We start from the raw sequence: 144,179 nt of genomic DNA, 5'->3' as shown, positions 1-144,179 counted from the left end.
AACTTCAGCCTTTATCAGCTCCTGGGTAATTCAGGCGTGACAAATTGGGCACCAGATGCCACCTCCATGAGGCCAGTGTACATCCCTCGCTCCCCTATCAAACCAATAGGAGGTGGCGGGCCGTTGCATTGTGGTATATTTACCTTTATCCTGTCACATCGGGCTGCTATAGCAAACTTTGAAATACCCACAGTAGGATCAATAAGAATCTTGAATTGGATTACGTTTATATAATTGTTGATGAATAAACATTAACCAATGTTCGATGGACAACCCCTTTTCGTCTATTGTGTATCATACAGAAATAAAGAATACATATATTCTATCCTGTATATATACTATATACAGTATACAGTATATAGTATTATGCTTGTAATCAATGTCCCCTGTTTTAGAGCCTAATATCCAAATCTACAGTAGTCACCTTCATACTAAATATTAAAAAGAAAATTCCTGACAGCTTTTATGGAGTAGGGGATACAAGGTGGCAAGGGTCTGTTTTAGTCTTGAGAATGTCTTGTGTGCCTGGGTGCATGTGTGTGTGTGCACGCGAGTGCGTGCATCTGTGGAGGGGGATAGGTAGCATAATCATTAAAGATTAAAACGGGACCATGGTCCAGTTTGATTCAGTACCAGCCAGACACAATTAGTTATCCCAGAGGCTTTGATAGCGCTCATCTGGATGTCATGGATGGGAGAGGCAGCCACCGAATGGCTCATATTTACTGTCTCCTCTGCACATTTTAGTTTGGGCACTTTTAAAGATAGGGCACTATTTATGATGCATTTAAAAAGGGAGAATATGGAGCAGACCTGCTAGACCCTTTCACTCAAATTATGTGTACGCTCTGTTAAATAAAAGCACATCGGCTCAGAAATTTGCAATGAAAATCAATCAATGCCAATAATTCTCTTATATTATACAGATAAATAACACACACTGTTGTGATAGCACAGGATTGAGTGTGATTTCTTAAACAGAAATAGCTCATACACACCCATCCATAATCAAAGAACCTGATAAAACAAATGGTGCTGTTCAGAACCATGAGGAGTGGCCACACTAAGAACTGCCTGGGTATAGAGTAGCCATCAAACAGCAGCCCAGAAGTGCACTGCATTGAATACAGAGCACTACATGGGAGATGAGTCCTATTCCCCAGAGCTATGGGATGGGACAGTGGGCAGGCAGGTAGCCGCCTGCTCCCCAAGGGATTGACTCAGGGTCCAGCCTGTAAATAAGAGACCATGATGGAGGTGCAGTGGATGTGAAGCATGAGATTGAAAACCAAAGGCATCAGACAGGCCTGTTGGCTCTCAGTGATTTTGAGCTACACATAACTCCAGTGGAAATCACTAAGCTTGGCATGGCTTCAGGGGCACACATACAGTTAGAGTGACACATCACATAGAGGTAGACTTTCTTACACACTGTCCTCCGTGTTCTACGGTGTGCTTTCTTGTTCATAAAAAAAAGAAGGCACAATCATGTCTGACCAGTATAATGATCAAACAGTCTTCCAGGCTACTGGGTTCCAAACAATATACAGTGGATGGGTCCGAAGAGAATGGAAATCGCTGGTACACAGATTGTTGGATTGATCCACTCGCATGATTTAATCTGGATTCCATTTGATTCATTCCCCCCCACATTCCCTCAATTTGTCCTTTCCTTCTCAAGAGAGCGTCACTAGCCAAGATGCCAGCTGTTTTCCAGGGCTAATATGTGTTTTAAGAGCTGCAGGATGGTAATGTGTTGTGCACCCTGCCAGCCCACGAGCGTCCTAAGGCAAGTGGGAGGAGCAGTGGTTAAAAAGCAGGCTTCTTTGGGCCAGGGCCAGGGAGTAATCTACCGCATAGAGGCATGGCATAACCGAGGGCTACGGTCTGGGATATTTCCCCCAAAGACAACACTTTAGAAAAACTCCCATTGCTGACTGCCAATGCTCTCTGGCACAGAAAAGCTTCCTCAAGTCAATTAACATCCAGAATTAAAAAGCGCTTCACATGGCCCTGTAAGTAAATTAGCAAAACAACTGACTGTCTTTGTCAATGATGCTGCAATCCATACACAATTCCAGTAGTTAGTGTGTTTGATAGCAGACCATGTCAAGGCTCTGGTGGAGAGGCAGTGGTTTTAACCTCCTGGACAACAATGGGACTGTGGTTTCTTTTTTTTTCTCCATTCACAATATTGGATAGAAAAATAAGCCAATTCCCTTGTTGAAAATGCTTTCATTTTGGCTATTTGTATTGTCACCCAAGTTTGCTGGGTAAACTGGATTTTGGTACACAGGCATTTGATTAATAGTATCCATTAAGCTGGGATCCTGCAAACCTTAACTAAAAACATACCTAAAACAGGAGCATCATTAGGAAAATGAGGAAAGAACCCAGTCTGTTTGTGAGCAGAGATGAATGATGGCATCATTCCAGCCCATTCTAGATTCTATTTATACTGCAGGACATATAGAAGCAGCACCAGGTGGAGGCTTCTTACCAACTCGGTTATTACTGCTTAGGGAGGTTCCCTTCCTTTTCAAGTAAACGTTGAAATTAAAACCTTTAAAGTCATGGTTTCTCATCTGAGATACAGCGCCTTCAAAAATTATTCACACCCCTTGACTTTTTCCACATGTTGATGTGTTACAAAGTGGGATTTAATGGATTTAATTTAATTTGTCAATGATCTACACAAAATACTCTAATGTCAAGGTGGAAAAAAAATTCTAACATGTTTAAAAAAGTGTGAAAAATAAAACACTAATAGATCTTCATTAGATAAGTATTCAACACCCTGAGTCAATACATGTTAGAATCACCTTAGGCAGTGATTACATCTGCAAGTCTTTCTGGGTAAGTGTCTAAGAACATTCCACACCTGGATTGTGCAACATTTGCCCATTATTCTTTTCAAAATTCTTCAAGCTCTGTCACATTGGTTGTTGATCTTTGCTAGACAACCATTTTCAGGTTTTGTCATATATTTTGATACACCATCCAAAGTGTAATTAATAACTTCATAATTCTCAAAGGGATATGCTCATTAGGTACCTTTCTTTGTGGGGCATTGGACAACCTTTCTGGTTTTTGTTGTTGAATCTGTGTTTGAAATTCACTGCTCTACTAAGATACCTTACAATTATCTGTATGTGTAGGGTATAGAGATGAGGAGTCATTCAAAAATGATGTTAAACACTATTATTGCACACAACTTATTAAGTGACGTATTAACCACATTTCTACTCCTGACCTTTTAAAGGCTTGTCATAACAAAGAGGTTGAATACTTACTGACTGAATTTCTGACACATTTCATCTTTTCATTTTTAATTAATTTGTAAAAATGTCTAAAAGCATAATTTCACTTTGACATTATGGGGTATTGTGTGTAAGCCATTTACCAACAAAATCTAAATTTAATCCAAATTAAGGCTGTAATACAACTAGGGGTGTGAATTCATTCTGAAGGCACTGTAACTGTCAACAAGATAATTCTGACATAAACATTTTGGCATACCCAATTTGTCCGGTCTGAATGGATTTTTAAAATCCAAATAAAAGTCAGATTTTTCTATCTTGTAGGTGAGTTTGTGATGAAACTACAGTGCATTTGGAAAGTATTCAAACCCTTGACTTTTTCCACATTTTGTTACGTTACAACCTTATTCGAAAATTTATGAAATATTTTTTCCCCTCATCAATCTGCACACAATACTCCATAATGACCAAGCAAAAATAGGTTTAAATTTTTTTAAATTATCTAGTAAAAATGAAAAAATGAAATATAACATTTACATAACACATTCAGACCCTAAACTCAGCACCTTTGACAGCGATTACAGCCTCAAGTCTTCTTGGGTATAACATTCCAAGCATGGCACACCTATATTTGAAGAGTTTATTTCATTCCAGTCCCTGCCTCTGAATAAGACATGCACACAGCATGATGCTGCCACCACCATGCTTCACCATAGGGATGCTGCCAGGTTTCCTCCAGACGTGACGTTTAGCATTTAAGCCAAAGAGTTCAATCTTGGCTTCATCAGACCAGAGAATCTTGTTTCTCATGGTCTGAGAGTCTTTAGGTGCCTTTTGGCAAACTCCAAGTGGGTTTTCATGTGGCTTTTACTGAAGAGTGGCTTCCGTCTGGCCACTCTACCATAAAGGCCTGATTGGTGGAGTGCTGCAGAGATGATTGTCCTTCTGGAAGGTTCTTCCATCTCCACAGAGGACCTCTAGAGCTCTGTCAGAGTGACCATCGGGTTCTTGGTCAGAGTGACCATCAGGTTCTTGGTCACCTGCCTGACCAAATCCCTTCTCCCCCGATTGCTGAGTTTGGACTGGCGGCCAGCTCTAAGAAGAGCCTTGGTCGTTCCAAACTTCTTCCATTTAAGAATGATGGAGGCCACTGTGTTCTTGGGTGACCTTCAATGCTGCAGAAAATGTTTTGGTACCGTTCCCCAGATCTGTGCCTCGACACAAACCTGTCTCGGAGGTCTATGGACAATTCCTTCAACCTCATGGGTGGGATTTTTGCCCTGACATGCACTGTCAACTGTGGGACCTTATATGGACAGGTGTGTGCCTTTTCAAATCATGTCCAGTCAATTGAATTGACCACAGGTGGACTCCAATGAAGTTGGAGGGGTATGAATACTTTCAGAAGGCACTGTACCAACTTGACCTACAAAAACAGTATGATCTATTAGGAAGAATTACTGGACTTGTTTCAGAATCCTTCAGAGAGCCTACTACAGCACAGCTGACTGTGCCTGGTGTGAGACTGTAGTGTCCCTTCTGTTGCCAGTGTCCTACGGAGCCCTGAAAGCAGATAGGCAAACCCCAGGATGTCCAGGTGTAGTGTGATGTGGTCCCTCACACAGAGTAGTGGTAAAAGTCCAGGTGTAGTGTCGCGTGATGTGGCCCCTCACACAGAGTAGTGGTAAAAGTCCAGGTGTAGTGTGATGTGGTCCCTCAAACAGAGTTGTGGTAAAAGTCCAGGTGTAGTGGGATGTGGTCCCTCACATAGAGTAGTGGTACAAGTCCAGGTGTAGTGTGGTGTGATGTGGTCCCTCACACAGAGTAGTGGTAAAAGTCCAGGTGTAGTGTGATGTAGTCCCTCACACAGAGTAGTGGTAAAAGTCCAGGTGTAGTGTCGTGTGATGTGGTCCCTCACACAGAGTCGTGGTAAAAGTCCAGGTGTAGTGTGGTGTGATGTGGTCCCTCACACAGAGTAGTGGTAACAGTCCAGGTGTAGTGTGGTGTGATGTGGTCCCTCACACAGAGCCCGAGTGACAAGACAGCGCCCAGCCGTGGAATTCCCCATGCTCCTCCTCATCGCAGGACATCATGGCCTCACTTGAAGTGGAGCGAGGAATAAAGGATTGCCTTCTGTATTTTTTCATTAGACTTTTCTTTTGTTACAGAATACATAAATCCATTGTGGCACAATGCAATATGTATCATGGCGCTCCACCTGCGGACGTCTCATAATGGCTGCCATGTCCCTCCAGTCAGGGATGATAAGTGAACCCCCCCATGAATGTTAATGATAGTGATCATTCTGAACCAGTCCGCCTCTCCATCTTCCCTCACAGCCCACGTGTCACACACAGGGTGGCAAGGTTCAAGGGACTAAAACGAAAACAAACACTCAAGGTAAGCATATAAATAAATAAAGGTAGCATTGGACAGAAAAAAAGTAAATGCATATAAATTAATGCAAATATGCTCCAATAGTGTTGGGATTATCACAACCACATATAGTGGTTGGAGCTGTCTGGTGTGTAGTGGCTGGATGGCAGTGTTTCCTATATTTTCTTCTTCTACTGTCAATTCTATTTCTGGACAATTCAATACAAAATTGTGTGAGCTTATCATATATACAGAATATTGACTTTACAACCCTTGTAATGTGCTAAGCATGTGGCATGTACAGTATAGAGAGAATGGTTGAAGTTGCTTGGGGGTTAAGGTTGGGAGCAGGTGGTTTTACACAGACGTGGCCATTTACATGAACACACAAGTCTGGGGCTCATATCAGGTCATTGCTGTAAATGGCTATGACAACATGCGCACTTACTGGGACTGACCCAGGTTAGACTCTGCTAATCAAAACGGACAATATTGAATATATGAAATGAGTTTGTTCCTATTATGAACTACGGTATATTTGAAATTGATGGTCAATAGGACTAACCAGTTGTCTGGTAATACTCTGTTGAATGTTGGGCATGCAAGAATCATTGACTAATGTGTGAGCTGGAAAGAATAGTAATTTACTCCAGTTGTATTTGGAAAACAATGATTGCTACAATTATTTCCCATACAGACCTAGCCTTTTATTTAAGTAATATAATATTGGAATTATATTATCACCGAGTTCATAACGGTGTAATTGGTTTCTTAACATTTTACACATATACTGTACGTTAAGTTGTATTCTGACAGATGAGAAAATTGGTCGGCTGTATAGTAGTTGCCCCAAGACACGGTGAGTCTGTTACTACACTATCTGTTGCTAGTGCACTAGCTGTGTCTCCTACATTAGTGTCATTCATAATAAAGTCTTGTAAGTTTGGGCTTTTATTTTGATTTCCTCTGAAATAGATCTCATCTTGTTGAGCACCCTCCCTCAGATTCCTCTCTATTTCTTCCCCATTTCTCTCTTCCAACAGTCTTTCCAATTATTTTCAGCAACACAACAGCAACTCCAAGGAACACGCTCAACTAAAGTAACAGCCAGGGGAGAGAATTCAACACGTCCCTGCGTAACCTCACCCCCTCTCTTCATTTCTCAGTTTCTTCCTCATATAACTTTGCCAGAGTCCTTGGAACTTGCCAAATCCGGTCATGCCTAGTTAGCTTGCTGGACTGATTGTGCCAGGAAAGAAAATAAGACCCAGATGTACACAAAGTCTTGGTGGTGCCAGTGTAGAGACAGCTAATGGCTTCATCTCGACCCTCCCATTGCAACTAGACACAGGTGGGGATAATTAAAGGTCTCTTCAAGCTCAAAGACAATTATTTACCAGTTGTGACAACCGAAAGGAGGCTAGCATGCTGTGCCCACCCCACCCCACCCCATCCAGAACCCAAACCCATCAACCCCCCCAAAAAACAACCACGTGAACCCGTTTTCATTTGATACCACTGGGCACTGCTTACCATCCTAGACAGGTAACAGTTTGTATTGGCAACGACGGTAGCAATGCAAAGTTCCCCAAACAGACACTCCCCTCACACACGTCCTGCTGAAAACAGTCCCAAACCAGACTTTTTACTGTCAGGCCAGGCTGCCTCGACTAGCTGGAAGAGAATAGCTAAAGCATGAGACAGAGGGATTGGGAGGGTATTAATAAATATGGCAGCTCATACCAGTCAGGTTGTATCACAGAAGGCAAGACTGGCAGATAATGCTCACCACGAGAATACAAAACGTTTACTGTAGGGTATTTCACAGCAAGATAATTGTGCGTTGCATTAAAACCACAGCTGATGCACTATAACAACAAAGAATAACAACGAAAACAACAGCAGGTACAGGAAAACAAATACCAAGCTCTGAATGATGTCTTTCCTGGTGAAACCAAAAGTGGTCGGAAACAATTACACCGCAAGCCACAATATTTCAGTCTCAGTATTCTGTGTATATTTTAATCATTTTGTCTTGTGGAACTACAGATGTTTGAAATTAGCTCCAAAGACAGAACTGTGACCCCCAGCCATCATTCTATCAGACATGGAATGAAATAATCCTGTATGGCCAATTCTTGATGTATAGTGCATTAATGTCATATAGCGAGAGTGCCTTAAAAGACTTGAAAGCCTTTTCCTTTGTGTTAGCCTGAGTGACAGCAGAAAGACATATGGGTCTTCAGATGATAAGAGGCAAGTCTCATTACAGCGTATTTGGTTGACACTGAGTGATTCAAGTGTTCCTGGACAATTCAGACACACTGATATAAAACACATTAAATGTCTTTCACAGCACTTTACCTGACACTGTTCATCTACACATATCTATTATCCCTGATGCTATGGCTTTTGTCATGGTTTAAAGTTTGAAATTTAATCAGGGTTTCTCAGAGGAAGCGGTAGGTATAAGAAACCCTGAAGACACCCAGAACCTTGCCAAAAAGGATGCTAAATCAGAACGTAGAACTTGAAAATACTGAAAAAGACTATTCATTTAATTTTCCTATCATTTGTTTTGCAGTGCTGTGGACAACAACGGAACTGCCCACTTATGCTGGACATTTTGCTGAAATCATTAAATACAATAAATTAGCTATAGAGCCCTACTAGAAAAATGTGAAGTTTGAAATCAAATAAGTTTGCTAATATAGGTGATTGTAAACAGGACAATTGATATCTACAGCATTCAAAGTGGTAGCAGTTTTAAGGGTAATACTTGTGGTGCACATTCATTTGATGAACTTATAGTTCTATTTATCGTTATCGTGATAATCCAGTAGTTGTATCGTGATATGGACTTGTGTCTATATTGTCCAGCTCTATAAAGTATGTGATGACAGTGGATACTTCCTGGAACTGAAACTGAAGAATTTAACATAATCAACAACCTGCTACAAAATAATGGAGCTTGTTAAGAGGAAACCAGAAAACATTAATGAGTAATAATTAGGTGATTATCATTACTATTTCACACATCTGTATAAAATGTCAATAAAAGCCAGCTAAAACAAAACTTGTGAGATAAAATGTTTCATGTAATGGAGACATGGAAACCACGCCATAATCTTTCTGAAATGGGTAGGCATAAGATAGAAGGACAAGGGGAAGACTGGGACATATGGTCATTCACGGAGGTCTCCATGAAACATGGTGACGCGCTGAGCTGAGCTGAAGGAGCCTGTAGAAATTGAACGGAGTGGATCCATCTGTGATAATGGAAGGTCTCTGACATAACATAGATAATGATGGGGGGGGGAACTCCTCCCACCTACTCTCAAATAATGTCTCGAATGTAGTCGTAAACACAAAAAGAGATTACATGAATTGAATTGAAAAATCGAATTGAATTGAATTGATGACATGATATGATGTCAGAATAAATTATAGGGCAAAATGTGTAAGCACATATTTAAAGCCAGCAAAACTGTTAACATGACTTTACACAATGAACTTTCAACCTGAATCATGTTGGTGCACATACAAATACGTTCATGTAGCTAGCAAACAGTAAATAGTTGTTCAGTATAACATAATAAAATACCCGGCTGGGCAACTTACATTTATTGCCAGAATGAAAGAAGGGGGTTCCACCAGAGCCAAAATCCGAATTGATACACAGGAGTCCATAGTCAGAAAGAGTTTAGTTTGCCTTGACTTCCGCTTCTCCAGCACCAGGGTAGTAGTCCCCATTCCTTCTGCAAAGGCAAAGAGAAGCGTGTGAACGAGGGAGTAGGGAGTCGGTAGGTAGTTAGGAGGAGGGGAGAGGGCAGGTGGGTAGAGAGCATGCCAAGCCCAGTGGTCAGTGGGTATCAGGGAGAGGGCTGCTGTCACCTCCCGCTGACTGAGCTAAGACGGATCAGGTAATCAGCACCTCAAGGCCTGGACAGCGCCAGGGCAGAGCACTACCTGGATCCATCACCAATGGATGACATAAAGCAAACTGATTATGTATTGTATGCCGTTATACTGTACCTATAAACCTTTCATTTTAAATACATGACATTGTTTCTTAGTCGTTACAAAACAACTTGTTTTTATGACCTTTAGTGATCTATTATAATATGATCTTAATCAGATATTGATTGAAATTGATGTTAGAGTGTCCTCTATAGAATCTTGCAAATATATTCAAAAAATATATTGAAGGACATTCTTCCAAATATATTTTCTGAAGCAATGTACTACTAACCAAATTAACTTGAGTGTGTTTTAACAAGGTCATATTTTGTACTTTCCATCAGAAGAAAGTGTGTGTGTGTGTGTGAGAAAGAAAGAAAGAAATAAAGAAAGAAAGAAAGAAAAAGGGAGACAGTGAGAGTGTGAGTATTTTTGTCAAATTTCTCCTTAGCTCCCTCTCCTCTGAAACCAGAGTCCATGCGCTGAACCCCTCCTCAGCTCCCTCTCCTCTGAAACCAGAGGCCATGCGCTGAACCCCTCCTCAGCTCTCTCTCCTCTGAAACCAGAGGCCATGCGCTGAACCCCTCCTCAGTTCCCTCTCCTCTGAAACCAGAGGCCATGCGCTGAACCCCAGTTTTGCCTCCCAACCTCTCTCCTAATTGCATTGCTTTTTAGCACAGTAAATCTAGCTGTGTCACAAGCTGCACTCTCCATCCATGACGTACTGCCTCAAACGCCAGGCTGCCTGCCTGTTCCCAAAATTGCTGTCTTAAAATCTGAACGGTAATGGTGTGATTAATGGTTAAATTAATTAATTGCTAAATGTCTGCTAATTGTTTAATTGGCCATTTGATCTATATAAGATAATTTATAAATTAAATGAGTTGATTTACAAAGTTTATTGATTGAATGTGACAATGAGTTATTTGGCCGATTTACCTGATTTGCAATTCCCCCAATTAATTCACAAAGCTCTTCAAAGAATGTTTTTTCGAAGTGTGCCCTATCCAAGTGATCTATACCAGACCTGACACAACTGCACTTATTTAGGAGACCAGACAGGTGATAATGACGCATTAATATTAATGCCAACTGTACATTCTCATAAGGGCTGGCTTTAAGGAAACCCAGAGCATTTGTCATTGTAAATCCATCTAAATTGCACATTTCAAGAGCAGATTAAAGTGGAGGTCTTTGGTAAGGTCCAGTATATGGAGAGTATAAGTGTTTCTGTCTTTAAACCACAGGTAAGCTCTTCCTTTCTATAAAAGACAAGCTTCATGTCTAGGCAAGAGCATTGTGCATGAATACTTCTAATTAACCCTACCATTTTTTAAGATACAGCAGTCCTTATTAAATGAGGAAAAGGCTGTTTAGTTTATTACATTTAGATGCTTTTATTGCTCACTCTCTAAAATGACCAGAGACAAAAAGCTCAGCAAAAAGAATGACAAACTGCTCCAAAACACTTTTAAAGGCTTAGAACTCGGTACGCATTCAATATTTGTTTACAAGGCTCTAAGCCGATAAATCTAACAAGATTTTTTTCCGTTGCACTTTCCCTGGCACTGATTTACTGCAGGATTTTAAGACACTGTGCGGATAAGCACTGAAAGCTGTTGGCTCCTCACAGCAAAAAAAAATCCATGATGGAACAGAATGAGGGAAAAAGAACACAGAAGGCCCTTTCCATACACTGTACTACCATGGCAAAGTCTCAGAACAAACCAGCAGCACCTATGTCCAGCCCTGGCACCATACATCTGCTCCTGCCTGGGAGACACAGGCTTCCATTTCTGTCATGCCCTACCCGTGGGCATCCCTAACCTGCCAAAGACCGGCCGGGATCAGCCAGCCGTGCAATAATGTTGGCAAAGTAAGGTGCCATTGCACCCCATACAACTCCTCCCCAGAGAGAGCTCATCAAGCACTGGTGCCAGGGAGAGTGTGGAGCTATGATGGAGTGTAGGGCCTATCGACTAGCTGTGTCTGGGTACAGGGCTTCCCAGCACTCTGATCACAGACAGGTCCTGTGTGTCATCAGAACGGCTGATCTGCTACACTATATCGTTTCACTTCTCCAAACACAGAATGTCTTCCCATATAATAAGTCAGAGAGAGAGAGAGAGAGAGAGAGAGAGAGAGAGAGAGAGAGAGAGAGAGAGATTACAGCTATATCAGTTAAAGGAGGTTTATGCTGTCATACCTACAGTATAGGCACATATTCTGAATAAAGTCTGGGAGACCCTTTTTCAGTGAATAGATGACCAATATGAAACTTCAGATTTTGCCTGAATTCTGAACTGCCAAGAACTCTACCCTCGGACACATTTATCTTCTTCTTTGTCTTGTCTCCCACCGTCTGTTTATTCTGGCATTCATCAGCGCCATTACTGCCATGGCCGTCAGATCTCTTTGGAGGAAATGAAAAACAGCAGTCATTTTAGGGAAAGGGAAAGGGGATACCTAGTCAATCGCACAACTGAATGCATTTAACCAAAATGTGACTTCCGCATTTAACCCAATCCCTCTGAATCCGAAAGGTGTGGGGGGCTGCCATGTCATCGAGACCCGTGGTGCAGTTGTTGTTGGGGGGTAACTGCCTTGCTTTTAGGTGGAGGCTAAAGTAGAGTGGTTTTAGGTGCAGGCTAAAGCAGAGCGCATTTGTAGTGAGACCCATGCATCCCCCTGCCTCTCTCTACAGGAGCCTCAGGTATCCAACACACCATCACACTGCTATGCACTTCTGGTTGGTCCTGCCTCAACATCAATCCATCAGCCTTGTGGTTCTGTTTTATTGTTGACCTAGCTGTTTTTTATTTATTTTAAAAATCGTGACCAACTTTAATTATTTCTGTATATATTTTTTGGATGGGGAGTTATAGGTACAAATAAATTATCAAAGAAATGCATACAAAGATAACCCCATCCACTTGCCCGCATCCTCCCTTCCCACCTGGAAACCATGTCCCCCCTCAGGCCTCCCACCCCTTCCCATCCAACCCAGAAACCAAGGTTGCCCATCAGTCTCCCTCAAACCTATCCATTTTATGCTCAAATATTGATATAATAACCATCATCTCGAAGTAAACTTGGAGTCACGAGATGACATGTTGTGTGGTCCTCCCACTGCGAATTGTCTGGAAAGCAGGCAATGTATTAGGCTACAGATAAAATAAATTATGGTGAACTTCACAGGGTGGTGAAAGTGCAAGGTGATGTACTTGATGCGCCTTTCCAATAAATATAGAGGGTCTTATTCTGGTGACATGATCATCAATGCTCGGCTGCCGTTTGACAAATAAAAATGATCTCGCTCTTTTGTCAATAATAATCGCATAATGTAGACTAATCCCGCACTGTATTTGTGAGCTGTTGGCTAGATCGCACATCCCAATACCCGAGCGGGCACACCCGCAATATAACGTAACATTTATTTTGTGAGAAAACCATCAGTAGAGTTGAAAATGCGATGGAAACCCATTTCACTTTATTCTGTAATTTAACGGCAAAAGGTATTTTATGTGCCCTACGTCATCGCACACAACCTTTGTTGTTTTTATGTGGATTTTAGAATATTCACATGAAAATCTGTCACCAATTGGTAGGAAATCTAGCTTGTGAGATGGCTGCCATCTTAGAGCCCCCCAAAAAATGTGCAGCAGTGCTGCCTGCCAGCAGTAATATTCTCTGATTGATTGAGAGATTCAAGATGAATTGTTAAGTAACATAATAGATGCAAAGCATTCAAGTACCTCTAAATGAATTTTGTAACTTTGCCCCAGAATCAGTTAACTGCAGGGCACATCATACTCCATCAATTGTGCTTACCTGATTAGGGAACACAGTGAACAGTTGGGAGTTGGGGCCAATTTAATCGTAAAACGTCTTCTTGGTGTTAAAAACAGTCTGTGAACAAACTTAAAATGCATAAATTGATGGTTTGGATGCCAAGGTCATATTTTTTTCATATTTTGTTCCAGTTAAAGGGTTGTTCAGATTCAATTAGATCTGTGGGCCATACTTTTTTAATGGCTAGCTCAGGATATGAACTTTCCAAAAGTTGTTTATATTTTATAGAGATCAGTACTTTTGGGAGCCCAGATAATTGATTTATAAATCCCATAATTCATGGTTTGGTAGTTGTGTTTTCCAAGGGACCACAGGCCAACATAGCTGACCTAAATTGTAAATGGTAATGTTTGTGTATCTTCCAAATATTGGAATGTTTTCATTCCAGATATCGGTAAGGGTACACATTCCAAATTTGGGCAATTGGGGGGATGCAAAAGGCCGCCCTCCAGATCGCAAGGCATTATTTTGAGATATTGGAGTATGGGCATGCCATTTTGATTCCCAGGTACATTGTTTTTCAATTTTACACCAAATATAAATTTCATGAGCAATAATAGGACCAATGAGTACTTTACATTGACTAATGGATATATCAGTGAAGATCACTTCTTCCAGGGCAGTAGGAGACACCTTATTTCTCTCAGCCAGGGGGCAGAAGAATCATGTCTAAACCATTTTAGGATGGGGCGAAATGTTAGTGCCATGAAATACAATTTCAAGTTTGGTACAGATAGTCCACTTACGTCTTTCGCTCTTTCTAAATGTGTTAATTTTATCAGGGATCATTTACTTTGCCATATACATTTTGAAACCACACAATATATTTCATCCCAATAGCCAGGAGGGGGAGCCATGTGAAGCACTGAACTACAGAAATTCAGCACGTGGCAATATATTCATTTCGACAATAGATATTCTGCCGTTGTAACGGCTGTTTGAATGAGAGGACCAAGGTGCAGCGTGGTACGTGTTCATGATTTATTTGAACTGAACACTGATTAACAAAAACAACAAAGAGAACGAACGAAACCGAAACAGTTCTGTCTGGTGCAGACACAAAAACAGAAAACAACTACCCACAAAACACAGGTGGGAAAAGGCTACCTAAGTATGGTTCTCAATCAGAGACAACGATAGACAGCTGCTTCTGATTGAGAACCACACCCGGCCAAACACACAGAAATAGAAAACATAGAACACAAAACATAGAATGCCCACCCCAACTCACGCCCTGACCAAACCAAAATAGAGACATAAAAAGGATCTCTAAGGTCAGGGCGTGACAGCCGTTCAAAACAACTGGTATATTATTCCATCTAGTGAGGTCATACTACATTTATTTGAGCGTTCTGTTAAAGTTTCTGGCAATGGTTTTATCTAAGGAAGGAAATATATCTACTCTCAAATATATAAAATGGGAAACAATTGGGATTCCATAAGTCAAGATGGAGTCCTTCATTGGGGTCTTGAGAGGCAGTAGGGCTGATTTGGTTGGTTTAATTTTATAGTTTGAGATTATGCTGAATTTATCTATGATCTTCAATGCATTTGAGAGCAATTGAGATACATTGTCTAGATATTTAAAATATTGTCTGTGTATAAAGAGATGAAGTGATCTGTAGATTTGAGGGAAATTGGTGTTATTTACTTGGGCCATGGGTTCCATGGATAATAAGAATAGCAAAGGCAAAATTGGATCACCTTGTCTGCTGCTTCTAGCGATTCAGAGTGGAGCAGAGCAGATATTACATGTAATAACTATGGATGAGGTATTGGGATATAGTATTTTAATCATATTAATGAAATTGGACCAATTCCCCTATGTTCCAAGACTGACCAAGGATATGACCATTCTAGTCTATCAAAAGTTTTTTCTGCATCGAGAGATAATACAACCCAAGAAGATGTTGTTTCTGATGAAGCACCTAAGATATGTAATAGTCGACTGACGTTGTCTGAGTATAAATGCTTTTTAACAAACCCACATGGACAAATTTGTAAGTCTCGAGGTGGGACGACAAGATTTTAGAAAAGAGTTTCATACCTATGTTTATCAAATATAGGTGGCAATAGTGACAGGGCTGGCTCTACGGGGTGGCAAAGCTGGACGTGGGGCCCGCAGATTGAATTTGTGCCCCTCCCCCCTCCCAGTTTTGTTTCCCCATAAACATATCAAATGGTATAAGAATCACAATGCCCGGTTTTCACAATGTAGCACCACTGGGCCTGCCAGTAATGTAGACTGGGACAGAGGCCATGTGCCGGGTGTGCACTCATGATCTGAGGAGGGGGAGGGAGGGGGATGTTATTAGTAATGTTATTTTTAGCGGCTAACAAAAAATGCTTTCTATTTGGGCACCTTGCCATGCATTACCTTGTTTAGGAAGCTCATTGGATCCCAGGGTGGGGTCAAAGAGAGAAAAAAATAGTTAACTTTTCTAGACAGCTAATAATAGGCTAGCTAGTAGCTACTAACTTCGTTAAGTTTTGGTATGCTGAATAATAGTAGCTAGTTAGCTAAGCTTTGTTCAGCATGGATATCCAAAAATGGCTGTGCATTGCCAAGAGCAAAAAACTGAGGACCACCATGTCGAGACTGAGCGATGCAAAGCTCACCGAGCAGCCTGCTGGTCCAACCACCGAGGTTAAGTGGCTTCCTTCGTTGAGAGAAGAGGAGTCCTTAGTTCTTTTAGAAGGACTTAGTCTTGGTGTGGATTTACATTCAGAGGTGTGCAGTTCTTTATTGAAGCGTGAGAATAGTTGATTGATTAATTTGGGTTCTGCTAGTAATTCCCTTGTTTCAGATTCAATAGTTGCTATATCAGCTAATTGATTATTACTGTGTAGCTTGTTGGCCAATAAATGACTGGGATGATTACCATGGAAGAAGGAAAAAGGAAACCGCACACTGCTCTTGATAGTATCACTGATCTTTAATAAGCTTACGTATCGGCCTCACGGCCTTCGTCTGAGATTTTGTGTTCAACTGTTGCCATGCACCTGCAAAAAAGATTGCTCAGATGTGTGAGTGCCTTTTGAATTACGATTACCATGGAAGTAATGGTTGAATCTTACTCGATTGATGGCAAATTCTGCTCTCTGTCTTATCAATAAATTAAGTTCTGTCTTGACTTTGGAAAAAGTAATAGCTACCTGGTCTGAAAATGTTTGTTGAGAACGCCCTAAGACAGTTGACAACATTTCCAAATCTGATATCTTCTTGAATTGTCACACCCTGATCTGTCTCACCTGTCTTTGTGATTGTCTCCACCTCCTTCCAGGAGGATAAAAAAAAATTCATGCCTCCCTCTGTCCTTGATGTTTCCTAAATCCTATATTACACACTGTCATTGTTAGAATCTTAACATGACAAACAGAACTGGAGTTATAATCAGTTTCAGGAGGGAATGTCATTTTTTGGTTTCCCCCCATTGACCTTGACCGCTCCTTCACCTGACATTTGAAAGAGCCGTGCCCAGTTGATAATCACCCTGATAATTGCCTCAAAACTGAACCTAAACTATAACAAAACTACCTTCACACATATAACAACAAATTAAATGAATGAAGTAGTAGAAGGGTGAGTTGATGAGCAAGGGGAAGTGAATGATGCATAATTATGTAATCACCAATTGTGAATGAAGAACAGCAGTCCAAGCAGTCGTATCAGTTTTCTCTGGCCTACTTGGAGTACACAGTGAGAGTGTGTGTCATTTACAAAATGATGGTGGTGGCGAAGGAATTGATGATTATTCTTCGGATTCCGAGCCTCAGCCTACACCTCTGAGGCCTATTGCACAAAAAAGCAGACCGGGCTCCCACCAAATGAAATGGTGAGACAGGAGCGAGGAAGAGACAGCGCCATTTGGATAGAACAAGCCGGTGACAATGCTACGGGACGATTATCAGCACAAAATGTATGGGATACCTTTCTTTGGAGAAACCATGTGTCGTGTCTTTGGCTATGCCGGATTAAGTGATATGACATGCTATTCTATAAAATCCTTTCTCTGTAATTAATATTACCTGATTGATCTAATCATGTAAATGTAATTAACTAGAGAGTCGGGGCACCACAAAATAATATTTATAGAGCTGTTATCTTCCGAATAAACTCTTAAAGACCTAGTAATATTTGACATCAATAGCAGTCAATATTAATCGTCACCTTAATTCAGTTTCATCTGAAAGTTATAAATTCTTGGTTATCTTCACGAACCCTGGCTAACAAGTTGAATCACCAATAAAAAATTGGGTTTAATTACTTATTTACTAAATACCTAACTAATCACACAGAATTACATATACACAGAATTAATTATACTTTGATTACAAATTACGTCATAAAGGAAAACGTCCCTAGCGGGCGGAACAGATATGACAGCTGGTTACACAAAAGAAAAGGGGCTGGGTTTGAGTGAAAGAGCGAGAAGACTGAGGGACAAAGGGAGAAGCTGTGCTATCGTAAATACAGTATCTTATGCATTCTAAATGACCGCCCATTTGGAAAAGGAAAATGCAATAAATATTTACTCTGAGCTGCGCTTCGGTAGGTTGGTGGTAGATGAAGGCCATGTTGCCAAACCGAGTCCTTTGTCCTTTGAAGAATGTCTCTGGTGGTCAATTGGATACGTTGTAGTAAAGTCGTTGTGTGGTAGACGGGATACTCTGTCTGTTCTTTCCTAGCCCGCGTTTGCAGCTGCTGTTGCTAACTCAACGGCTAGGAGGTATCACTTCTGTAGTGAATAAGAGTTCAAAGTTCATACCATTCGCAACCAAAGCTCACGCTGAGGTTGGCTTAGTTCTGTAGTTGACATGTTAGTCCTTTTAACGCAGAGGCTGCAGACCTCATGTACTTGGAACAGGAGGTTACATTTTCGTCAAGGCTTTATATAGTGGAGCGAGAAGGGTGTGTCTGAAAAGTTTTATAACCCATGCCTCTTCACAGGGGCAGGCCACTGATTGAGCAGAGCCATAACCTTATGAAAACCCAAATCTCTCATTTGGAAGCTGAAATTACATTTAATCTCTTCACCAATAATTTTATATTCAAACATTTAAATTGAACAACAATTCCATGTGACTCCAATAACTACAATGTGCAGACTTTCCACTGTAGAGTTTATGTCATCCTATCATTGATGAGAATGTCCCAGTTGACAACCGAACTGACATCATATTCATAAGTACCACCGTATATGTTCAATTGGTCGGATTACCAGAATATAGTTCATTTCCCCCCACCTTCTGATGTTCCCAGAATCTCTATGTTAACCAAGAGGTTTTCAAATTGCCCATCAGTAGGGTAGAGAGAGGAAAAAGGGGGAAAGGTATTAATGACTGTCATAAACCTCCCCCAGGCCAACGTCATGACACATGTCACTGGATCGCTTCAGAGAGATCATTTTGATGACAAAGAAACTAGAAGGTGATGCCTGGAAACATTTGGAACATGTTTTTATAGAATAGCAAGCACTGACAATAATGGACTATGTTTGACTGCTGTCATATTGACACTTATATTCACCATAATGCCATTATTGCTTTTGTGCTGATATTCCTTATTTATCAAGCACAATTGGTGCTTATAATGATGTTTAGGCTACTGGTGTTTTCATCATTTGACACACATATGCTTTCTGTTACATAGTTGTAAAGATGGCATTCCATGAATAAAATTGATTGAATGTTGGTGTTTTTGTTTTTACATATAGATTACAGTAACATAAACTAATGGAAAGGCTATTGTGTTATATAAAAATACCTTCATAAACACAACCAAATGATTTCTTTTGCAATAGCGTATATGAAATTAATGAATTACACCGTTAAGAATTGCTGCAGTCGGAATTAATGCTGAAGGGGGGGGGGGGTCCCTTAAGGCCCAGCAGTTCTAGTGTTAAGGGAAGAGATTCTGCCTTCTTGGTCTTAGCCTTTACCCAACATCATTATGATTACGCCTTTAGTTTTGTTTGGGGTTGATGAAACAAGCGCCCAGTTTGTACAAATGGTTCTCTGTTTTATGTGAGTTATTTTGGAGCAGGTGTGTTTCTTGGAGCATTGCTATATCAATATGGTTTCTTGCTGGGATATTAAGACAGCTGGAACTTTTAATAGGACAGTTAGGCCTTTCAATTCCAGAAGAGAATAGCTAGCATTGCCATTGTTTAATTTTTTTAATGTATTATTAATTATGTAATTGTTATCTTTACAGGGTTTCTGTCCTTTAATTGTACGTTTGCAGACTTGATGAATAAGGGTAGGAAATGATTTTTTAAAAAGTAGGCTAAATATAATAACAGAAATGCAAGCCTAAACAGTCAAACAGGATGTCTGTCCTGGTCCATTATCATTAGCAAAATGGTATAAATGATCCTAAACATAATGTACCCTCAATTTGTATTAGGCATGTATGTATGTGCTCTATAATATGTACAAAAAAATGAAAAAAATAATAGGGTATGTGAAAGAAATGCAGTCTATAATCTAGATCTTCACTATAATCAATCATGACCTATAAGCCACGTCTTCACTGGGATATAAATTCGGCAGCGTAAACGGAGGGGGACAGCCATCAACAGGGAGAAAAAACTAAAAGGAATTGTGTGGTACTGGCCATCTATCCTAAACAGTTTAGCCAATACGGGTGCAATGTGCTGTAGCCCCACAAGGAAGCAACCCCAGCCTGTATGAGACTTCAATATATTGCCCATTGTCATTGGCGTCGTTGTCTAAATGTCCTGGACCATAGGCAATATAATATTCACGAAGTCCAATGGTCAGAAATAATAATAATAATAATAATAATAATAGTGTTCCTTTTACCCAATTGAGGGGGTGTCCTCATCACGGACATGACTGCGTTATTGTGTATGGATAGCATACCTGAATATTGAGCTAGTCAAGTTGGTGTTAGCCTAGATCTGTCGGCTCTTGCCTTGTCTGTTGGACTTGAGGTGCTTCTCCAAGAAGTCTTGTTCCTTGGCAGTGGAAAACGTGTGTGTTGTATTCTGGAAGCTGAAGATCAAATCAAATCAAATTTATTTATATAGCCCTTCGTACATCAGCTGATATCTCAAAGTGCTGAACAGAAACCCAGCCTAAAACCCCAAACAGCAAGCAATGCAGGTGTAGAAGCACGGTGGCTAGGAAAAACTCCCTAGAAAGGCCAAAACCTAGGAAGAAACCTAGAGAGGAACCAGGCTATGTGGGGTGGCCAGTCCTCTTCTGGCTGTGCCGGGTGGAGATTATAACAGAACATGACCAAGATGTTCAAATGTTCATAAATGACCAGCATGGTCGAATAATAATAAGGCAGAACAGTTGAAACTGGAGCAGCAGCACAGTCAGGTGGAAGTTGAAACTGGAGCAGCAGCATGGCCAGGTGGACTGGGGACAGCAAGGAGTCATCATGTCAGGTAGTCCTGGGGCATGGTCCTAGGGCTCAGGTCAGTTGAAACTGGAACAGCAGCATGGCCAGGTGGACTGGGGACAGCAAGGAGTCATCATGTCAGGTAGTCCTGGGGCATGGTCCTAGGGCTCAGGTCCTCCGAGAGAGAGAAAGAAAGAGAGAAGGAGAGAATTAGAGAACGCACACTTAGATTCACACAGGACACCGAATAGGACAGGAGAAGTACTCCAGATATAACAAACTGACCCCAGCCCCCCGACACATAAACTACTGCAGCATAAATACTGGAGGCTGAGACAGGAGGGGTCAGGAGACACTGTGGCCCCATCCGTGGGCACCCCCCGACAGGGCCAAACAGGAAGGATATAACCCCACCCACTTTGCCAAAGCACAGCCCCCACACCACTAGAGGGATATCTTCAACCACCAACTTACCATCCTGAGACAAGGCTGAGTATAGCCCACAAAGATCTCCGCCACGGCACAACCCAAAGATGAGTTTTGCCAGGTACATGAAGCCGCATCACAGGTTTAGCTTGCGTAGCTGGGATCTCATCTCATTATAGGACACCCTCTGTTTCAACAGTCCAGCACTCAGATCTGGGTAGATGTTGAACATCTTCTCTACGAGGCAAACAATTTGCTGTTTGACTTCAAAACTGTACACTGAGATCCATTCCGAGGAGGACCTGTGCTGTGTGCAATGTTTATCACCGGTATGGGACCCAGCTTGTTCTGCTTAAAGAGTTCATAGAAAAGATTGCTCATGAAGGAATTTGGGTTGCCCGCTTCCACACCAGTTTCAAGTCCTGTGATCCACACATTCAATTTACAGGAATGATTTTAGAGTGATTCTGTTTTCTTTTTTAGGAGATTGATTTCCTCTTCTAGTTTAGTTAACGCTGTTTCCAAGTCATGGAGTCGCCCCTCTGTCACATTAGCTGCTGTCTCCAAACTTTCCACTTTAGTTGAGTAGGTATTCACTTTAGAAGTGAGCAGTGCTAGAGATTCAGTTATTGGTTTTCATTTCAAGTCGAAGGCAGAGGTACATTCCTCACGAACAATCGCTTGGATAGTAGTGGCCAACTCTTTCTGTTGTCGGGTGTTGAAACACGCCATGTTCCCACAGGTGAATTGCGAACCAATTGAATATGCCAGCTGCTGGAGCAAAATAGACCTGCTATTGTTCCTTGTAATACAGTGGACGCCCCAGAACCTTAATGTGATGTTATACTGTATGTTGCCAATTATTTGAAATTAAGTTATTTTGCTAAAGAAAGCCATGAAAAAGCCATGTATTTCAATGTATGCCACCGGAACCGGAACACAACTAGCTGGGTTTCTAAAAGAAATCTAAGACTTGAGAAAGGACCCCAGTGTGGTGGTAGTGATGGTAAGGGTCACAGAGGTGGAGGTGCGGTTAGCTGTTTTTGCTTGGCTTTTTGTGGTGTCTGTGAGTTGATGAATGGCGATGGGTAGTGCCAGTAGCGTTATCTGTAGAAGTAGCTTATTCTGTGCTGCCATGCATGATTGATGATAAGAGGGCACTCTCTGACTTCACCATTTGCCATGGCCTCCCACTCCTTTCCATAGTGTCTAAGAAGGGTTGGGGGGGGGGGGTGTAGATAGATGTAGATGTAGATCTACCTACAGGAGTCTCCCATCTAGACCATGGATGGGAAACTGGCAGTCCCCCTTTTATTTTAGGAACTCAGTCGGGATCTCAACTTACTGTTGAGTGTTAGAATTAGTATAACACATAACATGCAATTTTGAAATGTGTTTGTGCATCAGCAGTTTTCTGTTATGTCAGTCACTGACAATTATTTCATAAATTCTTCGCTACTTCGCTATCCGAGACTTAACAACAATTTAAAACTTTAGTTTTAAATACTTCACTGATGCTAACTTGTGTTGTCCTCATTGGCTTCTCAAAAACACATAATATAAGTGCGATTTTCTCCACAACTTCTGAACTCTGTTAAAAAAGGCCAGCCTGAGCCATCTCAACAGAAATTGGTTCTCACCTACACCACCTGTAAATCACCTTCCACACTTCTGCCCTATTCCTAACCAATCAGGGTGCTTGGATGCATGGTAGTACCCCTCCTCCTTCCACTTCATGCAAAAATAACAGAAAGTGGGCGGGCGCAGAGAGAAGAGCGAAGCAGACAGAGGACGGGACTGGGAACGGGTTGCAACCAACAGACATCGTTGCAGATTCTATCTTGGCTGGATGTGTGTTTAGGAGCTAGCAATATTTTATACGTCTCTGCTACTTCATATTAATTAATCCCGTCGGTTATATTTAGTATTTACATTGGTAATACCATCAATAGCAAGCCAGAGTGGTGTACTACGACACAAGATAGAGGACTTAGTGAGCTAACTTTGATCAACTATTGAGTTCAATCCGGGAAAACCTTTGACAGGAAAGGTGCTTCCCTTTTAGCCAGGTTCATTTCTATGGCAACAAATCCTTCAGAATTCCACTTTATCCTGTTTGAACAGCGAGTTGAGGACCAATCAAATCAGATTCCCTCCCTCTCGCAAAGTGCGTCATCATCCCCTTCTTTCTCTGGACCATATTTGAGGAAGATGAATGATTAAAAAAACATTTTTTAATGTAATTTTCAAATACATATCACACTACACATTTAGTAAAGACAGAATGCATTTGAAACTTTACACGCAGTAAGCTTCTGTATGACTCGATACAAATATGTTCGTGGGAGGAAAAGGTGCTCATACATTGGTAAGCACAACAAAGCACACCAGAGACGGAATTAACGACACACATAATAAAAGAAAGATGGAGCACTTCCAGACTATTTCCCAACGTAGCCTGCTGAAATTGCAGGATAACTTTTCAAGAATGTCGATTTCATCCCAAAAAATTATATGGTGCCTACTCACCCAAGGATGACGGTTTCAGCGTTGTCTCAGTGAAGAATTTGGCGTTGGACTAGCCATGTGCAACATGCAAGCACAGTTACAAACCTGCTTGAGTTAGCAGAAGATGCAGGATCAATATTCACCTTTTGCAACATGGATGAAGCCTGAGCTGGAATGTTATGCTAACTGAAGCTGGCTAGCTTTAGAAAATCCTGAGTAGATCTGGGTAGTGTCATAGTATAACACTCAGGTTTGCTGGCAACTTGGATAACAACAATAACAGTTGAAGTGGGAAGATTACATACACTTAGGTTGGAGGCATTAAAACTTGTTTTTCAAACACTCCACAAATGTCTTACTAACAAACTATAGTTTTGGCAAGTTTGTTAGGACATGTACTTTGTGCATGACACAAGTCATTTTCCAACAATTGTTTACAGACAGATTATTTCACTTATAATTCACTGTATCACAATTCCATTTGGTCAGAAGTTTACATACACAAAGTTGACTGTATCTTTAAACAGCTTGTAAAATTCCAGAAAATTGTGTCATGGCTTTAGAAGCTTCTGATGGGCTAATTAACATAATTTGAGCCAGTGGATGTATCTCAAGGCCTACCTTCAAACTCAGTGCCTCTTTGCTTGACATCATGGGATTTTTTTTTTTAAATCAGCCAAGACCTCAGAATAAAAATTATAGACCTCCACAAGTCTGGTTCATCCTTGGGAGCAATTTCCAAACACCTGAAGGTACCACGTTCATTTGTTCAAACAATAGAACGCAAGTATAAACACCATGGACCCACGCAGCCATCATACTGCTCAGGAAGGAGATGCTTTCTATCTCTTCGAGATTAATGTACTTTGGTGTGAAAAGTGCTAATCAATCCCAGAACAACAGCAAAGGACCCTGTGAAGATGCTGGAGGAAACAGGTACAAAAGTATCTATATCCACAGTAAAACGAGTCCTATATCGACATAACCTGAAAGGCAGCACAGCAAGGAAGAAGCCACTGCTCCAAAACCGCCATAAAAAAAAGCCAGACTATGGTTTGCAACTGCACATGGAGACAAAGATCATACTTTCTGGAGAAATGTCCTCTGGACTGATGAAACAAAAATAGAACTGTTTGGCCATAATGACCATCGTTATGGTTGCAGGAAAAATGGGGAAGCTTGCAAGCCGAAGAACACCATCCCAACTGTGAAGCACATGGGTGGCAGCATCATGTTGTGGGGGTGCTTTGCTACAGGAGGGACTGGTGCACTTCACAAAATAGATAGCATCATGAGGCTGGAAAATGCTACAGGAGGGACTGGTGCACTTCACAAAATAGATAGCATCATGACGATGGAAAATTATGTGGATATATTGAAGCAACATCTCAAGACATCAGTCAGTAAGTTAAAGCTTGGTCACAAATGGGTCTTCCAAATGGACAATGACCCCAAGCATACTTCCAAAGGTGTGGCAAAATGGCTTAAGGACAACAAAGTCAAGGTATTGGAGTGGCCATCACAAAGCCCAGCCCTCAATCCCATAGAACATTTGAGGGCAGAACTGAAAAGGTGTGTGCAAGCAAGGAGGCCTACAAACCTGATTCAGTTACACCAGCTCTGTCAGGGGAATGGGCCAAAATTCACAAAACTTATTGTGGGAAGCTTGTGGAAGGCAACCCAAAATGTTTGACCCAAGTTTAACAATTTTTTTTAAAAAGCTACTAATTGAGTAAACTTCTGACCCACTGGGAATGTGATGAAAGAAATAATAGCTGAAATAAGCTATTATTCTGACATTTCACATTCTTAAAATAAAGTGGTGATCCTTACTGACCTAGACAGGGAATTTTTACTTGGATTAAATGTCAGGAATTGTGAAAAACGGAGTTTAAATCTATTTGGCTACGGTGTATTTAAACTTCCGACTTCAACTGTAAATGCACTTTTGTGCACACTTGAAAAATTATTTTTTTTCCCTACAACTTAGGCCATACAAATTGTATTAAATGTTTAAGGGATTTCATTTTTTTTAAAGTGAGAAAGTGAGGCAATAGCGAGCCAATAAAATGTATTGATAAAAAATTAGACCCCCTTGTTAAAATATCAAGAGATTTTTATGGAAGCCCGTTTCCAACATCATTTTGTTTAAAATGTCGATCCTATCTCGATATTTCGAGATACATAAATATACATTTCGAGATACTATCTAGAAATATGCAATTAGAGATATGCAATTAATTGAGAAACGCAATTAAAAATGTTGACACACTAACTCGGAATTTGGAGGCACAGAAAACAATCAGACAACAACTGTTATATTGGACAATATAACTAACTGGGCTGAGCTTGCTTTATGCAGGGTTGCATCGTGTAGGCCTATGCATCTGTAATTAAAAAGTTACTTACACAGTATGTCATCACTATTCTGTTGATTGATTTATTCCAGTCAATCATTTTGGATTGAAATGGTCTAGATTGCGTAGCCACCCAATGTGTGAATATAAGGATTTACCTTGAAGTAAAACATACATTTTAATCTCCCCCTCTTTCAAAATCGTCAACAACACCTCCAATGACAGTTGCGGCTTTTGCTTTGATTGTATGCTAGCAGGATAATCCATATCGCCAATCATCTTTGCTGACAGTGTTGTTGTGTTTCCATAAGTAATACATTGGTCTAATTTAGCATGTATGGTAAAGCCTCACCCCTTTGCCACCTCTTTCAATTTATATGAGTTCGGGAAAAAAACTGAGTGAGGACATTTTAATTATTTTGTGTGACTGCAATCTAATTGAGCTGAGTGTCAAAGCGGACTGAGCGTTCACTGCCGGCGTGCCCAGCTTCAGTTGGGTCATTATCATTCAAAATGAGGCATTATAAAATACACGGAACAAAAATGGAAAGTGTTGGTCCCATGTTTCATGAGCTGAAATATAAGATCCCAGAAATGTTTTGTATGTGCAAAAAGCTTGTTTCTCTCAATTATGTGCACAAATTTGTTTACATCCCTGTTGGTGAGCATTTCTCTTTTATTAAAGGTATTGTGACCAACAGATGTATATCTGTATTCCCAGTCATGTGAAATCCATAGATTAGGGCTTGATGAATTCATTTCAATTGACTGATTTCCTTATATGAACTGTAACTCAGTAAAATCGTAGAAATTGCTGCATGTTGTGTTTATATTTTTGTTCAGTGTAAATTACACGGGCACCTTACATGCAAGCCCTTAGTGTGCCTTTCTCCATGTCTGGGGAAGACAAATTGGGGTTGTCACTGGATAGATATTAAACATATTAGCTAACCACATCATGATATGATATAGCAATCTGATGTTGATGCATTGCAACCCCTGCACATCTAGTTGGGCAGGAACTCGAACCACTAACCACTATAATTCTATCATTTATCTTCTTAAAATCTGTTTTTAAACCTAACCTTAACCACACTGCCCAGTGAACAAATGAAAAAAATGTTGATTTTCAGTTCTATTTGAGATTTGAAAAGACGTCTTTTTGAGGTCGTTGTTTCAACGGTTCCATTTCAACCTAATTTCAACATGTGATTTTGACTGTATTTATGTCTGTATCAGCCCCACCCCCATCCCAACCAACTACATGTAGGTAACTGGTTCAACAATCTATACTGAACAAAAATCTAAACACAACATATAAAGTGTTGGTCCCATGTTTCATGAGCTAAAATAAAATATCCCAGAAATTGTCCAAACAGCACAAAAAAACTTATTATGTCCATCACCCATTTCATATGATTTGTTATGAATTTCATTGTTGTTGTTTCTACTATATGTGAGTGTGATATTATTCCATCCACTACTGTGTAAGAAATGTAATGTGATTGCAATGCATTCATTAGCATGTTTATGCCAGGTGTTAACACAACTATGGAGGTGACATTCATGTTTTCACTGAAGTAATTTGACCAGTGTTTTAGTACAAGCTTTATAACAGAATGAAAGGTATGCACAGGGGTCTAAAGGTTTAACCCTATACGCTATAGGGGTCTAAAGGGTTAACCCAATACGCTATAGGGGTCTAAAGGGTTAACCCTATACGCTATAGGGGTCTAAAGGGTTAACCCAATACGCTATAGGGGTCTAAAGGTTTAACCCTATAAGCTATAGGGGTCTAAAGGGTTAACCCAATACGCTATAGGAGTCTAAAGGGTTAACCCAATACGCTATAGGAGTCTAAAGGGTTAACCCAATACGCTATAGGGGTCTAAAGGGTTAACCCTATACGATATAGGGGTCTAAAGAGTTAACCCAATACGCTATAGGGGTCTAAAGGTTTAACCCAATACGCTATAGGGGTCTAAAGGGTTAACCCAATACGCTATAGGGGTCTAAAGGGTTAACCCAATACGCTATAGGGGTCTAAAGGTTTAACCCTATACGCTATAGGGGTCTAAAGGGTTAACCCAATACGCTATAGGGGTCTAAAGGGTTAACCCTATACGCTATAGGGGTCTAAATGGTTAACCCTATACGCTATAGGGGTCTAAAGAGTTAACCCTATACGCTATAGGGGTCTAAAGGGTTAACCCTATACGCTATAGGGGACTAAACGGTTAACCCTATACCCTATAGGGGTCTAAAGGGTTAACCCTATACGCTATAGGGGTCAAAAAAGTTAGCCCTATACGCTATAGGGGTCTAAAGGGTTAACCCTATTTGCTATAGGGGTCTAAATAGTTAGCCCTATACGCTATAGGGGTCTAAAGGGTTAACCCTGTACGCTATAGGGGTCTAAAGGGTTAACCCTATACGCTATAGGGTTCTAAAGGGTTAACCCTATACGCTATAGGGGTCTAAAGGGTTAACCCTACACGCTTGGCACTTACATAAGTCTGACTTTGTAGTATCATACTCATAATTAAAGAATCAAACTCTAAATACAAAGATGCATTTGCCGCCACAAGTGATCAACTTGGCAAGACTTGGTTTAAAGGTCATCATATCAAATCAAATCAAATCACATTGATTTATATAGCCCTTCGTACATCAGCTGATATCTCAAAGTGCTGTACAGAAACCCAGCCTAAAACCCTAAACAGCAAGCAATGCAGGTGTAGAAGCACGGTGGCTAGGAAAAACTCCCTAGAAAGGCCAAAACCTAGGAAGAAACCTAGAGAGGAACCAGGCTATGTGGGGTGGCCAGTCCTCTTCTGGCTGTGCCGGGTGGAGATTATAACAGAACATGGCCAAGATGTTCAAATGTTCATAAATGACCAGCATGGTCGAATAATAATAATAATAATATCATGTCAAAAATAATATTTTTGAAGCTGAATTGCAAAACCTCCTACTTCACATAATTGTCAGATCAATGGTTTCTTCTGCAAAAAAAAAAAAATAACGCTCAAAATATTATCTTAGAGATGAAAAAAAAAACATGACTTCTGTGGTAATTATCAGGTTGGTGCTGTCAGAGAGTTGATTAACCCCCCCTTTAAGAAAACATGACCCAAAGCCCAACAAACAAGGCCAGTCGTATTTAGAGCAAAATATTTTCATTTGTGGCTAATCTGTATTTTTGTATAAAATGGTTGGAGTTTAAAAAACACAAGAGTCTATTGATGCACCAAATCTAAGAAATTCCCATCAAAATCCGCCAGTTTAAGCTAGAGATGTTTTTTTGCATGAGCTGCAATAGTTGTCCAATATTAGCAACTTGTGTCTGACGTTGCTCATTGACATAAAGGTCCCATTTATTGTGATCTTTAAGTAATAATAATTTAATGTTTTACATGTTTTAATTTAACCTTTATTTAACTAGGCAAGTCAGTTAAGAACAAATTCTTATTTACAATGACGGGCTACTAGAGAACAGTGGATTGACGGCCTTTTTCAAGGGCAGAACAACAGATCTTAACCTTGTCAGCTCGGGGATTCAATCCAGCAACCTTTCGATTACTGGCCCAACGCTCTGACCACTAGGCCACCTGCCGCCCCAGGTAGCCACAAATGATTAGTTATTCAGTGCTGATAACCAGGTTGTCCATGATCTGTGATTGCTTTAAGTGAGATTTTCTTATCTGTACAATGTTCTGACCCATCTGGAGATGGACAGACAAAACTTGAACTGTATTTAATCGAAGGAGACAAGGTGTAGCTCGGAGTAAGCGGTTGCTGTCTGTGCTAATTCTGACAGGTAAGATGTTGTTTCCCTAATGAAGGAGAGTTGCTCATTAAGAGCAGCACACAGAGTTGTGGCATTGATGGCTGGCAGACACACGCCTGTGTCAGGACAGACCTGGCAGGAAGCAGCTGCACACAGCCCAAATAACAAACGAAATAAATAAATCAACTAATAAGGCTCTCAGAGTGAAATCAAAAGTGTGTACTTTATTTGAAGATGTCACCTGTCCTTTTGGTGCCATAGGGTAATCTGCTTAATATAATGAGATTGAATGGCCTTTGTGTGCCAGTTTTGTGCCGTTTGACCCCTGGCACAAAAAAAGAGTGACAAATTAAAAGGAGTGACACATTTACTGTAGTTTGTTTTTAACTCACCCATGAAGTCCAGGCATCAAAAGCACATTGAGTTCCTAAATAATTCACTCCGCAAGGTGTTCTATAATGGTAATGCCAAATTCTATAGTAATGATACAACATCAGTGCCAAATGAGCATTTTATTGTTCAGATGCACTTTCTCCTTAAATCGTACAATAAAATCAATGTGGCTAACACATTCCAGGAACATTTCAACACCATAAGGATGAATTAAACATGCTGAAACTCTATTAATTTCAGCGGTACATGGTGTCATATTTAGATTTAATAGAACATTTTTAATGAAGCGGATTGGAAAAGGGATGCTCTCCTCCATTACCTGATGATGGATAACTGGGAAAGCTTAGCAGACACTCATTAACACTATCTGAAAATACAAAAGTACTTCCAGCTTTTTCTTTTCTTTCTTTTTTTCTTCTTTTCCTTAAATAAGATAAAATAATATTGAGAGTTGAATCTAGTTCAGGCATAATTAAATACATTGATGGGGTGAAAGAGTTCTCTAACAATGCTGGTCGGAAGTGTTGCCGTGAATCAAAATTGGGTAGTAACACTTATTATCTATCAAGCCATGTCAAATCCATGGAAAGCTCAACACTATAGAAGAATTTTAGATTTTAGTTTTAGATTTTTTTGGGCTATGAACAGCATTAAAACCATTTTTTTCCTTTTTTATTCTTCTTCAATATTTGATCAGACCAAGGATATTCTAACTGTATAAAATGGTTGGAGTTTAAAAACCACAAGAGTCTATTGATGCACCGAATCTAAGAAATTCCCATCAAAATCTGTCAATTTAAGCTGGAGATATGTTTTTTTGCATGAGCTGCATCTCAATCCACCACATCTGCCGATGTCGCCCCTCCGCTACTGTGGTGGAAAGCGGCAGAGCTACAGCGCTGTTTGTCAGACCAAGAGACATCCTGAAAATCGGTCTTCTCACGAAGACGTCAATAGCATGCAAATGTTTTCACCTACCACTCTATAGAAAGGGGAAACTCTCACGAACACAATGGTGTTCTCTGTTTTGCTCTACCCCCCCCCATTGCATGCTAATCAAGATATTAGGATGTAGAAATGCACACTGTATGTATACAAATACAGTCTATTTGAGGCCTTGTGTGTATATTTTTACAGAGGTGTTAAGAACTCAAAAAAGAAAAGGGAGACAGGAGGTAACAGAGCATCTGATAAAAATAGAGGTCATGGTAAAGTATTCTTCATTTTGCTGAGTGCTACAGAAATGTTACCACTTAGGATGATTCTATATAGGACACATGCTGGTAAAACACTGCCACACAACCCAATGATTTCTACTTGATTCTTCCTAAGTTGAAGGCTCATGCTTGTGGAAATCAACTTCCCGAGGCTAATAAATACACTCTACCCTAGGCTCAAAAGGTAATGGCATAAAATATAGATAGAGAGGAGCCAGATGTTTATGTAGTGAACCAGCATTAAGACAACATGGTGCCCCCCTCCACTGCAGAGGAGCCCGATTAGTAGCGTTGGGTGGAGCGAGGGTGAAATAGGAGGGCCTCTGGCTGTGTCTGTGAATAGATCATTAGGACACCTCTTTAGCTTCCCCGCGTGACAATCTATTGCTCTCCTCTCCTGTCAGAGAATCATTATGGCCTGATCATTAGTGACATCGCCACATGCCCATCACTCAAAGTGGTGCCATATTGGCAGATGAACAGCCCCTGCCCCTGGACCACAAATCTGGAGCCTCCAGACTGAGAGTATGAAGGAATGTTCACGTGGAATCACAATGACAAAGGAGTGATGATGCCTGCCTGCCTAAACCAGATCAGATGCACAGACTGCAGGTCTTATTTGACATGATTGGGGTGTGCTGCTCCCCACACTCAGCCAAAGGACATGTGGATTTATATCTTCTCAGAGATCAGGTTTAATTAAATATGAAGTGGGGAGGTAAATCTATGGAGAAACCATTCAACACATTAGTAGCTAGCACCTAATTGCTTGTTTTACGACCAGGAAGTGTAAGACAATAATACTGCTACTGTACAGTCAGATCATTTTTTTATTTAAATTGTACAATTTCACCTTTATTTAACTAGGCAAGTCAGTTAAGAACAAATTCTTATTTACAATGACGGCCTACTGGGGAACAGTGGATTGACTGCCTTGTTCAGGGGCAGAACGACAAATTTTTTCCTTGTCAGCTCGGGGATTCGATCCAGCAACCTGGCCCAACGCTCTAACCACTAGGCCACCTGCCGCCCCCAGATCATGCATGCAAACTGTAGGTGTAGAACATTGACCTCAATGTAGAGGCAAATGATTTGTAGTCATTTGCATACCTCAAAGCGAAATACAAATCCTATCCAGAATGTAATCCGTATTGAAATTGCTGTACCAAACTACATACTGTAAGTTCCACTACCTTCCTTGCGTTACAACTATTTTTTTAGTTTTGAGCATTATCTATAAGTACTGTTTTATTCTTTAATGACTGGGAACAAAATTGTTGCCCCTTTTCCAGTGACCCATAAACAATGATAAACCAATTGTCTCATGTGACTGACACACCACATAATGAAGTAATGCAATTTTCTCAATTACATTTTGGTCTTAATTGTTGACTTCAATTAGTAGAAGTACCAGCACGGCAGAAAACCATGGCATTTTTCAATTAAAAGGTCCAGATGTTTTTGGAGGCTTCAGTAGACACAGGCAGTTATGAGAAATGCTTTATCTGCATTGTAATAATCACTACAACATCAGCTCCAGGCTGCATTTACATACTCATGTTTTATTCCAGCCCTCTTTCTAATATACCACTTAATTATACTGAGGGCATCACAAAGCCAGACCCCCATAGACCAAAATGTATTACTTTACTGTTGTGTGGAGAGGCTACAATCAAGTCTGCTGCTGAATCCACATGAAAACATTACACTCACCTATCACATGTGTTTGTACACCGAGTGTACAAAACACTAGGAAAAGCTGTCTTTCAATGACATAGACTGACCAGGTGAATCCAGGTGAAAGCTATGATCCCTTATTGATGTCACTTGTTAAATCCACTTCAATCAGTGTAGATGAAGCAGAGGAGACAGGTTAAAGAAGGATTTTTAAGACTTGAGACAATTGAGACATGGATTGTGTATGTGTGCAATTCAGAGGGTGAATGGGCAAGACTAGATATTTATGTGTCTTTGAATTGGGTATGGTAGTAGGGTCCCGGTTTGAGTGTGTGAAGAACTGCAAAGCTGCTGGGTTTTTCACACTTAACAGTTTCCTGTGTGTATCAAGAATGGTCCACCACCCAAAGGACATCTAGCCAATTTGACACAACTGTGGGAAGCATTGGAGTCAACATGGGCCAACATCCCTATGGAATGTTTTTGACACCTTGTGGAGTCCATGCCCGACAAATTGAGGCTGTTTTGAGGGCAAAAGGAGGTGCAACAAAATATTAGGACGTGTTCATAATGTTTTGTACACTCAGTGTATATTGCATGCATGTAATATACACGCACAGTTGAAGTCGGAAGTTTACATACACTTAGGTTGGAGTCATTAAAACTAGTTTTTCAACCATTCCACAAATTTCTTGTTAACAAACTATAGTTTTTGCATCCAACAATTGTTTACAGACAGATTATTTAACTTACAATTCACTGTGTCACGATTCCAATGGGTCAGAAGTTTATATACACTAAGTTGACTGTGCCTTTAAACAGCTTGGAAAATTCCAGAAAATTATGTCATGGCTTTAGAAGCTTCTGATAGACTAATTGACATAATTTGAGTCAATTGGAGGTGTACCTGTGGATGTATTTCAAGGCCTACCTTCAAACTCAGTGCCTCTTTTCTTGACATCATGGGAAAAATTTTAGTCCTCAGAAAAAAATTGTAGACCTCCACAAGTCTGGTTCATCCTTGGGAGCAATTTCCAAATGTCTGAAGATACCACGTTCATCTGTACAAACAATAGTACGTACGTATAAACACCATGGGACCACGCAGCCGTCATACCACTCAGGAAGGAGATGCGCTCTGTCTCCTAGAGGTGAATGTACTTTGGTGCGGGTGGAAGCATCATGTTCTGGGGGTGCTTTGCTGCAGGAAGGACTGGTGCACTTCACAAAAAAGATGGCAGCATGAGGAGGGAAATTATGTGGATATATTGAAGCAAGATCTTAAGACATCAGTCAGGAAGTCAAAGCTTGGTCACAAATGCGTCTTCCAAATGGACAATTGTCACAGGCCGGCTCATAGCCTGTGGCAAAAATGAGGGGACACGAACAACAGGTAGGCCAATCAAAAAGGTTCTTTATTATAAACCAAACTATTAACTTTAAACAAAGAAAAAGGAATTAGGTGTGAAAGTATCATAATGTAAGGTGTATGTAAAGTGCAGGGATGTGTGAATCTGTGTGTGTGAATGACTGAGTGAAAACAATGCAAAACTACAAAGGAACAAACAAAACAGGATCATACCTGGAGGAGGAGCAGAGAGAGAGAGAGAGAGAGAGAGAGAGAGAGAGAGAGAGAGAGAGACAATCACTAACGACCCTCCTCTGCCTGCAGGAGGAACCGCCCCTGCACCACAGAGGAGGGGCCATGACACAATGACCCCAAGCATACTTCCAAAATTGTAGCAAAATGGCAACAAAGTCAAGGTATTGGAGTGGCCATCACAAAGCCCTGGCCTCAATCCTATAGAAAATGTGTGGGCAGAACTGAAAATGCGTGTGCGAGCAAGGAGGCCAACAAACCTGACTCAGTTACACCAGCTCTGTCAGGTGGAATGGACCAAAATTCACCAAACTTATTGTGGGAAGCTTGTGGAAGGCTTCCCTGAAACGTATGACCCAAGTTAAACAATTTAAAGGCAATGCTACCAAATACTAATTGAGTGTATGTAAACTTCTGACCCACTGGGAATGTGATGAAAGAAATAATAGCTGAAATAAATAATTCTCTCTATTATTATACTGACATTTCACATTCTTCAAATAAGGTGGTGATCCTAACTGATCTGTACATACATCAATATACACTATGCATGACTATAGTAATAGTGGCAGCCAGCTATAAGTTTTGCAACTAGCTACACTATCTGATATTACAGTGGCTACCCCATATACTGTATATTAAGTTCAAAGAACACTGCCACTAAGAGTGCACAATAAATAAATAAATACACGGACAAACACTTTGCATACAAATAAGCAGACTATCTATCGTTTTGTAAAGGTCACAAGTTCTGTTAAGATGAGCAGGCAAGAGAGAATACCTCTGTGCAAGGCAAACAACCGGAACCAATCCAGTGTGCGTTCTATTTCCTCCTCCGAAACAGCCAAGCATGAAAGAACCATCCCCATTCAGACTGAGGGTCTGTTAGAGGTATATACTACATAGATACAGTGAGTGGTATGGCATGCATTGAGGTCTAATCCAAACACACTCTTCTCTACAGAAGCCAATCAAATCTGGAACTCATATGTAAACACTTGTCTGATTGGGGAGTATTTCAACATCATTTTTTCCAAGGGAAGTGAGTATCTGTACTGACAGCAGTTAGCCACCGTATTAAAAAAATAAAATAAAAAACTTTATTTAACGAGGCAAGTCAGTTAAGAACAAAATTCTTATTTACAATGACGGCCTGCCAAAAGGCAAAAGTACTCCTGCGAGGACTTGGGCTGGGATTAAAAATAAAAATAAAATAACGGACAAAACACACATCAGAACAAGAGAGACACCACAACACTACATAAACTGAGACCGAAGACAACAACATAGCATGGCAGTAACACATGACAACACAGCATGGTAGCAACGCATGACAACAACACGGTAGCAACACAACATGGTGGCAGCACAACATGGTAACAGCGCAAAACATGGCACAAACATTATTAGGCACAGAAAACAGCACAAAGGGCAAGAAGGTAGAGATAACCGCGATACATTCATCTCTATGGAAATGCCACCAAGGAAAGAAGAAAAAACAGTGACATTTTCTGAATGAGAGGTAAACCCTGCAATCACAAATAAAACTAACATTTGCTTCTTAGTATTCAATTGATCGATTTATTGACGTCACGGTGGAAGAGATTTTAGGGAGATAAAGATACAGATTTTAATCAGTAACTCTCATCTCGCTAGCACGCTGTTACCCTACTTTCCATGTTCGCTGCAGGCATGTTTTATCATTTGTTTGAAAACAATTTTCCTCTATCATCGCCAGGCAGGTAATATATGGCACATTACACTGCTTGAAGGAAGCAAGACTTAATGCGTTTCTAAATTCAAAAACAAATAGCTCACTTTTGATATTGTTGTTCAGATGGGTTATATTTCTGTTAGCTCATGCCATGCACCCCAAACGTACCTATTTAGTCAACTTCAATAAATCCTCTAATGTAGCTTTCAGTGCAGCATGACAACACTCCTGCTAAAGACAGAGACTGATGTTAACAAAAGAACTGTAATATCACAGGTATACATACCTGCAAGTGTGGAATGACTTCCCCAACCACAAGTGAAATTAGTTCCTGTTTTAGAGAGGGGTGAAAATCACATTTTCCCACTCTTACTTTATAGCATTAGTTCATTGTCATGGCTAATGGAAACTCCCCCATAGATTGTCGCTCCTCTGTAAATTAGTGCACAAGTCTTCTTCCAAAACAATGACTAATACTGCACTTAATCATAAAATGCTCAACTCCCATGAAAGATCTTATAGAAGGGGCTAGAGTGACAATGATGCATCGGAGCATTGCCTGCCATTGCATTCATCATGTTCCTGACTAAAGTAATCTTGAAAGGCTAGAGATCAAATTACTTTAGTTCACACACATTGTTCCCCAAAAGTGCTGAACAAATGTTTATTGTTCATTTCTGGTGCCTAGTGTAATTATAGATATGTGATAAGAAATGTTACATAAAAATGAAATGACAGTTGAGAGTCGCTAATAGTTTTTACATTTCACACAGACACAGCAGAAACCAGTGCTGTGCATTGTACACAAATGAGTTCAAGCTCCTCATTCCATTGACTGGTAGCTTGGTAGACACATCACAGTAATGATAACATCAATTACAGTAATTATCTTTCTCTCTACATACTCCCTGATTGTAGACACCCCCCATGTGTCGTCTCCATATTCAAATACAGCATGTGCATGTTTTATTTCAATTCTTAATTGTCAGATGGTAGACGGTAGTTCACTATGAGGAAACCAATCAGTAAACCATATTAATAAACGTTGTACAGTCCTGTGTCAGCTGATATTTTCCTGGTATTTATGAAGGAAGTGTGTGGTAACGATGGGTAACATACCTGGTACCAAATGTTAGGTAATTGTGTTTGTTTGAATTAACCTTAGAGAAACAATGGAGTAAGATTTAGGTCATTACTAAATTATTACATTTGTAAATACTAGGTAAATAACAGACATGCAGAGCTCCTGTTACTTATCTTCCAAAAGAACTCATTTTATTTATGACTAATTAATATGTTGAGTGGAAGAAGAACATTGAAGGAAGAAAGCATTGTTTGTAAATTGCAAATGTATACATTGTTCTGTAACTTATAGAGAAACAAAAAGTGATGTAACGCAGAGTACGCTGTCGTCACCAGTAGGTAGAGCAAAGCATTTGTATTATGTCGCTAAATGCTGACACACCAAATGGCTAGACAGGGCCTTCAAATATTGGGAAGTTTGCCAGTCTTTTCAGGTGCCCACATTTTAAAATACATCATCATGTCACTTCTTTAATGTACCGTGATCTATTAGGCACATGGCAAACTAACAAGTATATTTTTAAATCATGGGTTTTATGGCTTTGTGTTGGTGATTCATTAAATAAAAAGATGGCGTTTCACAAATCATCCCTTTAATAAGTCTGTGAACGTCACAGTGGCAATGCTACTTACGTCTAAGGCTGGTAGGCGGGGGGGGGGGGGTGCCAGCCAGAGCTCCAGCAGGCATAGGGGAGCTGTAGGGGGGCTGTGGAGTGTGAGGGAGGCCAGCCCCAGGCAGCCTGATCTGCACACCCAGGTGCTGGTGTCAGCTGGAATCCAGCTCCAGCTGCTCACACAATAATTATTTCCCTTCTTTCTGTTGGTAATTCTTTGTCTACTTTCTTTTGGTCTTTATTTCAGTCTATTGTTTGTCTCGCTACATATTTTCCCGGGACTTCAAAGCACCTATACCAAAAGCACTGCAATGTTTGCATAGCTACGGAATATTGTGCATGTTGTAGAACTGTAGTAATTACAGTGTTATAGCACAGGTATAGAGAAACCTAATGTACACCTTAAACAAACAGTCAGCATGTCAGTCCATACTGCATGTCTTTTCTTCATCATAATGTATGTAAAGTGTGCATGCCTATACCGTTACACACTTTACATTCGCTAAGTAGGCAGTATTACAATAATGTTGTGCAATTTTTTTCATTGTTCAATCGACATTTTTTATAAATGGTTTATGGAATTAACCATGCACATTGTCTGTATAGATTTTGTGTAGAATAAATCATAGCAGCAAATGGCATATGTATGATAGCCAATATCCAATTCACCTTCCTTTATACCATAATGTTAAACCCTTTGACCAACTATCTTAATCCACTTCCCTTTATCTAGAACCCATTTAAAATAATGAACAAGGTTCATTTTATAATGATACCATTTACATAAGTACTGTATTGTGACAGTCCATATAACTGCTGAAAGAGATTTTTGTTACACTCTACTAGTTCTAGGTCATGTGAGTTGTGTTATCAGTCCTCGGCAATTGAAATTACCAGGGTTATTTTTTATTTTATCTGATTCTCTAAAGACCCTGAAAAATCCCCTCTTTTCACGGAGATCCATCCTCAATCACGGTTAATGTTAACTTCATGTACGCATGAGAGGGCTGATAAAGAATCATTAGTCTATTTAATGCAATCATGGGTCCTATCCCTCCATCCTTTTTCTATTGAAAACGGCTGTTCATTTCAAAGTTGTTCTGCTTTATTAAAGCTCATTACCATTTGTCTTTTAATAAGCATTTTTTAAAGTCATTACCTGCAGTGGAGTTAAAGGCTCAGCTATTAAAAGGTTACTTTGATGTGAATAATGGCCTCCTGATATACTCAAGTTAATTACTATTGGAAACTGGTTCTACTTTAATTTAATGCTGAACGCCTAATGAAGGATATGCCAGAGTAACAAAATGTACAAAAATTATTCATGGTCAACAGACCTATTTATGCTATCTCTTTTCACAATGATAATTTCCTCCTCTAACACTAAAGAAAGCCATCTTGAAGGAATTCAGGACCTTACATTAACCTCCCGTTTCCTCAATATAAAAAAATGGGATATGAGGAACGTTCTTTTTAAACAATTGAATTGAGTCTCCGATGTTCTGTCTGAACCAGTCACAGCCTACTGATGACAGTAAATGAGTAAGAGAAAACATTGAAATAATTTCACACATTTTCTTGCTTCCTATTCAACTTCTCTTTGAAAACCTCAATGTCAAATACCAAGACATAATTTGAATTCAATAGCATTCATCGTTCTATCTATCAGCCTGTGCAACAAAGTTGGGGGGCAACTTTAAATAGAAAATAGCCTAATTGATTTCCTAAAGTTATGGTAGATACCGTAAGTCTTCCACAACCCTTCTCCTACAGAGCTACAATAATTCCTAAAGTACAGTTATGACCTGTGACCCAGTTCACCTATCCACATATGCAGCACATGATTTAGTACACTATATATACAAAGGAATGTGGACACCCCTTAAAATGAATGGATTTGGCTATTTCAGCCACACCCATTGCTGTCCAGCAAATCTAGATGATTTTGTGCTTCCAACTTTGTGGCAACAGTTTGGGGAAGGCCCTTTTCTGTTTCAGCATGACAGTGTCCCTGTCCACAAAGCGAGATCCATACACAAATGATTTGTTGAGATCGATGTGGAAGAACTTGACTGGCCTGCACATAGCCCTTACCTCAACCTCATCGAACAGCTTTGGGATAACTTGGAACACCGACTGCGTGCCAGGCCTAATGGCCCAACATCAGTGCCTGACCTCACTAAGGCTCTTGTGGCTGAATGGAAGCAAGTCCCAGCAATGTTCCAACATCGAGTAGAAAGCCTTCCACCAGTGGAGGCTGTTATAACAGCAAAGGGGCGACCAACTCCATATTAATGCCCATGATTTTGGAATAAGATGTTCAACGAACAGATGTCCACATACCTTTGGTCCTGTAGTGTATGTGGAGCAGTCAAATTACAGGGGGGGCCCATCCAATTGTTATCAGCCTGCTTGATTAAACTCTCATATGACCATTATTGTAATCATCATACTACTTTATTATATTTCTGTTGAACTCTATGTTATCTGCATCTCACAGACTTTAAGAGCACATGTTTAAAGCTGTCCCTTAAACTCAGCACTACCATTTACATTGTTTTTAAAAAAAAGCCTAGTTACAAGAATTGCTGCAGAAAAGGCTGGTGCAAGGGTTCCTACCTCACATTAATATTCAAGGCTTTCTTGACAAAATATTTTTTGGGTGTTATTGTGATTTTTAACACCAAGCTGCAGAACACTAGATTTTCTCATAGAATGAGACTTTAGGGACAGAGAGGCTACAAGCGCCCACTAGAATGGATAGTGAAACTAGGAGGTGACCAAGAGTCACTTTCTGGTTTCAGTGAAATGGGGTTGAAACCCAAATCACCCCCTTCCCTCGCCCCGTGGTCATCCATTTGAGCATTCAAGTGCTCCTCCACCATTTGCACAAGTGTCACAAAGCTGAGGGAGTGAAAATTATCTAGGGTGTAAGGGCTAATTCCACCGAGCTGAAGTGCTATCCTGACACACACTGCAATGTTTACGCAATTTTATACCAAAGAATAGATCATTATATGCCATAAAGGGATTGTTCATTTGAATTTCATGCTAGTTTTATTATTTAAAAGTGGAACATGAATTGCATCAGTCAAGTCAGGAGTGTGTCCCGAAGTTGATGGGTTTATTGGTCTCATCACCACTCTCTGATAGTCACCCTCTGAGTTTCTTCAGCAGCACATGACAACGGAGGGCCCTCCGAGTGAGTTGTTAGGGGTGAGGGGATGGTTTGGGATTCCCAGAAAGAGTGAGTGTGACAGAAATGGGAGAAGCCATTTGGGGACTTCGATTAAGCTGGTCCGGGCACCTGGGCGGGCGGGCTTTGCACCGGGTTAAAAGTGATTGAATTCGTTATGGAACAGGACTGCCTCCCGGGCGTAAGCCTGGTGTCGTGTTCTGGTTGAAGGCGAAGTCGGCAAGTAATGAGTAGGATTTTGTGTTTTTACATGCAAAAGTGTTTGCTTTTGATAAAAATGCTTTATTTGAATTCTCAATGAAACATAGTTTGATCATTTTAACATACAGTGCCTTCAGTAAGTGTTCATACCCCTTGATTTTTCCACATTGTTGTGTTACAGCCTGAATTCAAAATAGATTTGCACAACTGGATTACACAATAGTTGCCCATTATTAATTTTTTTATCCAAGTTGATTGTTGATCATTGCTAGACAGCCATTGTCAAGTCTTTCCATCGATTATCAAGACAATTTAAGTCAAAACTCTAACTAGGCCACTCAGAATCATTCAATGTTGTCTTGGTAAACAACTGCAGTGTAGATTTGGCTATGTGTTTTTGGTTATTGTCCTGCTGAAAGGTGAATTTGTCTCCCAGTGTCTGTTGGAAAGCCATTTGAACCATGTTTTCCTCTAGGATTTTGCCTGTGCGTATAGCTGTATTCCGTTTATTTTTATCCTAGGAAATTCCCTAGTCCTTGTCGATGACAAGGAAACCCATAACATGATGCAGCCACCACCTGCCAGGTCGCAGTTGTAAATGAGAACTTGTTCTCAACTGGCTTACCTGGTTAAATAAAGGTGAAATCAATCCAAATAAATGCTTGAAAATATCAAGAGCGGTACTCAGTGATGTGATGTGTTGGATTTGCCCCAAACATAACGCTTTGTATTCAGGACAAAAAGTTAATTGCTTTACCCCACAAAAAAATCTGTATTACTTAAATGCCTTGTTGCAAACAGGATGAGTGTTTTGGAATATTTTTATTCTGTACAGGCGTCCTTCTTTTCACTCAGTCATTTAAGTTAGTATTGTGGAGTTACTACAATGTTCATGGTGAAATCCCTGAGCAGTTTCCTTCCTCCTCGGCAGCTGAGTTAGGAAGAACACTTGTATCTTTGTAGTGACAGGGTGTATTGATACACCATCCAAGCCTAATTAATAACTTCACTATGTTCAAAGGGATATTCAGCGTCTGCTTTTTAAAATTTCATCTACTAATCAGTGGTCTTTGTGGTTGAATCTGTGTTTGATATTCACTACTCAACTGAGGGACCTTAAAGGTACTTGTATGTGTGGCGTACAAAGAACGGTTTAGTTATTCAAAAATTATGTTAGCCACTATTATTGAACACGGAATGAGTCCATGCAACTTATTATGTGAATTTGTTAAGCATATTTTTACTGCTGAACATATTTAGCCTTGAATACTTGTATTCTTGTAATACAAATTCCACTTTGACATTATTGTTTACATGCTTTGCATGAAGAACGATTTGCCTAATAAATCCTGTTTCTATCGACACATCTGAAATCAGGCTGACTAATTGGTAGAAAATCGGCAATCATAATAAACATTCTACCGTGGTAAGCATATTTGATTCTGAGTTCTGACATATAACGTTTGTATGTGATAACGACTTCTAAGACAGATACATTCAGTTTTCCGAACTCAAGTCACTCGCGCTGAACAGGGAGGCTCGCTCGGCTAGAGCACATGCACATATCAAATACAAATCTGGAACACTGAATAAGGTGTTTACATGTCGTAAAAATGTGAACGTTTGCTCAGAAAACCAGGAGTTTTTAATCGCCGTAGGCTTACTTCGATTTTGACTCAACGCCGATTAAGATAAGCAGAGTAAGGTGTTTACATGACTATTGCCTAATCTACCTACAGTTTAATATCCAATTATTATTGTGCAGGTAAAGGTACTCAATGACCATGGGGTTAAAGTGCAGACTGATAGCTTTAATTTGAGGGTATTTTCATAGCCACAGGAAGTAGAGGTGCTGCAGTACCCCCTGAAAAATCTAAATCTATATATTTTTTAAATTTCACAAATGTAGTGCACTGGGCCTTGACAAGTCCTGTATTAGCTGACCGATATAGCCGTCTGCAGGGTGGGAATATTTCTTTTTTCTATTTATGCCTCTGTAACTTTATCACTCATCATTATTCACAATTAAATCAGGACTATTCGTAATCATGGTAGCATCCACATGAATGTAGAAGTGTTTAGAAACATTCTATTTCTATTTACAATGAAGGTGGCTCCAAAATGCCACATTATATTATTTACCATTTATTTCTATTGGGCACAAACTAATCTGAAACACAACCAAAACAAACAACAAATGCATCCAACAGTCACAAACTTGATGCAATCATTGCGTTCTAGGAATGTGGGACCAAATTCTAAACTTTTGACTTCTTTAATAGATGTACAGTGGGGCAAAAAAGTATTTAGTCAGCCACCAATTTTGCAAGTTCTCCGACTTAAAAAGATGAGAGAGGCCTGTAATTTTCATCATAAGTAGACTTCAACTATGACAGACAAAATTAGATTTAAAAAAATCCAGAAAATCACATTGTAGGACTTTTTAATGAATTTATTTGCAAATTATGGTGGAAAATAAGTATTTGGTCAATAACAAAAGTTTATCTCAATACTTTGTTATATACCCTTTGTTGGCAATGACAGAGGTCAAACGTTTTCTGTAAGTCTTCACAAGGTTTTCACACACTGTTGCTGGTATTTTGCCCCATTCCTCCATGCAGATCTCCTCTAGAGTAGTGATGTTTTGGGGCTGTTGCTGGGCAACACGGACTTTCAATTCCCTCCAAAGAATTTCTATGGGGTTGAGATCTGGAGACTGGCTAGACCACTCCAGGACCTTGAAATGCTTCTTACGAAGCCACTCCTTCGTTGCCGGGGCGGTGTGTTTTGGATCATTGTCATGCTGAAAGACCCAGCCACGTTTCATCTTCAATGCACTTGCTGATGGAAGGAGGTTTTCACTCAAAATCTCACGATACATGGCCCCATTCATTCTTTCCTTTAAACGGATCAGTCGTCCTGGTCCCTTTGCAGAAAAACAGCCCCAAAGCATGATGTTTCCACCCCCATGCTTCACAGTAGGTATGGTGTTCTTTGGATGCAACTCAGCATTCTTTGTCCTCCAAACACGACGAGTTGAGTTTTTAACAAAAAGTTATATTTCGGTTTCATCTGAACATATGACATTCTCCCAATCTTCTTCTGGATCATCCAAATGCTCTCTAGCAAACTTCAGACGGGCCTGGACATGTACTGGCTTAAGCAGGGGGACACGTCTGGCACTGCAGGATTTGAGTCCTTGGCGGCGTAGTGTGTTACTGATGGTAGGCTTTGTTACTTTGGTCCCAGCTCTCTGCAGGTCATTCACTAGGTCCCCCCGTGTGGTTCTGGGATTTTTGATCACCGTTCTTGTGATAATTTTGACCCCATGGGGTGAGATCTTGCGTGGAGCCCCAGATCGAGGGAGATTATCAGTGGTCTTGTATGTCTTCCATTTCCTAATAATTGCTCCCACAGTTGATTTCTTCAACCCAAGCTGCTTACCTATTGCAGATTCAGTCTTCCCAGCCTGGTGCAGGTCTACAATTTTGTTTCTGTTGTCCTTTGACAGCTCTTTGGTCTTGGCCATAGTGGAGTTTGGAGTGTGACTGTTTGAGGTTGTGGACAGGTGTCTTTGATAACATGTTCAAACAGGTGCCATTAATACAGGTAACGAGTGGAGGACAGAGGAGCCTCTTAAAGAAAAAGTTACAGGTCAGTGAGAGCCAGAAATCTTGCTTGTTTGTAGGTGACCAAATAGTTATTTTCCACCATAATTTGCAAATAAATTCATTAAAAATCCTACAATGTGATTTTCTGGATTTTCTTTCTCATTTTATCTGTCATAGTTGAAGTGTACCTATGATGAAAATTGCAGGCCTCTCTCATCTTTTTATGTGGGAGAACTTGCACAATTGGTGGCTGACTAAATACTTTTTTGCCCCACTGTAAGTGAATTTGTCCCCATGCTTTTGGTCCCCTAAAATGTACAAAAAGTGCTGGAATTTATAAACAGTTCACCTGATGTGGATGAAAATACCCTCAAATTAAATCTGACAGTCTGCACTTTAACCTCATAGTCATTGTATCATTTCATATCCAAAGTGCTAGAGTACAGAGCCAAATCAACAACAAAATTGTCACTGTCCCAATACTTTGGGAGTTCACTTTATTTTATGGGAAAGATTATGTTTGTTTCGGAACCATGCATCATACTGCCTTGTTGAGAACATGACCGAGGGGAACAGATTACTTCTCAATTTGAGCAGAGTGTGCATCCCTCACCAGCTTTGCCCGGTCTCTTGAGGGGCCATAGCCCGGTTCAACGCAGGCCACTTAGTCAAATCCCCTAATTTTGACTGCCATGTTGTCAGAAATGTTTAGTAACTAGGAAACGTGGGTGGATTCTCTAGAAACCAAACAGAAGCAAACGGAACGGAACGTGGAGGGACCTACCTGAAATTGTTCAATAGGAACTCTTATTTTCGTTGCAAAACAAAACACTTTGCAACTGTTTGGACTAATGATTACACCCCTGTTAATGGTTTAAAAGACTAGTTTTCTCAGTACAAGAGAGACCTTTCTAAATTATTTGTAAGAGATGCCTACCTGGCTCCTCATTGGGAAGGAAGAACATTGATGTGCCAGCTTCCAACCACACCCTCTCCAATCCCATCCCTAGCCCCACCTCACTCCCTCCACCACTCCGCCTCCGCCTCCCCCAGAGACTGACAGCTGGGCTTAATTGCAGAATTTAAAGATGCTCTCACTGGCAGACCACAAAGCTTTCCAATCAGCACGTTTCACTCATTCGCATTATACAGTAAGAAAAATAATAATAGCCATGATGATATCACCCCCTAACAAATTACACATGTTCCTCATAGCTAAAATGAAGATGTTCTTAATGTTGAAGATATAGTGAAAGAACACATCATTCTAAACTTCCATTTTTATTTGTCTACTTAAAAAAATGTATTGTAATTGCCTTTTTAATTCATCTAGGCTGAATGCACCGCATGAACGTTTTCCGGGCAATCTGTTTCCCTCACTCTCAAGGTTGTGTGACTTTAACTCTAGGCCTAAGTAAGACTTATGAGTGTCAGTGTGAACCCTTTCATAAATCCCCTGGCCCTTTCTGCTGGATACTAATTAGTACAGGTCAGGATGTCATCGGATCACTTTTTCAAACAAGATTGCATTAAGACAATGGCAAAGAATTAAACAAGTTATACGCTAGAACATGCAGGAGGAATAGGGAGAGGCCAGTCTAAACAAGTTATACGCTAGAACATGCAGGAGGAATAGGGAGAGGCCAGTCTAAACAAGTTATACGCTAGAACATGCAGGAGGAATAGGGAGAGGCCAGTCTAAAATGTAGTCATGATGAAAACGTTTTTGCCAACATACTTTGAGTATTCATTAAAGGCATCATTGAGATGCTGTGGATAAATCGTGATCATTGACAACTCCATGATAGACAGGTTATTTGCAGAACTTCAATGTCTCTTTGAAGCCCACAGGTCAGCCACTGTCAGCCGAGCAGATACTGAACATTATAAATGAGAGGGTGGACAGCCGACTTCCAGCAAAGACATGACGAAGAGGCGTTATGTAGACATTGTTTCTTGATCAAGAAGATGCAACTGCTATTGAGCAATGGCATTATTTTAAGATCAAATATTTCATTGTTTAAAACTGACTATTGCGTGGGCTGAATGGCTTTAGAGTAGCACAGATATTGCTCACATTTCACTTAATGAGTAGCATACAAAGAAGCGAGTCACAGTGATGATACTGACAGACATGCTCAACAAAAGGAGTTTGAAGTATGGTAACAATGGATAGCATTTTCAATTGTATGATTCTGTTGATAGGAACACAAAATACGGAGATTGCTTTTAACATGTATGATACTGTAAGTGTACCTGAATGCACAGACACTTCATTTGGACAAGGTTTTTCTTTTTCAGTCACTGTTACTTTCTCCATTGTAGCGTTCTGTTGCCTGCTTTTTTGCTTTTTATGTCTTTGAGCTTAAGACGAGGACACACAAAAGGAGGAATAGAGATGATGGAAATGATCACACAGTGCTGTCCAATATTAATCAACTATTGTTCTCAGTTGTCCTTTTGTATCTCTGGCATTTGTCATGAAAGATGACTGCGGATACGGATCAAATAAAGTGAATCTGTCTACTGCTTAACAGTACGAGTTCAGAGAGAGAAGCAGTCTTACAATAGCAGCTAAGTCCAGGTCCTACTGCATAGTAAAGGTCCCGAAGAGTACTTTAAAAGTCATGATTCTCAACATAGCAGAATAAAAACAACAAAAGAGAAAAATAAGTCATAAAATATCTTGTGATACACAGAAGTAGTAAAAGAGAGAGAAAAATTGCACAACTATTCTCTGAACATTTTGCTGATCTCTCCAAGCAGATCGATATGTCCACTGGACAGGAAAGTTGTCTCTATCCCGCCCAAACGAGAGCTGACATTATACTGATGAATGGAGCACCCTGCCAGATTACTTGATTTGATAAGCAGTCGGTAACATAATACATCACAAATTGTTTTGTCAACAATTTATGGCACTATTTATCAAATGACCATCGCAGTAGGCTGAGTTATGGTGTCATATCTGGCATGATGTCAACACCCAAGTTGAGTTGAGGGCAGCCTGGCTACAGTGATTTAGACACACTGTGCTATGACCTTTGCACAATGTTTAATGAATGTAGCAGGGAAAAGTGCTGTACCATTTAAAAATCAGACGGACGGATACCAAGACACTGATGTGAATTGTGGGTGTGTCATTCAGGTAACACAATTGCTTTATTTATCATGGTCATCCTCATTTTCTAATCTTTACCATATCTGTCTGGGAGCATTTGAATAAGACGGTATACTGTATATTCAAAGTCTACGTTTCAAGTTGTTTACAGGGTATAATCAAATCAAATTGTATTGGTCACATACACGTGTTTAGCAGATATTATTGCGGGGTAGCGAAATGCTTGTGTTTCTAGCACTGACAGTGCAGTAATATCTAACAAGTAATATCTAACAATTTCACAACATACAGTATACCCAATACACACAAATCTGAGTAAAGGAATGGAATTAAGAATAATTATATGGACAAGCAATGTCAGAGCGGTATATTGAATGATACGCTGTTATTGGGATGATTCACATCATTATAGGCTACAGCACATCAATGATTACACAAACAACATTTGCCCTTGATGAGAACATACTCTAGGCTTAATCCAAATCTAACATATTTAATAAAACATACTTTCCCAAAATTGTAAACAACTGAATAACTAGAACTCATGATTAGCGTTACTGCTAGTTAGCATCCTCAGTAGTTACAGATTATTCTATGATAAATGGATAACAATGATCTCACAGTACTTCGCTTTGCTTGTGTAACATATCTGGCATATTGATGACTCATTGATTTATAATACATTGTTTGATGTGGCATATACTATCATGTTGGGCTAATTCAATGCATAATTACTTAACCAACAACACAATTCAGTTTCCTCCAATGTTTCATGATCTGTTTTACAATGCCAGATTTTTTTTGCTTGCTCTTCAGTGCAGCCTTGAAATGAAGGCCTGAGTCCAACATAGTCATAAAATAATCAATGGAACTGCAGCAAACAGTCAGTGAGTGGCAATTAAAAGGGAAAGGCCTTAAATGCTTCCTCAAGTCAATTCTCAATCCTGTATTGGACGGGATATATGGCCCGTGTCCAACCCACCACTGGCCGATCTTAAAGGTTATTGCGACCACTACATGGACCCACATTAACAGGTCTCCTCACACTCAGGGTTTATAGCCTGTGTAATAATTTTAAGCAAAGAGAACAGTGCATTCAGTGGAGACAGTGTAACAGCTGGAGTCTAGGAAGGACAAGTAGAGTATGATTGATCGTGGGGAGCAGTATAGCTGTGTAGCTCTCACCTTCCCTTGTGCTTACTGCCTGCTCCTGATCTCTCACATCTGTCTTGACTTCCCAAAGAAACACTCCCCCAGAATACCTCTCACAGTTAAATTCCTGACTCTCTTTTGACGGGTACTTTGGAGGAACTTTGGGATTAGGGACAAGACTTTCAAACCATAGTGTTGGGATTTCCAGTATTGTTAATTGTACGTATTGTATTGATGAGGGTTAGTTGTAGGATGACAGTAGGTTAAGGTTAAGGTTAAGGCAAGGGTAAGGAGTAAGGTCAGGGTTAGAGTCAGGGTTAGGGTTATGGTAACGGGTTGGCAAATGTTTACCCCAAAAATGTAAAACATTAAATCATGAGATCAGACTGTGTTGAAACAATTGGGCAAAAGGTTCACTGTGCCGATTGTCATTCAAATCAAATCAAATCAAATTGATTTATATAGCCCTTTTTACATCAGCTGATATCTCAAAGTGCTGTACAGAAACCCAGCCTAAAACCCCAAACAGCAAGCAATGCAGGTGTAGAAGCACGGTGGCTAGGAAAAACTCCCTAGAAAGGCCAAAACCTAGGAAGAAACCTAGAGAGGAACCAGGCTATGAGGGGTGGCCAGTCCTCTTCTGGCTGTGACAGGTGGAGATTATAACAGAACATGGCCAAGATGTTCAAATGTTCATAAATGACCAGCATGGCCAAATAATAATAATCACAGTAGTTGTCGAGGGTGCAGCAAGTCAGCACCTCAGGAGTAAATGTCAGTTGGCTTTTCATAGCTGATCATTAAGAGTATCTCTACCGCTCCTGCTGTCACTAGAGAGTTGAAAACAGCAGGTCTGGGACAGGTATCACGTCCGGTGAACATTTCAGGGTTACATAGCCGCAGGCAGAACAGTTGAAACTGGAGCAGCAGCACGGCCAGGTGGACTGGGGACAGCAAGGAGTCATCCTGCCAGTAGTCCTGAGGCATGGTCCTAGGGCTCAGGTCCTCTGAGAGAAAGAAAGAGAGAAAGAGAGAATTAGAGAGAGCATACTTAAATTCACACAGGACACCAGATAAGACAGGAGAAGTACTCCAGATATAACAAACTGACCCTAGCCCCCCGGCACATAAACTACTGCAGCATAAATACTGGAGGCTGAGACAGGATGGGTCAGGAGACACTGTGGCCCCATCCGATGATACCCCCGGACAGGGCCAAACAGGAAGGATATAACCCCACCCACTTTGCCAAAGCACAGACCCACACCACTAGAGGGATATCTTCAACCACCAACTTACCATCCTGAGACAAGGCCGAGTATAGCCCACAAAGATCTCCGCCACGGCACACCCCTGCCAATGAGGGTCATATTCTCAAGCTTAATTGTGACTGAGTACATTTATCTTTCTGGCTTCATTTATTAAACCTCATAAACCACATATCACATCACAAACACCCTGGCACCCTCATCTTATTCTTTTAAAATTACAGTGGTGAGCTGCCAATGTACAGTATCATGGACTTTAGAGTTTATTCATCTACGGTGGAGCAATGTAAACAGCCATGGTCTACAAAGCAGGAACGGCCAAAGATAAAGAAGTGTGGGGTGAGAGGCACATGCTCTAACCCAGATATAGTGGTGGTTACTCATTTCTAATGACCCATTAAATCAGGGCCCATCTTGAGACCTATTTTTCAGACAGACTTTAGACTATATTGCTTTAAAAAGGGTCTGCAAATTCCCTATAAAAATTACTGCTCATGAATATGTTATAGAAATGTCAGCATGCTAATTGTGCATTTAAAACATTCTTAATGGTTTGTTCATTTCCCCCCTACACTAAGATTGCACTTGAAATTAGTTAATGATGACAGTGGGAGTTAACAACATGCAATGGCAGATGCAATATTTTAAACATATGTATTTACCTTTGCAAAGAGCACACACATGGACTTCTAAAGAATCAACATTAAAACTGGATTTATTAATAGTGAAACTGCCACGTCTGTTTGCAATATTACAACAATAAAGAAATTACTTCAAACAACGAACAATGTTTTTCCCCTCTGACAACATAGCACATCATAACACATCATAGCACATAATTTTACATCATAGCACATCATAGCACATAATTTGACATCATAGCACATCATTTTACGTCATAGCACATCATAGCACATCATAGCGCATCATTGCACATCATAGCACATAATTTTACATCATAGCACATCATAGCACATAATTTGACATCATAGCACATCATTTTACGTCATAGCACATCATAGCACATCATAGCGCATCATTGCACATCATAGCATGCCATTTTACATCATAGCACATCATAGCACATAATTTTACATCATAGCACATCATAGCACATCATTTTACATCATAGCACATCATAGCACATCATTTTACATCATAGCACATCATAGCGCATCATAGCACATCATTGCACATCATAGCACATCATTTTACATCATAGCACATCATAGCACATCATTGCACATCATAGGACATAGCACATCATAGCACATCATGACACATCATTGCACATCATAGCATATCATAGCACATACTTTTACATCATAGCACATCATTGCACATCATAGCACATCATAGCACATAATTGCACATCATTTTACATCATAGCACATCATTGCACATCATAGCACATAGCGCATCATAGCACACCATTGCACATCATAGCACATCATTGCACATCATTGCATATTATTGCACATCATTGCACATCATAGCACACCATAGCACATCATTGCACATCATAGCACATCATTGCACATCATAGCACACCATAGCACATCATTGCACATCATAGCACATCATTGCACATCATAGCACATCATTTTACGTCATAGCACATCATTGCACATAATTTTACATCATAGCACATCATAGCACATCACTGCACATCATAGCTCATTATTTTACATCATTGCACATCATTGCACATCAAAGCACATAGCACATCATAGCACATCATTGAACATCATTGCATATCATAACACATCATAGCACATAATTGCACATAATTGCACATAATTTTACATCATAGCACATCATAACACATCATTGCACATCATTGCACATAGTGCATCATAGCACATCATTGCACACCATAGCACATCATTGCACATCATTGCATATCATTGGACTTCATTGCATATCATAGAACATCATACACATCATTGCACATCATAGCACATCATTACACATCATTGCATATCATAGCACATCATAGCACGCACAATAGTACCACAGAGTACGTATTGCATTTTTACCACCATACTCAATGCTCCTCTCCGCCATGTCATAAACAGAACAAAATTAACAAATACGCTGGGGGCGAACAGTGGCGCTGTTTCCCCTAATGTAGATTCCAGCTTTAAAGTAGGCAGCATTGACAATTTTCTTGGACCAGTTATCCCTTTCCATGAATAAGACCATTTCATAGATTCATTTTGGAACAGTCGATGCAGGCAATACACAATCACAAAACATCTATTGCATGTCATATTTCATACAAATTTAGCATGGATTTAGAGCCTGAAGCAAATCATATATTTACCTCACATTGTCAATAAAAATGTCCATAGCTTGATATTTCTGAAACAGTATCATGCAAAATTATCGCAAACAAGAGCAAAGATCCTAAAAGTCAAGCCAAAAGCAGGCAGCATGTATGTTTCTTCACCCCTCTACAGCCATAAACAGATGCAACAAACAGTCACAGTACCTCTCATCTTTCACATGTGCAGCAATAATGAAGACAAAGTGCAAGCCTGGAACAAATGCCGGGAAATAAATAAACAATGTACACAAACCAAATGAAAGACTGTTCATAATTTGGTTAGTAATGTCTCTGGCACCGTCTGCTTGGTCATTTCCTCGAATCTCCCTCAACAAGGGGATCACAGAGGCGACACTCAGACCAGGATCCATCTCACCGCTCCATTGTACCATTGGTCAGAGGTAGACCCATTACCAGCAACTCTAGTTCTATTGAACATACAAAATATGAATCATAACAATAAGATATACATTGTTAATTCATATCATTTTGATATCTTAAGCTGCAATCCTTAATGGTGAAACGGCCACGTCCGTTTGCGATTTTACAACAACAAAGAAGTTACAGCAAACAACAAACACCACTTTTTTCCCCCTGACATCATTGCACGTGCGATAGAAGAGCACAATACTGCAATTTATTTTCTCCATGCTGGAAGATGCTCCTTAGCTCGGCAACAAAAACAATAACAATGGAGGTGGGTCGGCCAGTGGTGCTGTTTCGCTGATCTCAGCTTTAAAACACAAACATTTGGATTTTCAGTTAATTTGGAAATGTTGTTGATTCATTTGTTTTGTGTTCAACAGCACTGGGTGGTTTACAGAATTTTCGTGTTTCTTTTTTTAATACTCTTTAGTATTCCGTTAACCCCTTGCAGACAACAGCCTTCTAAAATCACGCACCCATAACTTCCTCACTTAAACTGTATCCCTCCCATCAAAACAGAGCAAGCCACTCTATCAGTAAATGCTAATCTCCTAATTAACAAGCTAATTAGGCAATTACAGCTTTGCAGAAGGATGCCTAAATGAAATATGACAACACAGTCACTGCTTTCTATGGCACCTGTGGGTCTTTTCAGATGTCACATTGAAAAGCATAATATACATTTGAACAGATGACAAAGTGTTGTCTCTGCACACTCATGTGTAGCTCAAACAGACGAGCATGCTCTGCTTTAAAAGTCCTCATTTCATTAGTAATGGTGAGTTGATGAGGCTCAGTAATAAGTCCTCATTTCATTAGTAATGGTGAGTTGATGAGGCTCAGTAATAAGTCCTCATTTCATTAGTAATGGTGAGTTGATGAGGCTCAGTAATAAGTCCTCATTTCATTAGTAATGGTGAGTTGATGAGGCTCAGTAATAAGTCCTCATTTCATTAGTAATGGTGAGTTGATGAGGCTCAGTAATAAGTCCTCATTTCATTAGTAATGGTGAGTTGATGAGGCTCACTAATAAGTCCTCATTTCATTAGTAATGGTGAGTTGATGAGGCTCAGTAATAAGTCCTCATTTCATTAGTAATGGTGAGTTGATGAGGCTCAGTAATAAGTCCTCATGCATTAAACATATCATGTTATACCACGCATCCTTTCCTCCAATACCATGTCCATTCTTGACAAAGTCCACAGAAGGTAAATCCTAAAATGATCAAATGATCTCATATGCAATGTAATGTGATGCTTGTTTTTTCCCCCCTTGATTCAAGTGGTGTTGCCATAACAGCAATAATTCATTTCAAATGTTCAACTTTTCTTCATCGAAGTGGTGATGTCTCAATTAACACAAATCAACTAAAAAATAAATACCAGGTATACAGTAAAATTGACTTTCGGTTTATGTCTTACTCCTTTTAGATCAACTGCAGTCGCATTATAAATGCAATAGAAGAGGCTTTTATTACGTACTTATTTTTTGCAATGGTTTTCCACTGAAAATGATTAGGGAAATGAATAAAAGTAGAATAAATAATATATTTTAGATTAATAATATTGTTTCAGAATTGAAAACATTGTTTTATGACAATAGTGCACGACTGGTTATGTAAACATAGGGTGGTGAATTTGTAATGGTACTGTGTCTTTTTGCAGGGGGCTGTCATAGGACGGAAATGAATTATGTTGACATATGACTGAAAACAATGGTGAAAAGGTATGGTATGCAATGCAATGAAGAATCATGCACTGCAACAGAGGAGAGGAGCTCGAGCTGTACCTTTGAGCCCTCCTTGACAGGTATGCAGTGTGACTTGACAGCTCCGGTATTTCAATGATAAATGCAGTAGTCCTGGGACTCCCATTCACTAAACTCAAGAGTGTGTTGAGCTGATACTTCAAGGTCAAGTGAATAAGAAAGGAGCGGAACCACACAGTTCACTTGTTAGAAGCTGTTTGCCGTGATCTCAACCCTCAGACATTTGAGGTTCTTGATTCAATCCAGAACCAAATCTCTCTTGGATTTATTTAATTAATTTTGTGAAGGTACACAGTACACAGGGTAGTGTATAGTGTAGTGTAGTTCACTCAGTGGCATTACTTTTCCCAAAGGCTACATTGTAATCTTGATTTTATTTTGTGACGCAAAACCTCTTGGTGTTCCTTTCTGATAAACAAACACTAAAACACTTTTGTTGTTATATTTTATGATGACTGTATGATCCAATAACAGTTTTCAATTTTTGTTGCAATTTATCTCAAGAGTTTTGACAGAATTAGAGAGGCTATATGGAACTTCATGCTCTGGGAATGCTGTTGAGCCAAAAGGGGTTCCCTTCAGTTTTCATTAGAGGCTGTACAGTACCTTTATTTTGTAACTAATGAAAGCACATAATCTTTTCTTTTAGGCTAACAGGGCTTTTGCTCATGGGCATGGATGAGACCCTTTTTGTCTAATGAGTTCATTTCTGGAGAATATCTGTCCATTTAGGGGACCCCCTTTGGCTCAAAAGCACCCCTAGAGGCAAAGATTCTGTATAGTCTTTTTAAATGTGTCAATGTTATACTTACAATGAATTAAGATAACATGTAGTTATTATGTCTTGGTTCATATTGCACCACCACAGTTTGTGTGACCTACACCCTCACCAACATGTGGAGCTCTCCGACAAGTTTGCACAGAGATACTCTTCCCACACTTGCTATTCTGGAGTGCTTGCATGATGGTGACATTTCATTAAAACCTGTCTTATATGAATGGTGGGTATATAGATGATGATTAAATGTTGTTGCCCAAGAATTAGGAATTTGACTACTAGAATACTATTTAATAGGATCTCTATGGTTGCAGCCTTGCATCCAGCTCAACAACTTGTCTGCTGCCATAGCAACTGCAGGGGAGCGCTGAGCAGTGTTGCCTGCTTGTGCTATGGATGTCACCCGTAGCAACGACCAATCAGAAGTTTATATACTTTCAGAGATCTGTATATAATGAAGAGATGCTCATGTCTCTGCCCTAACAATTGTAGTAATTGTCCCAAAGACGACAAGCTTAGGTCCAAAATAAGCCCATAAGAAACGCATAAGGATTTTTTCGGACAGATTTTGGGGAGAGTGAAACCCCTCGCTTCGCCTCTTCCTCTGTGTCCTTTGTAGAAGTACATGAAGGGATGTGGTGGGTGGGCTTTCAGGACCATGCATCGGCCAGCAATAGGTCACCCTGGTCGTCAGTCGCATTCAAACACAGCGTTGATTGGTCGATGAGGTTTACTTCCAATATTATAAACATGTCTACTGCTTGCCTACCCTATGAGGCAAGGCTTGGTAGGGACGACCATACATAGCATAGCCCTGAGAAGCGAAGAGTCAGTGCAATTCATTATCAGTTCTGTATCAAACTATATAAAACTCTGCTAAGCCTTTTGTTTTGTGTGTTTACACTCCAATTTTTTATTATGTGTGGAGAATGACGGCATTTTGGTGCACGTGCACGGGTAAGGCATACGACAAGTGGGACTCCACCGTTATTTCATCATTATAATAACAATCTCAAGCACTGCTCTAGCATTTTATTTTCGGGGTTCCAGAGAGAAGTGACAAGAATATAGACCCCTCCTCTGAAGGGCGGAGCGTGCATTTTTATTCCGATTTAGTATTTTTTTTGCTCTGACACGTCTGCACTGAGTGAGTGGCATTGGCACACTGTCAATCGCTCACTACCGCTGCCATCAAACAACATAAAGCACACAGGCAGAGGCTCGGGCTCATAAATTTCAGCAGGCAGATATTTTTGCGCATCGCTTTAAAGCGTGTAGCCTAATTAATTTCTCGCTGTTATTTTTTCTATAATTTTTCCACTAACGCTATTAACTTTTTCTACATTTCATATTTTTATTTTTGCATTTGGCTACCAATGCCGCTAATGATTTATTTAATTTGCAGTTATCTTGGAAATAATTGCTATACATTTACAGGTAGATGGTACTCATTTACTACCTAAGTGTTGTATTTTGTTTTTAATTGTTGTTTTTTCATTCACTTGCTCATTGCTTTATTTCACTTTGGATATTTTTCGCGCTCACAATAATGTGGATTTGAACATTTACAAGAGGAATTGCAAGAGGAAACATAATCAAAAGAAGACCGCTAATAAATGAGAGATCAGCAAGGATCAGCAATACCCAACACGTCAAATCTAAAGAGAAAGACGAATTGACAAGAGGACTCGTGCAGGATACGAGGGACAGCGGCTGTCATTTTGACAAAGAAGTTTTGAAGAATTATAGCTTATGCATTTTCGGACACAAACATTCATAACTACACACACTTCGGACCGTAAATAAACAAGATAATAAGAAAGTGATTACATGGACACGCGATATTGATACCATCACTGGTACTCACCTATTAATTTTTTCTTATACGCGTAAGCGCAATATCACCAATATTCAGCTCCTTAACGCAACACATGTACTAGTAGTTTTTGTATGTGAGTTTTTCAAGCTAAATTTCCGTTTGTGTAGCTTAGTGCATTGATTCTGTTGCGGCTGACTATGGACGAACAAGCCCGGATCATGCAGGCTCTCGGCGGTGTCAGCTTGGCTGGCCACTCCGTACAAGGAGTCATGGGACTGCAGCCTCCACATGGACACGATGGGACAGATGATGGGCGAAAACAAGATATCGGTGACATTCTGCATCAAATAATGACCATTACTGACCAAAGTCTGGACGAGGCGCAAGCAAAGTTGGTTCATTTATATGTTTTCACTACAAAACACTTTACGCACCATTACGCACTATAGCTAATTAATGCCCATGTAATAACAGGTAGCTAGGCTATAAAATGCTGCTCCATACCTGAAACCCACGGACAATTAGTTGCAGGGACCAATGTATATTAAAAGGTTAACACCTGTCATCCAGTAATTCTAACAGTTTTGACACTTGCATCTTTGCCTTGTGTGGAGTCTACATAAACTTTTAGGGGAAAGTGCAGGCTATATATTTCATTTACATATAATGTTGCGTATTGGTAGGCTGGGCTACTGTAAACATTGACTGATGCGTATTTGTAGAATAATGTGTTTCACAGTAACTCATGATGTTTTAAAATAACGTTGGGTAATGTCCTAATTTAATTCCATAGCAAGTTATTTTCCATTAGTAACCATTTTGAATGTACACTCTTGAGTAGTTTCAATTGTGAATGTTCAACAAATAAACTTTTTTTAAACTAACTTTGAAGTCATACAGAATAGTTAGTATTTCAACAAACAATGCATCCATTGTCATTCGTGTTGACAAATAACTCTTTATGTTACAACTTTGAGATGCATGTCAACATTACCTACAGATCCCCCATGTGCAAAGTGAGCAAGACCTCGAAGTTATTGTAAAGAGCAAGGACATTTCAGTAATTTCTTAAAAGTTTTAACAACTGTGGTGTTATAGTGACTATATTTCAATGTTGGTTCTTGTCTCAAACTGAAACAGGAAACATGGATTGAACTGCCACAGAATGAAACCTGCACTCTTCAGCGTCCTCTGCGAGATCAAAGAGAAAACTGGTAAGATTTCACATGCATTAAAGTGTAGGATTAAACAACACGAGGACTGTAATAATAGGAAACATTGCGGAACCACAACGCATTTGCACACCGCCATCTTTATTTTCCTCTAGGCAGCCTTATCCGATGTTATCAAGCGGGAGACAGAATCAGCTCCGCAACGGAGCAAATTTGTAACGGGAAAATGTAGGCTATGGTTTCACCCGTTGAGAAGCATCCATACCCCACAAAAAATGTATTATGTGCTCTCACGTACAAATTGATAGTGGGTTGTTATTCGGTAGTTTCATTGCCGTGGAATGAACAAACTGGCAACCTGCACATGTTTACGCTGTGCGTCACATTCTCCCGTTTCGCACAAATAAAGGACATTCACCGGCTTTGGTGTTTTTAGGCTACACCACACAGCGCCCATTATGTGAGCTGCATCTCAACTATGCGTCGTTGTGTTTTTATTAACATAGAAAGTATAGCCTACAGTGATTATCCCAGTTTTCACTATTTAAATTAATCCGAAAATGTGTCAGTTACAATGTAATCTCCTGCACAATGAGGTTTTCTGACCACAGGATCACTATTGACATTATTAGCGCCAGTCTATCTAACCGTTGTTGCCATCTGTAACGCACATACAGCATTCATTGGATCAATAAAGTCAGACTTTTCTAACGTGACAAGCTAAGTGCAATGAAACGGTGTAAAGTATATATACCAACACATACAAATATTTGCCAGGCATTCGTGGACAGTCTTTAGAACCCCTCTCTGCACATCATTTGACTTTCCTAATACATATGGGTAGCATACAAATGAGTAATTGTATTAGGGTTCACACATTGTTAGAAAGTAGGACATGATTTAAGATTTTAATTATTATGTTTAATTCATTTTAAGTATATATTTTTTTATATTACATTTGTTTGGTCGTCTTAGTAGCCTTCTGTAAGATGATGTGTAAAACACGTAAGGGGAAACAAGCGCGCCCCCCGAACAACAACATTGTGTGTGTGTCCACTGTGTGAGTGAGTTTGTGCATGTGCAAGGGAGTGAGTGACAATTGTGGCACCATGCGACTTTAGGATCACCTTTTTCAAACTCTAACCATAATAAATCCACAAACGAATAGGTTGCTAAAAGTGGGTTAACCTGTCTTGTGCACCTTTCTTGTGTGTTGCGATGCCATGCAATCCTGACTTCACAGCAAATGCAGCAAATCAAATATGATACACTGATAGCACAGTATTTTATCATAATGCGCCTTTTAATTTCTGCCGAGTGGGCCTGTAGGTTTTGGTGAAAGGAAAATGCTCATAAGAAGCCACAAACACCACAGCCAATGATGTGATGCTTTTGTTAGGACAGGTTGCCAGTCATTCCAAGGCCAGATGGATATCGTATGGACCTAATACAAATAATATAACATTTGGATATGACAAAAAAATACTAAGGATTTTATGCCCACATTATTGGAGAAGGTCTTTTTCATGGATTGGATTCCTCTCACAATTTTTATGAGCCAAAAGGAGGTTACTGCTAGTCAACTTCTCACATATAAACCTATTACAAAAATGTGTTTGCACTGCAATGTAAAACACAAATACAAGTTTTCAGTATTGTAGGTGTATATGAAACATATACAAAATATTGCAATATATTGTTAAAGTGTGTGTGGCTTGTTTTTTTGGGCCAATACCCTATACAGTCTAATAGGAAGAGGTTCTTATTCTTGCCCAAAATATTGAACTTTATTAAATACATTTAATATAAAATGTCCTTTTCATTTGAAAGATTTCAAGTTGTGGAAAGTTTTTTTTCAATCTGTTGCCAGGAGCATTATACTTACTCTTGCTAGTGAATATTTGATATATTTGGTATATTTGATACCAATGGCAAAGTTGCATTAGTTAATGACTACAAGAGACAATACATCAGATTACAAGAGTGATGTAAGCATTTGGCATTTTCCCCTACATGCCGGTCAGGTCTAAGTTTTGTATATTGGTGTCTGTAGAGAGAGAGAGAGTGATGACAGCTGTCAAATACCGGTAAACTCTTAAACCCATTTTAAAACATAGGAAAGTGGCCTATCATACAAAAAACCTTAAATGACATTCACTTGCTACTGCTTCAAAATAGTGATGGCTTGCCAGATTTGTGGCCTTTGTGGGGCTAATAATAAGCAGAAGTGACTTGGGGAAGACCATAAAACTTAATGAACTTCTTGGCCACAGGAGGTGTCCACAGGGGCAAGAGAAGGGCCCGCTTGGCTGCCTTGCCTACTTGAGGCATTCTTTATGCCTGTCGAAAAGGAAGAGGGAAAGCGAGTGAGCGATCGTGTAAGAAAAAGGGACAAAGTGATCACTGGATGGTTTAGTTCGATGTAATAGTGTGTGATCGACTGTGCATACAGTATTGTGTATGCTTCTGTGTGTGCATCATAGATGAATCCATGCATCAATATAAACACACACACAATATGTATGTTTCCCTATACGCTTTCAGATCTAAACCCCACCTGTAGAACTCAAATCTCCATGGGCACATATTGGATTACTTTTTACATATTTATATTTCATATTACATTAAAGATCTAATTAAATATGCATGAGGAATAGGGTCTCCAAGTGTGCAAATTATTTAAATGAGCTTGTTTACCAGCTCAGTTGTTGTAATCTTCTTTAATCCCTTTGATGGCCTTTGTTTCAATGTATTTTTCCACGAAACAATATTCTTCTGTATTACATTGTTTGAGCACTCAATTTAGAAATGGCTGTGTAATAATGCTTCTTCTGGTTGTACATTTTCTCTATCCCAGTCCCTCTGATCAGTGTGTGTTTTGTGTGCCGTTTGGCATTTGGAAGTAGCTGTAAAGTTATTGTTTTTACTTTTATGAATTTAAATCCATTTCCTGTTTTGAATTGAGACGTGCCTCAAAATACAGAGGTGTGTGTGTGTGTGTTTAGCTTCTTTGCAGTTTTGTCTACATCTTATATGTATGAAAACATTTAACAGGTGGACATTATTGATCTCATTGTAACCAGATACTCCAGTGCCTTCATTTGATTATACTTTATCAATAGATACATAATGCAATTCAATGCAATTAGTTTGCTAAGATATTTTGTCGTAAATCAAAGGAGAGAGTAATGTTCGGAAATATAAAATGCTCATTATTATTCTTGGATCACACTGTATCAAGCATAAATAAAAACAGGCTAAATCAAACCAGAAGTGTTTGTATTGTAGCCATGTAAACAATGACAGCAAACATACATATTTACATCTGTTTAAAGAGTGAATGGATGATGTGTGTATCTGTCTTGAGTGTGTGTGTCTGTGTGAGTGTGTATCTGTGTGAGTGTGCGTGTGGTTAACATGTGGTTTGGAGTCACAGCCTCCCCCCTCTTAGCCATTGACAGAGCTCAGCTGGTCTGGTGGCCTTCTTGACCGGGTTGTTTTCCTTTCCCACTGTGGGCCATTCACATGCCCCTGTGAATCTTTGCCCCTTTCATGTCTGTTCAAGTGGCACACAATCCCAATGTCATTTAACCATGCAATGATCCCATCCGGTGAAAATCATTTCCAACCATGAATTTGACAGCAGTGCAACAAACAAACACGGCTTTAATTATTTTATGTTTAAAGTATGTGCTTCAAAACTGAGCAGAAAATGTATTTTTGGGAGAAAAGTAGAGTAGTTGTATCAAGGCTCGCTTAAACAGCTCCAGTGTAAAAATGTGAAACAGTACCTGATATATATCTAGAATCTTTACATTAATATCCATGTTAGAAATACGACGGCCATTTCAACCTGTGTGGAGAATTAATGTATGTATGCCTCCCACTTAGAATCTCAGAAACTCACCAGGGACCTCGGTGCATGGCGTCAAGGGCGAGGGGTTAAGTTAAATCTATTTTTCCGCTTGGGTCAGTAGCCCGTGTTGTGTGGTTGGGAAAGAGAGAGGGATGCACTTGACTGGTAAACAGACAGATGGGTTTTGCAATGCAAGGCTGTTTGTAGTGTTCGGAGGATTTTTGGCACTCTTATTGTAGACCTAGAGCAGATTTCCTCATTGCTAAGACCCTAGAAGTATTAATTCACTTTGATATGCTAATTAGAGGGCATTATGGAAGAAATGAGATTAAGTGGCAGCATGAAGTCATTTACTTGTCAGTAAATTGAGTGTTTTTAGCAGGAGGGGTTTGTTTTTTCACTTTCTCTTGGTTTTGCATTTCAATGAGCTGAATGTGAGATATTGCTAAAACTGCTAGAATTCTGTGCCCTTTTGCCCATTTTGTTTTTTCTCTCTCATCATGTTCGACACTAGCAATCTGCAAAAGATCACACAGCTTTGTTCTTCAACATTACTTTTTTCCACACCTCTTCTGAATTGTGCCCAGCATGTCAGGGGCAGAAAAAGAAAAGTAAACTCTAAAAAGATAAGTATGCTGTCATTTCTTTCTGCCATAGGAAGAACTACAGTGCATTGTGGAGGGAGATCTCAGTGCTAATCAGATGTGCTGGGTTTGTTTTCTCTTGCTCTCCTTTCCCCTCTCTCTCGCCCTGGAAGAGAGGCTTTCAGCAGCAGCGGGTGCAGCAAGAATAACAACGGTGAAAGATTACCTCCATATGGTATTTCTGACCAGGAAAGGAGAGGTTCTGCAGCAGGACTCCTCTTTGATGTGAGGTTTAATCAATAGAAAGAGATTACAGAAAACTATTACAATCTAAATCACAGCGCACCACTGAGAGGCTTAGTCCTCTTCACAGCTCTCTCAGCTGCACTGCACTCCTCCTGGCTGCTTATTGACCTGTTGTTTTCTTGACCTTTGACTCATCAAGTTCAGAAACGGGAGGTCTGGAGAGGTAAGAGAGTGCAGGAGGCTCAGGCTGATAGATACCCAGATCCAGTGTGTAGAGCAGAGGATTAGAGAGACTAGCTACAGACTAGGGGAATGTCAGCATTGTGTTGGACAGCATTATGTTAGCCTCCTCACATTACTGAACACACTGCTGAACATGCTACAAAATGTGTCTGTTCATCTATGTGCACGCTGTGGTTATGAACACTGGACTGGCTGAATTAATTTCAGAGTGAGGTTGTAATTAACCACATGCAAGGCTGAGTAAAAGCATTACCTTGCGTAAATATTGTTAGGTTTTAGGGGTAAGCATTTCTCAAACCTTTAGGGAACATTAATTTCAAGGCTCTCTGACAGAGTTAATGAGCCACCTTAATCTAGTTTGGTGTTAATTTTACATCCCATTATTATTATTATTATTAGTAGTAGTAGTAGTAATATTTTTATTCGTATTATTAGTATTTGTGTTAGTATTATTATTATATTGAGAAAACAATCTAAGTTAATGATATCAGTATCCTTACCGTGGCCCAAGATCAAAAGTCAATATTTGTCAAGACTGCCTTGTTCTTTACCATTTGTTTTTTTCATAGTGTTGATTTGCGCACAATACCAGAGTCAATGTATGCCGGGGAACAGAAAGCTATTCAGCAGACAGACAATTGACTTTGGCTGCTTTTTGTTTGAGAGTGCCTCAGTGATGTGGCTGCAGTGACTAGATAGCGCTCGGCAGAATGGTTCTCTCACAGCTGGGTTCCTGGCCGTCTCAATGGCAGGGCCACTTGTGCTTCCTCTGCATCGGGCAGCGGGCAGGGGATTGGGAAGATGGGGCTGTTATCTAAGCAGCTCCCAAATTCCCTCCTTTCTCCTAACAACAGAGAAAAAAGAGCAAGCATATGACAAAGAGAGAATGGAGAAAAAAGTAGGGCGCATATCAGTATCTATAGGGAGGGGAAATCTGTAATCTCATGCTTTCACATGCTCTGAGTATTTGTTGTATTTTGTTATCCTGACTCCTACAGTATATAGCAGCACCGGAATCTGATTCTGATCTGAACGAGGCGCTTTTGAACGATAATCCGCTGGTGCTGATGTCCCTCCATCTGTACAAACGCAGAACCATGCACTTGCCTCTCTCGCTCCCATTTCTATAGCTGGAAGCGTTTTCTGTGGGCTCCTATGCGAACAACAGCCGATAATTGTTTTTTCCACATACGTTATGCAAATGAGTCTTTATGGCAACTGGCATAAGAATTAGCATCCTCCAACAATATTTTAGTAGGTTAATTGCGAAATTTCGAAATTGTACATCTGCGTTGTTAATTAGGCATGACAGAGGTGGTGAAATAGCTATCTTCAGGCGGTGGCAGCCAGGAAAGGCTGCTTGGGATGCAAAAGGGAAGGATTGATTGAAATTGAGGGGTTACAGCTGTAGGAGTGTGGCTGTCAAGGAATACTTCTTTGTGTCTGCCACACGTTTATTTCACACGTTTGACATCGGTAAAGCTTGGAGCATCATGGCCCTTGCTTGCTTTCTGTGCACTCTCCATTATCCTCAATGTTCTGGTGCCTCTCTCTGCTAACCAAACAGAGTATCCCACCTGAACCAACATGCTGCTGAAGCGTGATGAATAATAGAAAAGAAAATTAGAATAAATCTCTCAGATCCTCCTCAGCATTGTTCGTCCTCCATCAGGCAGAAAGGCTCCTCCCACATTGACCCAGTCTGGGTATCAATGACATTGTCTTATATTTGCTAATCTCATTTAATAAATGTGGTCCCTGCACCCCCACCCCCAACTCTTTCGATGAGCTCATGTTTCATTTAAGTACCTTCTATCTCAGATCCCTCGGTTTGCTCCATTCTTTGTAATTCAAGAAAACACAGTGAATATGAACATATAGAATATTAACTCATAGCCAGAATTCTGGTATTGTAATTTCATTGGAGTTGATCAATTCAGTTGGCTTAAATTTTTTAAATAAAAAAAAAATGGGAATATGTTTGTTTTACGTGTGAGTTACTCGAGATGTTCAATCCCTGCAGAATATATAATGTATTTTTCTACACTATATATCCCTTGTGATCGTTGCGTAGCTAAGCCTTCCTCTCCAGGGGCCAGAGGTCATAATGTTTCCCCCTGTGGGCTACATGGTGCCCTTATGTTGATGGAGGAACTGAAATGTTGTAGATGTTTTAGGGGCACAGCAACATGGAGGAGGTAGCTTGTTCTCTATCAGGGCCCCGGCATCTGTTAGCATGGCATCTCCTCTAATATATTGCCGTGGCTGCGCGCTCTACAGACCAGAAAGAGGCCGGCTGATGAATTCGATATCACCTTTGACTCGGCAGCTATTCTTTGCAGGTTAACCAAATTGTGCTCAGTATTGAAACATTACATTTTCATTTAAAGTGAATGTTCCACCAGCCACGCTGTTTTCAATATTTTATGCTTTTCCCCTGACATGTGTATATGAAATAAGTACAATTTGTGATGTGTTATCATCAATAATTTTGTCAGCAGGCGTAAAAGCTTAAAAAGCCATCCACCCACCACGGTGTTTATGTCTACAGCAAAATGTAAAATGACCATTTACCCCATGCAGACCTCGCTGGATGGTTCCTTTCAGATATAGATCTGACAGCGAGTATGTCTGTTAAATCAATTCGTTTCATGTTTACTTAATGACATTTTCTCAATTATACATTGCTAGATTTGTGTCGGTAATATTCAGTTCAAGCCTATAAGGGACTAGTCTGAAAGTGTGATATTGTGTGATAAGTGATATTGATTCAGTAAGAGCTGATCACAGATCAGGTCATGTAACAGAGACACTGGACCATGGGGAAGACTGTTACACAGTTATAACAATGATACAACTAAAGGTTTGGTTACCGGATGTTTCCTATAGAGTTTCTTTATCTGAGCCCAATCTTGGTCTTAATGTTTTAACGCAGCATCGTTAGATGGTGGAGCTATATTGCCATATAGCAGTTATTAGTGTAAAGAGGGTCAGATGGAGAGACTGGTCTGCTGTCAGTAATGATACTGCTATTTATAGGTCCCCATGTCATTAGCTCCAGTGTTTCAGGGAAGAGATTTTCTCATGGGGCAATAGATGCCTGATGTTAATTTACTCTCCATACACATTACATGTGGACAACCAACATGCTATAATGGTTTTTAGTACAGAGGTGCACCGCTGCTGTTCATAGGAAATATATTTTGATGATGCTATTTGTTTTGGGGTTTATCTATTTTATGATTGGCCGTTTGTTTTCTTCGTTATACGATGAATATAATACTATCCATCTAATACAGTAACATGTATAGTGAATGGAACTCTTACAGGTGATCAGTTTTTCTCTCAGAGAAGTGTTGGCATTTTCAGATGTAGGCTATTAGATTTACAGATTTTATTTGAGCATTTATAACAGTACAACATTGCAAGGCTGCTACCGTGTTCAAGTCATTATCAGAGTTATCACACACATGCTCTACCATGTCGAATAACAACGCGTGACTGTAGTCCGTTTTCTCCCTTGCTGTACCATATATTTATCTTCCCAAAAGGTGCTTTCTAAAGTTCTCTCCTTATTTGTTCAGCTGAAATGAAGACTCCTTTCCATTGTTTCACAAGCCATTGTTCCACATGTTTCACACATTAGAATGATATATTGAAGGCCGAAATGGGAAAAAGACTGCAATGCAATGAAAATTTAATCAGCGTCTTCTGCTGCTGCTTTAATAAGGCAAATAATTCTTATGGCTGCTGTGTTAAGATTTCTAATATTTAATTCATAACAAACCTTGCATTATTCTGCTGCTGCCCTAACAAGCCCCACTCTGCTGCCTGCCAAAAGGCAACCATAAAAATGTAAAAGCAGATGTAAATGTCTAACGACAACTGGATGAGCAGCTTTGAAGTCATCAATAAATACTATACTGCCTTACATTAGACTATTAAAATGGGGGCAGAGATTGTCTATTTTTACTCAACATTAAGATAATGATAGAAAAAGTGAAAATATATATTGAAGGTCAGATGAAAACAATTCCATGATGGGGCTGTATTTGTTTTAAAGGCAACATATTGGTTCCTGGTGTTGAACACACAGAGAAACCTTCTATTATTGAGTGATCCAGATTTACTATCTCTACTCCTAGAACAATACACAAGGGACTGAAATCCCCTTCCTCTTCTCGCGTCATATTTACTCAAGCAAGGGTTGGTGAATGTATAAGCCTACTCTAAATGTATCTTTCTTTTTCTTCACCTAAGCCCTTGAAGTTCATTTTTGTGGGCTGAAGCAATGGAAAGATGGCAAGTGGCCAACGACTAGGTTCTGGCTCATGTTACAGTGAAACGGCGGGTCCTGTTTTCGTCTCTTGGTGAAATGGCTTAATTGGTGTCAGAGCCCCAGGGATAAAGGCCTCTTGCTCTGAAGCATAGCCACACCGGGCCTGTATTCCCTCAGCCAGGACGAGCGGGTAACGCCTGGTGGTGAATGAGGACTGAGCCGTGCCATAACAATACGCAATGATGTTTGGGATGACAGAAATTAATACGCTCTTGCTCCCAGAAAGCCATGATTAATGACGGCGAGCAGGGGAACGCTGTCCCTCCTTTTACTCCACATTGACGGGCATTGAAAAGCGAAAAAGGCTGGCTTCTCTTCCCTTTAGAAAGTGGAGGTCACCCAGAGTACATTACTGCTATTTTTCTCTCCCTTTTTTTCCGGTGGGAGATTGGATGGTTCCTCCTAATGAATTTAGGATGGGTCCGCTCCCCAGATTTGTGAGCTGGTATCCTGTCCACTAGCATGCTGTTGGGAGTACTCAGTCTTTCCTGGAGTTATGGCTGTTAGGAAGTACATGGGAAAGGAAAAGCACCTACTGATATATGGAATTACTTATGTTACAACATAACAGGTATTGACTGATGTTTGCTTGATTTGTTTAACAGGTGTCCCTAATATCTTCACTACATGTCTATAGATATTATAACACAGTTAGTTGGCAACCTAGATCCATGTATCGATGTGATCGATCATGTCTGTACACTTGGAAAAGGACAGCAAACAAAAATAAGATATATTCAATGTTGTAAAGAAAGGCTGATGACAATGTGCTTTTTCATAGTAAGTGTGTTTTGGGATATTAACAACAGTCGTTTAATTGAACATCTTAAACATTGAGGATTTTCTGAAAGTGAAAGATTCGGGGGCCCATGTGTGAATACACTGAGCTGATGTGCAGTAGCCATGATATGAATGTCTGTTGTGTCCTAGCAGCAGACACATTAATATTTAATCCTGTGTGCCACAGACATCCCCAGAGCATTCTGTTCAGGCCTTACTTTCACTAATGTCTTTTCCACCTTCCCAGGTATTTCATTTCTACGTAATGGAGAATTAAAGCATGCATTAGGATGATACCAGGCACCTTGTAAGGGATTTCTAAGGTCATTTCTCTCTGCACATTGCAGTGAAAATTCTAAAAGCAAGTTTTGCCAATGGACATTCTGCTGACACGGTGTATTTCCCGCACTCCTGCTTCTCAAATAAGCACTAGCTCTGTCAGAATGATTGATACATATTTAGGTAGCACTTTCTTTCTCGTAGCACTGTGGAAGGTAGGAGTGTATGCGAGCAGCAGAGAAGTCAAAGTTTTAAACAGTGAATCAGAAAGCCTCATAAGGGTCTCTCTCTGCTCTCAGACGGGTGCGTAGGAAGACACTGTCAGCTTTGGTTTGGCTTGTCAGTGATTTGAATAGTTACTATCTCACCATTCGTCATTTCAATTGTTTCCTGTGTATGAAGGCTCAAAGCTCCCATCAACAAAATCTCACAAAGTCACTGAATCAGCATAGTTGCAAGGGTTTGTTTACTATTTAAACCTCTACAGTTTTACTACATATAGTAAGTTGTGTCAGTCTGTACTGTATATGTAATGCCCTCAATTTGCTTTCGGTCTTTTAATACAATTATGCAAAGTGATAGGCCTCCCATGCAAATGTGCACATAGCTGGGTTAGAACAGAAGGCGTGGTTCCCCACATTCTCTAAATAATGAAAAATATCCCCTAACGTAGTGTGTGTGTGTTTTTGTGTGGGTCGGCCGACCCGTCAGGTCCTGGAGTGAAGGCTGGGTGCGAGGGCGCCTGGTACCTCCGTCTGTAAGTATGCCGAGCACGGCCTGGCCTCTCCCGGGTGCTGATGGAGAGCATGGAGTGGAAGAGTTAATTTATTTAATGACTGAGTGTCTTTTATCTCCCGAGCCCTGATTAGAATCCATGCTTGATGAGGGAAGGGATAGAGTGGTGTGCACCAGCCTCACGCACTTAGACCCACGGACTCCGATTCCTCCATCCTTTCTCCTCCCCACCTCCACTCTATCCGTCTCCTCCGCTTTCTCCAGTAAAGGTCAGAAACTAGGGTTAAGGAAAAATCATGCTATAGAGTCAGATATTTTATTATTATCTGTACGCCTTTGATAATTGTGTAGCCTACCTTGTATATGATTTAGCATGGTGAGCTAAAGGGAGCTATCCTGGGAAATCCGAGTGAGGAGTAACGTTACATTGTAATTGTGATTAGTTGTGTGTGGCATAGGGCGTGATAAAGATGAAGGGCTGTGGAGCTAGCTGTATGAACGTGGGAAAGCCAAACAGTGTGTGTCACTTTGGCAGCAGTGGCTGTCAGCAGTGGGGAGCTGCTGTTGTAAAAACCATGACCTCGCTCTCTGCCAGCATGCCTCTTGTGGAGCCAAAGCACTGCCCTGTAGATCTGGGCCAGTGGTGGGACGGAATGCAAAAAACACAGAGGACAGTGGAAATAAGTTCTAAACCCCTAATTGTGAACGGGTGGAAGTAATGACATACTTCTCTGAGCTATCATGACCAGAGAGGTGAGAGAGAGTGGGAGAGAGGTGAGAGAGAGGGGGAGAGAGGTGAGAGAGAGGGGGAGAGAAGTGGCGCAGAGGGAGAAAATACTCCCTGCTTCTAACATTTCCATAAGCCATCATCAGTAATGCAACAGCAACCTCACAAACCAGAAATGATTTCTTCAGGCATTTCTGTCAAGTCTTATTCAAATAACACCAGCCTCACATTTGAATAACAGGCGACATTTTGAATTAATTAATCAGACAAGATAGTCTAGGCCTCTTCTCATTAGTCTACGGGTCAGGCTGGGGAAGATATATGCGCTGGAGATGATATACTTCTCTTTAATAGTGATTTATGGAGATTTTGGATTGCGCTCGATTTGTCAAAGGGCCTGGTAGCAGAAGAAAATAGGACAGTACATATTTCATTACCTAATCCTTGATTGATTCCATGATGCTAAAAGATATAATGCTTTTGTTTAGATGCATGGAAATCTCTTGTTGAGGCTGCAACCCAACATCGAGAGCAGAAACACAAACACACACACACGCACAAACACACACACACACACGCACACACACACACACGCACACACACACACACACACACACACACACACACACACACACACACACACACACACACACACACACACACACACACACACACACACACACACACACTCTCTCTCTCTCATTTTAATCTCCTCTTAGACCTTTCCCATTTTACTTTTCCTATGCAATTAAGCGAGGGCTGTAAATTATAACTGTGCAGTACTTTAATTATCACAGTGTAAAAATAGAGTTCTTATCTTTGAGAGGATTTCATTAACTTACTGATTATCCTGTGTGTGCTAAATTTGTTCTTCCAGAATAATACGAGGAATTGTATTTACATTATGTAGTCGGTATGTAGTAGGTATGTACTGACACAGCCAGCCTTGGGCTATTCTGGCTAGTGAAATATAAGCACCTATTCTAAAATAGAGACAACATATTCATGTCAGTTCCCAAGTCAATAAGATTCTTGACATTTGCTGACAGCTTGGTGTTAAACTATTTTGGCTTTGAAGTTGTTTCCGTACTGTACTGTAATGTAATGTAAGTTTAATATTTAGTATAGGTGTGAATCCAATACATACCAGTTTTATGACATGCTCTCTTTCTTGTTATTTCCTGGCCACAACAACATGATGTATTTCTTTCATTCATGAATATGTTTGTAATCCACCGTGCAGCCAATTATGGTCAATCCACTCTTGTTTATTGCTCTTAGAAACGAGTGTTTGTGGTTGCAGATTGAAGTACAGCAATGCTTTAGCTGTCTGTATATGTCTGTGAGTGTGCTTTGGGCCGGTGGTGCCTGTTAGCTTGCTTTGGGCCGGTGGTATTAACACTGTGTGAGAGGATGAGGCTGCGGATGAGGCTGCGGTAGGATCTGTTCATAATTCTCTACTTGGGCATGACTTGCAAGCGTGTAATTGGGCATAGGCCTAAACTTATCAGGGTAAAGGCTGTTTGTACAACCCGGAGGTGCAGAGAGACTGCTGATCTCCACCTGCTAGAACTCCTTAATAATACTGACTATTCAGCAGCGACTGAGGTTATAACACACAAGCATTGTTATTGATTATTGTCTGATTGCCTTACATTGGTGGAATGTGTCAGTGTGTCTTTGACTCGGTTCATTTTGCACAAATCAGTCATTTTGGTGGTTTCGATGGTTGAATATAAGACATACCCCAGGATCTGGGTTGTGAATAAGGAATTAAAAACGTGTCACCCCCTCACTGGCCATTTGGCTAATATGGTAGGACTTGTGACAGCACTATGTGTGTGTCAGAATGATACGAGCTGTTGCCATTCTGGTGTGCGGACAGCCAACACAATATGCACCACCGTTGTGACGAAACATTCAAATAAATTGCTGTCACCCTGCTGAAACACCAAGCGCAGAGATTTCCATCTGACGTGTGGAAGACCCAGACATGCAGTCGTGACAAGTAACGCTGGAGCACCTGTGAGAGACTGACGATAAAAATCAGGATATGCCTGATCCTCGGCATAACAATACCTACCATTACTTGATATTATTACTCTTCCTTAAGAGAGAGCTCAAGATGGAGAGATATTTGAAACGTGGCAGCGTTTTTAAAGCCTGGGTAATGAATACACGCCTGCTTTTTTATTTTTTATTGTACTGCACAATTCATTATACAGTAAAATGCAGGACTGCTGATATTGAACTGTCAATTCTCTTTGCATTATAAATACATTTAAACTCCCCTTTCTGAAAGATGAGTATGTTCGTTGAATAGCAAAATTGGGAACGATAGGTTTACTTTTTGCACAATTGTGATTGTGATTTCTAAACATGATGATGTTTCACCCATAGGCCTCCAGTGCTTTAAAATGTACACTGCAACATTTTAGTCAACTTTAGAATGAGAAAAAGCTCTGCTGAAAACCAGAGGACACGTTGTAAAATCTGCGATCCATTCTCCACTGCATTGTTATATTCTACCTTATAGGTTGTTAATGAGGAATAGGCCCTCATTATGAGTTTAAGGATGAGAGAGGAAAGCTTTTAATTAATGATATGTAAATGGTTCTGAATTGATTATGTTAGAATATCAAGAGAGATGGGTAGAAGCTGTGGTGTAATATATTTTAATTAAGAATTAATTAAAAATGATGGCAATTTCATAGAGCCTCACAGAAAATAGTGGAATTTACTCTCTGTCAGAAGTAAATTAGCCTTTGATTAAATAAACGAGCACATACTGTATTTATAGAAGAGTTATTTTTAAACTTTGCCAGGAAGAATTACACAGTTTTCCAAAAATAATTAGCACTATGTCAGTGGTCGACCAATAACTGAGTTTGCCGTGGGTTAATTGTGATTTATCCCAATTATAATGTATTAGATTTCCTTGATTTGTGTCAGCTGAAGTTTATGGATCAATAAAGCTGTATTTCATTTAATGTACTTAGTGCCTGAAATTAGATTGGACATAATGAAAGCAATTGAAGTGCATAGAACTGCATCACACAAAACATTGTATATTTATTACATACTGTATATGTATATACTTATCATATATGACAAGTCAATTGTAAACCACAAAGATATCAATACATTTTTTGAAGAATCATACAATTTCTCAAAAAAGATTACTTGTGACTAGTGTGAGACCCTGGTTAACCTGTATAATAGTGATCTAATCTTTGGAGAAAAAAAAATATATATATTTGAGACATTAGGTGCACTAATCGTGTGCAGTAGTTTATCAAGGCAGCACAGGCCTTTGTTCTCTGCTAATACTAGCATGCGTGCTCTTTGCAAAACTCTGCGATCAATGGCAGAGATGCTGGTATCACAGCACTCAGAGAAGGCATAGCTCGGGGGAGGGTGTGTGTGTGGGGTGGGGGGGGTGGGGGGGGTCCCTGGTGGTTCATTTTGATTGGAGCACAGAGTTTTGTGTTGAAAGGCCAGGGAGAGACAGGCTGTTGGAACCAAATCCCCCTGGATCAGTTAGAGCTTTGCAACAAAAACACCTTGATATTCCGAGGGAACATTTTGCTTTGGAAAATAATGAATTTAAATGAATGAGCTATTTAAAAACTGAAAAAATAAACAATGAAATGGCTATAAACGACGCGTATGTGTGTGTGTTTACAATGTATGAATGTGTGTCCTGTGTAGTGTATTGGGTGGATTCGTTAAATATACAATACTTATGTAGAACTGTACCACAATATTTTATAGTGTATAGTCTAGTATAGAGTATTGATTTGTTATTATCAGTTTTCTATTGAACGTATGTCAACAGTACTGTATTCAAAGGTCACATACATTATGGATGTTGAGATGAACCAGGCTGTTAGCTGAGTAGTGCTGTGAAGAAGCAGAGAGACAGAGAGAGAGAGCAGAGGAGAGAGGGGTTTGTGAGAGGAGAAGATGAGGGCTTTGATGGGGTAATGAACCAGTTGTGGGAGGCAGTGTGGACATGGTGGCTGAGAGGAGATGGGGTATCAGTCCTACCCCCCCCCCCCCCAAACACACACGCACACCAATGGCTGGCCAAGCCTCTCTCTTCTCTGACACCTGCAACCAGTTGCAATACATCACTGTCAGGATTGCTTTCCCCACCCATCTGCATTTGCACGTTAGTTACCCATGGAGGCCCTCATCAAAATAGTTGAGCAGTCCTGACACAAGCTCCCTGGTGGGAACACGGAAGGTGAGGCAATGTTGGGAGGTGCCATGGCGGGTGTCACTGCTGGCTGCACTCTCTACCAACACGAACCTGATTAATACTGAAGGCAAAAATGGATTGTTAGCTCATTGGCTGTAAATGCTCAGATATCACACCAATCACTTAATAAGTTAAATATTGAACACATCACATGAAAATCTTGGCTTTGGTTCTTGAGAGCTGATATAGGCACACATTAAGAAAAATATATTACATCACACTTCCATAGCATATTTCCATTACAACGTCACGACAGCGGTTATCATAAATGGAGTATAACACTAAAATAGTCTGAGTCTGAGGTAATCTAGGTTGAAGTTCAGAGTCATTGATCGTCAATGAATGGTTCCTGTATCATCTGCAAGGTTGTCAATCAAATTGGTTGTGTGTCTGGTCATTGAGAAGGAAGTGAATGCATGGTGCCTCCAGTGTGTGTGAGCTCACTGTGGCGTGGGGGGGGGTAGTAGTCATCTGACAGTGCCACTGTTAGCTAGCGGTCAGTGAGTGGAGCGGTGGCTCCGGCCACGATGGCGGGGGGTCAGCATCTGAACTCACTGATGGGAGCCAGAACATGAAACAATGCCGGGGGAACGTCTGGTGGGCGAGCAGCACAGAATTACAAGCGAGGGAGCGGGCCTGCTGAGGCAATTACGGCTTAATGGGGTCATTTGGAAGGCAATTGCCAGGGGTTAATGTAGTATGGAGAGATGAGGTGAGATTGAAGTGAAATTTGGGGCTAGTAAATGTGTTCAAATGAAAAGGGAGCGAGCAGACATGTTGTGCATCGACGAGTTGGGAGGTTGGATGGGGGAACGAGAGCACGGGCACTCCCAGCAACACATATGGACACATGGCTCTATCTTTCACACTCATGCACACACACACACACCATATGCCCTGGAAGCACTACCTCTCTCCCTACTGGAGGTCTTCTTCTCTTTCTCCACTCTGTCTCTTCTGTCTGCCCCTCTGTTCTTTCCATGGCCTCTCCTTGTTGGCTGCTCTCTGAACAAGGGCTGCAGTGTTTCACCCCTGCTGATGACAAGGAAGTCTACAAGAAAGTGTTATTTTACAGACGTGTCAGCACTTGTGATATTATTTATTGTGTCATAAAGCAGGGTTGTGAAGGGATGGTATATTACTGTAAACTTTTGAAGTTTACCAGTAATATACCAGAATTTTGGTATCTTTCAAGGATTTTATGTGATCTATCACAAGACATCTAGTGGTCATTTTGGGTACTTCAAATTATCACAGGTGTCTGTAATCATCTCTGACCCTCTATGTGTCTTTATCACATGTTAAAATATATGAAATAATTAAATACAATGATTTTCAAAATAAAAAATGTAATGAAAAATCTGTAAAACATTATCCTAAATATAAACCATCAACCTAGTGAATAGCACTGGTGTTTAATGTGAGGGTTTCAGCATGAAATATCCTTTATATTTTTTTGTACACATTTGTATTTATTTTACTATGTCAGTATGTATTTGTTGTCAATGTTTTGGCATCGAACTGGTGCCAGTTAGAAAAGTTGCAGAGTTTATTGAAAATATTGCCATTGTTGATGAGATTTTTTAGTTTTTTACATTAATGAGGCTATTTTCTCTTTAATCATTTCCCCTAGAAACTCAGGGAAAATATGGAGACCAATATTTATATTCAAGTATAAATTACCCAAGTTACACTAGATACCATAGATTTTCTGTTAATTACCAAAATTACTGAAGATTCCGGTAACTTTGGTAAACTACCGGTAGCTTAGCAACCCTAGACATAAGTGAGAATATTAACAGTTAGGATGATCATAACATATCAGTTTGATGAATTCTGGGTGATGTAGGATAGGGAGGTCCTCAGTTAGAGACAGGTCAAGCCCTCCTATCAGTTATGATAGAGTGGTAAACATGTTAGAAAATGAGAGGCACCTCAATGGATGGGGATAAAGAAGGTAATTATGCGTTTTTACGTTGTCCAGTTCATTATGTTAATTGCCAAACAGAATCCTGGTTTGTAAGGGTGCACTGGAGCTTTGGGAACAGATCTTTGCCAGGGCCCCTGGCTTTAGCCCCTGATCCCCTAGCCTGATCTGCAGCAGGCAGCCCAATCCTGCTAACGCTAAACTTTGATCAAAGCCAAACTTCCTTAAGGTCAGCCATGTGAATTCCCCTGGAGCCACTGTGTGCGCTGAAGCGGACTGCAGTATAGGACGTTGTAGAGCACTGGGTGCCTTGCTGCTGCTGCCTGGGACCGTGCTGGATCACTGGCCAGCAATAGCATTATCATCAGCCATTTCAAGTCTTCAGCGTTTTTACACGATTATGCTCAACACTGGAACTTAACATCATCCATGGGTGAAGATTCCTAGAGCAGTCTCTCTCCTTCTCTCTCTCTGCCTCCCCCTTTCTCTCTCACACACTGTCCTGCCATCTCTGTGAAGTCAGCGCCTCCCCTCCCTTCCCCTTCCCCTCTACACATAGTTTTGGCCAGGAGCCGGCCACTTCACTGAGGCACATTTTCCCAGGCTCCCAGAAGGCTATTTTACTAGGATTCCCATTAGGTCTTAACCCATTACCAACGTTCCAAATACAGAATGATTTACTTTATATGCTAATAAATGTATTTCACATGGCTTGCTCAATGCTCATGAACACCAGAATTCCACATCCATGTCTTACTCGTTTCTTCTGCATAGACTTCATGATTTTCTGTTGAAGTTTTGTGACATTTGAAATACAGTACCAGTCAAAAGTTTGGACATACCTACTCATTCAAGGGTTTTTCTTTATTTGTACTATTTTCTATAGACATCAAAACTATGAAATAATACATGGAATCATGTAGTAACCAAAAAAGTGATAAACAAATCAAAATATATTTTAGATTCTTCAAAGTAGCCACCTTTTGCCTTGATGACAGATTTGCACAGTCTTGACATTCTCTCAACTAACTTCACTTGGAATGCTTTTCCAACAGTCTTGAAGAAGTTCGCACATAGGCTGAGCACTTGTTGGCTGCTTTTCCTTCACTCTGCGGTCCAACTCATCCCTTTTACCGAATAGGGCTATCTTCTGTATTCCACCCTTACCTTGTCACAACACAACTGATTGACTCAAATGCATTAAGAAGGAAAGAAATTCCACAAATTAACTTTGAACCAGGCACACCTGTTAATTGAAATGCATTCCAGATGACTAACTCATGAAGCTGGTTGACAGAATGCCAAGAGTGTGCAAAGCTGTAATCAAGGCAAAGAATCTCAAATATAAAATATATTTTGGTTTGTTTAACCCTTTTTTGGTTACGACATGATTCCATATGTGTTATTTCAACAATGTAGAAAATAGTAAAAATAAAGAAAAACCATTGAATGAGTAGGTGTGTCCAAACTTTTGACTGGCACTGTACATATTTACATGATTTTTCAGTATGACAGAATTTGCACTCAAATGCCTGCAGCCTTTATTTGTGTATAGTTGAATTGTTATTGGAATACTGTACATAGCGCTCTGTTGTCTGGTCTGGTCAAACTGTATCCTCTCAACCATAGCACAGCCCCATGTGGAGTAAGGATTGTGTCAGTGCCATGGGGAGTACTAGTATGATGCAGCTACAGTATGTTGTCATTTCAGAGTGACAAATACACACTGGCAGAACATCAGAATGGGGGAATGGAATGGTGTCACTGACAAAGTGCCCTGACCTCTTGGGCCCCTGGCCTCCAGAGGACCCGGCACTGATTTACCTCAGGTCAGCAGTGGTGTGAATATGGTGCTCCCCCATGGAGAGCAGCTCATCCCATCGCAGTTCAGACTCCACTGGTGGAGAGGACAGGCGTCAAACCCTTTAGCCTATAGAGTGGGATGGAAATTGGGTTAAGATTTTGTTTGAGATTTTCAATGATAAACATGTATAACCTTTTTGTATTTAAAAAAAAAATCACCATCTTGTTGCATTTTAAAATACCGTCATTGGTCCCTATGACATCTTTATACCTAATTTGAGAACAGGCCATAAAGCAAAGCCTTTACAACGGCAACAGAAAATAAGATGTAGAAAGCCTGAAGCTACCGAATGCCTCGCTTCACCTGCCTCCATTTCATGTCACCAAAGCATCCCATCAAACCCAGCCTCCTTCCTGTTGTAAGGTAGGGGGAATCAATGCTGCAATCTTTTTCTTTTTGCCTTCTCCAATCCGTAATTGAAATGGAAAATCAAATGAACGGCAAGCAGATAATTGTTTTATCAATATTCCCTGCCTGCCCTACAAGGGTCAGCGCAGAATGATCATGAGTCGGGGATATGACGAGGACAAAATGTGAAATTGAACAGCTAGGAGGCAATAAATCATCAAGAGTGACCAGCATGTAGCTGGAGCAGGCAGCTCTCCCCTCAGAATTTGTCCTAAAGCTTTCCACGCTAAATAGGGAATATTCATCTCATTATGGCTACAGTTAATATCGTTATCAAATAGTACTCTTAGAATTCATGCCGAAAGTCAAGGTCAGTTTTGTTATTATTGTTGTCATTGTGACTCTGGTATCAAGACTATAATAGAGGGCGAAGCAGAATGGCATACGCTTGCTGAGATGAGAGAGAAAGTAAACAGAACAAATTAAACATAAAAAGGAAAAGAAATAAGATTAGAATTCCTATAATGTAAAGCATAAAATATAAGTGCATGCTGTTTGGTCATAATACAAATATGTCTTACCTTTTGCTAGTTTGTGAATGAGCTTTTAGGTTACAAGTCTAGGAAGATTGTATTTTAAATGGTTGTCATTGTTTCCTAAATCAAGTATGAGTTTTTTTTGTGCTCCACAGACATACATGATGTGTCTCTTGTCTCACAGAATTGCAGTGTTTTATCCCCTTTTTTCCTTTAAACATTTGTTTAGAGAGGTGGTTAAGAGGACTGTTAGCTTACAGTGATGGACAGCACATTCTTCTTCCTCTCTATGTCCTTAAATGTAAAAGTCTTGTAAAAACTGCAGATAAAACTGTTGTAGAAAATCGACATCCTAAATCATGTATAGTCCCTTTCCATCAGGCTCATCCTCTTGCAAGGCATTGACAAAAATATGAAATTGATTTGGTGGAAGGGTGTTAAAGAGGCGACAGGAGAATGTCACAAACAATGAATGGTCGCAGCTTGGAGGAAAATCAATGGAGGAGGTTGAAGCCGGTCTCGAGAGCAACTTGGCAGGCGCACACTGTTCCAGGAACAAATCTGCCTTCTGGCCTTGGTTGCATGATCAAAGGGAAAACTTGATAGGTTTAATGAAGGGAGATACGATAGAACTGACAACAGAAATATAGATATTGCGGCGCAGTGAATTTCTACTTCAGAGCCCCAGCCATGCAATAGGCCTGATTGATAATACATTTAAATTTGCTGCTTAGGGGAAGTAGAGAGACTGCTTTTGCTCTGCATAAACACGCTGTACACTACTGTAGCTAGTCCGTTCAGGTGCTCGCAATACAGCAGCAATATTGAGGTATTATACTTTTCGATATAATTTTATATCAGCCAGGATTTGTTTGACTGATACCTTGTGACAAGTTGTTTAACATGGTAGCATGGTAACATGGATACTTCCCCACTTGCCAGTTGTAAGCTATTAACCATATGGTGCCATGCTGCTTATGTTGCTTATGGTGCAGTAATACACTCTTATGATGTGTATTGGCATGATTCAAATCATGACAAAAATGAATGAATAAATAAATCCCATGAGTCGGGTTAATCTCTAACAGTGTCGATGATAACCTGTGAATGAAAAAAAAAAGAGAAGAGTATTGGCTATCCAATATCCTTCAAGTGGACATAGTGTTATAAATCCCCCTACTTTGTTTGGATTGCAGTTGTAAGCCTGATGCCATATGCTACTTTCCTCTTTAACTGGGATTATGCCATCATTATTGCTGATAAAAGCTGTTTACTGCCTTGGCTCCAAATCGATGCTCAAGGCGCTCTGAAACTGGCATTCCCTCTACAGAAGAGTTCATTTCATGCCAGCTGCTCAGGATTCCACCCTTTTGTAAAAAAAAAAATGCACAGGTTTTTCAAATTTTTATTTTCCAGTTAGAATAAAACAATTCACACAATAGGTGTGTTTTCTCTTCCAACTGACCATACGTTTTGACAATATTCCCTTAACATTTGCGTTTGAGCTAGATTTAAGGGAATAAGGATATGTTTTAGTTCTGGCAGTTTGCCACCAAACAGACTGCATAAACATTTGTTTTCAGTATTCCAAAAATCACTTTTGTGTTTTGTTTTTAAAGCAAAATGTCTGGCATTTACATTTCAGAGATCACCAAAGAATATCCAGAACCGCTACTTAGCCCAGTGTTATCAATCAGTGCCATATCAGTCAATGCAGATGCAGGTTGACAACTTTGTTAAGATAACAACCAGTTCCCAGGACTATCAGGCTCCAATGACCTTGTGTGTCTCAAATTAATAATGTAAAACCAACATCAGATCACTACTCACTGGTTCCCAGGCATTGATGCATACTCTTTACCTGACCAGCTAAAGCCCCTCCGTTTAGCGAACCCACTTAGCTAACTCATCTGTTTCAGGGGCTCTAACATTCCAGCCAAGAAAAACAGGCAACTCAGAGAAAATAGCAATTATTGATTTCTGAAACATGATTACATGCTTTGATCTAGTGCAAATAATGGCAGATTCCGCTCCACAGTTTTGAAGTAAATGTAAGTAAGAAGAAAAGAGCTTTTCCTACCATACCCATTAGAATACCCATTAGAATACCCATTAGATGAGCTAGAGCCAGTGTAGCCAACAGTCCCACGTTAAAGCAAATCCACCATTGTCAGCACAACAACGTACAACACATGCAGCATGGGGAAGTGATGCGTGTCGTCTATCAGCTTATCGGGATGTAGAAAACATCTGCAAAAAACATCCCCTCTACTTTTTGGCTCCATGTCCCTTAAAGAATGTCTGTCACTCTTTCTGCCTGGCTCTGGCTACCCAGGGAAATCACACTGATCAATATTCCCCATTTCAGAGGAATTGCAGCAAACATTAAAGGAGAGCAGGATTTACAGTAGCCTTCTACTAGGCTCTCTTCAAACTAGCATTTAAATCAATTGAGCGAATGGTTAAAATTCTAATTCAAAGGTGATGTAAGACAAGTGCCTAGGAAGGCTGTTTTTAGTATTTCAGTTCGTTGCCAAAGGTTACTGGCCTTTCCTTCTCATGATATTCTAACTCATTAGTGTGGTATAGCAACGCTTTTGGAGCAAAGTGTGTTTGTTGGTGTTTGTATGTGTGCATAGGCATGTGTGTGCATGCATGTGTTCACAGGGCATAAATCAGAACATGCAATCCAAGCACTTCTTTGTATTGATCAAAGGCTATTGAGCAAAATGGCTTAAAGCTCTCTTAACCTTTTCAATGCAGGCAGCAACTGGAGGAAGTGCTGCTTACTGCTGGTTAGCTGGCACTTGAGCCGAGGAATAGTACACACTGTGACTCTCAGTGTGTTTACTGTTCAATGTGATGTACAGTGTGCAATCTCAACAGCATTACAACTCTCCTTTGGGCTATTCGTACTGCTCCCTCCCTTGCACAGGCCTCTGAGTTAGCTAGCTAGCTCGGGTTAGTAATAGAGGTGATTATCAGGAATGCGTGAAACCCCTCTTGCTGTGAAGTAATGTCATTAAGTATCAGTACATTTGACAATACTTTTCTATTTAACATCAGAGAATGGCTTCTGACTGTTTACATGTCTTTTTGAGTCATAGGGTTAAATATCTTGCTATGGTGTCCTGGCTCACTGAAGGAAAAAATGCCTTAATTGTGTGTGTTATCGGGCCTCCCGAGTGGCACAGCGGTCTAAGGCACTGCATCTCAGTGCTAGAGGCATCACTACAGACCCGGGTTCAATCCCAGGTCTGTGTCACAACTGGCCGTGACTGGGATTCCCATAGGGTGGTGCACAATTGGCCCAGTGTCATCCAGGTTAGGGGAGGGTTTAGCCGGAGGGGGTGGCTTTACTTGGCTCATTGCGCTCTAGTGACTCTTTGTGGTGGGCTGGGCGCCTGGAGGCTGATTTTGGTCGTCAGTTGAATGGTGTTTCCTCCGACACATTGGTCCAGCTGGCTTCTGAGTTAAGCGGGCGGGCGGCTGTTAAGGAGCGTGGTTTGACGGGTCATGTTTCGGAGGACGCATGACTCGACCTTCACCTCTCCTGAGCCTGTTGGGGAGTTTCAGCGAAGATTATAATTGGATATGGAGAAAGGGGGGGGGGTAAGCTGTCATTCTCATATAGCTGTCATTCTTATTGAAAGCAAATCTAATAAGTGGTAGATCTGTTCAATATGCACTATTTGTATGCTTCCCGTTCTTAAGTTGAGTTTTTTTGTCTTTTACTTTCGGTTTTGTACACCAGCTTCAAACAGCTGAAAATAGATGGTACAATGATATAGATGATAAATTATTGTTTAGATGGTACAATGATTCTCTACACTATACTTTCTTGTTTTGTAAACTGAAATTGGGCGAAATATTTGAATTTACCAACCAGGAAATGGTGGAGCAATTTCTGCATAGTGAACCATTAAGATTGAGAAATACAGTGAACACCAAAAGTATTGGGACTAGGACAATGTTGTTGTTTTGGCTCTGTACTCCAGCACTTTGGATTTGAAATGATACAATGACTATGAGGTTAAAATGCAGACTGTCAGCTTTAATTTGATCCTACCATGATTACGAATAATCCTGAATGACTTGTGAATAATGATGAGTGAGCGTTACAGATGCACAAATATCATACCCCCAAGACATGCTAAGCTCTCACCATTACAATAACAGGGGAGGTTAGCATTTTTGGGGGGGGTATTATATTTATAACTTCCTCACTCATCATTATTCACGATTCATTCAGGATTCATAGTAGCATGCAACTTAATGTAGAAGTCTTTAGAAACATATTCTATTCTTATTTAAAAGTGACTCCAAAATGACACAATACTTTTTTTACACACTTAGAAAAAAGGGTTCCAAAAAGGTTCTTCGGCTGTTCGCTTAAGAAAACCCTTTTTGGTTCCACCTAGAATCATTTTGTGTTCCATGTAGAACCCTCTATGTAAAGGGTTGCACATGGACCCAAAACGTCTCTACCTGGAACGAAAAGGGTTCTACATGGAATCAACAAGGGTTCTTCAAAGGGTCCTCCTATGGGGACAGCCGAAGAACCCTTTTAGGTTCAAATCTTATTTACAATAAAAGTGACTCCAAAATGACATAATGCATTATTTACCATTCATTTCTATTCGGCACAAAATAATCAGAAACACAGCAAATGCATCCAACAAATTTGTAATGTCACAAGCTTGATGTAGTCATTCCATACTATGAATTTGGGACCAAATACTAAACATTTTACTACTTTAATAAGCATATAAGTGAATTTGTCACAATACTTTTGGTCCCCTAAAATGGGGTGACTATGTACAAAGAGTGCTGTAATTTCTAAACGGTTCACCCGACATGGATGAAAATACCCTCAAATCAAAGCTGACAGTCTGCACTTTAACCTTATAGTCATTGTATAATTTCAAATCCAAAGTGCTCGGGTACAGAGCCAAAAACAACAAAACATGTGTCACTGTCCCAATTCTTTTGGGAGCGCACTGTATTTATCTAATCCCTTAATGTCAAGGTTTTGGCCGAGGATATTCTTTTCATAGCTCTTGGGTATTGTGTAGCACTTTCTCACTCATGCATGACTGTCTGCACACCAAATCAAGCTTTAACCCCATCCAGGAAACACTCAAAGCTCCCAAAGGGCCTGCAAGCTCCATCAGGATCTCTGTGAGTGAGTCATTGCCAAGGTTAAGGTATGCTAGTCACAACCATGCTCACTATGGCATTTGACATAACTTTGCCCCAGAGTTGTATTCTTGCTCAACTTTGAAGGCTAGTTTGCATACTCACATACTCGCACAGGACGGCTTGAGCTGCATTTGAGAAAGTTAGGGCCAGGGGACACAGGACTGATGTTGAGAATTTTGGAGAGGGCCTGTAGTTTAGGTGTGGAGTAAGATGGACCTAAGTCTACTTGGGACCCCATTACAGATGTTAAGAGTTGGCCCGGGGCTGAGGCTGGGTGGCAGGACTTTGGTAGTATGGGGATTACAGCATGCAATAAGCCAGCTCCATATTGCAGGTGGTGACAGGGCATGTGTGGTCTCCCTCACAGGTGTGTGCAATTAGCCTGACAGCTAATCCTGGACAGCCATGAAATAGGACCCCTTCCAAAATGCCTGTGTGCTTGTTTGTGTGTGTGTTTGTGTGTGTGTGTGCATGCGTGTGAAATAAACAGCTGGCTTTTTTTAATATACTGTATACAAATAATAGATAGTATTACATGACATTCATTTCAGAAGAATAGCTACTTATTCTTAAGATCTAATGCACTTACTGTACAATTTCAGGAGGGTATTCATACCCTGTTTCCTTCCACTATGTTGGAAAATGCACATGTCGTTTATTCAGCGCGTAGTAATGGGGAATGGACTTGGAAGAGAAGAGAAGCTAATGTATTGGAAAATGTCCCTTTCAGCACCTCAGCATTACTTGTCATAGGTCAGGCTTAAAATGCGGCTTGATACAGTTATTAACTATAATCCGGGCATAAACACAAATCCTCTAGCACCAGCCCAATTAATAATTTGCATAATTAACATGCATTTTAAACAGAGGCTGGCCCTGTGGTTGCCAAGGCAGGGCTGGGGGTAATTAGGGCTAACGGAGCAGTACCTTGGGCCCTTACCCGCGAACACACTGCACTCATTCTCAGTACAGGGATTGACAACTGCAAGACAAGCTCTCCCGGCTTAGAGCCGAAACCCCCTTTGACAGAATTAATAGTTGACAAACTGCTCCTAAAGCCCCGGCATTGTTTCTGTCAGTTGTTTGGTTTGATGTCACTGCTAGACATTATAAATCAATAGTGTCAGGATTTGGTAATGTTTATAGCAAGCCAAGGTTTATTATTTCATGTGACTGTCATGGACAAATAGCATTTATCATAGCTGTCTATAAATTACTGGAGGCAGACTGTTGGTTTACCCAAACCCACACTGCTCTTGCATGGCCCATTCTGACGTCCACTTACATATTTCAAGTCATTTATTTTCTCAGCCGTGGGCCAAGGTTCACCCTTTACTTTCTCACTCTCCTGTGGGACTCTGTGTGTGTGTTGATTTACCAAGGTAATGCTGCCACGTGAGCACCTCAAAAACCTGATCAAAGCTCATCGAAAACAGACCCCGTCGAATGTGTTTTAGACGCTCACTAACTGTCGAGACTTTTTCAGACGGACTGTTGTGAAGATGGAGAAATACTATTGTAATCCTTCTCCTTTAACAGTATGAATATGCTTTTGTGTATTTCATGATACTATCTGTCTGAGAGATCTGAGAAAGGGAGTATGAACTTCTCAAGGAAATGCCAAACTGACTAAGTTCAGGGAGTGGTCATGTCCAAACAAAGTGTAGTCTACCAGGTCAGACGCAGAGGAACGTCTCCTCCCCCTCCATCAGCACAGATTTATGTGTCAAATTCAGACATAGTGTAGCACATCGTCCACTCTGGGCTGAGCCCCAAGAAAGGGCCTTAACTTAACCTTTGTTTCAGAGCTGCACTAATCAAAGCAGTTGGAGTCATCACTTTTAATAAGATGATAAATGAGTCATCTTTCACTACAAAATGTGTCAATGCGGCGCAGGTACATCAGTTGTTTCTGTATTCGGGGATTGATGTCTTGTGCTCTGTTAGCCATACTTGCATTTGTAGACACAGTATTTTATTTGCATCTTTACATCCAACTTCTCTGACAATTATCTATGACAAATGAAATAGATTGGCCTGAATAGTGTCTATAGTTTTCTTGATCATACAACCCTGATCAGAAATCTTCTCTTTCTCTCTCCACCTTATTCCACACTTATGGCTCCCATGGTAACAAAGGGTCTCATGTTTGTATTGAAGATGTATCTATAGTGTGTTATAGGCTGAGAAATCAACAAAAAGGGAAACAGGAAAGGGAGAGTTGAGGCTTTGGTATTGATCAGCAGTGCGGTCGACGATCAGTTCTACTTTTAGTAGGAAGGTCATAAGCCCAGTGCGCTAATTCATCCCTGGATTGGAGTGTATCCGTTAGAATGTTAATTCACTACTAAGATCAGACATGTAGGAGTTTGGTGTGGTTCTGGTGGAAGAGGAGGAATGCGGCACATGGGATATGTCTGGGTAAGGGGTGCAGAAATGTCCCCTGCTGTCTTTGCCCTCTAGCAGTAATGATGCAAAAGAAAGATGACATTTGGTGTCCACATTTAACTTGCATTTGCAGTCCACTTGAGAGGGCCAGTATGCGTGACCTACCTTGATTAAGCCTGGGGCTGCCTAGGACAGTACCCTTTAGACTGAAACAAAAAGTGGGAGCGCAGAGGAGAAAGCTGAGCCTGTATAATTGGGCCAAGTAGAGCGGCGGGAGGCAGCCAGTCTCCGCTTCGCCTTTTGTATATTCATGACCCCCCCGACTTGATTGATGGAAGGATAGCATTTGGTGACACTGTCATTTGCAAGTTGAAAAGGTAGTGCAGTGGCTGGAGCGGCGCTATGGCTGTGCCTTAGAGGGGGCAGTAAGAGGAGCCTCATTTCTATGCTGATGATATCCAGCCCCTTCTCATTTTCTTTGTCTCTGTTAGAAGGACATCTGCTGACACCACAGAGTTGAAAAAGAACCACATTGAAAATGAAAAGGGGGGAAAGAAACATCCATCTGTGTGTTTGCATGTGAAAAGCACAGGCTTGGGGCACATTTGTAATCAGCTCAAAGTTGTGTAATTGATCTGCATATTTTGTCTGATAATGTGTTTCTTTACATTTGTATTTATTTAATTGATAACATTTATTATTATTATTGTTTTGTGTTTCCTGCTAATTATTTGCCATTTTCTTGTACACAAATACTCAAAACAGTAAATTACATTGAGAATATATGGGGATTTTATTAACAAGGTATAGTAGATATTAAACACGACTCACCATGTGTTCATACATACGGATTGTTAGAAGCACTTTGCTGCAATCACATCATAAAGTTTGTTGCTGCACTTGAAAGGAGAGGCTATAAAATCAGTTTCAGAAATCTCTCTGTTCCCTTTGCTGTCCCTCCAACACGGCAGCCCGCACTTATCAGAGCCACAATTTATAGCTGGCAGTCTGAAATGTTCGCCTGCAACTCCCATCTTTGTATTTACACCAATTAACACATAAACTCTAATTACCCAGATCAAGGCAGTTGGGAGTCCATAAATGCAAAGCGACATGGAGAACCTAGCCAACTGACAGAGGGAAGGTGACGACAAATAGAGAAGTATCAATTAGGCAGAGGCAGTGGCGGTGATGCGTGTGCTGGGAGGTGTCATGCAGGGGGTGGAGGTGAGAGTCAGGAGTGTGCTGTGTGGGGGCGGAGGGGTCTACAGATAGCTAGCTACAGACAGAAGCTGTGGAGTCCTGCAGCTCACACATTGACTCACTGTGTAGGGGTGATGACACACTGACTGCATCTCGTGTTGGCGCTTTAACAGCACGTTACCCCAGACACTTTTAGTTTTTTTTATGGATATAAGGTGTTGCTTTAGGTGATGGTGTCTACATGTGTAATGATTAGCACCTAGTCACATAGAGTAACACATTCAGCCTACAAAGTTGGACTTTTTATGACACTTGGACTGGTTTTTATTTTTTTCTGTAAGGAGTTGTTCAAAATGTACAGTAATAGCATTTATGGTGAGACTTGCATAGTGGTGTGACAGACAACCTGCCAGTTTATGTTTGTATATAATAACTGAGCTTTGCAGACTCAATCGTAGAGAGGAAAAAATAGTGGCTTCTTATAATGATTTGAAATGGATCACAGACCACGCTTTAACCGCATGTTAATCCCAATAAATTTCACTCGATCAAAGACCACAGCAGTAAAAAAGTATGGCTCTGCACATGAATCTAGTAAACGCATAAAACAGCCCTGGGTCGGCTCTATACATTAAACACTGGCTGCAATAATGCTGATCTTATGAAATTCTGCATGTGTTGGCTCCAGCTCTGTTAGGAGGTCTTGTAAATCCACATTTCTCGATCTCAAATGATCTTCTATCTGCTCTCTTTTTTCTACAGTATTTGGGTTGAGCAGGATAGCAAGGAGAGGATGGCTAAATGATGGATCTGCTAAGAAGTAGATTACAAGAGTGTATAAAGCATTAAAGAGCTGCCAGAAGGGCCATTAACATAAATGTTTAAATCAGACAAACAAATTTATGTACCCAAATGAAAATGTTCCCTGCATTAATCTGGCACAGACGGCCCCAGCCTAACAATTAGTGCCCCCTCTGCCTCCGCTCCCAGCCGCACCCCAGCCCAAGTTCAATCAGTAGTACCAGTAGTGTTTATGTAGAAACGACCTGGGACAGCAGATTTGGAGTTCCATGTCACTGCTGAAGCAGCACCTTTGCCAGACACCACTCCAGAAATCTGAAAATAATTGTCAGACTTGTATATTAGAACTGAGTTTGTTAGGTTGCTGCGAGGTTGTCCAGAGCAGTAAAGTAAAGGACGACATAGTTTATCTTGTTTTCTGTCTCTCAACACATAAATGGGCCAAACTGGAAGGACTGATTGAAGGGCTAGTAAAAGTGTCTGCTTTTAAATACTGTTTGCATGCTACCCCCTGGAAGACATTTCATATTCAGCAGATTTACATGGCCATTATTATGGTTTTATGAACCATGAGCTTTTAAAACTATTGCCTCAAAAGTGCATGGGGATTTCTCAGGCTTTGCACAGGCACATGTAAATGTATGTCTATGTCTGTGTAGCTCTAAGAGAAGAGAGAGAGAGGTTGTTGCTGCATGACTCCGTCTCTATCCCTCACTCCCTACCCCCTGAAACCCTGTCTCTATCCCTCACTCCCTCCCCCCTGAAACGCTGTCTCTATCCCTCACTCCCTACCCCCTGAAACCCTGTCTCTGTCCCTCACTCCTGCCCTCTGAATCCCGTCTCTATCCCCCACTCCCTACCCCCTGAAACCCTGTCTCTATCCCTCACTCCCTACCCACTGAAACCCTGTCTCTATCTCTCACTCCCTCCCCTGAAACCCTGTCTCTATCCCTCACTCACTCCCTCCCCTGAAACCCAGTATCTATCTATCACTCCCTCCCCCTGAAACCCTGTCTCTATCTCTCACTCCCTCCCCCTGAAACCCTGTCTCTATGCCTCACTCCCTCCCCCTGAAACCTTGTCTCACTCCCTCCCCCTGAAACCCCATCTCTATCCCTCTCTCCCTCTCCCTGAAACCTTGTCTCACTCCCTCCCCCTGAAACCCCATCTCTATCCCTCTCTCCCTCCCCCTGAAACCTTGTCTCACTCCCTCCCCCTGAAACCCTGTCTCTATCTCTCACTCCCTCCCCCTGAAACCCTGTCTCTATGCCTCACTCCCTCCCCCTGAAACCTTGTCTCACTCCCTCCCCCTGAAACCCCATCTCTATCCCTCTCTCCCTCCCCTGAAACCTTGTCTCACTCCCTCCCCCTGAAACCCCATCTCTATCCCTCTCTCCCTCCCCTGAAACCATGGCTTACTCCCTCCCCTGAAACCCCATCTCTATCCCTCTCTCCCTCTCTCCCTCCCCCTGAAACCTTGTCTTACTCCCTCCCCCTGAAACCCCATCTCTATCCCTCTCTCCCTCCCCTGAAACCTTGTCTTACTCCCTCCCCCTGAAACCCCATCTCTATCCCTCTCTCCCTCCCCTGAAACCTTGTCTCACTCCCTCCCCCTGAAACCCTGTCTCTATCTCTCACTCCCTCCCCCTGAAACCCTGTCTCTATCCCTCTCTCCCTCCCCCTGAAACCTTGTCTTACTCCCTCCCCCCTGAAACCTCCTGAAAATGTTTTAACTGATTTAATTCACCCCATGTGCCACACAAAGATAATTCCTGCCAGTTTTCAGGCATCTTTTCTGCTGTGATAGCAGTTTGAATAAACTATCCTCTCATGCAGTTGACCTGGAGGGAGAGAATTAGAAGCAGAGTTTAAAGCTAAATTAGCCCTTTCATATGCTCATGTTTATGTTCCCACATTAACTTGATTTCCAACCTCTTGGTTTCTTTAGTCTGTGATGTCCTGTGTTTAGTACCAACATACATCATCTCTGACCACATGACTCACGGGTAAACCAAAACATTGCTACGGCAACGTTTACGGTTGTGATCGAGTAACACTTTCAGGCACATATATCCGTTTGATGTTTTAGATGTTCGGATGCACCATTGGAAATAGATGAATTGAAACAGAGACAAAAAAAACATTTGGATTGATTCCTCCATTACCTGGCTAGACTGTTGATTTTGGGGAGAGTTATCGCTGTTTTCCTAAGTGTGGCGTGGAGATTTGCTGGAGGGCTGAGTGATCGATTCAGCAGCCTGGAGCATCCTAGTGTGTTTATACATGACTTGTATGGCAGCTTTCATAAGACATTTACCCCATGATTTGCGATGAGCTTATGTGTGAATAATTAATGGCAATTAATCCTTAATTACAGTAATTAGGCAAGTCACAGGAAATTAAGCTGCAGCTGGAGAAGCCTGTGCCTATGAAAAGGGAGGACTGGGGCTGAGAGAACGTGCCATTTAGTGACAGTGGAGCTGTGGCACAATGAGTGTGTGGCAAGCTTGCGCCAGTGTGCCTGTTTGGCAGCAGAGGCAGGGCGTGTGGAGAGACAGATGCTCCTGGGCAGTGGGCCTCTGTCACCAGGCAGCCAGTCCTACTCTGAAAACACAAGGACAGTGCTCATTGGCTGTATTTGTATGTGTGTTCACCATGCTCACCCCATAAAACCCACCTACCTATAAAACACCCTGGAAAATGGCCCATGACCCAAACACCACGTAGCTATTTCAGTTTTCACAAAATGACGTTGCCCTCTTTTGGACGGGAGGGATGCCGAGAGCATCAGACAGTCATTTCCTCCCTTTTATCTTGTTTTTAATGAAACGAATTTACAACTTGGTGGAGCACATGAGCTATAAAACTTTAATGCCATGTTTTGCTCTTAAGACCCAGTTTAAAATCTCAGCTGATGTGACTTGAAGGACCAAGGCTTCTGGAATAATTCGCTAATATTTGCAGCAAAACCATTAACTTTTCTAGGACTGTCCAGGGAAGGAAACAACTAATCAAGAGTTGTTTGGTTGCTGATTTAATTGTTTGGTAAGCATTGGTGATAGTAGGTGATTTTATTCCTGGCAAAGACTGGGAAGGGGAGTGGCGGAGCGGCTCTCTACTTTTCCTTCAGAACCCATTTGTGCTTTTCCATGGTTGCCTTGATGAATTTCCGCTTCTTTCTGCTCCTGTTGCTTCCAATTACACTCTTATTCAGAATCCTAATTGATATGCCAGTCCCACTAGATGAACCATGGCTTTTGTACACTCCATTTTTCCATAGGCTACTTAGTCTAACTTCCTCCTATGACCAAATTGGGTTTATGAATATCTCCGTTAGTTAAGAAACTCTGAATAAAGCTTAGTAATTATGATTATTTTCACAAACTGTAGCTGTTTTTTGAAATTATGTTCATATGCTTGTTCATATTGCAATGGAAACAGCTTGTATTTTTTTCTTCGTTATCTACTCCCTACATATCTACTCCCTGAAGTAGGTTAGACAATGCTCTTTGCTCTTTAAGTTACTGCAGACATTCATTTTTTTGTGCATAGAAGGACTGTTTTACTAATAGGGAGTTTAAGTGGCTTGGGGATGCATCCAACTGTGATATTACATTAACCCATAGTGCTTGACCGTGTCTGCCACTGACTGCAGAATAAAGAGAACATGCTCTGCTCTACTCTCTAGCCTTCAAAAATGCTATTTGAAATAATAAGGATTTATAGGGAGCTATAAGATGCCCTCCTTGCTCCTGATTTACAACCACTCCTCCCCCTTTATCCTTAAAGTAACTGCCCAGTGAAAATTTCACTTTTAAATGTTCATATCCAAATAATGTTGTTGACTCACCCTATACTCATATTTGTGGCCAAAGCACATATTGGAGACACAACCCCACCCCAAACTTGTATCTCAGGCTGTTTAAAAAATGCTTGCTTTTTCCTCATAGAACATGATATAATCTCTGCGAGGAGGATGAGCTGGCCAATTAGTGGTCTAGAGTACGATGAGCTGCCCAATCAGCGGTCTAGAGAACGATGAGCTGCCCAATCAGCGGTCTAGAGGTCGATGAGCTGCCCAATCAGCGGTCTACTTGCATTAACCTTTTTAATTACCTGTATACACACCATTCTGTTGTTGGGGTATGCCCACACCATTCCAATACTGAAAAGCTATTTTAACATAGAAGGAAAACTATTTTACTCGTATTGTAATTATACAATATTTATAGGTCATATTTCATAGAAGATAGGAAACACTGTGCAGTTACTGGGCTCTGGGCTCATTGGTGTCATTGGTGTCATTTTAAACCATCTTTAAGACTATTGCAATGAATGCTTAGGTTCTCTTATACTCAGCATATGTATAAGGCAGGGCTCTCCAACCCTGGTCCTGGAGAGCTACCCTCCTTTCGCTCCAACCCCAGTTGTAACTAACCTGATTCAGTTTATTAACCAGCTAATTATTAAAATCAGGTGTGCTAGATTAAGGTTGTAGGGAAAACCTACAGCTCTCCAGGAACAGGGTTGGAGTTAAAACCTACAGGACTGTAGCTCTCCAGGAACAGGGTTGGAGTTAAAACCTACAGAACTGTAGCTCTCCAGGAACAGGGTTGGAGTTAAAACCTACAGAACTGTAGCTCTCCAGGAACAGGGTTGGAGTTAAAACCTACAGGACTGTAGCTCTCCAGGAGCAGGGTTGGAGTTAAAACCTACAGAACTGTAGCTCTCCAGGAACATGGTTGGAGTTAAAACCTACAGGACTGTAGCTCTCCAGGAACAGGGTTGGAGTTAAAACCTACAGAACTGTAGCTCTCCAGGAACAGGGTTGATGTTAAAACCTACAGAACTGTAGCTCTCCAGGAGCAGGGTTGGAGTTAAAACCTACAGGACAGTAGCTCTCCAGAAACATGGTTGGATTTAAAACCTACAGAACAGTAGCTCTCCAGGAACAGGGTTGGAGAGCCCTGGTATAAGGAAACATGTATCTTCTTGCAAAACCAGATATACCCCATTTATGTCCTATTCATCTGATATAATGTACTACATTGAATAAAATCCCATAGGCTGGGCTCAGAAATAAGACCAACATGTTACTGTGTCTTACTTTACAAAAAGGTTAGTCATGCCTAACCCTACAGCAGACACCTGTTCTGCTGTCACACATAACAATCTCCTTTCTGTTGTGTTGTAATGGGCCAGAGGGTGGATGGGTAACAGTACTTTAGCACCAATAGGCTCCTGCTCCTGCAGCCCAGGGTGATTGCCAGCCTACCCCCCCCCCCCCCCCCCAGAATGACAAGGTCAGCATGTTCTACAGGGCCTCTCTATAAGTCAAATAAATGAGTCTGTGTTAGCTGTAAACTCACATTGCGTTGCCAGTAAGCTACAGGAGCTCCTTCTGAGCAGGTCACACTATGCAGGGCTCCTGGCTCCTGAGAGATGGACACCACTGCCTTAACAGCAGTTCTTCATGCTGGCATGTTTTCACCCCATATGCTTTACCACATAGAGCCAAACACAATCAATGTAAATGCCATAAAACAAGCAAGCTAAATAGCGTACCTAAATTGCGTACCACAATATACTCTGAGTGTACAAAACATTAGGAACACCTGCTCTTTCTGTGACAGACAAACCAGGTGAGTACAGGTGAAAGCTATAATCCGTTATTGATGTCACCTGTTAAATCAATTTCAATCAGTGTATATGAAGGGGAGGAGACATTTTTAAGAAGGATTTTTAAGCCTTAAGACAATTTAGACATGGATTGTGTACACTAAGTGTACAACACATTAGGAACACCTTCCTAATATTGAGTTGTACCCCTTTTGCCCTCAGAACAGCCTCAATTTGTTGGGACATGGACTCCACATGGTTTTGAAAGCGTTCCACAGGGATGCTGGCCCACGTTGACTCCAATGCTTCCCACAGTTGTGTCAAGATGTCCTTTGGGTGGAGGACCATTCTTGATACTTGCAGTTCTGGCCACACTCAAACTGGTGCACCTGACACCTACGACCATACCCCGTTCAAAGACATTTAAATATTTTGTCTTGCCTATTCACCCTCTGAATGGCACAGAGGGTTGAACAGTCAACACAGTGAGAGCATCAGAAAATCCATCTGAAGCATTTGAGCCTCTCATGGAGAAAGCTAATTATGGTTTAAATGTTTTTCCAGGAAGCCAGATCTTCGTTATTGGCCAGAAATATGTTGTATTGTTCATTTCTGAAGTACCTACTTAGAACCAGTCAGCAGGCTAGTGAGATTGAGTTGTGCAGTTCACAAATAAGTGAAAAAGTCAACAACAACAAAAATGACTGCTCAAAATATCATTGTGCACTTTTCAAAACTATGTCATCCGCAATTACTAACTAAAGTCTCCAAAGGTATGCTTCTTTAGTACAACACATAAAGCAAGACACGTGCTACCAAAGAAACAACTATTGTGTGGTACTAATTCATTTCCTCTTTAATCTCTGTGGTCATGTGAGTGAGCAGACTGAGGTTATGGTTGTAATGATAATGAGTGTTGTTGAATGGCATCCTGCAAGATACCTTCTTCCTGTCCTGCCGGTAGAGCCGTGCTGAAGACACCTCTGCTGATCTGCTAATGGACCAGGACCTGTAAGGCTATCCCCTGGCCTCGCTCTGACCCCTATGTGGAACTGAATTCCTCAGATGTTTGCAGGATCAAGTCACTTAATCTGTAGCACAGGCCTGGGCCAGAAACAGAGGACAAGGGAGTGAGAGAGAAAGAGAACGAGAGAGAGGGGGAGAAAGGGGGAGGCAGGAGCAGACAAGTGCAGCACTCTGCTGGAAGTCGGAGGGAGTAGCCGATGTGCATACTTGAGAACTGCAAATGTCTGCCTTTCAAGTATCTTTCCTAACCAGTTTTAGAACGCTAAATGTTGGACCTATACATAAAAATATGCTGAATTTCAATACTTGTAATTGCGTAAATGAAAACAATCTATACCCTTTTAGAAACAGGCTTAAATTGAATATTCCTCCAGCATTGTTCTATTAGACGGAACTCGGTTTGTGTCTCTGACTGCATCCCTGTCGCTTACCAATCGTGAGAGACTTCCCATCAAGCCCCAACTGCTCCCACATGAAAGCAGCAATCCATAATTTCAGGTCTGTGTCACACACAAAAAGCAGGCTCTCTGTGCCTAATGGTTTGTCGAGCCTGATGCGAAAATGATATAGCTTAAATGGAATGAAACCTGGAGAAATATTTGAGAATCAGGCAATGATGTATTCTGAGGGGTGGAGAGGCTGGGCTGGGCCAGTATAAATAATGTATGTGCCGAGGCCCCTAAACATAAGCTGGAATTTGCTTCAGTACTTTTTTGTTCTCAATCACCTTGATGAAACAGTCCTGAAGTAGTCCCTTGAATGGCAGCTTGAATGAGACCCATGACAAGCATATTTCCCACCCCTGGCGCGAGGCTGCTTTCTCTAGTTAATGTTCCTCGATAAAGTGTTGCAGAGAAGTTAACCAGAAGAGCCTCCACTCTTGACGCAAGTGACAGCATTTGCATCAATTATGTAGTCTGTGGCGGCGGAGAGGGAGAGAAAGAGAGTGGAAGGGAGAAAGAGGGAGAGGAGAAGGGTTTGTGACAGAATGATGAGGCAAAATGAGCATTTCTACAAAAAAAAAGCGTTCTTTAAAAAATGTACATGAAAGCAATAGCGGCATTACATTTGGTAAAGGAGCGAGTGAGTCTATGCAGCATTTACTGTAGACATTAAACCCCAGGCAAAAGAAAGTGGAGCGGGTATTTCTTTGTCTGCTTTTCATTGACTGTAAGTTGAATATCTAGTGGCAGAAGCAGGACAATGGAGAGAGAGAGAGAGAGAGAGCGAGGGAGAGCGAGAGAGAGGAAGAGAGAGAATCCCTGCTCTGAGTGAACCTCCAGCCCCCTGATTGCTTTGTCAAACAGAGCAGGCATCAGCTGCTCCATAGACTCACCAAAGAGACCGGCTCTCACAGCCCAGCATAAGAAGCCAAATAAACTGCATTAATGAGGAGTGCACTGGAAAGGCTGTACTTTGTTCACAGGCTTACTGCAAGTGCTGGGGCACTCTGTGTAGGCATTCTCAGAAGAGTAACATTGCCTTCTCCAAGGGATTTCTTATTATAAATGTGATCGTTTCCATTATATTACCATGTGTTTACACCATACACTTCCTTCACCGTTTGAGCAGTATTTTTAGTCCAGCATCATCAGGCTGTTTTAGTTTCCTAAGAGACGGTGCCAGTGTTGCCCGGGTCCTGCCACCTGTGTGGAGGGAGATGCCCAGCTGCTGTGGCTGTACTGAGCCAGTGGCAGTGGCGTGACCAAGCTGCACTGGCAGCACTGTGGCCACACTCCCTGGCAGAGGAGCTTATTTTAAACCATGTCCCAGATTTAATATACCCCAGCGCAGCACTTCTCTTCTGTGTGTCCATCCTCATGTCACGTGCCACTGAAATACACACTCAAAGCTGTTGTGCCATGGTCTCCACACACACGCACGCACACACACACACACATACACACGCACGCACGAACACACACACGCACACATGCACGCACACACATGCACATACGCGCGCGCACACACACACACACACATACACATACGCACACACACACACACATACTCACGCACACACACACACACACACATACACACACACGCACACACACACCACCTGTCACTGCCTTTTATCCAACGTCAACCTTCAACTGTCTCGCTTATCCGTAGTGACACTATAGCAAAGTGCTTGACTGCTTTTTGCCAACAGACTGCAACACTTTAACTGTACTTAGTCATGCATCATTATGGCAGACTCAAAGCGGGGTGTCTGGGAATGCCTGCAGATGGTGGAGGCAGAGCCATTTGGAAGGGAAGGAACTGTGACAATGATGCTTATTGCATGAGTAAGTGTGTATGGACATGAGGAAGTGTGTATGGACATGAGGGCGTTTCTGAGTAACAGTTACTGAAAGGAAACGCTTGTGAAAGACAAAACAAACAAACAACAACAAAATGACCAAAGGTCAGAAAAAACTATATCGTTAGTGTTGAATAATAACAGCCAGAAGTGACAGTGGGTCCAGTAAGTGCTATTTCAGCATGCTTGTCCAGAACTATCTGTTTTTGAGATATGATATTGTATATGAATTCTACATGCAGGTCTTTGTTAGGAAGAGGCTTGTATGTGTGTATTGATCAGACATTGTTCCTACAATCAATTACGTTGGCTGTGTAAAATAGCAACACCCTGCTGTCTTTGAGACTTAACCCTCTTGCATCCAGCACATTGGCTTTGTACGTTTACAAAAACTCATCTCGCAAAAACTGTCATACCATTACTGTCACTTGTCACTTTCTCTTTTGTTCAATATATAAGAAAGCTGTTACATTACAACCTATGTTACACGTGGGTATTTTCAACAGATCTGTGCTGCTATGGAAAACTAAAATGCTGTTAACCACTTTCAATAGAAGCTGATTCAACGTTCATATAAAAGGCTGGTTTCTTTATTCTTAAGGGGAATAATGAAACCATACTAACTCACAGAGAGAAGAAAATAGTATCTTTATTCCACATGATCATACAGTGACATATTCCTTTTGACATCATTGTGTAAAAGCAATGTCTCGCCCACATGAACTCTACTCTGTGACATTACCACGTCTATACACTCCTGGTTAGAAAGTAGGTGGCCTGGAGGAAAATGTACGTATTCATTTCCTATGGCATAACATATGCATATAGGTTCCTCATTTCATCTCCAATATGTGCTATTCCTTTAAAAATTCACAACTGCCTGCAGTCCTCTTAAATATCCAATTTGACAACTTTTTAATCTGTCATTATGCTGTTTTGAAATAACCGCCAACTGTCGCAACAAAAAAAAACTTAAATTATACTTGGAAATCAGAATTTAAATGATTCAAATGGTGGGGGCTGTATATTTGTTTTTGCACAACTAATAATATGAGCCTGAGAGAAAAAAGGGTTCTACTTTGTTCAAATACTCATTTATTCATCATATTCACTCTGCCCACACATACAGTAGGCTGCTAAACCTAGTCTGCTAGTGTATTACCGTCATCCACTCTGGCTGTTCTCGGACTCTGTGTGCTTTGAGGACAGCCTGGTAGGGAGGGACACAGGAAAACAAAGTCATGGTTTTCATAGGACTACTGGACATCTATTAGCCCACTGCACTTGTGTCCTAACCTATTTCCACACATTCCTTACTGTTTCCTTTCCATTCTATTCTCCACTCTGACACAAAAGCCTATTTGCTATCACTTTTAAAATGGCATAAAAAATGCTAGCTACTAATGGAAGCACACGGCAGTCAAGTACATAATCACTGATATGACATTTGTAGTATTTTCTACAGTGCCCCCTTTGGTTGTAAAACAACATTCCAAAAATTCCTATTGACCCTGTACAACAATGGACCTCAAAATTATAACATATATCTTAACAAAATAAAAAAAATATTAAAAAAATAGAGCGCATCTGTTTTAAAGAGGCCTGTAAAGATTACTACAGCAGTACATTCTGAGTTGCAGTCAACATGACAGATGCCGTGTCTCCAACAACGTATTTTAGTGGGGAAGACTTTGCCTTTGTTAGTGTGACCTTGTTGCCAGACTGGATCTGAAGATTTCTGTGTTCGTTTGCTTAAAACAAGTTGCGCAGTTGACTTACGAGATGCTCAAAAGTCCTTCACCTATCAGGGAGAGTCACAGAGCAATGATAATTACTGGCTGTCTTTTCTTAGCTCTTTCTGATCTTTAGTGATCACAGATTATCCATCAAGCTAGAGAAATAATTACCCTGAATGTCTCGTGAACAGACTGGGAGCAGATGCTCATATACCACCACTGTCTCTACCAAGGTGAATGCAATTTCCCCCTGTATCACTGCCTAGTGAGATGGCCAGACAAGCCTCATTTGGACATCAAAGCAAATAAATAATGAAACAACTCAAATGAATGTAGTACCACTGGTCCAGATGAATGGGTTTAGTGCCCCGGCCCTCATCTAGCCTCTACCTCCTCCCTGTTCAGCCCTTATACCACAAGGCCTCTCTACCAATCTGGCCATGTTGGGCCCCCACTGTGAAGCAGCATGGCACTGGGAGTTGTGGAACCCAGTCCCCCCATAGCCCCAGGCTGCCTCTACCTTTGGTATGCTGCTCAAGGTTAAAAGGATCCCAGTTGGGTGTTTAACAATGCGTACGGCTTGGACCCGGGCTAACACTAACATGAGCTACTGTATCTTGAACAGGAATAGGAATGCTGCAGAGCACTGAACCTTGAGGAATATCTCCCTCCTATTTCCGGGTGAACTCTTTGTCTTTGAGTGAATGAAGATGATCAGTTGTCTCAATTAGATGGTTTTGATCCATATTTTTCATCCACCATCAATATGGATGCCAGAAAGCAGTAATAATTGAAACATCATTACTACCGTTCCAAGTGTCAGATTCGCAGGTTATACTGTACTAGAGTCACAACCATTGGAATAGGTTACAATAGTTACCCTGTAACATGCTAGTAAGTCAAAGTTCCCTGAGAAATTCAACAACTCCTGGACCGAGAGACATTTTTTATTGGCTTCTTGCTGCTTTTGCTGGTGTTCAATTTTATAGCAGACAGAGCACTTGTGACTTTGAGTAACAGAGCTCGGGGAAACTGCATGCTGGGCTCTATAGTGACTCTACCTCTGACCCAGAGTAAGGGAGGCTAGATTTATGAAATCCATATGTTTAATACATTTAATTTTGTCCAGGGGATTTGTATCGCTTATCACAGGATTTTAGGCTTGCAACATTTGGTGTATCGCCAGTGGTGGTATTGTCTGAGGGGAAAGAAGCGGACTAATAATTATTCCTGTAGATTTGTCTCATGACACCTCCCACTCCACACATTGTTGTGCAGATGTGTGCAGTACATGCCTCCATGATACTTCATATGGGTAAATTCCATGTAATTTCAGCAAGTGATGACACCCACTATCTCAGATTGTTCTGAAATCATTTCTGTAGTTAGGAAACAGATAAGATTAGCATTCCTGAAACATTATTTTGGTGAAACTGTATTTGATCTCTGAGAGATTAAGCTAATTGATGGCACCCAAATTGACCCTTTTCATTTATGGGATTCACATAATATTCAACAAAAATAGTAAGCAACATTTGATTTGGACCAAACTTCTTCCTACCATTGAGTACTTCCACAACACCCTTGTATCCATTTTCTGATCTCTTGTGTTTATTAAATGGATCACAACATTTTCTTTGCCACTTTGTGTAGAAAACGAATAGCTTCTCACAGGGAATACACTACAAAGGTTGAAGAAGCAATACTCCAAGCAGCAGCTCCATACTACTTGTCAGACATAGAGAACTGACTGTGTATCCTGGTTGTTGGGATGGGATTAGCGTGGGGTGTGGGGGGGTCCGTGGGTGGCTTTTGACCATTTTATTGGTTTCCTCACGTCCTACTCATTGTTAAGAAGAATTATGTTCCAAATTGGATGTTGGGTACTATTTTTTTTTAATACTATGTGAATCCTGTCAATTCAAATGTGGGTGCAATCAATTTTGCTGACATCTCATTATATTCAACAAAATAAGTTTTCAGCAACGATAACTACAGAAACAATTTCAGAACAATGTGACATGGTGGGTGTCAAAATCCTCTATGTTGTGCTTTTTGAGGTGGAATGACTCATACATAATCCTCCCTAAAAACATGCAAAAGAAATGGAAAACGGATATCCACATACAGCGATTGAATATTAGGTGTGTTATTTAAAAGACTGAAAATGGCCTCAATGTGATTTACGACCTGTGGTGATATATTACCTCAGAGTATTCATACATAAAGCCACAGATATGATACATACAGTACAGTACTGTAGCCTGTTTGCAGAGGAACTTTTCCCATTGGTAAACACATCCTGTTGGGATAACAGATATGGAGAAAAGGGAAAGAACACAAAATGGACCAGACCAAAGAGAGGCCAGTCAGTCAGTTGCTGACCTATTAGCTTTTCTGAAGTGTTGACATAATGTAAAAGGTAGAAAGCCATGGCTTTGCTCTCACCTGTAATCAGGTAACAGTTTTTATAGTGTAGTGTTTGTCTTCGTAATGGTGTTTCCATTTAGGTAAGTCTGTGTCATCACCCTCCCATTTGGAGAGCAAACAGGAAGGGAACTCTACCTTCTGGGTGCTGTCTGTGGTGGGAGTCAGAGAGTGGTACCATCTCCTGCTGCTGTTCTTTTAGAGATAAAAAATTCAAAGAGAGAGAGAGAGAGAGAGAGAGAGAGTTCACAACCTGGATCAGTAACTAGGCAGCATTTAATACAATGTGTCACTGCCCAACACAACCAGCTGTGTACTGACAGTTAGGCCTGGCACAATTACTGTATAACCGTGTAACCAACGGGTATGTATGTAGACTGTCATGAAAATATAATAACCATCATAACCCCTCCCCCCAAAAAAATATATATTTGTGTTTGTGGAACAAACATGTGCATGTGCTACCATAGAAATAGAATGAATAGAATGGGCATCCCCATTCAAGGGAGGACTGGGGGCCATAGCGACTGTACCCATAGGAGCAAAGCAGGAAGTAAAATATGTGCAAATGTCAGTTGAGTTGAATCAACAAAACACAACACATATTTTAGCACATACAGTATTTGACTTCCTACTTTGCTCCTATGTGTACACTCGCTATGGCCACCAGTCTACCCACTATGCCATCATTGTCTTGAATGGGGATTCATTCTATTTCTAGGGAAGCTCATGCAGCCAGAAAAAGAAATGTGTAAAAAAAAAGTAAATATTTTTTTGCTACTCGAACGGTTATTACGGTCACCGTGGTAATTTGGCTGGCCAATTACCATCCTCCAAAATTCCATGACCATCACAGTTCTCTCTTGTGGAGGTGGATGTTTTTTTACATCTAGGATGTAGGCGAGTTTTATGTTGACAGATATACGTAGCGAGTGACGAGTGATAGTCAGAATGTATGAGGGCTCATAATGCTGTTGTCATCTTGTGATGCCATGTTGAAAATAAGCAGCTCACCTCTCTTTTCATTCAGGAGAGCCCGCAGCAGACAGCTCTGGCTTCTCGTCTGTATTTATTGACTTGTTTTACTAGCCTCAAACAGGGCGCTTTTATACAGGCCTGCTCAGTCTTAAGACTCTTCAGACATTTACATTATTCCTGGCTGAGTTACACACACATATAAAAGGGCACGTCCCCAGGCCAGAGCGGGTATGCGCACTTCACACACACACACACGTGGACGCCCAACAAATATGCTCAGAAAAACGTGATCATATCTCCATGCACTGTACAGTATGTCACAGGCTTAAAGGCTACACAGATACATATTCTATACTAGTATAGAGTTATTTTTGAAAATGATTCTCAATTGAATATTTTGTCCATGCATGAAATATGAAATATTTTTGGGGGAGGGATTATACATTGTAGTTGAATATATATTTTTTGCACATGCCTCTGTTAATAAAAGTAACGATTTGGAAAGGCTCTAAACATCATCTCTCCTCGGCTAATTTGCAGAACTAAGATGTCCAATATGTTGGGCTATAAATGATCATGAATATCAGCAGCAGAGTCACAGCAGAAGCGATGATCCCCAACCCAGCCCAAACCTTCAAACAGTATTTACATGATTTTTCTTCTTCTGAATAAACCTCTTTTCTCTCCCACTGTGAGGATATTGAACCCTTTCACACAGATGTCATCTTAACCAAAGCTTATTAAAAAGATGGACATCAAAGTTGTGTGTGCCCATTTATCTTATACCACTCTAATTGGCCACCACAGACAAGAGAACAACATACTCCAAAATAAGAGATGTGGAGCCGTTGGGCTGGAGGGCTAAGAAAGAGGATGTCTTAAGTTCTCTCTGTGGATTCATTGCCAGTAAATCCTATGGAATGAAAATGCAGTGCTTTTCAAAAGTGTATGGGATTTCACAAACACATTGTGAAAGGCGATACCGTGAGTTAACACTTATGGCATGAGTACCCATTTTCTTTCTTCTTGTGTGTGTATGGGCGTGCAATGTACTGTGTTTGACCTGGAACCTCATGGTCTGCTTGATGTCTATGGGGCTATTTTTTACGTAGAAGCAGTGACATAGGGCAATACAGTCTGAACAGGTCAGCTAGTGGCTACACGGAAGTTGAGATTAAATGTATGTTTCCAACACTGAGGTTGAGATGAAATGTATGTTTCCAAACGTCTGTTATAGAACTGCAAGTTGACTGCAGGTATTCAACGTTAGCCATTTAAAAAAGGTTCATAGTTACAGCCCTTTGCCACTCCATCACTCCAACTCAGAGGCCAAGCTGAGTAATGGGCTATGTTTTCCACACAAAAGCTAAATCATTAATTGCCCACATACAGTAACCAAATGCCATCAAGAGCCCATGCTCTCATTAACCTGGCACCTAATTATCTGCTTCCAGTTTGAGTCGTGACGAGCCCCGGCATCTGAACCCAGTGCTTGTTGTGTCAGCAGTGGGCTGCAGCGCTACCGCAGCCCAGCCAGCCAGCTAGCAAGCCACTGCTCCATTAGGTGTGTACCACACAAAAGCCCTGTGCCGCAAAGGTTCTCTCCGCACACGCCGCCACAATGTTCCTCCCGTTAATGCCTTCCCTTCCAATTAAATCTGCAACTGTTAATTACTGTAATTATGGAGCAAGCCCCTCGCTCTGTCCCCCCAACCCCCTCTCTCTCCCGGTAAGCCGAGACGAGATGGCACGGGAGCTGTTGTCTTGCTTCGGTGAAGCCGTTGTAGAGAATTGAGTAGGGAGAGGGACTTGATTCACATGATGGGGGTGACGTGGGGGAGACTGGACGGTTCATCTTGGATAACTAGGGGAGGAAGTCATAGCCCATGGCCACTCCTCCAGACAAACTCATTAAATGGTGTGTAAAATACACTTTGAGAATAATTAGAAACAAATAACCTTTTTTAACTTGTTCACTGGATACCAGACAAGCAGTAGCACCATAAATACAGAACAGTTACTCATAAGATCAAATTAAACACAAAAAACAAAGGGTTTTTCCCTTTAGCAATTTGTTGCTGGAATTATTATAGACATTTTTATTTTATTGTGAATCCCTATTATAATAGTTTGTATTAAACCCCAATACCACTGTAGTACTGTCACAGTTATTCTTGCGATGGATATGATGTGATGCGTTGAGCAAAAGGAGAGCTGATTAAGAGTAGATTGGCAGCCTTCCTGGTAGTCTCTGTTCCTCTGTCCATCCTCTCTGGCCTGCTTCTGTCACATGCTGTTGTTGGGACTGGACGTTGATTTGTCCAGCTCCTCCTCAAAGTCACACTGCAGACCACAGCAACCTGCAGCATCAGGCACAACAATACGCCAGAAGCTATGATGCTCCTGTTCAGGTACACGTGACTTTGGCTGACCTGAGCATTCTGTCTCTCCAAATCACATTCACTATTTACCTTAGGTCATAAACACTGTAAAAACAAATGTATGGTGCGCTTCTCAGCATTTCTCACCGCTCAGCAGTATGATATTCTTTTGTGTGTCAAAGACGCCCATTTTCCACCGGTACAGCCTCTGCCTCCAAGTGTAATTGGGACTATATACGTTAGCTCGGCTGTGAAGGGAATGTTAATTTATAATTTGGAGTCATATTCTTCTCTATAAAATACATTCTTCAGAGGGAAACAGCTCCTTCTCCTTCAGGCAGTGCAGTCTCTACCGTGGATACACTGCAACAAAATCTAAATGATAGACTGTCAACTCTCGTGTAGAAATGCCACTGCAAAGAATAATTTGTCTGGCACTGGATCATGGTCTGCTGTATGTTCCCCATGCTGCTTTATGGTTTATGTGTGCATGAGTAACACACACACACACACACACACACACACACACACACACACACACACACACACACACACACACACAATTCTTCAACCCTAAACCATTTCTTTAGAGGACAACAGTAAAATCATGGGATTAATAACACCCTTAGCCTGTAGAATAATGTATGCATGGCTTCATGCACATGATGTTTAGATGAAATGGTATCTGTATATATGCCTGGTTGTCTGTGTGTACAGGACCTGCTGTGTGACCTGGTTTCATACAATCTTCTAATTAGGGAGCTGCAGAGAAGGCTGGAACAAGAGGAGGAAAGATTAGTTGCCTTTGGGTATTTCATAAGTGGCTTTCAGTGCCACATTTGCATTATGTGCTTGGGGTCTGAATAAAAAATCTGGGTACTTTTGCAGTAAATTGAGGCTAGCAGCTAAAAACCAAAAGTACATAAGATATGAAATGAAGAGGGAAGAAGCAACAAATTATCTTAGTCATATTGAAATTGTACATGAGTACTTTATTGTAAATCTCATTTATTTGTTACTAAAGTAGAGCAAGATGCAATTTTTTATGAGGTATATAAATATGTCATATTTTTCTACTAGGTTTATGTTAATATTGATGGTAAGTGGTTCATTAGGTAAACAGGCAGAATTGAGTTGGTGATTGCTGCTGATCCCTGTATGTGTTCTGTAGGGTCAGTCTGTGTGCTGATCTGTAACGGAGGTCCTGTCCACTCATTTGGCCAGTCTCCCCGACCGCCGCGTGCGGCCGCCACAGCGAGGTCTGGTCAGCCATCACCGCGCCATTTGGCTGCCTGCCCACCACAGTCTGAGAGGGCAGCATTCAGAGTGGACGCACACATACACACACACACGGACACACACACAGACACAGCAAGTGACACTAGGCCTTGTTTACCCAGTCTCCCTCCCTCAGTTGTCTCCCATCCTCTCTCCCTGGCCTGTCATGCCTTGTGTCACATTCTAGAAATGTCCGTGCCACAATGGGACAGTGATTCATTTTGGTGTACTCGGCAAAATGTCTACAAGATGTTTGTTCGGGTTATCTATTCCCACCCCCTAACCCATCCCCCCTCCCATCTTTCTGATTTGGAGTACACCCCCTCCCCATTACCTTGTCAAAGCCTCCTTTGGGAGAGGAGAGCATCATCATCGAAGGACAAAGGCTACCTGAGCTGACAGGGATCTTCTTCTCTGACCGGAGCCACTTTTTGTCACGTCTTGTCCCTCCACCCTCGCGTGCTGTCCGTTTAGAGTGTGCTGGTGGTGTATGACTTGATCCAGCACCGGGGGGCTGTACCACTTCACTGTCAACGGGCCTGCTGATTATCTTATCACTCACCATACTGGGAGGAAATACAGCATCATGCTGGACAGGGATTCCCCAGTTTAGGGTCCCTTTCTTACCCTCTATTACTCTGCATTTAATCGGCATGCTCACTTGTTCATCCCCACAGTTTCTCTTCCTTTAAAGTCAAACCCTTTGCGGTTTACATTGAATACAACGAGAACTTGCATGCTTTGAAGTCTCTTTTTATTGAGATGGAATAGTAATGTAATGTGTGTATCTTTTCCTATTGATGCAGTTTGAAAGAGAGAGTGTGAGCACGCATTGACAGACATGTGCAGAGAACTGTCAAAGCCACTGTTTCTGTCTATGGGGAAATATAATGATTTAGCCCCTGAATTAGACAGGATCCTTTTCAGCTCTTTCATGGTAAGAAAGAAATTGGAACAAAATGTGGCTAATGCGTGCTAGCTTTCCCTCAGTGTGATTGCCATTAACATTGGGAATAGCTAATGTGTATTAATGTGTTAATGGCATGTTAATTATGTACATGCTTGAGAGAGCCCGCAGGCATTCTCCCAGATTCTTTGTACCATGTGGATGTAGGCCAAGCTTATAAGAGACTTTAAGGACATCAATGAAAGAGAATCTTTATTTTTGATTTGCCAGAACAAAAGATTTCCAATGGTAATTTGATGCACTTCCCTGCTTCCAAAGAGGACAGCCACTGATCCGGGGGCTTTGAAAATTGAGATGATATTAAGTCAAAAGAGACATGGGAACAAGACTGTAGTGACACGGTGCTCTTTGTGATAGTGTTTCTCTTAAGTCCTCCGTGGTCTCTGGTGTGTTGCTTTGGCAGTGTGGTCTAATCACATGGTGGAAATCAGGGATCTTCACTAATACACACAACAGAGAGGGCTGAGAGGAGAGAGGAGAACCACAGCCTGCCCGCATCTGTACTGCCTGGGATTGTCTCCTGGTTTAAGAGAGATGACCTATGCAATTATTGACAGAAAATAAATTCTGTTTCGATTAGTTAGCTTTGGGAGACCTTTGTGGATCGATGCAATTAGATGCAGAGTGTGTAGATATGCGCTGGGCCCATTCGTTGGAAGCATTGAGCAGGAAAGGAACTGCAGGGGATCAGGGTTAAGTGTATCGAACAGGATATTTTGAAAGCAGTGGAAGTTACAGAGATACAATGTGTTCTTTCAAATACAGCAAGGCACACAGTTTCCTAACAATTTACGACACTATTCTACAGTTTATATTGTTCCATATTCTTAGCCCTCTATCCAATCACATGCTATAGAGAGAAAAATGATTAGTCTTTTGATTCAATCTGTGGAAGAAATATTAAAAGAAAGGAAATGCAAAAATAAGAAAATCATCTCATTAGAAAAAATGATTGTCACTGTTCTCTATAACAGTGTAGTACTGCAGTATGAACTGGTGGATAACCCTGCTCCAGCCCCTGATTCTGCTCCTCTACTCAGAAGCTCACATTAACCCAGCAGGGCTCTACCTTTATGGCTCTCCAGCTCACACTTCAGTGATGAGAGTAAACAAGCACTGGCCAAAGGTCAGCTAAGCCAACGGAATGAAAGAGGGCACAGGGGGAAAGAGGTGGTAGGAAGGAGAGGCTGGAGGCACTGCTCAGATCACTGTCAGAACTTCAAGCAGGGGTGATGAACGAGACAACGGCCTGAAACCGGAAATTATCATAAACATAGGAGGGGAGAGAGGCTGTGAGAGAGGCCTGCTTTGTCTTTATCTGTCGTATGTGTTATTGTCTCGGATCAGATACGACATTGAAACATGTACAAATAAAAAGTCAGGCCAGACCTCGCTGATATGAATGTATTAATCACATTGTCGACTTCTATTCCTTTCAACCCTAGAGGAGAAATTAGGTATTAAGTAACATGAACAAAGATTTCAATGATGAGAGAAAACAAAAATACAAGGGGAGGGAGAGGGAGAGGGAGAGAAACACCCCGCTGGGCACAGGCGTCATTCCAACGTCTAGTTTTGATTGACATTTGGTTGAGTTGTCAACTAACGTGAAATCAACGAGAAATCCCCCCCCCCCAAACTTAATCACCATGATATTGGATTTAGCTTAAAAGTTGGGTGAAAAAAAGACAATTCCCTTACAGTACGTTGATTACTGTTTTGCAAATCCAATCAGTTTTCCACAAGGATTTAACACCATCACATATACTATATTGTTTTGGGTTGAAATGACGTGGAAACAACATTGATTCAACCAGTTTTTACCCAGTGGGACAGTAGTAGATAGACTTTGTGAGGAAAATCGCAGCACTTGGTCTTTTGAATGAGAGCTGCTCCCTACTGTATGTTGAGCCAGGTGGAGGGTGGCAGTGTTTCCAAACGTGCTTGTTATGGATGGGGCTCGATAGCTGCTCTGGCACAAACACACCCTAGTGGGCTGCTGGAGGGGCGGCACAATCTCAGACCAGTAGAGTAATCATTTTTATCCCGCTGATTTCCCAAATAGAAATGGACACTTATGATAAAAATGTCATGGCCACTCCACACGTCAGCTTCATAACAGGATTACATGTCACTTCCTAATACCTCGGTCTGTTTTCCCAAGCTCTGAATGGCCACATTATTGCTCATAGGAACTTTGAGGTAATATATGGTAAGAGACAAGGAGCTCTTTATGGCCGGTGATTATTTGGTTGGAATGAAACCAGTGATTTATGTCCATTTAACTGAAAAGCCCTGTAAATTCCCCCAGCTGTATTTCCCCTGGATAAAGAGTGGAGTGAAAGTGACAACATGGGCTTGGTGTGGAAATGTGAACGGCTGCTCTCAGAGTTCTAGTTAATATACCTGACATGAAAAACGTGCCTACCTACTTACTAGCACCTCCAGCACAAAGGAAAGTGCAGACTTAAACAAGTGTCTGCAGCAAAAGGTAGACAAAAATACTGCTCTGAGCAAACCTGTTTGGTAGATCAACCTCCAGCTATTGCCACCACCATAGATACGATTCTAATAGCTTAGCATCTTTGCAGGTATGATGGGGATGGGGTTAGAGTTAGTGGAGTTAATGGCATATTGTCCACATGGGTGATTTGGCTTGGCAGACCTGATGCTACAACTCTTCCAGCATCAGTGTCTCCAACACAAATGGCCACATTCATCCTCTACTTTCACACCATTACACCTACAAGACAAACATCCAGACAATCCATGAATAGACACACATTTGTCTTGCATTCGCATCTCCACATCTGAGCTACACACACCATACACACCAATGTCAATTGGGAATGTGATAGGAGAAATGACATCATGTTCATTTATTAGGACCATATAGTGTCACTGTTTTCAGCTCAATTTTGTGTTTATGTGTCTGAGCGAGAGAGAGAGAGGCTTAACACACTCCAGTGCCTACTCACTAGGTGTGCTAGGTCAGTCGCTCAGTCAGTGCCAGGCACTTCCGGCGCAACAGAGATGGAAGCCTCGCTTTGCGTTCCTAGGAAACTATGCAGTATTTTGTTTATTTATGTGTTATTTCTTACATTGTTACCCCAGGAAATCTTAGGTTTTATTACATACAGTCGGGAGGAACTATTGGATATAAGAGCAACGTCAACTCACCAACATTACGACCAGGAATACGACTTTCCCGAAGCGGATCCTCTGTTTGGCCCACCACGCAGGACAATGGATCGGATCCCAGCCGGCGACCCAAAACAACGCGGCTGTAGAAGGGGCAGACGGAGCATTCTTCTGGTCAGGCTCCGTAGACGGGCACATTGCGCACCGCTCCCAAGCATACTACTCGCCAATGTTCAGTCTCTTGACAACAAGATGAAATCCGAGCAAGAGTTGCCTTCCAGAGAGACGTCAGAGATTGTAACGTTCTTTGTTTCACGGAAACATGGCTCACACGAGACACACTATCGTAGTCGGTACAGCCTCCTGGTTTCTTCACGCATCGCGCCGACAGAAACAATCATCTCTCTGGTAAGAAGAAGCCTTATGCCTTATGATTAACAAGACGTGGTGTGATCATAACAACATACAGGAACTCAAGTCCTTTTGTTCACCTGACTTAGAATTCCTCACAATCAAATGCCGTCTGCATTATCTACCAAGAGAATTCTCTTCAATCATAATCACAGTCGTGTACATTCCCCCCCAAGCAGACACATCGACGGCCCTGAAAGAACTTCATTCAACTCTATGTAAACTGCAAACCACATATCCCGAGGCTGCATTTATTGTAGCTGGGGATTTTTACAAGGCTAATCTGAAAACAAGGCTTCCTAAATTCTATCAGCACATCGATTGCGCAAACCGGGCTGGCAAAACCCTAGATCATTTTTATTCCAACTTCCGCTACGCATATAAGGCCCTCCCCCACCCTCCTTTCGGAAAAGCTGACCACGACTCCATTTTGTTGCTCCCAGCCTATAGACAGAAACTAAAACAGGAAGCACCCGCGCTCAGGTCTGTTCAACACTGGTATGACCAATCTGATTCCACGCTTCAAGATTGCTTCGATCACGTGGACTGGGATATGTTCTGCATAGCGGCGGACAACAACATTGATGAATACGCTGATTCAGTGAGCGAGTTTATTAGCAAGTGCATCGGTGATGTTGTACCCACAGTGTCTATTAAAACATTCCCCAACCAGAAACCGTGGATTGATGGTAGCATTCGCGCAAAACTGAAAGCGTGAACCACTGCTTTTAATCAGGGCAAGGTGACCGGGAAACATGACCGAATACAAACAGTGTAGCTATTCCCTCCGCAAGGCAATCAAACAAGCTAAGCGTCAGTATAGAGACAAAGTGGAGTCGAAATTCAACGGCTCAGACACGAGAGGTATGTGGCAGGGTCTACAGTCAATGACAAAAGAAAAATCAGCCCTGTCGCGGACCACAATGTCTTGCTCCCAGACAGACTAAACAACTTCTTTGCTCGCTTTAAGGACAATACAGTGCCACTGACACGGCCCACTACCAAAACCTGCGGGCTCTCCTTCACTGCAGCCAGCGTGAGTAAAACATTTAAATGTGTTAACCCTCGCAAGGCTGCAGACCCAGACGGCATCCCCGGCTGCGTCCTTAGGGCATGCGCAAACCAGCTGGCTGGTGTGTTTACGGACATATTCAATCAACCCTTATCCCAGTCTGCTGTTCCCACATGCTTCAAGACGGCCACCATTGTTCCTGTTCCCAAGAAAGCTAAGGTAAATTAGCTAAATGACTACCGCCCCGTAGCACTCACTTCCGTCATCATGAAGTGCTTTGAGAGACTAGTCAAGGACCATATCACCTCCACCCTACCTGAAACCCTAGACCCACTCCAATTAGCTTACTGCCCCAATAGGTCTACAGGCGACGCAATCGCAATCACACTGCACTAACCCATCTGGACCCTGGGTCTCGACGCCGCCCTGTGCAACTGGGTCCTGCTCTTCCTGACGGGCCGCCCCCAGGTGGTGAGGGTAGGTAACAACATCTCCACCCCACTGATCCTCAACACTGGGGCTCCACAAGGGTGCGTTCTCTCCTGTACTCCCTGTTCACCCACGACTGTGTGGCCATGCACGCCTCCAACTCAATCATCAAGTTTGCAGAGGACACTACAGTGGTAGGCTTGATTACCAACAACGACAAGACGGCCTACAGGGATGAGGTGAGGGCCCTCGGAATATGGTGTCAGGAAAATAACCTCACACTCAATGTCAAAAAACAAAGGAGATCATTGTGGACTTCAGGAAACAGCAGAGGAAGCAGCCCCTTATCCACATTGATGGGACAGTAGTGGAGAGGGCGTACACATCACGGACAAACTGAAATCGTCCACCCACACAGACAGCGTGGTGAAGAAGGCGCAGCAGCGCCTCTTCAACCTCAGGAGGCTGAAGAAATTTGGCTTGTCACCAAAAACACTCACAAACACAGATGCACAATCGAGAGCATGCTGTCGGGCTGTATCACCACCTGGTACGGCAACTACTCCGCCCATAACCGTAAGGCTCTCCAGAGGGTAGTGAGGTCTGCACAATGCATCACCGGGGGGAAACTTCCTGCCCTCCAGGACACCTCCAGGACACCTACACAACCAATGTCACAGGAAGGCCAAAAAGATCATCAAGGACAACAACCACCCAAGCCACTGCCTGTTCACCTCGCTATCATCCAGAAGGTGAGATCAGTACAGGTGCATCAAAGCTGGGACCGAGAGACTGAAAAACAGCTTTTATCTCAAGATTGTTAAACAGCCATCACTAACATTGAGTGGCTGCTGCCAAGATACTGACTCAACTCTAGCCACTTTAATAATGGAAAAATTGATGTAATAAATGTATCACTAGCCACTTTAAACAATGGCACTTTATATAATGTTTACATACCCTACATTACTCATCTCATATGTATATACTGTACTCTATACCATCTACTGCATCTTGCCTATGCCGTTCGGCCATCACTCATTCATATATTTGTATGTACATATTCTTGTGAAATTGTTAGGTTAGATTACTTGCTAGATTTTACTGCATGGTCGGAACTAGAAGCACAAGCATTTCACTACACTCGCATTAACATCTGCTAACCATGTGTATGTGACAAATAAAATGTGATTTGATTTGATTTGAGAGGGCCTCTGATTGCTAGGCTACTGCTTCACACAATTGAACCACTAATCTTCTTATTTGGAATTCAGAGGCTCACCATATCTTAATGAAGCCTTAATGAGCTGCTGGAAATCCCTGAATCGCAGGCAGATTATTGAATTGAGACAACTCTGGTAATCATAACGTCTGAGTGGGCACTCAGTGTTTACTGCAGATTGGGTGCAGTTTTTTTTATCCATTTATTAGACTAAATAATACAGGGCTATTTGGCTGTTAATTCTGAACTGCTGCAGTCTTTTTTCTTTGCAGCCGTCATGGCAACGTTCTCTATGCGCGCAGGTGTGCTCCGAGGCTGACTGATGGCTAATCAGGATTTGTTGAAAGATAAGAAAGAACGAAAAAAGAAACAGCAGCAAAAGTCAGCGCTCAACGATTTGTGGGTGTGTGCGTGCACGGGCGTGTGCCCTGAGGTTTCTTAGTTGCAGAGTAAATAAGTGCACAATTAGCAGGATCTTTTTTTTTTTTATAGTGTAGTAGTACAGTAGTTCTCGCAGATTGTTCTAAATGAAGTGGAATAATGCAAAATATGTGTTTCATCTCAGAAAACAAAGTGACAATTGTGATTTAAGGCTCTGCTCTATGCCGAAAAGGCAGACACATGCTTGAGGTATATTCATCCTTTCGGAGAATAGAAGCGCTACCTTGCAGTTGAGCTTTTGTCAGTTTATGGATGTTGCTGTCATGTAAGGCACCCTGTACACACAGTGAGCAGCACAGTGTGCAGTTAAAAGAAGGCTTGGGCAACAGGAATACAGACCATACACAGGAAGTACCCAATCCATGCCCACAGGGGACTACCTGTCCCACACTACGGCTTTACGATTCTGTTGAGGTAATGGCGTTAATTACCCCTGCAATGTTGGCACGTACCAGAATTCAGACATCCAGTGAATTTGGGCTTTAGTGGCTCACTGCTCAGGATTCTGTACAAGACAATACTTGTGAGGCTGGTACTTTAGCTGCATAATTTGAGCTGTTGTGTGTTTGCCACCCTAATGGAAATCACCCAGTCAGCCATGGAGTTGTTTGAGAATATGTGTCTAGGTGTGGTTGTTGGTGAGCCAATCAAACTCACCCTCTGGTTTCAAAGGAACACTAAACAAATAATGGAGTGATATTACTTTTCAGTTACCATGGAGGTTCTGCCCTATCATACAGCCCACTAATCAAAAAGCCTCTGTGTCATGTCTGGAGGTCTGGATGTCATCATGTGTCTCTCTCTCCCTCCCTCTCTCTCTCTCTCTCTCTCTCTCTCTTCTCTCTCTTTCTCTCTCTTTCTCTCTCTCTCTCTCTCTCTTTCTCTCTCTCTCTCTCTCTCTCTCTCTCTCTCTCTCTCTCTCTCTCTCTCTCTGTTGTCTCTCAGGCCTCAGCATCCGTGGTTCCCAGGAGGAGGACCCTCCTGACCCCCAGCTCATGCGCCTGGACAACATGCTGCTGGCGGAGGGCGTGTCAGGACCAGAGAAAGGGGGTGGATCAGCCGCTGCAGCCGCTGCAGCTGCAGCCTCGGGCGGGGCCTCAGACAACTCCATCGAACACTCAGACTACAGATCCAAACTCACCCAGATCAGACAGATCTACCACACAGAGCTGGAGAAATACGAACAGGTGGGTGTGAGTCACACCTTTAACCTCCTTTACATCACACCTTTAAGCTTCATAGGCTTGCATGATGTTTTTCATTCTCACTTTGCCCTGATGTTCTAGAAATATTGCCAGTAATATTAACCACCATGAGTACAAAACTGGGAACAAAATATTCCCCTTGTAATATTGTAAACATGTATATATTGTGTGGTTCGTGAACAAATTCTGAGGAGTGGTGCAGTCGACTCAGAAAAATGAGAATACGATCAACTCATTAGGCTGCCACGTTGAGCTTCAGCAATAAAACAGAGGAGTATTATAGGAGAAAATGAAAGGTTGGAACACTGCCTCAGCAAGGCGGCGAGGTAAATTACACAAATGTACTCTCTCATTCTGAGAGATAGTATTGCCTGGAGTGAAGGCATCTTTCTTAGGGGTGTTTCCTTGTTTAATTATCTAAATGTAAATACTTAACGAATTTTACTCAGAGTAATGAGCTAAAGTGTGCACAACGTAAATGAGTTATTCTAATGAATCATGTATGAACTACTGGTTTAACAAAAAGCTGGTTAAATTCTCTCTGTGCTGGGCCAAAGCCAAATTGCAAATCGGCATTTGCATTCATAGATGACTTCACCTATTAAGTCATTGAAGCACTCAGCAGTAGGATAAATACAGGGCACGTTCAGTGAAGATGCTTTTAACCAAGGGAGGCGGGTCAGCTACTTAGAGAGTTGTACCTCGCCAAAAGATACAGCCAGGAGGACACTAACAGGGCTGGGTTGTGCTCTGTGATTTCTCTGCAGGCGTGTAACGAGTTCACCACCCATGTGATGAACCTGCTGAGGGAACAGTCCCGCACGCGACCCATCTCTCCCAAAGAGATCGAGCGCATGGTGGGGATCATCCACCGCAAGTTCAGCTCCATCCAGATGCAGCTCAAACAGAGCACCTGTGAGGCCGTCATGATCCTGCGCTCCAGATTCCTTGATGCCAGGTCAGTGTGTATATATGTGCGTGTGTGTTCCTGTGTGTTTCACTGTGATGCACAAAACCAATGTTTCTAGCCTGGAGCATCGGAAGGTACCCATAGACAGAACTCTATGTAGACATATGATCGTAATAACAACATTAGAGAAATGCACTTCCTGTCTGAGAAAATACGAACCCACAACATACAGCGCCAAAGAGCACACTGCAAATATTCACAGATGATCTTGCCATAAAGTGCATTCGTTATGTATTATAGCCATCTTCTCAAAACAATCATCCGCTAGCACCTGAAAGCAGTTTAGATTAAATGAAGCAGGAACAAAGTCATGTGTAATTGGTGGAGTGGAGGTCATGAGCAGGTGTTCTGGATTACTATAATAACAAACAGTTTGTGGAGTGGAGCTCTAAGGAGAGCGGGAGGAAGTTTAGGGCTAAAGCAAACCAAGCAGAAGCACATTTGCTTCCCATTGCTTTCGTGAAGTGCAGTAAACAAGGCAAAATAAGTTAATGCTCAATAACATGGTAAGTAGTGCCCTGGGGGGAAGAAGGGGACCCGGATCTAGTTAGAGTTGCTTTGTTCCCACTGAAGTTCCCTGGGGTTGTCAGGAAGAATGCTCAGCTGGGCATGTTGTGATTTCTATAATGTACCGAGATGCACTCCGACTGGGCAATTGGGCCTAGCTCTCCATCACCACGCCTACCCATCCACTGCACTAAACACTGCACATTACACGCTTGGACTGGAGATCAGAGACCAACAGACCAAATTAAGCAATGTACTGTACGTGTTTGTGTTGTGTGTGTTTGTGGGTCGCCGGATGGCTTGGTGTGTGTTGATGAGGATGGTGCTGAAAGGCAGGACACAATATTCCGCTCCTGACGCCTCTCTCAGACCCACATTCCTCATTATTTTCACCATTTATGTGTGAGATTGATTGTGCAATTTGTCTGTTCCAAATGGATGAGTTAATACTGGTCTTGCTAATGAGCTTGGCCTTTCTCTCATTTTGTTCACTTTTCAGGCGGAAAAGAAGAAACTTCAGCAAGCAGGCGACGGAAATCTTAAACGAGTATTTCTACTCGCACCTCAGCAACCCATATCCCAGTGAAGAAGCCAAAGAGGAGTTGGCCAAGAAGTGCAGCATCACAGTATCCCAGGTGGGTGCAGATTCCTTGTCTCAGACGCAGTGGCTGTTGGGTAATCAGGGGGGAAAAGGCAGTAAACGAGGCCCCTGGCTGCAACACCAGACCAGCCTGGAAGGACGGCTATTCCGCACTATCAGAGCCCAGTGTCTTTATCTTACCTTGACATTGAGCCTAATGACACCTCAGTTCGGGCGTGTTCGGCCTATCGCAGCAGTAGCCATGGGGAGGGGAGGTTAGTGTCCTCAATAGTGGCCTCAATAGGAGGTCTACAGTGGGTTAGCCCTCCATAGCTATCCACTCTAGGCCTGTTAATCCTCCATATATGTCAACTCTGGGCCTACAGTATGTTAGCCTTTCAATAGCTGTCCACTCTGGGCCTACAGTATGTTAGCCTTTCAATAGCTGTCCACTCTGGGCCTACAGTATGTTAGCCTTTCAATAGCTGTCCACTCTGGGCCTACAGTATGTTAGCCTTTCAATAGCTGTCCACTCTGGGCCTACAGTATGTTAGCCTTTCAATAGCTGTCCACTCTGGGTCTCCTGCCATTTTCTTTCTCATTCCCATCTGCCATGCGTGTTCTCTGTCTGCCTGATCAGTCCAGGTGACTGGATGTCTACCAGTATAGGTTATCCAGTAAATAAATATGATTTTTAAGGTGTACGTGTGTGGTCACAGTGGCTTGTACATGGAGACGACACTGCTTCACCCACTAAACATTTTGTTTTTACAGACAACTTATGTGACTTTCCCACTTGACCTTTAGCCTAATAGTTGGGTTAACCTGAAGGCAATATAATCTCTCACACCCAACCCCCACACCCAAACCAATTTAGTATTGTTATCTTCCTGCACTCTGTTCTGCTACTATTGTTACAACTTGAACCATTTAGATTTTTGTATTCTAGTTCAGATGTTAATCCATGGCTGTTCCAATTTGAGAATTACCCATACAAGAAACACTGATTTGCAATGTTCTCTCTTTTCTGTGGGGAGGGGGTGTGAACGGGTATATTGAGTGTAGTCATGCAGTCAGATACTGTAAAAGCCCATTCTTTTTTGCCTTCAGGGGGTGGGAAGCACCATCACAGTATCACAGGTATGTCATGACTTCTCCTGATCCACCGTTGTTGTTTTCATTCTTTGTATATTTTCTTTGTTTCTGTATGTGCACCTTCACAGTCTACCACTGCACACAGCTCCCCTCCCTCACACAAATGGACTGATATCCTGGCATAACAAATGTATCCGCTGCTATTTTCATGTAGGCATACCATGATTACAGTTTTACTGTAGGTTTGGCACCAAGCAAGTTCCACTGTGATACATAGAGCGTGTTATTTTGCTGTTGAATCTCACACATCAGTGTGTGAGCAAATCATATGCAAAGACTAGGGATCATACAACATTTCCATTTGTATTTTCAGCTCACTTTTAATCATTTTTTATGATTGTTAAATACCAGTTCAAGATAACACCCATGCCACCACACTGTGTTTGTTTTGATGTCTCATGTCATATCATTTCACTTTTTTGTTATTTCTATAACACAAATCATTTGTTTTCTATACTGTATGCATTTTTTGTTAGTTGTAGATCATTTGTTAGGTATGTTCTTCTTGGTTTTAAAACATGCAGCGTGTGTCTAATGTTCTGCTTTCTACCTGTGTGCTTCATGTTAGTTGAAGGAGTGGACATTGACCCTCACAAGTGGAACAATTCTTTGTTCTGAGTGCTTCACTAGTGCTTCACTAGTTCCCAGGAGGACAAATCAGTCTATGCAGAAATAAGAGGTCTTTTACAAATTCACTTGAACTCATCTCAAGCCCCATTAGCAGGGTTCTCCTTGACAAGCCTAGGCCACTGCAGACACTCCTGCTGACTACTTTGGAGTTAGACTAAGCCAAGTCCTCTTTGAGTTTGTCATCCTAAAATACTCAAGCATAGGAGGAGAGCCAGGAAAGTTACTCCAGAGAATGAGTGTTTGGGTATTTCCAAATAACCTCAAATTTAATGGTGAACTTCAATGACTGTAGTAGAACTATGTGAATCAATAAGCATTAAATATCAGCCTGAAGGTTATCACAGATGTCTAGGTGGATTGTACTGCTTTGATTAATGGATTGATTAAGTAGGTTTGGGTGGACATTATACAATGCCTATATTCTTCTCTGACAAGAAGGAACGTGGAGTGTGAGTTTCATTGCATGAACATCATTTTGAAAAAAAGTAACCTACCTTAGATCTGTAAAACATGTACACCAACACTTCTCATCCAAAAAAAGGAATGGATGACTTATTTACTGGTGAAGTAAACAGCATATCCTGGGATTATACCATCCGAGGCCAAATGTGCTTGTTTATAGCGACCATCAGTGATGCGAAAGGAGCTAATGGTGTTGTTTAAAAGTTGACCTCACTTCATGAGGCAATGGCCCTCTAAATGCAGGATGCAGTCGTATTATTTCACTCTGTCAGTTTGCATGTGTGACACTGGGCTCCTAAATGAAAGCATGTGATTGGACGGCAGTGGTTTGTGTCTTGGTTTATGGATGTGTCTGGGGCCATAATTGATATCTTCTCCAGACAGTGCTGCTGTGAGGGGTCACTCTGCTCCCAGGGCACGAACAGGGACAGGCAGCCCTCCAGACGGACAAACGAGAGAGTTCAGAACACATGGCCGACTCAGCACCGCAATCTGTGGTTGCTCAGTTCAGAGCTCACACTCTTCAATTGAGCGACACTTATCAATATTTCAAGTCATTATATATTTAGTCGAGGGCGCGAGGGATGCCTTGGGTTAATGTGTTAAGAATTAATGTTCTCTGTTCTATTATTGATAATATAAGTAGCAGCAGGCCACTGAAACCACCTTTGTCTGTATAATTAAGACCCAAGTGTGAGGCTTCATTTAGGAGTTCTCTAAGAAGTCCTTATAAATCCAGTTGTATTGAGATCTGGGAAAGATCATCTATTCTCTTTCGATGACAAGAGCGGTGTATTGACCCGGAATGGGACAGAAATGTTAGTGGATTATTAACTACTGTTACATGCCCTCTCTAGTGGGTCGCTGAGAACAAACCCGGTGTCGTGTTCTTGCAAGGAGTCTGCATGGCCATTATACAATCGCTCCCTTTGATGCAGCTGCTGAGGTCAGGTAATTCAGTCTTTCAACCTGGCTCCCACTAACACAGGGAAGTCAATTGAATGCACGGTCTGCCACAAGATAAAAGGGAATTAGTTCTGTGGATTGGGTTGTGGTCCTTACCTTACGGTGCCTGCATTTACACAATGTTTCGCGCAACCTGTGAATCACCAAAGCCAGGGTTCAGTGGGCAGGAGAAAAATGTGTGTAGACCAGAGGAAGTGGCCCCTGAGTACCCAGGCTAGGTGATGCTAACACTGCTAAGGCTGTGCAATCTAACAACACCAAACAGTGGTTAAATACAGTCATAACAGCTTGTCCTGAATAACAGAATAACACTGACCTGAACACTGAACACATCACAAACTGATATACTGATATATTAAATACCATTTCAACATTATATATCCTGTCAAAGCAATTCTGTTTTTGATTAATTGGTTGTAATACTTTTCTATTTCAAGCATTCATGTAACACTGTTGAATACCGGATAGTGAATTATTATCAAGAATCAGAAGCAAATATCTCTGACAGAACTACTGTTTGTATAGCATAACCAAAACCAGTGATAGTCACAATGATGATCATTACCGGTATAAAAATGTTCAAAGGCCTCTCATATATTGCTAATCCAAGCTCAGTGTCATAATCATTGTGTTTATTATGCACTATAATGCCATGTAGATGGGCTGCATAAAGTGTCTGGCTATGGTGGGCTCGGTAGTTTTCATTATGTTGTGGCCCTTGTGTTAACACAACGCTGCTGATAAGTGACTTTTTTATGATGCGCTGTGAGGCCCATAGATGCCATTGAAGCAGACGGGTGTACGGCATCAGTCTTGGTCCACCATGTGTTTTCATAAAGGATGGATTAAAGGCAGCTCCAGCCATTACCCAGAAGCACACACAGACAAGCAGCTCAGTTTGGCCTTTACTATTAGATGAAACAGGCCAGAGGCTTTAGAGAGCTGGCTGGATGCTTGTTTTTACCTATGCTTTGTTTTTTTCTCTCTTAAATGTTAGCCCCTGTACTATACCGCAGAATCATTACTGTTATGAAATGCATTTATTTTAATTAACTGTAATAATGATAATTGTATACTTAATTTAGTTCTGCATTTACGAAAATATAACAATGTCATTGCATTTGCCTTAAAGTGATTTCTCAAAGCAGGGTAATGTGTTTTTGTTTCCTGTTAAATATATATAGTAATATCCCAGTAATGATACCACTCAGAGAGAGGTTTTCTATGGTCTGCAAATGCTGTTGGTGATCTGGCTCAAAGGGTGAGACTGCCTGCATCCTGTCTGCCCTTAAAAACCACTGTAAGCAGGTTAAGTAAAAAGGATGATGGCTAGGGCTTTCATTGCATCCAATTAAACCTTGCTTGTTAGTTTAACCTCTAGGTAAACCCATCAAACAATTGATGTCAAGGAAACCATGCCAACAGTGGCTTCGCCTGAATGGTCATTAATTTTAATTGCCTAGATATTAAAGATTTAGAAGCACAGAGACATGCAGGATAGAAATGATCTGATGTCATGCAAATCCAGTCAGTTTGCGCTTGCTGCAGTATTGGCGGGCTGCTGGAGATATTAAAAAGTAAGCGCAGGGGTGGAAATTAAATAAAGCTTCATTAGGGGCAGCTGCTCTTTGGCTGGTCCGGCAGAAGGCTGCAGGAGCTGAGAGGGGAGCCATAGCACGGCGACAGGCCACTCTAATTTATAGGACTATTAAAACACAAACCTAATCTCATTATTATTCCACTATTATTGCAGAGCCAGCATTCACACACTGGTTTTACCCCATGCAAAGAAAATGTCAATCTTTCTTTCTACTATGAGAGACAGTTTTATTTCTCTCACAGTGCGGTAATATTGAAGTAGTAGTCATAGTAATATAATATAAATATTGAAATGTAGAAATGTAAATATAGAAACTGCAGTTTAGAAATATAGAAGCTGGACCCTATACTGTTTTTAATGTTAGCATTTACTAGTATTGTTAAAGTGAGGTTTCAGGTTTCAATTTGAAGAGACACAGCAGACATTGTCCTGAGATTGTATTTCATATGGACGCAACAGTTCCTCATAAACCCCTTGACTTATTTCACATTTTGTTGTGTTACAGCCTGAATTCATAACACGGTCTCACCCATCTACAACATCATACCTCATAATGACAAAGTGAAAACATGTTTTTAGAAATGTTTTCTCACTTACTGAAAATGAAATACAGACATACTGTATCTCATTTACATAAGTATTAACACCCCTGAGTCAATACATGTTCGAATCACCTTTGGCAGCGCTTACAGCTGTGAGTCTTTCTGGGTAAGTCTAAGAGCTTTGCACACCTGGATTGTACACTATTTGCACATTATTATTTTTTCAAGCTCTGTCAAGTTGGTTGTTGATAATTACTAGACAGCCATTTTCAAGTCTTGCCATAGATTTTCAAGCCGATTTAAATCAAAACTGTAACTAGGCCACTCAGAAACATTCAATGTCATCTTGATAAGCAACTCCAGTGTATATTTGGCTTTGTGTTTTTGGTTATTGTCCTGCTGAAAGGTGAATTTGTCTCCCAGTGTCAGTTGGAAAGCAAACTGAACCATGTTTTCCTCTAAGACTTTGCCTGTGCTTAGCTCCATTCCGTTTCTTTTTATCCTAAGAAACTCCCTAGTCTTTGCCGATGACAAACATATCCATAACATGATGCAGCCACCACCATGCTTGAAAATATGGAGTGGTACTCAGTGATGTGTTGTGTTGGATTTGCCACAAACATAATGCTTTGCATTCAGGACATAAATTGCCACATTTTTTGCAGTTTTACTTTAGTGCCTTATTGCAAACAGGATGCATGTTTTAGAATAGTTTTTATTCGGTAAAGGCTTCCTTCTTTTCACTCTGTCATTTAGGTTAGTATTGTGGAGTAACTACAATATTTGTTGATCCATCCTCAGTTTTTTCCTATCACAGCCAATAAACTCTGTAACTGTTTTAAAGTCACCATTGACCTCCTGGTGAAATCCCTGAGTGGTTTCCTTCCTCGCTGGCAACTGAGTTAGGAAAGTAATGACGCACCATCCGCAGTGTAATTAATAACTTCACCATGCTCAAAGGGATATTCAAAGTCAGATTTTTGCGAGGTATTGGAAAACCTCCCTGGTCTTTGTGGTTAAATCTGTGTTTAAAAAACACTGCTCGACTAAGGGACCTTACAGATAAGGGTATGTGTGTTGTACAGAGATGAGATAGTAATTGAAAACCATGTTAACCACTATTATTGCTACTTATTACGTGACTTCTTAAGCACATTTTCACACCTGAACTTGAGGCTTGCCATAACAAATATCTTGAGTCAATAAGTATTCAACCTATTTCATCTTTTCAATTTTTCTTAATTTGCAAACATTTCTAAAAACATAATACCACTTTGACATTATGGGCTATTGTGTGTAGGCCAGGGACACAATCTCAATTTAATCCATTTAACATTCAGGCTGTAACACAACAAAATGTGGGAAAAGTCAAGGGGTGTGAATAGTTTGTGAAGGCACTTTAGGACTCACTGTTACTCTTTGACCTCACCATAGTACCACAATGCCTGTGTCCTGTGTTATGCAGCCCGGCTGACAGAATGTGCAGTGGCCAGCCATGGGTTTGATGCTCTCCACTGGTGTAGTACGCAATATCCTTCATTAATATTAAACTGTATATCTGTTAAAAACACAAGAAAGTTCTACCACCAATGCAGAAGCAAACAAGTCTATACATTTCTTTGAGTGTAATGGCAGAACTTGTTTCCTTAGCAATAGGCCTGGCAATGTAATACAGTCAGGAGAACTTTTCAGTTTGTGTTGTGGGAGACGAGCAACCCCTGGTGTGTTGGTTTTGTCAAGAGACAAACAGAGAGCATGTCATGCTCACTTTTATGAAAACGCACAAGTGATTCCTGATTATTGCTTAATTAGCCTGCATACCCAGTGGACATTACTGCAGGGGCTGGGAATTGGGTACTTGATGGACCCAAACGTCTTGAAACAATCACACTGCTCAGTGCACAGTGCCTTGGCTGCTTGACGTCTGACACCTCGGCTCTCCCTCTGCTCTCTCCCCAGGTATCCAACTGGTTCGGCAACAAGAGAATCCGGTACAAGAAGAACATAGGCAAGTTCCAGGAAGAAGCTAACCTGTACGCTGCTAAGACTGCAGTAACAGCAGCGCATGCAGTGGCCGCTGCAGTGCAGAACAGCCAGACCAACTCCCCTACCACACCCAACTCCGGTAGGCACCCCTGTGCAGGCCCTAACTCTGCCATCCACCCCCAGCCCTCAGCCCCCAGCCCCCCCATGCCTCACCCCCACTCACGCACCATTCACACAGGCAGGAGTGACAGGCACTGCTCCCAGCCTGGGGATCCCAGAGTCTCCTGTCTTTGAGACAGTCGATGCCAAATAAGACAAGCAAACTCATGCATAAAGAGTGCGTTCTTGGTTTGTGAACCGAGAACAGATGTATTTCTGGCAAAAAGACAATTCAAAATGATGTCACTGAGGTTTTGTTTTCCCTTGACTTTTCCTCAGCCCCCCCTCTAATTTGTCAAACTGTAGCTCCACTGTATGGTAGTGCATTTTATTCTAAGAGAGATTGAAAATAATAGCTGGGAGCAGTTAGAGTAGACTGTATAGGTTACCAATGTGAAATAACAACAACAATGCACACAATTATTAATGAATAGGACTCACAAATGACAATACAAAGACATCCAACACAATGTATAGTCCAGGAGAATGACTGTGATTTTGGACTTGGCTGACCTGACAAGGGGATGTGATCTGGTAAGCGATAGCTATTTGAAGTGGTCCCCTTTTTCTTGCACCCAGGATTCCAGATGAAAGATGAAGAATTTCAGCTGGACTCTGCAGAGAGCAAAAACACTCTTTTAACCAACATGTTTACTGGTACTGCTCTTTTCATAAGCTTCTTATTGTCCTTGTCATTGGTATATGATATTTCCCCACTAACAGTAGATAAGGATTAAGGGATGTGGAACAAATTTGGAGCTTAAAGCCACCAGCCACATATTGAATCTCTGTTTGTGTCATGTGATTTTCATTCAGTTTGTTTTGCCTCCTTTTTGGGGAAAATCTGTATAGCCTCTCAGAGTTCTGACATGACCATAATCCTCTCCTCTATCTTGTATTTCCTTGCTTTGCGTCCTTTCCTTTTGTAGTTGCTTACTTTCTGGGAATCTAGTAACTGAGTGTAGTAGTGGGCGTTGTGTTCCTATGTACAGTAGATTGTGTCTGCGTTTGTGTCTCTCTGTGCGCTTGTGTGTGTTTAGTTAGTATGTACTCTTCCCTCGTAGCCCTCTATATAGTTATTCAGCTACTTACATCTTCCCTTTCCAGGTTCTTCAGGTTCTTTTAACCTCCCAAACTCTGGGGACATGTTCTTGAGCATGCAGTCTCTGAATGGGGATTCTTACCAAGGGGCACAAGTCGGAGTCAATGTGCAGTCACAGGTAGGAGCCAAAAACAGGGACAGGTCCTGTGTGCAAATGCACAGAGCCGTCCCAGTTTTGCCTGTGTGCTGAGCCATCCACAGTGCAGTCTGAAGTACAGTAACTAAGATATGCTGCCCACATTGGGCCAGCTCAAATTCCCACAGTCAGGTCTCCACTGCAAAAGTGAGCCACACTGTGAGCTCCATTTTCTTTTTTACTGACTCTAATTCGCTTTGGATGGAATATTCTGGCCTACCTAAAAATATCCCACCCCATTGCTATCAACAATTATTTATAAAAGCCTCCAGAAAATGGATTTATTTCATCTCTGTAACAGACTTGATTGACGTTTCCATTTTGTGAATGCATTTGGCTTTGACTTGAGCTCTTGGGTTGGTGTTGGGTTTTATGGTCCCCTACATTCCTCTCTTGTATCTTTTCCTGTCTTTGTCTCATTTTGGTTGTGTTACATATTGTTGTTGTCATCCATTATGTTATTTCTTCAGGTTCAGAGACACATAGAGGAGCATAATCATACGCATGTCAGATGAACCCCTTAGAACTAGAGACGTGTGGCTTTAACACTTTAAAGAACATATGAATCATGTCCGTACAATACAACTGTATTGTCCATATGTTACAGCAAACATGTCCTCGTCATTATGTCCATTCGGATGTATTCCTCCCCTCTATTTGTTTGTGCATATAGCTTTGTTTACAAAACACATTGTTGTACGTTTGAATACTTTATGTGTATAGTGTGGCCGTGCTTTTCCCAATGGTATGTCTCAACGTTAGAATTGAGACATCTTCCACGATAACTTTCGACATAGCAATAGGTAGAGTAGTCATTTAGATGACAGTGGATATACTCCACATACATTGGATAATGCAAACACCCACCATAATGTGTTGTCTGTGTCTCATAGTCCCTTTCCACATGGAGTAAGTCCTGTATGTTTTGAAATGTGGCATTGAGCATGTGTGTTAATGTAAAAAACCCATTCCACAGTGAGTTGACAGCCATGCCCACCCTCTCTCTCCCCACAGGTGGATACCCTGCGCCATGTTATCAGTCAGACGGCAGGATACAGTGAAGCTCTGGGGGGGAACACTATGTACAGCCCAAATGGCTTGAATGTAAGTGATCTCGGTATCCTCTTCCTGTAGGCACCATTCTGGAGACAGTGGTTATTTTTCATTACCTTGAGCAGACCTTGTCCAAACTGGATCCATTCTACTGTAAACATTATACACATAATGGTAGTAGTGTGTAGCTTAGACGGAGAACACCCCGTGTTGCTGCCAACTGTCTGATTAAAGTGCCATCTTAGGCAAATGAATTGCACTAATTGATTTTATTTCTTGACTCGTTATACATTTACTTTTCTTAGAAAAAAGTTTTGAATGTTACTTGAAAGGTTGAATGGAAATCTAGGATGTCAGGAGAATACATAGTAGCAGCTGGGAGCCAGGAAGTGAGAAACTCCATTCCGCACTGCCGCAGCAACGCAGCAAGTGATTGAGCTTCTTAAAGGATAGAGCAAACATGACACTGGAGATTAGAGATTGTAGGAAAGTTGGCACATTTTCATTGCAGGGGGATAAAAGCAGAGTTTAATGAAACACGCCTAGATCATAGTGCAGGTGGAATAAAAACACATTGGATTTAAAATCCCCCCCGTTTTTGATTTTATAAACATCTTGTAATACCTTATGTGACTGAAAGCAAAATGACATAAGTAGGCTTTTAGTTGTATTCTATGTTTAGTTCAGCTGTTTTGAAATGCTTCAGAGACTTTGCCATATCCTTATCACCATGATAAAATATGAAAGTGAGATCGCCTGCAGCCTTTTCCAGACGTGAATTCCATCTTCGTTGATGAGGGCTGATATGGTTCTTTTTTATAACACAGTGCATAATCTGAAGCCATCAGAGTAAAGATTAATTTGTTTGATGAGAAAGGATAGAGGCAGAGGGAGAGAGAGAAATGGTTACTGACATATTTCCCTTTGCAATGTCAGAGAGAAACTATGACCATTTGTTGTCTTCATGTTGCCATGGTTGGGACAGTAGTGATGTGAAGGATTGGTTATTTTCAGCTTCCCAACATGACAGCTATTGTTATTGAGAGGCATTTTAATATCATGAGCTAATATGTACATTCTGATAGTCATATAAAAGTTATACATTTTCAGTATTGCAAAGAGGTGAACCTAATACTTTCGACATTGCCAACCTTTGTCAATTAACCGCTTAGATGTTTCATTTTCCATACTTGACAATCACTTGACATTCACAAAGTGGGATACATATTTGGAAGTATATTAAAATATCACACTGTTATCTTTAAAATAAAAAGAATTGGGGGCATTTACCATGTAAGCAAGCACACACACGATAACACAGGCCGTCGTTAGTGTTCTCGGACAGCGTTTGGTGTCATTTTGGTTTTGTTGAACACCTTTTAGCCCGCAGGCCTTTAGATGAAGTGTCAACCTCTAGCAGGCTCAACTGAAGTGTTTCTCACTCTCTCACTTTCCTTCACTGTTTAGGCCAGAGCTCAATTAATCACCACACAAACATACTCTCTGAAATACAACATTACTGACAAGTCAACACATCCAATAATAGCACGTGAAAAGAGGAGAAACACCCAGAAAACAACAAAAACATGCTTTGGATAATTCATTTAAAGAGATGGAGAGGCCTTCTCATACAGCAATACTCTTGTTTCAATGCAGTACCGACATTGTGACAAAGCAGACCAGATAAAGCTATTTATTGACCTATTCCAGGCGATCTAAATCATCAAAATACTAATTCCACCAATGAACAACGAGTGCTAGAGCCCCCAATGTACAGTAATGCAGACGGATTGTTTTGATAATGAAGTGCATCATAGATTAATTAGCATACGCTAACCTTTTGTTTTGTTGATGGTGACGAAGGGGATCCAGCAAAGGCTAGTCCCTGCCGCGAGCCAATCGGAGTCAGGCTGGCTCAGACTGGCTCTCTGGGAAAGGCCCTGCCCCGTCACTTCCACTCAGCATTCCCCACCTCACCCACCCCCAGCCCTCCTTCTTCCTGACTGACATAAGAATATGTAGCGACAAGCTGTCTGCCACTGCTGAAATCTGATTAGACATTGATTTCAGGGATCGCTCCCATTGGCTGAGGCATAAGGCACATTTGTTTCTAGGAGTCTCATGGCTGATGCTAGTATAATGCAGAGAATGGCCATTGGCTTTCCAGTTGTACTGCATACTACTGTATATCAAAGGAGATACCTCTTTTTATTTATTAATTAGTAAATGAGCATATGGACACAAACAAACTCTACACAATAAGAATGACTCTTTTACCTGTATTTTGGTTATCTGTATTACTAAATATATTTTATTGTACAGAGTCATCTTATTCTCCCTCACATGAAAACATTTTGGTTAACTGGTAACTGGTCTTGATTACAAATATAGGTTCCTTACGAAGCATTATGTTGTTAACATGGACTTCTTTCATTTGTAGTATTTCGTTTTGATCCCTTCTCTTCTGCTTCCTTCCTAGGCTAATGGGGGATGGCACGATGCAATGACTCCATCTTCTGTAATCTCCCCGACAGAAGGACCTGGAAGTGTGCACTCTGATACCTCGAATTGATCTGTTATCGATGCATCTGATCCCCAAGCTGTAGAGCGTGAACTTTCACTGACTGACCAACCAGAGAGGATAAACAAAACTTTTTTTCAGAACTAATTGTCTGCTACATCTACCAGAGTCCTCAACCCCCCTCACAATGATGTTCTACAATATGGACACCTGATGTTTTCTTGGTAGTTCAGTGAAGTCTTCGCTCAAACTCCATCAGTCTCATGATTATATTTCACCATTTCTCTATTTTATGTCTGTCATTTGAAGGGGTAAGCACATACATGTACCAATCAAACAAGGCCCAGATGTTTATTGCGCAACATTCATTTCAATTGACAATTGATTTAAGAAGTTATGTTCCCCAAGCTGAATTTCTTCCTAAGTGGATGGCATTTGGTGTTGTCATATGCATTCTAAAATGTTTTGGTTTTGAAATGCAATATATATCATTTGTGTTTTGTTTTAGATCAGCTAATTCCCTTGGTATCTTACCTACTGTATATTGACTAACAAAGTAGCAGTTCCATCACTGAACGCAAGGAGTGCAGCAAATATGAAATGCTACTGTTGTAAACTCACTGGCAACTTGGAAGAGTTGCTTTCAGTATTAGTTTTGCCTTACAACCACCAGGTTGACATGCAGTCCTTTCGTTGACATGCAGTCCTTTCATTGACAAGACTAATGGGATAACACTGTATTTTGGGACAAAATCTTCAAGCATAGAAAATGACAACTTTATATAGGTTAACATTCTGTGTGAGGTGAAAGTCATGTGATATTCAAATGTTATTTTGAGCTATTGGTTGAAATAGTCATGGGTCTAACAGTAAATCCAACCAGTTATAGCACTTCCTTTTGGCATGTGACAAGATACCAGTCACACAAAATATGTTGTATATAATATAGCTTAAGAGTATTTATACATCCCACCAATCAATACACAGCTTTATTACCTCATTCAAACTCATAGAAACCAATAGATTTTCAACATTTCTATAGCTTAGAGTGCTCACTTACTACCTCTAAACAATATCACCACCATAGTTTTTGTCTTTTTATTTAACATTTTTATTTAGTGGTTTTGATTACATCTTGTAATAAACTCTTTGTTTTTGTTCATGTAATCTAATGTATATTTTAATCTTAAAAAAAGAATGTTGCTTTATTGAAACTTCAAAAAGACAAAAACAAGAAAATGTATGATGTTAACAACAATAATATTAATACTAAGAATAATGAGAGAAAAAAAGTCATTTTTAAAAATAAGAGGGAGAGGTGCAAAATTGTTAATTGGTGGATTTTGAGGGAGGGGCTAGGAGAATGTTGGTCATAAATTAACACCAAACAGTAAAACTGTTGTAAATACTGAAGAACATTTTGAATGTTGCTCATCTTGTTACTAATTCACACAAAAAATCATTATAAAAACTGTAATACATAGAGGTTTCAGTTTTCAGAACTGACAAACTCTGTTTGACAGGGTTCAAACTTTCTTTCTCTTTTTTGTATTGTATGTGATTCTGAAACTGATAAAGTCATGGAAAATGATTTGTGGCAGTGATTCTAACGTATTAAAAATGTTTAGTGTTTCTTTCTAACCCGACTACACCCTGGACTGAAAAGTCTTCCTTGTGGTAGTTCTGTGTAATTTCAAACATGAATAAACGTTTTGCTTTAAAAATGGAAATGTGTTCTTATTATTAATTTGTACATTACTACTAACAATCTATCTATATATGGCTCATAAGACCCCTACAATGCATAAAGGGTTGATACATTGCATAAAGTATGACCAATCTAGGTAATTCATTCTGTTGTGGCATGCTAAATATCAAACTATCAACCCTTAAATAAAGCATGGTTTATCCACAGGGCCAGACAAGGCTATAAGACTTCAGGGCCCATTTCAGGCATTTGCTTTGATATAAATACGAGGAACAGCTTGCAAGATACCATTACATGGGCTCCCAAGTGGTGCAGCGGTCTAAGGCACTTCATCTCAGTGCTAGAGATGTCACTACAGACCCTGGTTCAATTCCAGGCTGTATCACATACGGACGTGATTGGGAGTCCAATAGGACTTGTAATTCACAATTATTATTGTAAGTAAGAATGTGTTCTTAACCTTTCTCGGGCAGGCGTTCCGCTAGCGGAACCCCTCCACAACATTCCGCTGAAAAGGCAGCGTGCTAAATTCAAAAATATATTTTTGAAATATGTAACTTTCACACATTAACAAGTCCAATACAGCAAATGAAAGATAAACATTTTGTTAATCTACGGAATTAAAGATAGACTTCTCCTTAATGCAACCGCTGTGTCAGATTTCAAGAAAACTTTACGGAAAAAGCATAATCTGAGAACGGCGCTCAGAACCCAAAACAGCCAGAGGAATATCCGCCATTTTGGAGTCAACAGAAGTTAGAAACAAGTTATTAACTTACCTTTGATGATCTTCATCAGAAGGCACTCTCAGGAATCCCAGTTCGACAATAAATGACTGATTTGTTCCATAAAGTCCATAATTTATGTCCAAATAGCCATTTGTTGTTAGCGTGTTCAGCCCAGTAATCCATCGACGCGCAGGCACTTCGTCCAGACAAAAACTTGAAAAGTTCCGTTACAGGTCGTAGAAACAAGTCAAACGATGTATGGAATAAATCTTTAGGATGTTTTTACTGACTTGCCTATAAAAATTACGTGAAAAATGACAAGACGGACATCTGACGAGATCATATTAATAGTTATATTTGTTGCGTGAGTCCTCTGACAAAGGCAACTAAATTAATTGTGATGTTTGCAGATTTGTGATTAATCCAAATCCTGGATTATCCTAAACAAACAACATGTAAAAATCATTGGACAGTGAAGTAAGCTTCTCATGGATGTCTGCATGGAAATGCATTTAGATGCAAAGAGCTGAGTATTGAAGAGCCTGCCAATTATGAAGATTAGAGTAAAGATGAGGAAATATGTCTAATTGAAAAATAAAATTGATCAGAGACAGAACTCAGTGTACAAAATATAATTACCCAATGTGACTTTCCAATAGGAACTTGTTTCAAAAGACTGCTACAATCTATCATGCCTCTCCTGTTTCATAGCACTGTTTAAGTGGTCTTTGCTCTCATTTGAAACTGTGGCTGGAAGGTGAAGACTTAATTGAACCTGGTTTGGAGGTTATTGCGAAGGTGGCATGCTTGGTGCAATTAACTGAAATGTCAGGCTGTTCTAATTCCAGTTATTCTGTCTGTCTGTGGTAGAAAGGCTGTCTCAATGGGTCATTGGTTACCAATTTAAAATGGAAATTGACATCCATTTATTCCCATTTTCGTAGCAGACTCCTTGGAAAGGGACTGTGCATTTACTGCGACTGAAAAGGGAAGCATGCAGCTATGTAAGGGCAAAATAAAAAACAGAAATACCTTGTTTACATAAGTATTACACTCTTTGCTATGAGACTCCAAATAATGTTCAGGTGCATCCTGTTGCCATTGATCGTCCTTGAGATGTTTCTACATCTTGATTGGAGTCCACCTGCGCTAAATTTAATTGATTGGACATGATTTGGAAAGGCAAACACCTGTCTATATAAGGTCCCACAGTTGACAGTGTATGTCAGAGCAAAACCCAAGCCATGAGGTCAAAGGAATTATCCATAGAGCTCCGAGACAGCAATGTGTCGAGGCACAGATCTGTGGAAGGGTACCAAAACATTTCTGCAGCTTTGAAGGTCCCCAAGAACACAGTGGCCTCCTTCATTCTTAAATGGAAGGAGTTTGGAACCACAAAGACTCTTCCTAGCAATCGTGGGAGAAGGGCCTTGGTCAAGAAGGTGACCAAGAACCCGATGGTCACTCTGACAGAGCTCCAGAGTTCCTCTGGAGAGAAGGACAATCATCTCTGCAGCACTCCACCAATCCACCAATTTCTCAGTAATAGGCAAATGACAGCCCGCTTGGAGTTTGCCAAAAGGCACCTAAAGACTCTCAGACCATGAGAAACAAGATTCTCTGGTCTGATAAAAAAAAAAGATTAAACTGAATGCAAAGCGTCACGCCTGGAGGAAACCAGGCACCACTCATTACCAGGCCAATACCATCCCTACTGTGAAGCATGGTGGTGGCAGAATCATGCTGTGGGGATGTTTTTCAGTGGCAGGGACTGGCAGACAAGTCAGGATCGAGGGAAAGATGAATGGAGCAAAGTACAGAGAGATCCTTGATGAAAACCTGCTCCAGAGACTGGGGCGAAGTTTCACCTTCCACAGTCAAGACAACGCAGGGGTGACTTTGGGACAAGTCTCTGAATGTCCTTAAGTGGCCCAGCCAGAACCTGATCGAACATCTTCGGAGAGACCTGAAAATAGCTGTGCAGCGACGCTCCCCATCCAAGCTTGAAAGGATCTGCTGAGAAGAATGGGAAAAACTCCCCCAATACAGGTGTTCCAAGCTTGTAGCGTCATACCCAAAGGTGCGTCAACAAAATACTGAGTAAAGGTTCTGAATACTTATGCAAATGTGATATTTCAAGTAAAAAAATATTATAATAATTTACAAACATGCCTAAAAACCTTTTTTTGCTTTGTCATTGTGGGGTATTGTGTGTAGATTGATGAGAGAAATGGTTTAATCCATTTTAGAATGAGGGTGTGATGTAACAAAATGTGGGAAAAGTCAAGGGGTCTGAATTCTTTCTGAATGCATTGTGTATTTGATGAAACACCGAATTAGGCCTTAGTGCTATTAGGCCTGAGTGATATTAGCTCGTAGAAACGCATTGAATAACACATTAATCCAAAAATAAATCTAAAGGAAGTATGGTTTTAGGTGTCTGAGATGCATCTGATACATATAGGAAATCATTACAATATATTTTTTTAAAGTTACATGTGTAACACTGCTTCCCAAAAAAATCCTATTAATTTTAATTCATGTTCTACCGGTCTGTACCGGGTTGTCTTCAGACAGAGAGTCCCATTTTTCAATTGTTGGGTCATAGTCTATGGCTCAAACTGTTCGGATTTGACAGACGTTTTTGTGAGAAGACCTGCTCGAAATTGGAACGCCGGCGTCACGAGGCCGGTCACGAGGCGGGTGAATAAACGTAGAACACATTCGTGAGTCTCAGATAGTTTCTAGTTTAAACAGAGGGATTTTGATGGCAATGTTTTTATTATGTGGGCTCGGACATTTACTCCAGGTAACACTAGTTAAGAGCATGGTATACACCAAAAAATATATTCGCTATGAAAGCTCAGTTTCAACTGTAAATGATGGATTAAATACCACACATTTAAAACAGACCAGCATTGTAATTCATGTGGCATTATTTAATTTAGGCTAGCACCTGGCAAACTGGCTACTGTAGCTATACCTACATCATGCAGTATGAACCAAGTGTGAATAGATCATGTGTTACTGTTGTATTGATATTGTATAGCTCAACAATAATGTAATAAACCCCTGAAAGAGTTTCTGCACATACAGTAGTGATGTGCACTGAGCAAACTATTCATTATTTTTGAACAACTATTTTTACTGACTCGAGAGGCATGATTCGTTTTAATGACTTGTTCATTTTAGTAATTAGTTTGACCTGCTAGCCGCAATGAGTCCTACAGCAGGATTGATATACGCTCCTCCCGCTCAGGAGCTCTAGTCCAGGAACGTGTTCCGACCATTGACTGTCCGTCATAAATGCGCGCAGGAAAATAGATTACGCTGCAGGAAGCATAGAGAAGAAAAATACATGTACCAAGAAGTAATCATATTTGTATAACTAGCACTGAATACATTTAGATTGTTTAAAGCACACTTTTACAAGTCTCAGTCGGAAATTAAAGCTCCAATAACCCCCCTAAAGTGAACGACATATGAACGAGAGGCTTGTAGAATCATAACACTTTCGAGTCGTCAGTTCATCGTTCGTCGGTAGGGGGTCCTGTGTGCTCTGGGCATTACAGACTCAGATGAACGAAATTAGTCGAAAGATTCGTTTTTTTGACCGAACGAGTCGAAAATATCCGTCAGTAAAAATAGTCAACCTTTCCATCACTAACATACAGGAACCCTATGCGGTGTGCAACGTTAATAAATAAACAAGACCCATTTAAGTTTTTAAAAACAATTTAAGTATTTCTTTATTGTTCAAATATGATCCATTAGGCTTTTTATAATCAAATATGAAAAATGACCAAAAGACCTTTAGAAATAAAGAAGTTACATTTATCAAATAAGAATCCTACTAAAGCTTTCTCTAAGGTTCATTAAAGACAACATTTTCCAAGTAAAATTTACCATGAAAATCATGCATCATTAAATATGGAAATCTTGAATTATATTAGCATTCTGCAAGATCTGAGCTGACGCCAATTAAATTAAAGAAAGATGTAATTGATTTTATTAAGGTAGAGTTCATATTCTGTTAAATGCAAATTTGACATGCAATTTTCTACTCTTGTTGATTTATTGCTGCTAGTACATTGTTCAAAGACCCATGTTACATTTCAATAGGGAAACAATGTTTATACATTAAAATTTAAACTGCTCTTATTGCCTGGCTCTACTCACACCAGATGAAATTGGTATGATTTCAAATATAAATTAATAGACACATTTGTAATTCTGCAGCAAAAGGCAATCTTCCTATTTTTCATTAGGATCCTTTAATATTTCATTGAAGCACCACACACCCATTACAGCACAGGGCCTTTACTGCACAGGGCCTGCCTGGCTCTCCCTGCTTGGTGGGTGATGTATAGACAAATGCATTGCTTTTCCACAACACATTTGATTAACAATGTGCACAGACATCTCCACTGCAGGAAAATAGCAATGGAGATGGAAGATGATTGCTGTTTTTGGTTTGATTCTGTATCTATGTAAATGACTGAGTATGTTAGCATTGTGTAGGCTTATTCTGCTGTTTAAAATGGCCATCTGTCACCAAATAAACTACACTAACATTAGGCTACCAGCACAACCTTAATAGCGGGTAAAGACTTCTGAAAGAAGCAGCATAATATTATTTGAAATGCATGGACATGTATTTAGCATGCCCTCTTGCATTTTGATCATGTGATAGTTGTAGGGAATTCAGCAAATATAGGCTGTCTGGATGTAGTCAACACTCATTACACAAACACGTCAGTTTGCCTTCAGTGCATATGGTTATTTTATAATGCACTTGCTTCATCACGTGCATATAACACACGACTCAAGCTGTAGACTAGTTTGATTTATTGAGTATGAGCATTATGGGGCATGGACTCTCTATACTGAGTTAATCTGGAGTGCTGATTTCTATAAAGACATGAGTCCTAAGTGGCCTTTGAGCTATAAACAGTACAGTTAATTAACATTTGATCCCACCTATCCTTGCATCTCTGGAGTTCATTCTCAATTTCATTTCAAAGCACACTGAAACCATTCCACCATCTTTCCCTCCCCATAGCTAGTACAATGTACGTTCTTATATGAGGATAGCAACAAGGCTTCAAGTAGCCTCCTTTCCAAACTGATGGTGGCTTATCTTATCCTTGTTGGGTAATGGCAGGCCTGTGAAGGCTTGTGACAGGAGACAGGTGTTCTCTTTACCTCTCAGCAGAGGCATGTCAGCAAGCACGGGATTCCTTTGTGCTGGTAAAGTACACTGACATCAAGCCCCCCCCCCCCCCCAAAAAAAAAAGAGAAAAGAGAAAAAGGCATATCAGTGAAATCAGACTTCTCTCTCGCCTTCTCTTCCTCCTTCTCTCTCCTTCCCCCCACCCTTATGAGCAAGTCATAGATTGGTCTCTTTAAATGCTCTATGTACCTAGAGCATAGTCAGATCAGTAGGTTATATTCTGTAATGGGAAGTCATTTGCTTTTGGTCTGGTGCTGTGTGTTCTCAATCCCTTGCTGCTACATTTATATTTTATAGCTCATGTTTCACTCTATATTAACAGCTGTGGCTTGTTTTCACCATCTGCAGACAATTACTTTGAATTTACTTGGCTTTGTTATAATAGCATGTTTTCTTCTAGCATCTCTCTCAATAGGCACTGTACCACAATCTCTGACAGGTGCTGAAGCATTTGCTCAGGAGACACAGAGAGTTGAATTATTATTGCATTATTTAGTCTTGAAATAAACAAACAAGTTCCTTACAAGCATCATGTGCTACCAAGTCTCCATTGAGTAGCTATTACAAATCACGTGTTCAATTATTCTGTGCAGCCTATTATCATTCACATCAACTAGCAAGCACCCCCAATGCCCCTTTCCAGCTCCAACAGGCTACCGTTAATATGTAATACTTCCCCGGCCGTACCCTCTCATTTGCTCCTCACTATCTCTTTGTTCTCTGACCTTTCTACATTCACCTTGCCTTGTTTCACCTATTTCCTATCACCAGACTAGTTCGGGTTCTGTTCCACAGTCTAGTTTCAGTATAATAACTTGACACTTCACATTGCATTAGTCTTAGTCCCGACAACAAGGTTATGTGACCTATAGTGTCAGAGAGCATACTCCATGCTTGCCTGGAGTAGCTATTTATCAAGACAGCTTTGGGCCACCTATGATTCAGAGCAGAACAAATACTGATGTGAGGCTGTGGCTAGTCTGCTGAGGCGATGTTTGTGTGGCAACAAGACCTTTAGCGACCACCGTAAAGGCTGTACAGTAGCCCTCTCTAGGAATAGTAACCATGTTACAGAACTTGTAAGCATACTTAATGCAAGAATACTTTTAGCTCATGAGTTTTTCGTGACCTGACCAGTTAAAGCTCATGAATATATACTGCAAATTATACCCACTAGTATGAGGTAGCAGGAAAGATGTTATGCTATCATGACTGAAGATCCACAGGATCAACATCAATAGATACATAGCAACACCACTGTATGTGTACAGAAAACGTGCTATCAATTAAGGGCAAGGAGATACCAAATGAATTACTACTCAATACCCCAAACTCTTGATTAAAGACAATGAGCTCAGAGGCTAGCCAAGCGTTGAGCTTGCCAGGGTGGAGTGGAGAGGCCTACAGTAGGGCCGAAGAGAAGGCGGCTGCTGCTGTGAAACCTGAGGAGGTCATTAGGAGACCAGTGACCTCATTGGTACAGCGCTCTTACAAGCAACCCACTGGCATGATGTCATACTTCACATGTCATCAATCATCCCAGCACCTATGGCCACTAAAAATGACGAGTATATAGATACTGACCATTCAAGAATACTTTCATGACAAACAGACGTGTTAATGTGAAATTCAATGGAACCGATAACAGCACGTTTAAGTTGACTCAATGGTCAATTATAGTTGTTTTTAACACATTGCCTTCTCTATCCACAATATTTGGGCACACACCACAACATTGATTGGTTTATGTTGTTCAAGTGTTAGTTGTGTATAAATTTAATGATATTGGGGCATTCACCAAAGCCAAAACATTAAGGTATAACTAAAGCGTGAAGACTAGGTATCAGTTCCGGCTAACACAAGTCTTCAGGTCTTGCATAAGCGAACCTCCTTAGCCACATAAACATGGTATTCAGCTGACTTTCACTCCCCCTAGCTACGTATTTTTGAAATACTCCTGTATGTGATCTGATACAAATTTCTTCATGCGTCTGCTGGCTCCCTGGTGTAATGGAGTCCGGGCAAGGGCCGCCAGCCTGGAATCCAATATTAAACCTAATTTGTAGTCAATGTCACCTATGTGCAGCAGTGCTTGCCATGTAACCTGCCTCTGACCAAGGGTCCTCACTTTATTATGTAGGCCTCTGGATAGAATGGCGAGTAGAGTCCACTGGGGAGCCAGGCTCCAGGCAATGACCATGCAAAATAAAGGATGATTTTAAATACAAAAGCTAAAAGTAAAATACATCAAAGGGGAAAAGTAATTTTCGCAATTAGTATGTTTTTATTTTCTGTGTTCGTTGTTACCAAAGTACTAAAGTTTATATGTTGTATGAAAAGTAATACTGGAATTTCCATCAAGTATAATTGCAAAAATGTGTATCTTAGATCTCAGATTATTCATTGTATGTAGGTATACTTTTCTGAGCCAACTGTTTCCCTGTGTGTGTGTGTGTGTGTGTGTGTGTGTGTGTGTGTGTGTGTGTGTGTGTGTGTGTGTGTGTGTGTGTCCACTGGGTCTTGGAGATCTGCCCGGCCTTGTGTCTGCTTCCTGGTGGTGTCTGGGAGCTCAGGTCTTCAAGGCACCAGGATCAGTTTCCCTCTGTAGCTGTTGTCACTAGCATGGACCCAACTAATTCATCTTGCTAATGGCAGGCGGCTCAGTTGAGCGCTATTATTGTGATTTTCTCTTTTCATTTTATGATACTGGCTGCAGTTCCTATTTTTTCCTTGAGATAATACAATTAGCAAAAGTACACTTAAGAGATAACAGCTCTGTCTGTCCTCAGTTCCCTCAACACAGTTTATTTGGATTAATTTTGTACAAAAGTACAAAATAAATCATTGAAATACAGGAGTGAAGATACTATTATTCAGTCACAGAAAAAGACAATTTACTCAAGTAAAAGTCATCTAATATTTTTTATATATATTAGTATGATTTGTACTTTCAAAAAACAACACATATTTTTTTTTACTAATTGTCTTGATATGAATCATGTAAAACATTTTAATAGCCGGGCACACATTTTAACAAATGAGCACCTGTTTAAAATAAATGGCAGGTCTAAATGAATAAATGAATGGTTTACAATGTTACCATGTACACGGCTCTGATATTCCCATGGTCAAGTGCATAAAAATGATTGAATAAATGTTCTGTCACCATTGATAGCCATGGCACCACCAAAAAGAAAACACAACATCAAATTCATGGTGCTGAAGCACGAAATCAGGGGTGTATTACAGGAAGCCTTTGCATGTCTGATCCAGATGGATTTGTTATTATTACATTTAGCAGACTCATTGAGTGCCTTGTTGAAAGGCACATCTACAGATTGTTCACCTAGTCGGCTCGGGGATTCAAACCAGCAACCTTTCAGTTATTGGCACAATGCTGTTAACTGCTAGGGTATCTGCCACTCATTGTAATGTTTATACTGGTCATACTGGTCACAATAAACTGTAGTGTTTGCAACATTTTACTGAGCAAAAGCTGCGTGCATTAAGGAAATAGACGCTTGGCTCTAGTAGAAGCCCATCTCTAATAAGCACCGGTTGCCTAGTGATTAAAGCAAATAAATGACCAGGCTATTAATTGAAGTTATACAGTATATATTTTTTTCACTGGGTAACAATGTGAAGTAAAATGGAGGGAATGTAGTCAGTAGGTTGGAGAGTCATTGGGGTATGACTCTCAGGAGACCGGTAGACATGGAACGACCCCAGCCTGATTTCAGTCAGGAGGGAGGTTGTCGCCATACAAATGAAGAACATGAGAAGTGGTTGGAGGTCTAATCAAGTCCTCAGACTGCACTCACTGGGAGCAATTAAGTCTCCCTCTTCCTCCGATCCAGCATAGGTAACCAGATCTCCTCATTGACCTTCTCAATAAAATGGTTATTTACAGGATGGATAAAATACTCTGGCCCAAAGCTTTATAGACATCCGAGACTCTGTTACTACATGGAGAATCACATGAATTTGCACTTTGAGGTTTTAAGCCGTGGTTCAAAAGATATTGCTTGTTTTGTGCAAAAATTGGTCTTATCCACATGTGAGGAGATGAGGAGAATACATGCAGGAAGTGATGCAACTAGAAATGACGTCATGGCCTGTCCAGAATCGGTGTCTCGTGTATTCGTGGCATGGATATCAAAACCTGGCACAGTGTCCAGCCCACCACAGGAATGACTTACCATCATTGCTAGTCTGACACAAATGAAGTCCTGGCACTTGCAGTCTACCCTCTTAGACCACAATACTTCATCATAAGCCATCCTTAATTTGTTTGGTTGTCAGACTACTGTAGTCAAGTCTGTAGAGGGTGGCAGCCTGTTTGTTTACAGCTCCGTTTGTCACAGTATGTCATGGCAGTAGGGGCTGGTTGGAAGTGATCCTTTGCTTGACTTTTTCAACCCCAAATTCCTCCATTACGGTTCTCTCATTAACCCCTAAGGCTATGAATTAAATGTACAATCCTACTAGAAGTACTGTCACCCTTCACCTTTGCAGTCCCTCTGGGAGACATGACCACATTGAGAGGTAGGCATACAGACTGAGGCACATCAAACCAAATTAGCACAAGCAGGTTTTCGTCCAATGAGAATTCCCAGCTCAGAGAGGAGTTGGGGCAATGGAGGGTTTTGCATTCAAACTCCATTTCCAATTGTGTCTAGCTAGAGGTATGGAACACATTTTCCCTTTTTTCCTCTCGCTCCCCCTAGAGAAATCAGCCTGTCTCTGTGTCCTCTCAGAGCATCTGCTTTACACATCTACGCATCCCTGTTCACTCTCCATCCTCCTATTGATTCCTTATGAGAAAATAACCTGCATGTCTGAATGGGAGTGAGTCAGGATGATGTTTCAGAATGGCATTGTTCGGGTTTGCTGTATTTAGTGTGCAACGGGCTGTAAAAAAAACACACACAAAGGAATGTTTGCAGGTTTTCAGTGGATTAGCTAAAAATACTTGTCTCAATAAAGGTAATGATCAAAGACCCCATAATATCTCTTCAAATGTAACATATAGAAGCTGAGCAATATGGATGACAGCATTTGTCGTAGCACCAGACCCTCATTAATGGAAAAGAGGCAACTGCTCTGGAGGGTTAATGGCCTTATGTCCCCAGGCAAGCACAATGAATGGAAATGGGATGAGAGGGTGGGGAATATGAGCCGTTCTCCATCCCCACCACAGAGGGAGTTGGTACAAGGATAAAGCGACACTAGAGCTATCCATCCAACCTGAGAAAACATTCACAATTTAAATACGGTGGGCTCTTTCAAAAATAATGTCACATTTAATGCATTGCAGCTGAAAGATGCACACTATTTCTACAGGTTATTGGAGTGAAGGTAATATCCTGCATTGTTTAATGTACCCCCGCACACTGACTCGGTACCATTACCCCTTGTATATAGCCTGATTACTGTTATTTTATTGTGTTACTTTTCATTTTATGTTTTACTTTAGTTTATTTAGTAAATATTTTCTTAACTGTTAAACTTTTAAGCACAAATTGGTCCTCTGATCAGTTGACACTTTATGCTAAAGGCAAGGGCATCTCTGTGACTGTTTCCAGCAAAAGTATCTTATACAGAAATAAATGTTGCATATTGGATGGGGTTATCACTTAGAGAGGGAGATAGGCCATCATTTAGTGTGAACTCCCACCGTTGTTTCCTGCCACTCCTTCATGTCTCTTAATTACCCCCACTAGGACACACAAACTCCCCTGGGCTCTTTACCAAAAAGCAATAAACACTGTATCACACTGATTTACCAACTGGCAAATTACTGCAAGAGAGGAACACGAAAAAGTCAACCAATTAAACAGAGAGTACAATTGTTGCTGTAACAGATTAGACAGTGAAGTAGTGGATTCTCCTCACATGGGGCACCATTTATGTAGGGGGTTATTCTCACATAAGATTCACTATTTACTTCAAGGTTATAGTATCTGATCGCAGCCTGATAGGTATGCCAGTATATAAATAACATGCAGCAATTATTATTTTGGAATAAAGCAAACCAAAATAGATTTTATATGTACATTTCGACAGGTAAGAGCAGACTTGGCCTTCGTTAGTTACAAATTACTCTTTTCAAACAGCACATTTCAACAGAGGTGTCCAAACAATACATGTTTGTGGGGTAATACTGCCAACTCGCAAATTGCCATCCTTATTCATGTCT

At 41.0% G+C, this 144,179-nt stretch overlaps 1 protein-coding gene across 6 annotated transcripts; it reads left to right on the top strand.

The window, feature by feature from the left end:
* Positions 1-56,869: 56,869 nt before the first annotated feature.
* LOC115139982 (pre-B-cell leukemia transcription factor 3-like) lies at positions 56,870-131,810 on the top strand. Of its 6 annotated transcripts, XM_029677928.2 has the most exons (11): positions 56,870-58,261; positions 59,011-59,084; positions 115,683-115,924; positions 116,710-116,900; positions 117,919-118,054; positions 119,110-119,139; positions 125,314-125,479; positions 126,079-126,156; positions 126,607-126,719; positions 127,752-127,841; positions 130,270-131,810. In XM_029677928.2, the coding sequence occupies exons 1-11, from the start codon at positions 58,068-58,070 to the stop codon at positions 130,360-130,362; spliced, it is 1,407 nt and encodes a 468-aa protein (XP_029533788.1). In that variant the 5' UTR covers positions 56,870-58,067; the 3' UTR covers positions 130,363-131,810. The 6 variants fall into 6 exon arrangements, with proteins under 6 accessions (XP_029533788.1, XP_029533790.1, XP_029533792.1 ...); XM_029677930.2 differs by lacking the exon at positions 119,110-119,139; XM_029677932.2 differs by lacking the exon at positions 126,607-126,719 and having other exon boundaries at positions 130,270-130,358.
* The last annotated feature ends 12,369 nt before the right edge of the window (positions 131,811-144,179 follow it).

The sequence above is a fragment of the Oncorhynchus nerka genome, linkage group LG13 (genome assembly GCF_034236695.1).
Source record: "Oncorhynchus nerka isolate Pitt River linkage group LG13, Oner_Uvic_2.0, whole genome shotgun sequence".
Lineage (NCBI taxonomy): Eukaryota > Metazoa > Chordata > Actinopteri > Salmoniformes > Salmonidae > Oncorhynchus > Oncorhynchus nerka.
Note: the sequence above shows the minus strand (reverse complement) of the source record. Positions and strands in the feature narration are given on the sequence as shown.

What these genes read in the sequence shown, in the direction of transcription:
- LOC115139982 (XM_029677928.2), top strand. Translation starts at nt 58,068, where the DNA reads ATGGACGAACAAGCCCGGATCATGCAGGCTCTCGGCGGTGTCAGCTTG. An exon ending in TCCAGATTCCTTGATGCCAG is followed by an intron (nt 116,901 to 117,918) that starts GTCAGTGTGTAT and finishes TTCACTTTTCAG; the next exon opens with GCGGAAAAGAAGAAACTTCA. An exon ending in TTTAACCAACATGTTTACTG is followed by an intron (nt 126,157 to 126,606) that starts GTACTGCTCTTT and finishes TTCCCTTTCCAG; the next exon opens with GTTCTTCAGGTTCTTTTAAC.